This window comes from Trachemys scripta, chromosome 1 (genome assembly GCF_013100865.1).
Source record: "Trachemys scripta elegans isolate TJP31775 chromosome 1, CAS_Tse_1.0, whole genome shotgun sequence".
NCBI lineage: Eukaryota > Metazoa > Chordata > Testudines > Emydidae > Trachemys > Trachemys scripta.
The window spans coordinates 103,503,679-103,647,857 of record NC_048298.1 but is presented as its reverse complement, the minus strand read 5'-3'; the positions used below and the strand labels follow the sequence as shown (position 1 = coordinate 103,647,857).

General features: G+C 43.5%; 3 protein-coding genes across 3 annotated transcripts; 1 reads left to right on the top strand and 2 right to left on the bottom strand.

The window, feature by feature from the left end:
* Positions 1–42,010: 42,010 nt before the first annotated feature.
* Positions 42,011–59,069, top strand: STMP1 (short transmembrane mitochondrial protein 1). The gene is made up of 3 exons (XM_034779895.1): positions 42,011–42,132; positions 49,886–49,939; positions 53,813–59,069. Exons 1-3 carry the CDS (start codon positions 42,118–42,120, stop codon positions 53,891–53,893), a joined length of 150 nt encoding a protein of 49 aa, XP_034635786.1. The 5' UTR covers positions 42,011–42,117; the 3' UTR covers positions 53,894–59,069.
* A 4,169-nt stretch (positions 59,070–63,238) lies between these two features.
* On the bottom strand, positions 63,239–99,012 carry SLC13A4 (solute carrier family 13 member 4). The gene is made up of 16 exons (XM_034779883.1): positions 98,121–99,012; positions 90,505–90,633; positions 85,178–85,314; positions 84,424–84,605; positions 82,078–82,132; positions 81,188–81,227; positions 80,411–80,488; positions 78,760–78,950; positions 77,284–77,403; positions 72,823–72,924; positions 71,661–71,762; positions 70,079–70,176; positions 68,823–68,953; positions 67,337–67,498; positions 65,891–66,028; positions 63,239–64,840 (listed from the first exon to the last, which is right to left on the bottom strand). The coding sequence occupies exons 1-16, from the start codon at positions 98,217–98,219 to the stop codon at positions 64,703–64,705; spliced, it is 1,902 nt and encodes a 633-aa protein (XP_034635774.1). The 5' UTR covers positions 98,220–99,012; the 3' UTR covers positions 63,239–64,702.
* A 3,842-nt stretch (positions 99,013–102,854) lies between these two features.
* FAM180A (family with sequence similarity 180 member A) lies at positions 102,855–135,910 on the bottom strand. The gene is made up of 3 exons (XM_034779870.1): positions 135,674–135,910; positions 105,342–105,445; positions 102,855–104,321 (listed from the first exon to the last, which is right to left on the bottom strand). The coding sequence occupies exons 1-3, from the start codon at positions 135,747–135,749 to the stop codon at positions 103,977–103,979; spliced, it is 525 nt and encodes a 174-aa protein (XP_034635761.1). The 5' UTR covers positions 135,750–135,910; the 3' UTR covers positions 102,855–103,976.
* Between the last annotated feature and the right edge of the window lie 8,269 nt (positions 135,911–144,179).

The window sequence follows — 144,179 nt, the reverse complement described above, 5'->3', positions numbered from 1 at the left end:
CATGGACTGATCGGGAAGTCTTGGATCTCATCGCTGTGTGGGGCGATGAGTCCGTGCTTTCCGAGCTGCGCTCCAAGAAACGGAATGCAAAGATCTATGAGAAGATCTCTAAAGACATGTCAGAGAGAGGATACAGCCGGGATGCAATGCAGTGCCGCGTGAAAATCAAGGAGCTGAGACAAGGCTACCAGAAGACCAAAGAGGCAAACGGACGCTCCGGATCCCATCCCCAAACATCCCGTTTCTACGAGGCACTGCATTCCATCCTCGGTGCGGCCGCCACCACTACTCCACCACTGACCGTGGACTCTGAGGATGGGATAGTGTCCACGGCCGGTTCCTCGGACATGTTAGGGGACGGGGAAGATGAGGAAGGAGATGAGGAGGACGAGGCAGTCGGCAGCGCTCATAACGCTGATTTCCCCGACAGCCAGGATCTCTTCATCACCCTTACAGAGATCCCCTACCAAGCGTCCCCAGCCGTTACCCCGGACACAGAATCTGGGGAAGGATCATCCAGTAAGTGTTGTAAACATCTAAACATTTATTTTTAACAGAACAGGAATATTAATAATTAAAAGAATGGGTTGTTCATGATTACTTTGCCCTAGGCGCTTAACGGTTCAGTCATGGGCAGTGCAAGTTTTGAAAAAAAATCTAGCAATGTCCGGTTTTGCGTGATTGTCCTGCCCAAGCCGCTCTACTGTTTAGTCCCTGCTACTGCAGCTACAGTAAAATGCGGTCTATTTGTCCGGGGATAGAGCAGAAATCCTCCTGGGACATCTCGATGAAGCTCTCCTGGAGGTAATTGGAAAGCCGTTGCATGAGGTTCCTGGGGAGAGCGGCCTTATTGGGTCCTCCGTAGTACGACACGTTGCCGCGCCACGAGACAATCAAGTACTCGGGAATCATTGCTCTGCACAGCAGGGCGGCATACGGCCCTGGTCTTTGGAGGCTTTCCCGGAGCATTCTCTCTTTCTCGCTGTCAGAGATCCTCATCAGGGTGATGTCACTCATGGTGACCTGCTTTGAATTAGGTAGGGGAATGTTAGTGTTGGGACTGCTTGCCCGTTCCTTTACAGAACTGTAACCGCTGGTTTGCAGCCACGCGGTGGAGGCGGGAGAGGGGCAGCCGAAAGGGATCATTCCCGGGGACAGCCGCGAGGGGGTGGGACAGGGGCAGAGTTCCTGCTTGCCGGATTGCTGGCAGCAGGGACTGACATTGCTTTCAATGTGAAATGAGGCCAGTGGTAATATAAAAGTTTTAAACTGCCACAAGTCTACGGCTTACCATGTCTGCCTGCAACAGAAATTCCGTTGTGCTGCCCCGCTTCTCAAATGTGCTGTGCAAGATCCCAGGCACTAATGAGAAGGCCGAGAATTCGACCTTGTGCTGAGTGCGCATGTGATAGGTGCTGTGCATGGTCTTATTCACAGAGAAAGACTATGTTCTTTGTTCACAACTACATTTATCTTTCTGAGGAATTCACTCCCTTTTTCCCATTCCCACAGCCCCATCTGCGACTGTCTCACAACCTAGCCTGGAATCACACTCCCAGAGGCTAGCGCAGATTAGGCGTAGGAAGAAGAGGACACAGGAGGACATGTTCTCGGAGCTTATGGCCTGTTCCCGAGCCCAGGCAGCACAGCAGACCCAGTGGCGGGAGAACTTGTCCCAAATGCACCAAGCAAACATGGATCGGGAGGAGAGGTGGCGGCAGGAAGACCAGCAGGCGACTCAAACGCTGCTTGGACTACTGAGGGAGCAAACAGACACGCTCCGGCGCCTTGTGGATGTTCTGCAGGAACGGAGGCAGGAGGACAGAGCCCCGCTGCAGTCTCTCTCTAACCGCCCTCCCCTGCCACCAAGTCCCATACCCACCTCACCCAAAGTCCAAAGAAGGAGAGGCGGCAGAGTCCATGCTAACTCTCACTCCACCCCTGCAGAGAGCTCTAGTAGCAGAAGGCTCTCATTCCCCAAAATTTGACAAGTTCTTTCCTTCCCGCCTGACACAAGCCCCCGTCCAAGTTTCACCTCCCAGTTCCATGTGTAGTTGATAATAAAAAATACGTTTCTGTTAACTACTGTTTCCATCATGTTCTTTTGGAGGAGGAGGGGAAAGGGGGTTGTTAATTGGACAGGACAGTCACCTTTGGCAGGGTACATAGGCAGGGGCAGGTACAGCAGTAGGGCACATACACAGTGCAGTGATGCAGTGACTAGTTACCCTGGTTAGTCTGGGAGGTGGTTTTCATGTTATGTGGTGGGGGGTGGGTTGCTCTGTGACTTTGTGGCGGGGGAGGGCAGTTACAGATCTTTAGCGGCGGTTCTTATGCAGGATCCACGCAGCAGGGGATCTGTAACCGTCCTCCCCCTGCCACAAAGTCACATAGCCCCCCCATACACACAGTCCCGATCAGGAGGGGTGACAGGCTCCGTTGAAACAACCATCCCACCACAGCGGAGCCTGTCAATCCTTGAGTTTAGAAGCTTCATTTGCGTCACTACACTACACCCGCTCCGCACCACAGTCTGCGTCCCAGTTTTAAAAAATTCCCACAAAAACAGTAGTAAAGAAAACAGTGTGCATTAACAAAGTAGAACTATTTTTATTTCAAAACGTGTGTTGGAAGGGAGGTGAAGGGGGTATGTAACTGGATAGGATAGTCAACATTAACTGGGTAAAGAAACGGGGGCAGGTTCAGCTTCTCAGTACACAAACTTTAAAGTCACAGGTTACCCTGCTCACTCAGGAACTTAGCTTTCAAAGCCTCCCAGATGCACAGCGCGTCCCGCTGGTCTCTTCTAATCGCCGGGCTGTCTGGCTGTGTGTAATCAGAAGCCAGGCTATTTTCCTCAACCTCCCACCCCTCCATAAAGGTCTCCCCCTTGCTCTCACAGAGATTGTGGAGCACACAGCAAGCTGCTATAACAATGGGGATATTGGTTTCGCTGAGATCACAGCGAGTCAGTAAGCTTCTCCATCTCCCCTTGAGATGGCCAAAAGCACACTCCACCACCATTCTGCACTTGCTCAGCCGGTAGTTGAAGAGTTCTTTTTCAGTGTCCAGGGCGCCAGTATAGGGCTTCATGAGCCAGGGCATTAGCGGGTAGGCTGGGTCCCCGAGGATGACTATAGGCATCTCCACATCCCCAACAGTTATTTTGTGGTCCGGGAAGTAAATACCTTCCTGCAGCCATCTAAACAGACCAGAGTTCCTGAAAACATGAGCGTCATGAACCTTGCCCGGCCATCCCACGTAGATGTTGGTAAAACGTCCCCTGTGGTCCACCAGTGCTTGCAGCACCATGGAAAAGTAGCCCTTTCTGTTAATGTACTGGCTGGCCTGGTGGTCCGGTGCCAGGATAGGGATGTGAGTTCCATCTATGGCCCCACCGCAGTTTGGGAATCCCATCGCTGCGAAGCCATCTATGATCGCCTCCACGTTCCCCAGGGTCACTACCTTTGGCAGCAGTACATCAACGATTGCCTTGGCTACTTGCATCACAACAACCCCCACGGTAGATTTGCCCACCCCAAACTGGTTCGCGACTGACCGGTAGCTGTCTGGCGTTGCAAGCTTCCAGAGGGCTATGGCCACTCGCTTCTGGACAGTCAGGGCAGCTCGCAACTGGGTGTCATTGCGCTTCAGGGCAGGGGACAGCAACTCACAAAGTTCCAGGAAAGTTCCCTTCCGCATGCGAAAGTTTCGCAGCCACTGGGATTCATCCCAGACCTGCAGCACTATGCGGTCCCACCACTCAGTGCTTGTTTCCCGTGCCCAGAATCGCCGTTCCACGGCATCAACATGACCCATTGCCACCGTGATGTCCTCGGCGCTGGGTCCCGTGCTTTCTGAGAGGTCTGTGCTACTCTCAGACTTCAGGCCCTCACCGCGGTGCCGTAGCCTCCTCGCCTGACTTATCTGCATCTGCCTCAGGGAAAGGTGTATGATAAGCTGCAAGGCGTTGAGAACGGCCACAACTGCAGCGATGGTCGCAGCATGCTCCATGCTCGCAGTGCTGTGGCGTCCACGCTGTCAATGACTGGAAAAGTGCGCGAACTGATTTCCCGCCGGCGCTTTCAGGGAGGGAGGGCGGGAGTGATGGACGGATGACGACAGTTACCCAAAAGCACCCTGGACACATTTTTTTACCCAGAAGGCTTTTGCGGCTACACCCAGAATTCCAATGGGCAGCGGGGACTGTGGGAACTGTGGGATAGCTGACCACAGTTCACCGCTTCGAATGTCGACGCTTTCACCGTTAGTGTGGACTCACAAAGTCGAATTACTGTCCTTAGTGTGGACACACACGTTCGACTTTGCAATATCGATTCCAAAAATTCGATGTAAGTAAAATCGAACTACTCTCGTAGTGTAGACATGGCCTATGTATTCACCGGGGTGTATACATGGTCAGGACATCAACTTCTCCCAAGCTTGTTAGGAAAATTAGCCATTAATATTGACAACAATACACAGAGCCCAGCCCAAGCATCTGGACTATAATTCTCCTGAAACAGAACTAAACTGTGAACTGAAATGTCCTTCCACACTCTTTTCATATAACATAAGTCAGTTAATTTTGGATGTGTATGAAAGGATCATCACACTGATCTTCTCTAAAACTCCTCAGACTGTAAATATTATAAATAAACCATGAAGTTTTTTACACATTGAATGAGCATGAAAACCATTTTGCATGCTTTTCCTCAAATTACTAAGGCTGGCTCTGACAGTGATTGGATAAAAATAATCTATTGAAGTTCTCTAACTTCAGGTCTTCAGAAATTTACACAAAACATCAGGATAGTTTTGGCTTGTTTGATTCTCTGACAAAGAAGTTTTAACTTTTGATTCCTTCCAGGCAGTGGGCTTCATATGCCAATATGACCACTGGCTTCAAGCTTTTATTCCTCACAATCAACCTCCAATTAAGAGGTCTATAAGAGGGAAAAAGCTGTAAACAGTTCAATTCACAGATCCTGTAAAGGTACCCTATGTGATATTTTAAACCTAGCAGTAGAAAAAATAGTTTACCCTTAATAAAAGAAAGACTGCTGGTACTATAACACATGAATTATTGAGAGAATATGTTCTAACCACGATAAATCAAAGCACTTTCGGAAATAATCTATTTATTCTACTACTATCGTGAAATCAGTTTAGATCAAATGAGGTGACTTCAGGCTTTAATCTTAGATTTTCTTATATTAGATATTTTTGCTAAAACATGGATATTGATAAAAATCTTACTTTATAGGGTTTCAAAAAGACATTATACAAACTACATGTACGACTAATTTCACGCACCACAGCTAAACTACTTATGGGGTGGAAATATACCACAACAGTTTAACACTACCGAGAACATCAGTTTCACACAGAGGCAACTTAATCACCTCTCATGGAGTTACTTCTGTCTTGCAGCATTGTAAACGAGAGGACAATCAGGCCCAAAGTATTTAGACCTCTTTGGTCTAAAAATTGTGCAAGTCACTTATAGCCAGATTCGGCCACATAGACTCACACTATGGCCTTGGCTACACTTGGGGATTCACAGCGCTGCCACTGCTGTGAAGCATGAGTGTAGTTGCGCTGCCAGTGCTGCGAGTACTCCACCTCTCCGAGGGGAATAGCTTGCAGCGCTGCGAGCGAGCGTGCAGTGCTGCAGGCGCTGATTACACTGGCGTTTTACAGCGCTGCACTCGCTGCGCTCGTGGGGTGCGTTTTCACACCCCTGAGCACAGCAAGTTGCAGCGCTGTACAGCGCCAGTGTGGCCAAGGCCTAAGTAATTCCACTGATTTTAATGGGACTACTCATGAAACCACCTCAACGTAGCTCTGAGCGGGGCACTGGTTACACTGGCGCTTTACAGTGCTCCAACTTGCTGCACTCAGGGGGGTGTTTTTTCACACCCCTGAGCGAGAAAGTTGCAGCGCTGTTAATTGCCAGTGTAGATAAACCCTTTGTTCCTTCAGGTGTTCCTAGCAGTCTTCCTTCTTGGACGGATAGGCAATGGAGAAGAGTCCTGATTGACTCACTTCCCAGCCTTAAATAGAATTTACATAAGGTGGGAATCCTTTGTTTCCAGTGGAAAAATACCAGCAGTGTCTAAGGTAGTACTCCGTATCAGGTGACATCATCACATGACCTTGCAGTGTCAAAGCAGAAACCCAGGAAGCTTCTCAGGAAGGCAGGAGATTAGTATCGTCCAAGTCTTGTTCTTCCTAATGGCCCACTCAGGCTGATGGCCTACTGTCTGGTGGGCGTTTCCCCAAGTACACACACAGTTGTAATTGTTACATAGTCAATATTCCTAACTTCAAATACAGACATGATACATGCATACAAATTGGATAAACACATTCAGTAGATCATAACATTTTCAATGATTCCTCACATGACCCATCTTGCATAAAAAATCATAGTATTGCCATATTCGTATCATAACAATATTTATATTAAGAATATGGGGTGTAACGTCACAACAAGGTGCTGCCCAACATAGCTAAGGGTGAAGGATATTTTTCATAGTCAGATATTTTGCATAGTCCCTGTAATGGGGTCAGGACTCACCACCACAGCACCTCCTGCTGGTTGCTCTGGGAATTAGCTCAGTCCAGCTCCGGAGCAGCCTCTGCGGGTGGCGTCTTGCCCGTTGTCTGCTCTACTCCACTGTTTCGAACCTGCGTTGCTCCCCCACTCGGCGGTGTCCTCTTCAGGACACTGCCCTCCTGCAGTGCCCACTACTTCTTTCTTACCCCCCTTCTGGGGATTACAGCAGTCCTTTGGCTTGCACCTGCCACAGGGGCCAAACACAACCCAAAGTCTAGTCCCTGACCTCAGGGCAAGTTGCAGTCTGTATTGGCCACATTCCTCCATGGCCAGATGCAGTGCAAGAGGGAAGGGGAAGGGGGGACCCAGGCCCAACCACTACTCTGTGTCCCGATCCAGGGACCCTCTAGCAGCAGCCTTTCTCTGTCCTCCTCTCCCCTTGTCCGACTATCTTGCCTGGGCCACTTCCCCTTTGGCCCCTTGCACCTTCTCAGCTCTTCTAGTCAGGGGCCGCAGCCTGGCAGGTCACAGGCAGGAGCCCTCTCTCTGCTCCCCTGAGCCTGCCCAGAACTGCTCTGTCCAAGGTGTCATCTCTTTACCTCAAGAGTCAGTCCTTCGCCCTTGCTAGTCAGGGAGAGACTGCCCTGCTGGGCTGCCCCAGCAGCTGCCTCCTAACAAGCCTCACCCTAATTCGCTGCAGCTTTCCACAGCCTTCCAGGCTGCTTCTGCCCCACCCCCTACTGGAGTGGGCCACCTGCACCACTACAGTCCCTCATTGGAAATGGCAAATCAGGGAATTTTGTTCATTGTAACAAAGATGGAGGGTGAGTTGGCCAGAATTTATGGGATTGCTCAATTCTTCATCATTACTTTTTTAAATATAGAGTTGTTTGCTTTTTTGCTTTGCATCTTACTATCAGTAGTTTGACATCAGTATATAAACACAGCTTCTCTATGCCCGGTACGATACACATGTCCAATATGGCAATATCGATGGGTGGAAAGCAGTTGCAGTTGCCAGCTTAGGAACAAAGCTGTGTCTGACTGAAATGTCAAATACTATATTAAAGGTTGCAGATTATGATAATGAAGTGCTGCAGCCTGTCACTGTTACCAACTGTTCTGAACTGACATGTCAGAATGGATGGCAATGCAATGCACATAATTCTTGTTTAATGTTCTTCCCCATCCCCACCGCTCAGACTGAAGTATTTAAAAAATATCTGGCCCATTTTCTTATATAACATGGACTCAGGAAAGGGGGGTAATATCATATGAGCAAGTCACTTGCTTAATTAATTTGGAAGAGTTTTTCTCCCAATCCAATGTCTCCTACCTTCCTACAGTGCATGAACTATTCGGGAGGTGGGGAAAGGGGAAATTTAACAGGAATTTTCGGAGCTCTACTGTTCAGTCCTTATTCGCAGGAAACTCCCACTGGCTTATGTGCTGTGATCTAGAGTAGATAGAAATAGGAGAGTGAGGCCTCCCAGCAACAGCCAAGAGGGACTGAGGAGCTGTGAGGACACACTGTTCTTCCAAGTCATCGAGAGGAGAGGGAACATCAGCGGAAGAAGGGGGAGCTGTACCCTGTCCCACCCCAACATGCTGCTCCTATTTATTATTTGTATGGTGATAGCAGCTACAGGTCCCAGTCATGGACCAGGACGCCATTGTGCTAAGTGTTGTACAAACAAAAAGCTGGTCCCAGGGTTTCTGAACCCAAAGCTCTTGGTAACTGTTACTGTTGGTGAGGCGGTGGCAGGAAATAAATCAACCAAGACATGGCTGTCTGACTGATAGGTGGCTGGCACAAGCAGCACCATACAAGAGTGCTTTCACTTAAAGATTTACTTTATTTTGTCTCCAGCACTTACACGTGTCCACAACAGGTTAGTAAAACATCCCAAACAATCCCAGATTCATATTTACTCAGAGTCTTGAGGAGGTCTCAAGTGGATAACTGCAAACACCCAGTGGCTGGCCTTCCATCTGCAAGGGAACTTGAGAGGAGTCCAAGCGTTCAAGTGTCCAATGAGCTCAGATTTCTTCCTCTTTTTATACCCAATTTGTTAGTATTACATAGCTTGTTCATCAAAAAAAAAAAAAAAAACCCTGCTGAGCAGAAGCTAAGTGTGGAGATTTCCAGCCTATAGTTTTCCATTAGTTAGACCGGGAAACTTTCCATCAATTAACCAGCTGTATAGCGATAGTTAACTATTGCCAGACTTTCCATCTTGCAAAACCACATGCTTCAGAAAAACAACTCAAGTTGGGAGGGCAGAGGCTCATGTTTACTCCTTGTGGTCACTGAACCCTCCCCTCCTGGTCTGTTAGTCATGCTAAGATTTCAGAAAGGCCTTCTTTTAGCTGCTTTCAGCAATAAGTATAACAATTGGTATCCCAGCTACTGGCAGTGGTTTAAGCATGTTACTGGGCTCTGGGCTATCAAAAATCTGGTCCTACAATCCTAGCACCAGACATCTTACCATTTGAATACTCTTGATAACATGAGAATTTTGTTTGAGTAAAGAGACCAGAACAACGCCCTTACAATGAGGCTATAGATGTACCACGACTTGCCTGGATACCCTACATATGCTTTCCCTATTCCCCATTCTGAGACAGCTTTTAATCAGACTATGCCTGCAAGGGACTTTGCATTTGTGTTGCACCAGGAAGTACGCTTTCTTTGAGTATGATCCTGCCCCAATGAAGTCAATAGGATCTCTGTGATTGGGTGAAAGAACAGACACTTTTCTCCATCTCTCTAGTCCAGAGATTTTCAAACTGTAGGACACACCTCCCTAGGGGGGCACAAAGGAACATTCGAGGGGGTTAGCAGCGATGACGCACAGCGGGGCTCGAGGAAGAAGCACCACCCCCATATCCTGATTCACCTCTTTTTGTCTGGGTCAGGGGGTGCAATCAAAAATTGAAACTCAAAGGGGGGGTTCAGCTCTTGTCTCTCTTGTGGGTCCCAAGCAAGCTAGTTGGCAGTGGTTGCTGCTACATGCAATTTAGAATCAAGCCTGCTAATTATGTCATCACGCAACTGCATTTGTGATTAGACTTTTGCATCATGTAGCAGATTTAAGGTATATTTTTCTTGCAAGATGTAAAATATTATGACCCCAATTCTTCAACTGAATCTAGACTTTTGACCAACCACAGCCTACTGAGGTCAATGGGTGACCACCCAGGCACAGGGTCCCTGTGCATTTCTGATTGTGGGACCAAAGTCTTTACTTGAAATAGCTTGTGAGTGGGGTGGGCTTTCCCACCTTGCAGTTATCACCTGTGGTGGCAGCCCCACCTAACGCTTATGGGGTAGTGGAACCTGAGCCCTCCCACTCCACCGGGTTCTGACCCATGAGCACTCTTGAGCACTATAAGGCAGGAGTCCGCTACCAGAGATCTGGCTAATGCTCTCCTCTATCTGGCTAATGCTCTACCTCTCTGCCCTCACACCACTTGAGGGGGCATGTCATGGCTATCAGTTGTCCCTGGCGACCTGATTCATGGGTCTCAGTAGCATAGGGAGTCTTGGCTCGCTGCAGAAGACCTTCCCCTAGAAATGCCTTCCTGGCCTAGTCCCTCTGCAGCAGCAAGTGCAGGTCTGCCTCTCTCTGCCCACCAAACTGTTGTGCTAAAGAGACACCCTTTAAAGTCTCTCCTTCAAATGAGCATGCCCAGCAGGCCTATAGGGGCAGGGTTTCCTGGGCCCAGAGTATCAGAGGGGTAGCCGTGTTAGTCTGAATCTGTAAAAAGCAACAGAGGGTCCTATGGCACCTTTAAGACTAACAGAAGTATTGGGAGCATGCTGAATAATGAATGAATATGAATGTTATGAATAAGCTCTCATGTTCCTGCCAAGCCTTTAAAAGGTGTATATGATAAATCTAAGTCTTTTTCCTCTTCTCAGGTTGTCAAATCTCATAAGCCACTGCTGCCACTCAGTGTAACACCTTGAAGGGCCCTTGCCATCAAGTCATTAATTTTGATTCTGAGTTGGGAAGTAGCAACAGTATTCTGTCACTGGGCTGGAATTCACGTGGGCAGGTGCTCTTGTCATAGGGTTGCTTTTCACACCCTTGGGACCTTAAGAAATTTTCCTTTGCAAAGGTCCCTAAGGTTTTCAGCTTCTCTCACAGCTGTAGAACGTACTGTACTTCCCCGGTGCCTCTGGGCTCTTGTTCCTCCCAGGTTACCAGAGAAAGGTCTAAAATCCTCCAAGGTTGCCTCCTGTTCACCAATTTGAAGGGCAAGAATGCCATCAAGGCCTGGGGGACCTCATGCCCTGCCAATAGAAGGCGTGGTAACAAGCAATCGTAGGCAGGGATCTTCAGCCATACACTTTCACAGCATTGCCTTTGCGGTCCCACTGAAGTATTTGACTAGCCCATCTGTTTGGGAGTGATAGAAAGAAGTTCTGAGAGATTGGATTTTCAGCAGCTCCCACAAGTTCTTCTGTCATGACATGACATTCATCCCCTTGGTCTGTTATTTCCTTGCGATGTTGGGGATCCCCAAAGATGTTCATGAGTTCTGCTGCTATGGTCATAATGTTGGTTGTGTGAAGCAAAATAGCCTTGGGGTACTGCATTGCATCATTTACGATCTCCAGTATGCGCTGGTATCCATTCATGTTTCTCTCTGGCAGCCTGATCAAGTCCATACCGTTTTGCTCAAAAGGAGTGTCTACTACCATTGGTATCAGGTGGGCCCTTGGAGTGTTTTTGGGTCCTGTCAGCTGGGACTCCTGGCAGGGCATGCAGCAGTCTCTTACCTCTTTATGGATGCTTGGCCAATAGAACTGGCTGATAATTCTTTCCATTGTTTTCTCCCCACAAGCCAGAGTAACTCCCTCCAAAAGAGCTGGGGTACTAGGAGTTGGGCCCAGACTTCATTAGTCTGGGGGTCACCCTGTATTGCCCAGTAGAGGAGTTTGCCTCTCAACTCAAAGCATAGTCATTGTACTGCATTCTGTGGGTCAGTTACCTCTCCTTTGACAGCTGTTAGCTGTTCATATGCCCGGCTCAAGGTAGTATCTCTTTTCTGTTCCCTGATGAAGTTCTTGTTCTAGGTCAGCCATTCCATAACCATGGAGCTTTGAGTTTGCTGGTCCTGCTGTTGTGAGCTCCTATGTTTGTTGTGAGGTCACTTCCGCCAGATCTTCTCATACTCCTGCATCAGCCCGCTCCTTCCACAGTCTCGGGGTCATGGTATCGCCAAGACTTCACCAAAGTACTTCCAGTCTTATGTCAGGACCTCCCAGTAGGCAAGAGAGGCCACCACCTCTGTACTGTCTCACTATGGTTCCCCACTGGCACTTGTATCTCCTTTGTAGGCTACAGATGCATATCCCTATGTATACTCTGTAGGAAGATCATGTTGGACACATTCCTGGGCCTCAACCAGCTTTTTCCCCACAAGAGGGTCTGGCTGCGCCTGGAATCTATTAGGGCTATCAACTCAGCTGCATAGATCCTCACTGGGACTATTATCTTGGCCAGCCCCCGTTTGCAGGCTCTAGAGGCCGCCATCCAGGTCTGCCTGTAGCTACAGTCCTTAAAGAGGCGGTAATATTGAAAGTGGCCATGTTTCCCATCCTCAATGCAGCTGCCCACTGCTGGGGTAACCTCCACCCTCCATTAGGGTTGCCCCAGTCAGAGGATTCTTAGCTTCCATGCTCCCTGGCTCCCTAGTTCTTGGTGTCCTGGGCCACTCTCATTCAACCTTATAGTCTCTGCCTCTAAAGGGACTTGGATCCCGCCTCAGCTTCCGTCTCCTGTGCCCCATTCTCTCTGCTATGCTCAGGACTGCACATTTGGCAACAGCCTAATTTCAGGGCTTCCACCTTTGGAGGTCTGGAAGATTGGCCTTTCAGCATCTAGGTAATTTTTCCATGAGCCCCACAACCTCTGACAGTGTGCTGGGTCAATGTGTCTTCACCCACTCCCATCCCCTAACCAGAAGAGTCTGGATAAATTGCTCAAGGACAATTTCCTCTACAACCGGCAATAATCCTTCAGGTGCTGGGCCATTACTGAAGGACAGGCCCCCAGCAGGTATTTTTCTCTCCAGAAGTGTTGGTGGTATCTCCCCAGAGACATATTAAAGCAGTCCAAGATGGCCACTGTGCCTGCCGTACTGTGGGCAGCAAACCAGACTTTTAATGGCCCAGTCAGCAGTGCTGACCGGAGCCACCAGGGTCCCTTTTCGACTGGACATTCTGGTAAAAAACTGGACACCTGACAACCCTACCATATTCTCCACCAGTTGTGAGCAGGTTGAGCCTCCTTACCTACTGTTACAGTCTGTGGCGGCAGCCCCACCTAGCAGTTACAGGGTAGGGGGCCCTCCTACTCCATTGGGTTCTGACCCAGGGGCCCTTGTGAGCACCAGAATGCAGCAGTCTACTATTGGAGATCCTGTTAATGCTCTCCTCTTGGCCTCTTCCTACCACTCTGCTCCCCCTTCCCTTTGGGGCATTTCATGGCTGGCAGTTGTCCCTGGCAACCTGGTCCATGGGTCTATCAGGGTAGGGAGTCTCAGCTCCATGCAGCAGACCTCCCCCTGGGAATGCCTTCTTGGTAGCAGGAAGTGCAAGTCTGCGTCTACTCACTACCCTGCTGTGCTGAAGACATTCCATTTTAAGTCCCTCTTCCAATGGGAGCATGCCCAGCAGGCCTGTGGAGGCAGGGCTTCCCAGGCCCAGAGTTGTTCCTGCACCCTTAACTCCCCAGTGTATGGTTTATCCATCCCACCACACAGCTATATGCATTTCAATTGGAACTGTGTGTGAACCTTCCTTTCCTTTTTTCCTCTTTCATTAACTATATTATTACAATCTACTCTGTAAATGAAATCAATATGCTTTTGGTTTGAAGATGCTACTACGTCATGAGCAAACCATTACATTGGCTTTGGGGCTTTTATGTAATTAGATGTTTATCAAAAATTGTTTTTTTTTTTAAAGTTGACAAGACATTGAGACTTGAATGTTTCATATTATTGTGAAAATGAACCAATTTTCTGAAAAACCTTCATAATTTAGAGTGAAAGTAGGCTCATTTTTCCTTAAAAATGGACCCACTTTGTGCAAAATACCTCAACCCCCATATCATTATCTAAATTCAGAACTGCAACGTTTGAGTGTGCTTTTAGATTAAAATCAATTTGTAGTAAAAAATGCAAACATTTCACATTGAAAATGTACCTTGTTATGAAAATGACTGAGAACAAAGTTAGGAAAACATTTCCATGGAAGCTTGTGAAAATAGCTGCATCACATTTGTAAGACACGAGTCTCGGGCAGTGGTATTTCCAGCAGTAACATTTTGCAAAGAGGAAGAGGGCCTGAATGTGATAGAAGGAGGCCTGGGAGAAGTGAGGTGTGTTAGGGTAGTCCACAGTTACTCCCTGAAAGGAGGGAGTTGAGAGGCTGGCAAATGCAAACAGGGTGGAAGCTAGGGAGATAGGAAAAGGCTCAGGGAGATAGCAAGGGAGGACAGTGCAGGCCTTGGCTGCTGACTAGAGGGCCCCTGAGCTGGAACCCAAAGTAGAGGGCAGGTCTGGGTTCCCCTACCAGCCACTAGGGATGTGGCACAAACCAGGCAGAGGACAGCAGACTTCCTGAGATGATTTGTCCTGGAAAGACTTCATTATACCACCCAAGAAGGGTAACACATATGGTGACCTGGCTGGAGGGCTGAGTCATAAAGAGGAGGCTGCAGTTCCTGTAGTGAGAAAGGTCTGCAGGGTGAGAGGACGATGGGAGAGAGACCACCAGAGGAGGGCACAATGCTTGGCCAGAGCTAATCCCCAGAGCAAACAGGAGGAGGCGCCATCAGTGGTGAGTGCACCCCATGACACCATTTTTTGATTAGGAATTGAAAAGGGCTTTAAGTGTCTGGGTGGACCTTCTTTTAGCAATTTGGTGAGTGGAAAGATTAATTTGTTTTTAGTTCAGGGCGAGTCCGTCGTTCCCCTGGCAGAGGGGCAGGCATACCAGCACCTCGGCATGCCGACAGGCTTCCGCGTCCGGCAGACCCCCGAGGACACCATCAGGGAGATCCTGCAGGACGCCGCCAAGATCGACACATCCCTGCTGGCGCCGTGGCAGAAGATCAATGTCCTCAACACCTTCCTGATCCCCTGCATCGCCTTCATCCTGAGAGGATCCGCCGTGGCAAAGGTGCCCCTCAACAAGGCGGACAACGCCATCCGGCAGTTGGTCAAAAACTGGCTGTCTCTGCCCCGGAGAGTCAGCAACGAACTTGTATACATCAAGCACAGGCACGGTGGTGCTGGCATCCCCCGTATGGGAGACCTCTGTGACATCGCGGTCCTCACGCACGCCTTCCGCCTCCTGACGTGCCCGGACGCCAAGGTGAGGAACGTTGCAAAGACCGCCCTACACGCCGCCACCGAGAAACGAATTGGCAGACCTCCCTCTGACCGAGATGTGGCCACCTTCCTGAGCGGCTCCCTGGACGGTGACTTCGCCTGGGACAGGGGCGATCTCGCCTCGTTGTGGACCTGCGCCCGCAATGCCACGCACCGGCTGGGAAAGCGGCTGGGCTGCTGCTGGGAATGGAACGAGGAACGGCAGGAGCTGGGAGTCCTGATACCGCGGATCGGAACGGAAGACAACATCATCATCAGCCCCGGAGCCAGAGGCGTGCTGGAGAGATCCCTGAAGGCCGCCGTCCACGCGCTCTACGTGGACACCCTGAAGAAAAAGCCGGACCAGGGTAAAGTCTTCAAAGTAACCAGCAAGTGGGACTCCAGTAACCACTTCCTCCCCACAGGCAGCTTCACCCGGTTCGCCGACTGGCGGTTCATTCACCGCGCCCGGCTGAATTGCGTCCCGCTCAACGGTGCCATCCGCCACGGGAACTGGGACAAACGCTGCAGGAAGTGCGGGTACGTCAACGAGACCCTGCCCCACATCCTATGCTGCTGCAAGCCCCATGCCAGAGCCTGGCAGCTACGCCACAACGTCGTCCAGGACCGTCTAGTGAAGGCCATCAACCCGCGTCTGGGAGAGATCACTGTCAACCGCGCCGTCCCCAGCACCGACAGCCCGCTGTGCCCAGACATCATCGTCACGGACGAGGTTGGAAAAAAGATCATCCTGGTTGACGTAACGATTCCATTCGAGAACAGGACCCCGGCTTTCCACGAAGCCCGAGCCCGCAAGCTCGAAAAATACGCCCCCCTGGCTGACACCCTGCGGACTAAGGGCTACGAGGTGCACGTCGATGCTCTGCTCGTTGGGGCCCTGGGTGCCTGGGACCCGTGGAACGAACGCGTGCTGAGGACCTGTGGGGTGGCCGTCAGTACGCATGGCTCATGAGACGCCTAATGGTCTCGGACACTATCCATTGGTCCCGGGACATCTACATCGAGCACATCACCGGCCACCGCCAATACCGAGAGTGAGCCGGGAAGACCTCGTGCACCCACACACACTCCCTGCTGGACTTTATCCCCTGAGCCCTGAACCCACCAAACCTAACTGAATCCCACCACGTGAGGGTCACCCCATCCCCATTACCCAGCCCACTTACTTATACCCATGACTGTCTCTACTTCCTGTATGGGTGATAGACCCTCACCGCTCATCGACTGATTCCTGATCCCGCCCACCGGTTACCCAACCCTCATTGGGGACATTGCAGTCTATATGTACTATGTGTGCTGCCCAACCCCAAAACACCAACATACCCCTACACTCTGTATGTTACCCCCAATGACCATTAACTGACGCTTCAAATTTTCTGTATCATTTATTTTTTTTATGTATTTTCTGCCTCATGGTTAGAAATATGAGGGGGAATATGTTGCTGTCTGGTTTTTGTAATGATATTCTGTAATGTATGCTTTTATCAATGACAAGGCCCCTAGAGCCCAAGATATCTCTTCTTTGACGTGTATTTATCTAACACTAGCTAAGAAAAACCAACCAAACAAACAAACCTTTCTTCCTCCATTAATCCATCCCCACCTTCAACAAATACACTTGATTAACATAATGGGAGCAGGAATTTGTTTTTCAGAGATGAGACCCTAGCTGTGCACCACTGGAAGTTAGTGTATAGGTCCAACACCACCAGACAAGCCAACTGGGATGTTCCTTTTAACAATCTATGTCCTACAATCTATAATCAATCATCTAAGAAGAATATATAACTTCCATATGAAGAATCCCTGGAGGCAGCTGGTCCACAGCCCTCTCTGGACACGTAGTGAACAAAACAAGAGTCATACAAGGCTTGTCTGCACTAGGACTTTTTTTGGCTGAAATGGTCCAGTGTGGTGCTACCACTGGTCAGCTGTGCTGGTGGGATCCCTATTGTAGAGAAGGCTCTGTTGACTTGTGCTGTTTGTGCCACCATGTCACTTAAACCTTCTTAATAGACAAACCCTTAGCAGTATGACTTCCAGCAGCATGTCTGAATTCCAAAGAATAGCCAGCAGCCCTAGCAGATGACTGAGTGGCATGCTTGAAAAAATGTGCTAGTGAGGTACACTGCTGTGTCCTATTACAATTTTGACCATGAGCCACCACTAGGAAAGCTACAATCCCACCTATCCAAATCTTTAAACAAAATGAATGTGGCTGTATTCAGAAGATGGTACATTTATATATTCTGTTTCTCTCAGCCTGAGATGTTCTTAGTTTCAGACAATTGCTGCAATACTTGAAATAGAAATAAGCCCAGGTTCATGCAGATGACACATTTCTCCATTTCTGTTCATGGTTAGAACTTAAATAGCTTATTTCCTAGCTCTGAATCAACTTCAAGATATCTGAGAAGAAAGCGGGGGCTGCAACTTTTTTTCATTTACTTGCATAGTGTCATTTTACATGTAACAGATTGTTATATCAGCTTATTTCACATGTAAGGACAATGCTATAAGGATATAGGGCCCAGTCCTACAAACATTTACTCCCATGCTGGGCTGAGGACTAGCACAGAGGCTTATCCCAGATCCCCGAATGGATTTAGGTGCCTCAAGTTCAGATTTAGGCACCACTGCAATTCACAAAACCTCCACTCAGCTGCCTCCTCACCCTGTAGGCATCTAAACTCACTTGGCACTTAAATGTTTGCTGTAAAAGTTCCTAGGTGCATAAATGTCTGCCTCTAGGCATGAGTACCGATGCATCAGGCAGGTGCCCAAACTCCTGTCTCCCACCTAAGGCCCAGCACAATCCTCAAGCCAGATGAAGAGAGGTGAGGAAATGCCTGTCCCATCTGGATGGCCCAATCCAGTAGACATGCTCAGACACACATGTAGCATGTCAGTAGACATGCTAACTCCACACAAAATGGCTAGGGAGTTATGGGACTTGGGCATCTAAGAAGCCTACGTCCCCTTGTGGGTCTGGGCTTTACACACCACTTAAATCCTTAGGAATGGATTTGTTAATCTGCATGTGTGAGAGACAGAAACCCTGTTTCCTTAACTAGTTACTGGACTGATATGTAGTCCTTGTAGTGACCCTCTGAAGGGGGAGGATTTTACCATACTGCTTATTATAGCTTTATTATCTATTTTATTCTTATCTTTGAAGCATCCATCACATGAACACACATCAACATGCAGCAAATAGATACAATTAATAAATCACATGGAACTCGGATCAAAGCCCTAGGGTCCAATCCTGGCCCCATTGAAGTCAATAGCAAAACTGCTCCACCACCTAAGTGAAAGGAGATCTCCCTCAGTTGGTAGTAGTAACAGCAGCAGCAGCAGGTGCCCAGAGCCTCTTTGGACTGGCCATTAGAGGGCAATATCACCCCCACCTCCAGATACATTACTTCACCCATACACCACTAAAATGAGTGAAATGTAGCACCTGTGCAGTAGCCACAGAAACACTATGGCTTAGGAGTGGAAATGAAAAACATATTTTCCTTCTGACACCACGGGAACAATGTAGATGGGCAAATTGCAATGATCTGAGTTGGAATATAAGGCAACACCCTTATAAAAGAGTGCTGATGTTAATGTCAGCAAATGGTCCTGGATTCTTTCCAAAGCACAGCAACTCCAGCAGCACAGTTCCCCTCACACCATGTGGACTCATTAAATCAGTGTTGACTCAAAGGGAAGAATGCCACCCATGACATCACAAGCATCACTGCCAGCAGCCTGTTGATTTTACTTGGCTGAAGATCCTGTTTGCCACTAATTATGGTGTTAAAATGAGGTTCCATATTGCTTTGACTGCCTGCTATTTCCAGTAGGCAATAGGATCCAATTTGTCCATTGAGCACTTTCTTTCAGTGCATCTGGTCATTAATTATTTCATTTGGTAAAGTGCCTTGGAACTAAGTATTGGTCCTCCCCCAGGTAGAAACAAATATCTGTGCATATACACACTGGACACGATTTTAAATGCCGATATGGAGTCATTGTACTGCCATTTACAATGAAACCATGAAGAGCTGTCGCACGCAAACAAAAAGGGATTTCAGGTGGAAATACTGCTATTAAATTACATATCAACTCTGCCATTTGAAACAGAGAAAAGTGTCCAAGAATTATAACTGAATGGCACAAGCAAATCTGGTTTGCTCTGATTCAAGTTAATATGTGAGTATAACACACAACTCTGGATAGTATTGGGATTTGATTGTTTCATACCCACATTCACTGCTGTGCTTGGAATCGATGCAGTGGTCTTAAGAAAAAATTGTCAGTGCTTTGCATTTAATACTTAACCCATTATTTCAATACGATGGCTAATGTCACTATAATTTCCAGGTTTTGCAGTAATGGAAATGTACCTTTTGAAAAAAATAGACTGCATTGCCCTTTTGGGGCAATTTTCGGCAAGCTAACTGCAACATATCTAAATGGATTCACTCAAAAGATAAGCTATGACATTTGCTAAAGTAGCCAGAATATCCTCAGGCTTGTGTTGTCCTTTGCTATATTACAGTATTTTGTAAAGACATGGCTAGCTATAATCAAATATTATTATAAAAGTTATACAGCAAGAATATTCATTTATCAAGGGAGGCTGTATCAGATCCTAGAAGAATCCTGACAGAAAACCAGTTACAGCCACTTAGGAACACAAACAAATTAACAATCCAGAAGACAAGCTCAGATCAATGAATGTCAGATTAGTAGGGTGTCCTGAAAACAGAGATAGGAAATGCATCTCTGCATCTTCTAATGGATCACAAGAGTGAGTGATTAGGGAGCAGATCACTCTGAACTCCCTTTGTTATGTGGTGTTATACCTTGCTTTCCTGAGAAGGTCAGCCAGGCAACATCACTAGAGCTGAGTCAGTATTCCCAATTTATTTATTTAGCTATATAAACTAATTTGCATGACTATTTAAGAGGTATGCGTGCGCGTGCGCACACACATGCACAGATGTGCATGCACATATCTCTTAAATAGTCATTCAAATTGGTTTCCTCAGAATTCATATTTAAGGCAGTGGTGCTTAGTGGATAGAGTGCTGGACTATGACTGAGTTTTATTTCCAGATCAGCTACTGGCCTGCCAGATGACCTTAGGTTAGTCACATCCCCCTCTGTGCCTCAGTTTTCCTATCTGTAAAATGGTGATAATGATATTGACCTCCTTTGTAAAGTAGTTTGAGATCTGTGGATGAAAAACACTGCGTACAAAGTAGATATTATTATTCTTATTTTATTTATTACTAGCAGAAAATGGCCTACAACTATACATCATTAGAGTTGCAAGTATGTGTACAATCTTTGTTTCAAAATAAGTTTCTATATATGGCATTTTTATACACTTATTAGCATACTGCTTTTAATAGCTCTTATTTTCTGATTAGGTGCTACCACAAAACAGATAGAGAACCCAATCCGGGTTCCATTAGCTAGACTCTGTAGACACACAGTGAAAAATCTCTGCCCTCAAAGAACTTACCCTCTATGTTTGAATATTTAAATACATACATGTCAGCTGTGTTTGCACCCTTTGGCATTTGCTTGCTATGTGACATTTACCGTGTTGCTAGCGTTCATGATTTTATCATTATTCCTCTGTGGGCTCCAAGAAGAGGGGAGGGAGATCAAGGGAAAATATTTCCTTTTCCCTTAAGAGGCCTTTTCACTGCCTCCTCTTTTCATCCTATCTCTAAGTGCCTGGATTACCATTTTCCTGCCCATCTTAGTGAGGGGTACCCACACCCCATCACAAGCTCTTAACATTGTATAGCTGTTGAGGGATGTGTGTGTCAGAATTAAAAAAACAACAACAAAGAACAGTAAAAGCTCCCACCTTGGCAAAGCCAACAAATGCAGAGTTTGTAGGCACAAAGCCATTTTGAAGCTCTACCCAATGTCAATGTCAGTGTGCTAACAGCAGCACAAACTTTCCCTGCTGCAAGGTGGAAATGGCAACAGAACAAGAACACACACACACACATAATGGATCTTCTTTTCAATAATCAAAGTTTCCAGGAAATGAAGAGCCTGATTCTCCAGTATCTTGCACCTTGTGTCACTTACAGCTGTGAAAGGTGGGATTTTATACCCACTTAGCCCAGATATAAATGACGGTGAAGTAGAAGGCAGTAGAGAATTAGGCTTAGACTCCTTTGTTATACTAAACCACAGAAACAACATTTTTATAATACATAAATCCACTCCTGTTTTTAAAGAAACTATTCAAATGTGAGTTTTTTTCTTAAACTCGTAGGGCTAGCTCATACAAGGTACTGAGCACTTTGACTCATATAGAGCAATGCACTTAAATTCTTGTGTTTAAACCCCTGATTACGTGCTATACTAGACTGAGGCCAGACTGATCAGCACCTTGCAGGATCACCCTGACTATTTTGATTTTTCCGATAGGAATTTCAAGAACTAGTGGATAACAGGCTGCCTGAAGGAATCAAAGGGACTCCATAGCAAAAAGAAAATCTTTACTACCATCCATAGGTGGAATGCAGTGCGAAGCACATCTGACTTGGTCTTTGTATCTTTTTCACCTTCCTGCCTTGACAATACTTGTTCAAATATCAGCTAAGACTTAGAGGGGATCATGATACTTACAAGTTTGGCAGTGGAAACAGGTTTTGGCATATTTGGTTGTTCTGTACAGTCTGCAAGACCTCTGTGCTTCACAGCAAAGTCACAAAAGATTTCTGTGCCCATTTTTCAGGCTTTTGTACTGGGCTTTAATCTCTGCCATGGAGAGATCAAGGTGAAAAGAAAGTACATTGGAGCAGAAAAGGCAGAGCAGGGTGGTTGGCGTTTTTGTCTAGAGGAGAGGAGTGTTTGGTAGAGGGGGAAGGAGAAAGAATTGAAGACAAAAAATTAAACCCAAAACTTAGACAAGTGAAATATTTGAAGGTCTGGTCTATGTATATTTTAATTCTTTGGGATGGGGATGGGCTCTCCCTATATGTTTAGAAAGCACCTAGCACATTGTGGGTGCTTCCATAACGTAGATAACAAAATAGTTATAGTAAAAAGAGAATAATTAAGGTTGCAATGTCACACTCTCACAATCTAATACCAGAATTAAGGATGCCCTTTAACAGCCTTAGTTCTACCCCTTGTTTGTTTGCATTATCTTACAGTCTTTAAGTCTTCCATGTTTACATAATATTCTTTTTCCCCACAGGACCCCTGTCTTTTAAAAAATTCTCATGGCTATCTCTGAACACTAATCTTAATTGTTCTCTTTAGGAATCCAGTCCATCAGCTCAGTAAATCATTCAAAATAAGCTTGTTTTGTGTTATGCTTCACATCGCCAGTCTGAACTGGCCTGTAACACACTAGCTCTTCTGTGTCTAGATTTTTTTATTTAAGTGCCCAGACTTAAGGCTCCTAACTGATTTAAGAGCCTAAATCTCACTTTCAAAGGGAGTTAGGCACTTCAGGGGCTTGAATCTCATTAGCTGTCAATGAGATTTAGGCTCTCTAGTGCCTAAATCAGTTATGCATTGCAATGCTGAGTTCAGCAACACCTAAGTACCTTTAAAAATCCGGGCCATAGGAACAGGGAAAATTAACCCCCTAGAATTCCAAAACAGAATTTCAAAAATTCATTGGTATGATTTTAACTACACAGTATACATACTTCATATAATTCATACTGCCTCAGCTCTGCTGTATTCCCTTATCTTATGTATCTGACACCCACTCTTTTAGACCCTGATTCTGCAAAGCACTTAAGCATGTAAGGGGACAATAGCTTTCCTCAGTACCTCCTCCCACTGGTCCATTTAAAATATGATCTGCAGTATGCTGTGGAAATCCCTGGAAGTATAGAAGAACTACATGTAACGATGTAGTATAATAGCTTATATCTGTCTTTTAGTTAGATCTATATGTCCATCCCTGTTCAACCAAGTATTTAAGCACATGCTTAAGTCCCATTGGCTTCAGCTTGCACATGCTCCAGATTTAATGTTTTGCTGAGCAGGAATGTACTTAATCTTTCTTTTAAAAGACTTGAATAATAATACATTGTCACCTGTGGGTTTCTGTATTTCCAGGGATTTCTGATATATGCTATAGGTTACATTGGGAAAAGTAAATGGACTAGATTCATCAACCTTTACTCACGATGAGTAAGCGAATTGGATGACACAAGGTGCAAGTTGCTACTCAACACCCTGAGTGAGAGAGGCAGAATCTGGCCCTTAGTTGCTTTCTCTTGGCTATGCTAGCTATGCTCCTCGGTGCTTTTGGTAAAATATTTATTCTTCCCTTGAACATCCACAGAAACTCATCTTCAGATGTAACTCGACTTTTTCTGAGTCTGTTTGTATCTTATGTGCAGGTACCTTAAAAAGGATAGTGTAAAGTATCTGGTCCCTAAGGCATTACTAGTGAACTGAGCAAAGACCTAAGACAGTGTTACAAATTAGACTAAATTTTTCCCCTGCAGTTTTTCAGGCTCAAAGGAATGTTTCCATTTTCTAAAAGAACAAAATATCAGAATTGTTGAGGGTTAAATTTACATTGTACTTTGTGTTCAATTAGATCCACAGCAGGGAACGAATGGTTACTAAGACAACAGGAACGTGCTTTCTATACCTGCTATTCAAAAGTCCTCATTAACTATAATATTGTTGATTAATATTCACTCTAAAATGGATTTTGAAGGCACCTGTTTTCCTTGGCCTAAAAGATAAAACATGGTTTCATTTAGAGAATGCTACAGTCACTTGCTGCCTGTCAAGCTGCTCCTTATCAATCAGAAACTCCATCTCTCATCTCCACAGAATGACTTTTGCTTTAATGTAATAACTTTGAAAAAATGTAAGCAACATTCTGGATGGAAATCTGCACTGAAAACAGCAGAACTAGTAGTGATAGTGCCAAACTCTCTACTGGTTTAACTTCATTGACATAAATTACCTTGTGTGACCTCGTGACCCCTTGGTGCCCATTGGCAGAGGTCACAGGGGGCGCATTGGATTTTACAGGGATCCCGTGGGTCAGATATATCTATAACAGTTTACTGAAGGGTGGCATGTGAGGTCTCTATTGAGAGCCAGTAGCCTACTGGTCATGATAATCACTGCAAAATGTATGTACCGATAATATTTAAGGAATATCTATACTGAAAATGGTGTTCTTAAAGTCTTGAAGTTAAGGCAGGTCACCAGGAGGTGACATGCCTCAGAAATGTTCCTTGCAGGCAGGAAATAATGGACACCTTTCTCCCTGCTTGGTCATTTGTGTACAGAATGCCTCGCTATGTAGGCCTATTTGCGTACTGAGCCGGGGTGGAATGGAAGACTGCAAAATCTAGAAAAGGGGAAATTTACAGGTTGAAAGAGACAGCAAGGGGGTTTCCAGTTTACAAATAAAGACAAAGGATTGGTCCAGTATATCTTGGAGTGCAAGGAAACATGGAATATCCTTCACATAGGAGGCAACTGTTAGAATGCTTGACTCATAAAAGTAGGGTCACTGCCAACCAGAGTGTAAAGCACGGCAAGGATTTCGGGCAAGCATTAGTCTATGAGACTTGAGTATATTGTTAATTAAGTCTAGGCTCTAGAGTGGGTGTAATGATTTTATATATAATCATTTGTTTCCAGTACTTCTACTTGCATCTCCATGCTTTGTTAAATAAACTTAAATCTGTTTAGTGAAATCATGTATAAGTGCTGTGTGTTAAGTGGAACAGCAGTCTGAGGTGGAATGGGTAAGCTGCCATGTGCTGTTTCTTTGGAAACAGTGAATCTGTGAATACCGGAAGCGTACAGTGGACCAGGGGCTGGACACTCCAAGGAGATGCGTGGAGGGCTCAAGGGTTGTGTCTATTGCTAACCTGCAGAGTGACAGCAAGGCGTGTGTAGGCTGAGAGGGGAGTGCTTGTATTGCCTCTGACTGGTGGAATTGGCAAGCTGATGCACAGACAAATTTCCCTCACAGTAAGAACAAGTGGTATCAACCCTGCATATCCCAGGAAGCATCACACGTGAGATGGCTGCTCAGACATCCCCAGAATACCAGACATTCTGGTACTTTCAGGAATGGTGTGACCCTGCACACTCCAGCATGACCCACATGCACCATGTGAGGTTGTTGCACAAAAAGCTCCATTTTGACCTCATATGTACAACGTCATGTCGGCGGAGGTGGAGCTGTGCCCTCTTCAAAATAGCATCTCCTGTCCATGATACCAGGCAAAACCACATCTGCTTTTGTCTCAGTAATGGACAGGGGACAAACCTTAGGGAAAACAGGACTGTCAGTCTTAAAACTGGATGAATGGCCTGCCTAGGTACACCTGTCACCAACAGAAAATTTGGCCCATGTTACCTAGCTTATTTACAATGAACCAGTACCTAGGAACATAGAAATGGCCATATTGGAGCCAGCCACTGGTCCACCTAGTCCAGTATCCAGTCTCCAATGGTAGCCAGCACCAGATGCTTCAGAAGAAGGTGCAAGAAATGCACAGTAGGCAGATGTGAGGTAATTTGTCTCACGCATTAGGTTTCAGCCTAATCTCTAACATTTTGGCTCAGAGGTTGCAACTCTCTGGTTCCATGCTGCCAAAGGTTTTCTCTGTTGCCATGAGGGTGGGGCTTTAATACATGGAATGATTTGCAGGAAAGGAATCTTGCTGAGATAGTATGGTGAAGAGAATGGGATGAACTGATCATTATAAAAACATACAGCTATTTTATTTACACCTGGGATCATGAAAAAAAGAGCCTATGGGAATTAAGCACCCAAATTCAAATGAAATTCAGTGAAGTGGGGTGTCTAATCCCCTTAGTCTCTCTCCCTCTATTTTTTTTTAAGTTCCTAGCCCAAATCCTTGAGAATTAAAGAGACTCTAGCCCTTGGGGAGGAAGAGCAAACAGGTGGAGTCCTCACAGAAGAAAGAGGCTAAGAGGGGGATGCAGTCCTTGCTTTAAGAGGAGAAAGAGAGTGGGCAGGGGTCTGGGCTGGAACACACAAACTCACCTTAGGGATTCTGGGCTATCATTATCCACGTTATAGCTAGTAATTCTAAGTTTAAGTAGGCTGGGTTACCTGATTACTTGGAGGAAACTTAGAAGGCACCAGCAGGTTTATGCTTGTCAGTGGTGAGTATTGGGACTCTGACCATACTCCTCTCTATATTATAGTTTTCAAAGAGAGTTACCCCTGATAAGCATGATCAAGTAAGTTGGGGTTCTCAACGTTGTGCGACAGGTACAGGTTTCTGTCTTTCCACGAAGGAACCCAAGACCAAGGAGACTTATAAGCAATATTGAGAATTTTCCTACATTATGGTGCATTAAGAATCTTAGGGCCACAATCCTACAAAGACCTATGCACAGCTTATCACAGTGAGTAGCCCTATTGAAGTCAACAGGATAACTCACACTGCAATATAATTATGTCTTTGCAGGATCAGGGCTTAAGGAGTGAACTGAGTCAATCTGTTGATTTAAAGCTAGAGAACACTTTCTACAAACCCTTTCTATGCTACTCTTAATGCAGCAGGACCAGGTGCTAAAAATATTAATCCTGAAGTTGCACTCCTTATTTAATTAAAGCTATCTTGCTAAATGGGAAAAATAAAATGATTATTAGATAATTGAAACCAGAATGCACAACTTTCTTAAAAAGAGGAGAGTTAATTAAAGGCTGGACACAATCTAATAGCATTTGAAAAGTTTATTTTTGTAATATGTGATCAAAATAATGTTTTTATTCCACTAAGTTCAATGAAGTTAAGGAAGTCTGAACAGTGTCTCCTTGACTGGTAAGAAATAAAATGAAAATCTGAATGAGTTTTGGAGAAAAAAAGTCTGGAAATTAAAATATGCTTAATAAACCCGGTCTTATTCTTAAAGTTTAGGTTAAAAGAAGTTGATGTACTTTTACTATTTTGAAAAGAGTTCTTTAACTTCTTGCTAAGGAAAACAGCACCATCTAGTGATCATCACCCAAAAATCCCAATGTTTTTTATTCATTTAAATTTATAAACATATCCATTAAGAAGGAGCACCTGGATCAAGGGCTAGTTGCTCCTGACAGATCTTGAATAGTGTTATAAAACAGACCAAAATTTCCATGAGATCTAACAGCATCCCAGGGGTAGTAAAAAAAACCCCAAACATATTTAAGATCTTTAGGCTGTCTCCCAACTGAGCCTTCCTCTTCCCTTACAGCTAGAGAAATCAAAGTGCCACCCTCCTGCATCAACGGGTAAGGGAAATTGATGGGTCCGCTGGTGAAAGGTGGACAGTCCCAGTACCAAGGGTGGGAGGCATTTGCCAAGGGAGAATAGGTAACTCCTCCCCCTGGGAGTCTCTAGCACCCATTGGCCAGCTGTGGGGGAGGAGTGCTGGCCAGCATACCCTAGCTACCAGGATTTATCCCAGAGCCGGGGCCCCATGGACTCTCTTTCAGCTCCATTCCAGCATCCCACACAAACTAGGAATGGTAACCCGGCCTGACAGATGTTGCAGGTCTAGCCAATTGCCCGTTTAATGGTCAGGAAGGAAAATTTTTCTCCCTGGGCCAACTGGCAGAGGACTAGATGGTTTTTGCTTTCCTCTCAGCACCCTCAAGCCATAGTGGGTTAAATAGGAATGCACATGGTACCTGAGCTACTGGGGTGGTTTTGTTTATTTGGTGCAACTTGCAGACAATATCCAGTGTTGTTAAGAGAATAAAATGAACGGTTCCCAGAGAGAAAAGACCTGGGATTTTTGTGATGGGCCTTGGGCTTATGTGATAGAGACCGTGTGGCCTTCAGAAGTTGAGATCAGATCTTATGGCCCTCAGAGGTAGAGGTCCCTGCCCTGCTGCACCCTCTGTCCCCCTCATGGGCGGGGTGAGCTGCTAGAACTTAGAGCTGAGTTCTGGGGTGGTAGGCTGAGGACAGCCACTCCAAGTTATGGGTTATATGGCAAGGTGACCTGAAACGCCTGCACTGGAACCAATTAAATGCCTGGTATAGGAGAGTATGGGTGATGGATGGGTAGTGCCTCTTCCCTGTGTTAAAGTTTAATAAAAGTTACAGCCTGACACTTAATTCCATGCATCTGTCCTCATTTTGCTGCTGTGTCCGCGTCAGTGAGCCTTGCAACATGCCCTGAAGGACAGTACATTATAACTCTAGTGTACTAAGGAGAATATACAAGTTCAACTCCAAATAAAGTCTCATTCTTTAAGCATTTTTTCCCTGATAGAAAGTCAACCTTTAAGAAGAGATCTCAATAAAAAATATCCAGGTGTGATAGTGATGTCACATTAACCTGATGCCATAAACATTCTTCAACACCTGCAAGATGTAGTAGCAGCATTTAAATCACAAGTCATTATTCAGGTGTTCTGCTAGCTGTTTTCTAATTATATTCTCTTAATTACTGCCCTGTGAGCCTTCTTTTTATAGCCACTCTGAATTCATTGACTTTTCCTTCCTGAATGTTACTCGGGCGATACACTTTTTTTTCTTTCCCCTCTTTCTCTCTGATGAAAAACAATTTTGTTCTGGTTAATTTGAATAAGTTAGCCAGTGAATTTAGCTACACATCAAGCTTCTTGTTTCTCTGGTTGGTTTGCTTTTCATTTCATAGCTCTTAGCATTTTGGAACAGATTGATTCTGCTCTGAAAAGTGTCTCGGTAAAAATTGCAAGGTGGGGTTCTGTATTGTGTGGCCAATTCTTCCCTACCTTACACCTTGTGCAGTCATTTGCTCCTGAATGCAACAGAAGTGTATGAGTCTATCAAATCAGAATGGGAACATTTTATACCCATGATGCAATTATTTTGGCCAAATTTAAGTTACTATAGCCAAGATTTTAAAAGGGACTAGTGTCTCAATTTTTGGTTGTCAACAGGAAGGACGAGCAGCATTACCCTACATCTCAGAAGGCTTCTGGTGGAGAAACAGCAGAACTACAGGAATTATCAACGTCCCAGCACAACAGATCACCAATTCCAGTTGGTGTCTCTACCATAATAGAGGTAATAAATAAACTATTAATTGATGTCTGTTGGCCACTGCTGTCCATCAAATGAGCTCTGAGATCATCTCCCACACCATAAGAGATACTAAGCCAGTTTTGTTAAGATGTAGCCTCTACTATATAAGCTTGCAAACTAAAGGTGTTATTGTAGCAGTCGCAAAAAAACACCAACGTTTTTACTTCAGCATAACATGTTAAACCTGCCTAGCTAGTGAACTCTCAGACCCAAGAATTGACATCAACCCAGAAAATTAGAGATGTTAAGCCATGGACCTCTCAAATGTCTGAGCCTTCACAAGCTTGACAACTCTACAGCTTTTCAGACTTTATCATAAGGCTGGGGGAATGCGGAAAAAACCAACCCATGGGGCTTCCCTTCCCTTTTCAACTGCCTCCTGATGCAGGTCAATTAATTACAACTGATGCATGTGCTGAGAGAGAACCTGGTCCCTTAGCATGTGTAGCACTGGGAGGTTGAGGTCTCCTTCTCCCCCTGTACTTCTTGAAAAGGCAGGTCTTGAAGGTTTCTGCTGTCCTCTAGCCTGGTGTACTCAAAATGGGCCAAGGAACAGCTGCTTCCTTTCACCTGTGCAGCATTTCCTGAACTGGAAGTGAATATTCCTGCAGCACTTTCCTTCCCCTCCCACCACCTGATCTGTAGGCTTGGGAAGAGATATCTCCTTCTCCTTACCACAGGCTGATATATGTGCCGATTCAGCCAGGGCCTCACTGCTGGGCTTTGTGTGAATGGGTGGCCTACTGTTGTTCACAGAGCTTCCAGTTTTGCTGAGTCCACCTGCCGGGTGTGTATGTTTGAAGATCTGCTTACCCCATAGCCCAGCAGCCAAAACTGGGTGGCCTACTGTTGTGATTTTTATCACAAGTCTCAAAATATTTACTGTGTTTCTTAAAGTTCCAGGTCTTGGAAATATGTGAATACATGAGAATCCCAGCTTCCATTTTTAATGCTATCCCTTATAATTGTAGAACAAATCTTGACAATGTGACCCAAGTGCACCCTAAAGACTCAAGGCAAATAAAAAGTATCCTGAAAAACCCCCATCTCATGATTTTGGGAGGCCTGATTCATGATTTTTGAATGCTTGGAGTTGACAAAACTAAAAGCTGCTGATTTCTTCAGCAAAGGAGTGGGATAGTGAGGAGCAGGTCCCCAGATAGGATTGTCAGGTGCCAGGTTTTCGACTACAAAGTCTGGTGGAAAACCAGGGGCCTGACAGTGTCCAGTCAGTACTTCTGACCGGACACTAAAAGTCAGGTTACCAGAGTAACCAGAATCCATCTCCCTGCTGAGAGGGCAGGAAGAGCAGCAGCTGTGGCCTGGAGGAGCTGCTCAGCTGTTGATTGAGAGAACTGGCTCCCTGACATGCAGCTCCAGCCTTCAGCGGAGAGGTAGGTAGTACCAGCACTGCTACCACCTGGGGGGCATCCTGTCTACCCCCCCCCACCTCAGCCTGTGCCCCAATTTGCCCCTGCTTCAGCCGCTCTCTCCCGAGACCAACACCCCCCACCTCCCTGCTGTGCCCTGATTTGCCCCTGGCCTCTTGCTCCAGGGACCAACTCCCCCATTCTCTAGTGTGCCCAGATTGCCCCCAGCCCCTTGCTCTGGGGACCCACCCCCCACTCCACCCCATCATACCCTGATTGCCCCCAGCCCCTCGCTCCTTTTCTGAGCCAGAGCCCAACCACTGTGCCTGGATTGAGCAGGCAGGCAGGCTCCATGTCAGCTGCTCCCAGCCTGACTCTGCAGGCAGCACGTGAGTCCCCGGAGATGGGAGAGTGAGTGTTGGGAGTGGGAAGGAGAGCGAGCAATGAAGGGAGGAGCAAGTAGGGGGTGGGGCCTCAGGGGAAGAGGTGGGGCAAGGGGCTGGGCAGGGGTGTCTGGCTTTCAGCAATTAGAAAGATGGCAACCCTAGCCCCAGAAAACAGCAGGATAAGCAATCTGGCAGAATCAGCTCAAAATTAGAGGGTCCCAGGGTTAACTGGTGGGTGTGGGGATAGGGGCTAAAGTCAACTGTGCCTGGGGGAAAACTGGATCAATAGCTCATAGATTGGTGACAGGGTCTAGAATCACCAGGAATTTATTGTTGGGTAGTGTTACAGTGGGGCCAGACTCAAGAGTGAGGTATGGGGGCTCTATATGGGTGGGACAGGATTAATTGGCAATGGGACGCAAAAATCAATTGTATAGCTAGCTGGGAAATTGTTTCCCCCCTTTGAAAAATTTAGATAAATTATTCTCCCCCTCCCCCACTTTTGTCTAAAACGCTCATTGAGGTGTTCCAGGCTTTTGGTGAAAACCTCAATATCTTTGACAAAAAATGACCTACTGCATGAAAATTTCTATTTGGTTGAAAAAAGCCTTTTTCCACCACTTTTTGATCCTTTGGACTGTGTTTTGTGACAGGGCAGAATAAAATTGGTTGTGTTTTGTGGGACTAATAATAACTACACCTGCAGCTCCTAGCTGCCAGCATTCACTCGGGGGGAGGCCGGGAGGGAGAGGAAGTGAACTTAGGTGGTTCAACACAGGCCACCCAGAACCTGAGGCACTCAATTAGAGGCCACTTTTCAAAACTTGGCTTTAAGTGACTTTCTCAACATCACACAGTGATGCCTTGGCTACACTTGCAGCTGTACAGCGCTGTGAGGTAAACCTGTCTTCGTACAGCTGAGTAGGGAAAAGCGCTGCAGTCTGTCCACACTGATAGCTACCAGCGCAGTGGTGTGGCCACACTTGCAAGATTTGCAGCTGTGTTGGGAGCGGTGCATTATGGGCAGCTATCCTAGCATTCATGTGGCTGCAACATGCTTTTCAAAACGGGGGTAGGGTGGGGTGGATTGTGACAGGGAGTGTGGAGGGAGAGAGAGTGCTTTTTGGAGCATGTCAGCTCTCTATTTTGCAAGTTCTGAACTCCCGGCCCCCTGCTCATTCATTCACTCACTCAAAGCAAGCTGCAAACTGTTTGCTTTTCTCTGTGGTAGGAGCTTTGAAACTGGCACTTCCGCATTCCTGCAGCCGGTCACAACAATGGAGATGATTGGCCACTTGACAAGGTGATTAGTTAGGATTACCATATTTGGAGTGTCCAAAAAGAGGACACTCCACGGGGCTCCGGCCCCGCCCCCAGCCCCGCCCCCGCCCCAACTCCGCCCCCTCCCCTGCTTCCCACGAACATTTGATTCGCGGGAAGCCTGAAGCAGGTAAGGGTGGGGGGTGGGGGAAGGAGGCGCGGCCCAGACTGGCCCCCCCAGCATCTCCAGCCTGGGTCGGCTCAGGCCCTGGGGTGCTGGCCCCGGCTCCCCCGGCCACCGGCCCCCGGCCCCCCCTGGCTCGGCACCGTCGGCCCGGCCCTGGCCCTCCCGGCCCGGCACTGCCGGCCCCCGGCTCGGCCCCACCGGCCCAGCCCCAGCCCCCGGCCCCCGGCTCGGCACCACCGGCCCCGGCCCCGGCCCCGGCCCCCAGCCCGGCACCGCCGGCCCTGCATGTCCCGATTTTCCCGGACATGTCTGGCTTTTTGGGATTTCCCCCCGGACGGGGATTTGAAGCCCAAAAAGCCAGACATGTCCGTGAAAATCCGGACGTATGGTAACCCTAGATTAGTACAGCACAGCAAGCGTTTACACTCACACCCGTGAGTCCTAGCCACTCCGCTGCAGCTGTTATTCCTCTCGGAGATGTGGAGTACCTGCAGCAGTGTACTCAGGGAGACACAGCGCTGTAAGTGCCCTACCAGTGTGGATGGGGAGTGAGTTACAGCGCTGGGGGAGGCTTTACAGCGCTGTAACTTACAAGTGTAGCCAAGGCCTGAGTTAATGTCAATCAGCAATAGAATTTTTGGCTCCTAGCCCTCTGCTCAATCCCGTTGGCACTCCTGCCTGGTGTGTTTGCAAGTTTTCCCTAAAGTCCTTCTTTATTTAGGTTTGTTGGTCATCCTCTACTGGCAATAATGTGAGGTATGCTCAGGCACAGGGAGGGGACCCCACAGTGAGCAGGGTGCCTTAAAAATAGGTCAACCATGTCATGATGAATATTGTATAATTATATTTCCCCAAGAAAGTAAGAGAGAACACTGAACATGAAGAGGAAAATCTAAAAATTGCACATGAGAAATTTAAACTGCTTCAGGTGGTCTTCTAGCACCATCTGGTGTTTATTCCATAGAATTTCTAATGCAATACGTTATTTTGAGCTGCATTTTCCAGCTTTACAATGGAAACAAGGAATGGTTATTAAAAGGACATCCAGATTTAAGTACTTCTACCATATTTTTGTAGTTGCAGCTATACAGCTCAACTGAAGGTATAGCAAAAGTTCTGTTTTACCTGTATTTATACGCTATGACTTTATTCAGATTAACCCCTGACGTGCTTGCAACAAAGATATTGCTGAGCATCACAGCCAATCATTTTTAATAAAAGTTTCAGTTCAGATAAAAATGAGGGTTTTTTTTTTCTTCCAGTGATTAAAACAGGTAATCCACCCTTTACAACGAAAGGGTGGAAGGAGGAGCTGTGAGACCACAAATCATGGAGAATCTAGAAATACAAGTTCATACTGGGTCCAGACTTTCCGGGGAACATAGCAGCAGAACTTAGGGGCAAAAGCCACCTTGTATGTAAATTGTTTATTGTTAGTCTACCTGGGACAACATATAACAGACCAAAATACCTGGCATGGTTCATTGTATATTGCCACGCTAATTAAAACAAAACCCAAATGAATTATTGCTTTTGTTTAATAAGCAGAGGTTCACAAACTTGTTCCACAATGTAGACGACATCTTCATAGATTTTTTTTTTTTTAAGGCCAGAAGGGACCTCCAGTGTAACACAGGTCATAGAATTTCACCTAGCAGTGTAACAGATTTCTGTTACCAATCTATCCCTCCTGTCAGGTGATCAGGCTGACACCGCAGGATCGTTGGGGGACGATGACTAAACACACCAAGTGTCTAAATTTTAAAGCTTTATTGATAAAATAATAAAATATAGCAGAGATTTTTGGGACCGTTCCCACTTCGCTCAGGGGAAGAAAGAAAGCATTAGAGCCCCAAACCCTAGTCCACTTTCATACTCACACCATGCACGACCCAGAATAGCCAAGTCTATGTGTAACATCAGAAGAAGGCGGGGGGGGAGTGCTGTCCTGGGCCTAGGTCGTCCAAGAATCCGCTGTGTTCTCCAAATTGCTCCAGCTCTTAGGAGGGTTTTAAGTTTGGGGCTCCTTTGGGGGTGTTCCATTCTGTGACCTCTGTTCCTGGTGCTCTTTGTGCCAGTCCAAACCGGCTTTTGGTGGTCTCTTCAACTTTCCCAAAACACCCCGGCTCCAGGGACGCCCAGCTCAGCACCCCTCTCTTGTCATCTCACCTGTGTTTTCATACTTTGCTGGTTATCTTCTTTAGTTGGGCTTGCCGATTTGCAGGTCTGGGCAGTAGGATTCTTCTTTCTCTCAGCTGCTCAGAAAGTGTTCAAGCCCCCGTCTTTCTTGGGTCGCAGCCAAGCCTTGCCTGTTAACTGTGTCCTTGGGCTGGCTGGGGCCAGTTCTTATCTTCGGATTCAGCTAGCTGGAATGTTGAATTGATTCATTCTCTGCTCTCTTCTTTCTCCCTCCCCTCTCGGCCTCTCGTACCTGCTAAGAAACTTCCACTCACACACCTCCCCAAAATGCTTTGCGATGCTTGCAACAGGGTTAGCCACATATAATGCTGATCTACCTTCCCTGGGGACTCCCTGAGGGAGGGGGCCCTTGGGGTGTGACAGCAGTTCCTGCATTAAGCCCAATCATGTGGTTGAACTGGAGCATACCTTTGAGGGGGGGAAAATAATGCAATAATGATTTAAAAACTTAGTGATGGAGACTCTTAATAGAAAGATTCTCAGACCATCTTCTCTCTCTTTGTGGTCACATAATATCTCAGTGGCAACTGCAGCAATTGCTTACATGTACAAGTAATATTAGGCAAGTATTGAATTTCTGGCTTCCTCTAATGTGATTTAACAGCTGGAGGCAAGGAGGAGAAGTCAGCATCATGTGACCAACAAGCTTCCTGCAAGACCCCCCTCCCCCTTCATTCACAACATTTCGAAAACTGAGTAAAGTAGCTAGAGCTCGGTAAATATTTTGCAGTTAAAGTATTTAAAAAATAATCAACCACTTCTTCTGGTCACAATTTATCCACAAGTAATTTAGAGCCAGCTTTTGCCAACCCTACTCACACTAGGTAGTCCTTTACTTCTCAGGTATTCCCAAAATCAATGGTACTATTCACACAGTAAAGTACTACTCACGGTGAGCAAGAGCATCAGAATCTGACCGCTGTGATTTGCGTCCATATTTGTTATTCAAAATTAGTCAGTTTCTGCAGCCATTTATTGGTTTGTAGATTAGAGTAATTTAGTGTATTTGATATTCAATATTTAACTTAGATGGAGTTTTGACTGAATACATATAGTAGGTTACATATTTGTTTGTTCCCTAACTCTTAGAATGGAGGTTTACGTTGCAGGTATTCCCCTTTATGGACTCAGAATTCACTTTCAACAAATGTTGCTGTTTCAGTGAACATTCCTGACACTAAACTTGTTCACTGGAATACTGTGTAAGGGGAAAGACAAAAGGAGAGTGAGTAAAGGTAATGCAAACTCAGTTTTTAATTTAAGAGCCCCCCCCTTTCCCTAGTGTGGTCAGCTGAAAGCAGGGACTCTTACACATTTTAAGGAGTGGTCACTCCTGTGCAAAGCTCATTGAACTTCTTCTCAGATAGCTGCTACTCAACCCTAGCACTGCACCCTGTCTCTGTGGTAACAGCTGCAATAAGGGAACCAGCTGCCTTACAGGAAGGTAGAGAAAGTAGTATGTCTGGCAGTGAGAGGAATTACTACTTATGTCACACCCCTCCCACATAACCAGAGAAGGGAAACTGGGCAGTAGGTGTAAATCAGGCCATGTAGCCTACCCAGCTTAAGGGGGGCCTGAGGTGTTGCCACCTGGCATAATGGTCTCCTTCCTCCCCTGAATGTGGCCTAGAATAGCGGTTGTTGAGTTGGAGGTGAGGTGGAAGCTTCACCTTCTGATTCCTAGGCAGCTGTAGTGTTAGAATAAGTGAGCAGAGACTACTTTACAGCCAATGCCCCATGCAGCCTCCATGTAACCTGCCCTGTGGAATTCTCCAGCTTTAAGCAGTCATGTTGTGGGAAGGTCTTAAAGAGCCTGGATCGCTGCAATTTTGTACTGAACATAAAGCTTTGTGGCAGGATTTATAGCTGCCAAAGAGAGCGCACACTCAGGGCTGGCGCTTCCACTAGGCGACCCTAGGTGTCGCCTAGGGCGGCAGGATGTGGGGGGCGGCATATCGCCGCCCTCTGCGGAATTTCAGCGGAGAAGGGCTTCTTCTGCTCTGGGTCGTCAGCAGAAATTCGGCGGTGGGTCCTTCACTCACTCTGGGACCCGCCACCGAAGTGCCCCGAAGACCTGGAGCAGCAGGACCCCCGCTGCCGAGAAAGCAGATTCAGAGGAGAGCTGCCGCCGATTACTGTGGAGGAGCGCTGCCGCCTAGGGCGGCAAAAACCCTGGCGCCACGCCTGCGCACACTGTGGCCTCCAATAATATATTGCCACCCATTACGCCTCTAATTTTTCCCACACATGTGCAGAATGAATTTTGTTATGTGTGATACATCACCTCCATATTGGTAACAAAATTCATGTGGCGGGGATGAGGCAGAGGGGTTTGATGTGTGGGAGGGGGCTCAGGGCTGGGGCAGCGGATTGGGATGCAGGAGGGTGAGGAGTCCGGCTGGGGGGCGGGTTCTGGGGTGGTGCCAAGGATGAGGGGCTCAGGCCTGGGGCAGAAGGTTGGGGTGCAGGGGGTGAGGACTCCGGCTGGGGGTAGGGGCTCTGGGGTGGGGCCAGGGATGAGGGGTTTGGGGTACGGGCTGCCCTGGGGCTATGGCAGGGAGAGAGGACTCCCCACAGTAGCACCTGGGCTGGGGGGGAGAGGCGCCTCTCTCCCCCAGCTGCAGCAGGTATGGGGTTGGGCTGGTGCCAGCGGGGAGAGGCACCTCTCCCTGCTGGGGCTAGGGGAGAGGCATCTCTCCCCGCTGCAGCCCCGAGGGCCTGCGCAGTGCTTAATAGGCTGCTGCGTGGCTGCACAGCTTAAAGGAAACTGAGCAATAGCTAAAAGGATTCAGTGTTGGTAAATGGAGTGAATGTATATAAGGGGGAAAAGTGATTTTTGGTTTACCATTAAATGTCACAACAACTTGAGGAAATGCAGTGCATGTCGGAAAACAGTGCGCAGCATTGGAGAGCAAAGAATTTCTGACATTACATTCATCATCCTATCCTAAGCTTTAGAACAAGGATTTGAATGGACAGGAAACACATGGAAATCCCATCATCCAGTGGTAATAATGTAGTGGCATTTTTGTTTAATGAAAGTTCCCAGGAATTTCCATTGTTTTTTCAAGCTGGAATTTATTTCTATGCTATATAGGTTCTTATACCAAAGTATCTGAGCACCTAATCTATGTTCTCAGAACTGAGTTTCTTCCCTCAGTGCCCTGATTCCATACCTAAAAGGATTGACCATTGAGAATATCTGTCTATTTCCAGGTAGCTGTCCCTGAGACCCGTGGCTTTTCCAGGATTTTTGACACCCCCTGGGAATGCTGTGCCAGAAAGTAGGCAGAACGTGTTTGTTATTGAGAAGTGGGAAGAGTGAGGGATGACACTCTCCTGCACTCCTAACAGGACCGAGTGCTTGCCAGGTCCTGATCCCAACCACAGAGAGAGGATGGGCCAGTGATCAGAGTGCTAGCATGGGACTTAGGAAAGCCCGGTTTAGTTCCCTGCTCTGCCACACACTGAAAAATGGGGATAATGATTCCTTATCTCACAGGATAGATGTTGGTAGAGGGAGGCAGAGGTCAATGACACCATGCAGTGTTCGGAGGCAGCGGTCTCTGGAAATTGGAGCTATGAAGTTGGAATAGATTGTCTTATGGAAGTGCGTCAGCAGCTCTATAACAAGGTTGCATTTAGTTTTCCACTTAAAGTAGGGTGTAAATGGGAGGTTTTCTGAGGCATGGCAGTTAGGCACCTAACTCCCATGGACTTTTAATGGCAGCTTTGCATCTAGTTTCCAGTTGTGCCTTTGAAAATGTCCCCCTAAATCCCTTAACTAAGCATGATCATTCACAGAAATTAATCTTAAATACGGACTACTGCAAAGAGGACAACCTTTAATTTCCTAGTAAAGGTAGTAAAAAAAAAAAAAAAAAAACCTAAAGTTTCTTAGAAGATTTTCCCATTTGGGATCAAAATACACAATTTTGATGACAGTTTATACTGAAATTAAAAACTTAAACTTCACCCGGCTCTCTTTTTAGCTAGTTTTCACACTTTTCTGAGCCTTCTTTTCTGAATTCTGTAAAATTTAAGGCTGGACTATTTAAAGCAGAGTAAGGTGGCCAAGTCCCACTGAACATCAGTGATATTTGGGTGCATAACTTTCAGATTCTTGAAAACTCCAACCTGAAGTTTTTCCTTTTTTGAAATTTTAATAAAAGTTCTCAGTTTTATGGGTCCTTATGGCAAAAATCCCCAAAGCCACACATTTAAACTTCACACAGGTCTTTATTTTACACTAATGCCCCCCCTTTTTTTAAAATAAAAAGAATTAACTAGCTTCCTTGCCATTTTGAAACTGTTTTATTTTTCATGGTGGGAATCTACAGATGGAGCAGGCTGGGGAAGTAATCCTTCCTGATCCTTGTGATGCCAAATCATAAGATTTTATTGTTTCTGTTGTAGAGTATAATTACACAAGTTATTCACCCCTTTTAAAAATCCACCTAGAGTACTTGACATTAGACTTCCTGTGAATGCCACAGACTAACGTGCTGCGTGAAATAACATTTCTTTTTTGTTTTAAAGTGTCTGCCACTGAATTTCATCAAATGACCCCACTTTGTGTGACCATGAGACGGAGGCCAAAACTGGAATAGTATATGCAGGAGAGACTGGTGTGGAGTAGATTGCAGGAACTTTGGGAGGGCTGGGAAGTGGAATAGTATAGAGTGCTGTGGAGCTAGAATAAGAGACATATGACCAGGTTTTCCCCTTCACAGCTTACTGTGTGCAACTCACCGATTCACATGGTCTCCAGTGGATAGCTGCTATTTTTCACAGAGTCTAACACAAAAGTGCTTTAGTCCTCCATCCAAGACACAGGTCTGCCCCATTTCTTCCAGGGTGGTAGAGTCTCAAAAATCAGGAAAAACCAGCTAGCAAGCTGCCACACTCACTCAGCTATAACCAGGCTTCTCTAGCATCAGGAAAAGCAAAGCTCTAGTCATCTCTAAACTAAGCTAGGTCTCCTCCTTTTAACTACTTCCACACCTGACATCTGGGGCCAATTGGATCCACAGGCTCTCATTAACCTTCTCCACGGTCCATTCTTAGCAGAGGTGTGTGGAGCAAGCTTATGCAATATTTGCCACATTATGGGTGGCGTTAGCCAGAGCTAGTAATCTCTTATGTTACTGCTAAGTTCCTCCACCAAAGAAAATACAGTAACAACATTTAATGGAACTGTGACACCATCAGACAAAAGCCAGGAAATTCAATGCTGAAGGTGGCAGCACTGTTGGCTTATGTCTCTTTCGCAAACCATCACATCACAGAAAAATATGTTTATTTGCACTTAATTCATTTGACAGATGTGACAACTTCACAAATGTGCCATTAGGTATCCGAGAGTGCTTTCCAGCTGCCTGATTTTTACTCCTGGGGGAATTCTGCACCTATGTGCACGTGCAGAATTCATGTCCCCTGCAGATTTTTTTTTCTCCACAGAAAATACATTCTGTTGGAGAGGTGCTGCAGTTACACCTTTTTCCCACCAGGGGCTACTGTGGCACCAGAACAGAGAGTAGCCAGCTCACTGGCAGAAGCAGCCAGCAGTGTTCCACAGATAGGCATGCCTGCAGGGCCAGGTTAGGAGGCACGGGATATGGGTGGGAGGGAACAGACGGACCAGGGTACATAGGGCTACTGGGAGGTCACATAGACTGGGGTTCAGAAGGGCTAGTGCGGGGGACAGACTTGGGCAGGAGCTGAATGGGAATGGGGGTGCAGGGCCACATGGGGTTAGGGGGAAGATGTGCCTGACTGAATGGGAAAGGCTAGGGGTCAGCCAGGGTCTGCATGGGGGAGGCTCCCCAACTCCCTAACAATCCCCTGCCCCCCAAAATCTCTGTTCCATACTTCTCCTACCCACACCCAACAAGCTTCCAGGATCACTCCCAGGCTGCTTCCAGCAATTACTTCCCTCTCCTGCAGCTCCTCTGTTACCCTTGATTCCCCCAAGCCTTTGCACTGCTTCTGAGGGGTGCGGGAAATATGCTTCTGTATTATAGTTTAAATTAATTATTACTCAAAGTTCTGTATTAATATGCCTAGTAAGAAATGTTTGTCAAAACAACATTTCCTGAATCTTTTTTGTCTGTATTGTTATAGGCATACTTGATGACAGGCATTTTAAAATAAATTACCAAAATAATTGAAACTGGCATGATTTTCTTGTCCTGTGGCACCTTTAAGAATAACAGATGTATTGGAGCATAAGCTTTCGTGGTGAATATCCACTTCGTCAGACGCATGTAATGGAAATTTCCAGAGGCAGGTATAAATATGCAGGCAAGAATCAGTCTGGAACTAACACAGCTACCCTTCTGATACATGATTTTCTTGGGTTATTTTGACAAATAAAATATGCAGAATTTTGCAAAATTTTAAAATATTGTGCGCAGAATTCCCCCAGGAATAGATTTTGCATTCAGACTCCTATTTTTGATAGTTTGCTTCTGCTCTGTTATTTATTTATTTAATTCTCTTTTTCCATATGACTTCTTCCCTTTCATCTCAGCTAGTAAGCTTGTCTCCCTTTGGGTCTGTGCAAAATTAAGGGAACCAACAATAAAAGGACTGCTAGGAAGAGGAAACAGCCAGAATGGTAAAACATCTGGAATTACTTCATTCCATTAGTTCATTCACCCTCCCTACCAGAGGGCTTTGAATATTAATAATACGTAGCATTTATATTGCACATTACATAGTCATAGCACTCGACAGTAGAACCTCAACCACACAGCTGATTTGGAACCTATGCAATCAGGCAGCAGCAGAGACCACACCAAAAAAACAAACAAACAAAAAAAAACCCTACACCAAATACAGTGCAGTATTACGTACTTGACTAAAAAAGTCAAGTTTAAAAAATTGACAAGGTAAGGAAACTACTTCTGTGCTTGTTTCATTTAAATTAAGATAGTTAAAAGCAGCATTTTTCTTCTGCATAGTAAAGTTTCAAAGCCATTTTAAGTCAGAGTTCAGTTGTAAACTTTTTAAAGAACAACCATAACATTGCGTTAGGAATATTTCAGAGTTACAGACAACCTCCATTCTCAAGGTACAGACATTACCTATAAGTCTTTGACTGTAATTTACCTTGCCCTAGCATAGAGACATGCATTCCTCACATCCATAACCTTCAGATATAAATTGATTGGTGTGTGGTGCTATGTTTTACACACACACACACACACACACACACACACACACTTCAAAGCATAATCTCTATTTTAGATTTTGCAGAACTCTGAACTTTCAGCCTTATTCAGTGCAGGGTTGGGGATGTTTATGACACTATGGGTCTCGTCAGTAGGAATATCAGACTGTGTGCTTGGGAGTGGAGGTGTTTGCTCGGTGGAGAAACACCATATCTACCACAAGGGGCTTCTGCACTGTGTATTTTCGGAAAGCAATCCTCACTACTCCACCATAGGGCAGTCCCACTCTGAGCCCAGGGTCACCTCTCCAGAGGCGGGGCTAAAGGGAGGGGAAAGAGGGCCGGGCGTGCAAGACCAGAAAGGATAGGATTGCTCAGGCATCCATCAAATCCCTAAACTAGTGAGGCAGCAGCAGGGAGGATGGGACCCGGAAGAGAAGTTGCCGCTGGGGTGAGTTACTTCCCCGTCCGCCCCTGGGAGGAGAGAGGCAGCCCGGTTACACCATGTTTCAGTTTCTGGTAAGTGTCTGCAAAGCCCCTCCACGTGGAGCCTGTCCCGGCTCTGCGTTGGGAGGGAGGAAGGGATTGCTGCTGGGGGACCCGCTCCCCTTCTCTCCCCCCCGCCCCCACGCAGGAGAAAGGCGTCTCTGACCCTGGAGAGAGAAGCTGCCGCTACATCCCCCCATCCCCCTTCCCAGCTCTGTTCATCCAGCGATGGATACATTGGGCCCTGGAGCTAGTTACATGCTTTCAGCACCTCTGTGTGTGTGTGAGAGAGAGAGAGACTGGAAAGCCCCCTCCCGACTTGCTACTGTGGTTTTCTGAAGGGATCCCAGATCTGGGGCACTGATGAACCTGGGATCTTGTTTTGCAACTGCTGCCCATTTAAGGGCTGGTCTGGACGAGGATAAAAGGCGCTTAAGGGTGAACTAACACGTTTTAAGCAACTTGAGTGCCGGTTGTATTTTGTTAACGTGCTAGCTGGGCAAGATGAAGCCGAGGCTACACCAGGGCCTGCTAACGTGGTAAAATACAGCTAGCCCTGACATGCTCTAGGGTGGTGGTTGTATTTTCTAAAGTTGTTCATTAAAACGTTAACTGTGTGGTGGGTTTTTTTTTTTTTTTTTTTAAACACCTTTACCATAGTCTAGATATGCCCTTCATGATGCACCAGCTTTCAAGCCATGGAGATTGAATTGCTCAAGAACTTGAGCCTTAGGGTTATGATTTTGGATATGTCCACACTGGATAGTTAATTCAAGTTATCTGCACTCAAATTATACATCCTGAGCGAGAGTAGCCAAATGGCAGTATAACCCTTAAGTTGCTGTGTCCATACCAGTGCTGCACTCATTTGTCTGTGGTGCTAAGCTATCTGGTTGTACATCCCAGGGTACTTAACTCTGCATTAAGCTGAGTTGAGCCTGTCTAGTTTCTTGCCAATTCATCCATCTGACTCTCAGCAGCTTGTCAGGTGGACTGCCTTAGAGCTGGATATGCCAGTACTTTCAGGGACCCTAGCTCCATTCCTTGACATCCCTTAAATATTATTCACTGTACCAAGAGGGGTTTTTCCTCATTAAAAGTTATGCACACATGCAAAAAGAAGAATTATTTTAGGGCCAGATTGTGATGCCCTTTCACCCCAAGTAGTTCCTTTGAAATCAGTAGATCTAAGACCTTTATTCACACTGAATAGTATATCACAATCTAGCAGTTAATTATATGGCTAACACTTTATAACACACACAAGTGACTTAGCCTGAAAGTCCCATTTGCAAAAGTGACTTGCTGCATGTCTAACTGCAGTACAGAGGCACAGCTACAGTGCTGTAATGCCATAATGTGGATGCTTCGTATTTGTCCATTGATATAGTGTTAATCTGCCTCTCCCATAGCTAGGTCTATGGAAGAATTTTTCTATCAACGTATCTGCGTATACAGTGAGGGGTTAGGTCAATCTACCTACATTACACAGGGTGTGGAATTTTTCACAGCCCTGCAAGTAGGTCAGTGGCTCTCAAACTTTTGTACTGGTGACCCCTTTCACATAGCAAGTCTCTGCGTGCGACCCCCCCCTTATAAATTAAAAACACTTTTTATATATTTAACACCATTATAAATGCTGGAGGCAAAGCGGGGTTTGCGGTGAAGGTTGACAGCTTGCGACCCCCCCATGTAATAACCTCGTGGCCCCCTGAGGGGTCCTGACCCCCAGTTTGAGAACCCCTTAACTAGGTCAGTCTACTTTGGAACCTAAGGGCTAGTCTACCCTGAAAGTTACATTGGCATAACTACATTTCTCAAAGGTGTGAAAAATCCACACCCCTGAGATATGTAGGTAAGCCGACTTAACCCTGGTGTAGACAGCACTAGGGCTACAAAAGAATTCTTCCATTGACCTAGCTACCACCTCCCGGGGAGGTGGATTACCTACAGTGATGGAAGAACCCCTCCAATTGCTGTAGTAAGTGTCCACACTGAAGTGCTACATCAACGCTGCTACAGGAGTGCAACTGCCCTGCTATAGCATTTTAAGTGTAGACATAGCCTAAGTCTTATTGAAAATCTATCAAACTAAGTCTACACTAGGAAATTAGGTTGGTATAACTGTCACTTGGGTATGAATCGATGGCTCCTTCCCTTATGGGTGGGAGGCCTATAGCAATGGGTGGGCCCATCCCTGCCCATCCCCAGTGTCTCAGTAGGCCAGGGGTATGAAAAATCCATACACCTGACCAGTTAAACTGATGTAACCCCCGGTATAGATAGCACTAGGTGGATGGGAGAATTCTCCCATCTACCTCTTGGGGAGGTGGGGGACCTGCACCAACAGGAGAACCCCTCCCATTAGCATAGAGGCTTATGTGTAGACATACTTTTCGGCACTTTTTAAAAAAAATTTACTCTTGTCTAGTTTTCCCTCTTGCAAGATCAGGCTGTGCTCGTTGTGTATCACAGAGTAATGAGGGACTTTAAGTTCACACACTAGACAGAATATAAAAACTTTTCCCATCCATTTATTAGTGGAATAACATAAATGCTATCATGAATGAAATGAACCAGCTAAGTGAGTTTTAAACAGACCCCTGGATTTCCCCCCTCTCCCTCCAGTATTGCGTTCATAGAGTAAAACATAAAAACAAAAAGGGCCCTACGTTTTAAGAGTGACTCACTGTGTGACCTTGGACAAGTTACATCTTCTGTGTAACACAACTGTGGAGTTTGCAGTCGAGGGTTATGATTAGACAAAGCAGAAGCTGCATTTAAGTCTCTTGTGAAAGAGTAAACTCAATTAAAGTAATGGAAAAAGGTTTCAATTCTTCTCCTACAGTTGTAGCTATAATATGACAGTGATGGTTTATCAGTTGATGTCCCATCTAAAATATTTGCATTCCAAAGAAATATATACATTTTTAGGCCATGCCTGTTAAGACCCTGCAAATGTACTCTGAATATGTAGCATACCATGTGTGTAAATAACTGGGGGAATTAGCCACCCCCATGTTTCTTCCCTCCCAAAAAGCAGGAAAGAATGAGTTTGGAACAGAAGCTCATTTATCTCACTTTATTAAAAGTGGACAAATTTAGACAAGGTACAAAATGACTCAAAGTAATATTCAACAGCTATTATTTAACTCTAGCCCCCTCAAATAAAAAAAAAGTTGTCTACACCCCCATCATACATTGAATATACTGTTGCCTTACTAATTTTGGTTACATTCTCTTTTGGTTCACTATCTATATAGCTACAATATACAGCTTCCTTTATTCTTAGCCACTTTTTTTCTTCAAATCACTCCAGATGTATTCTGTTGGATGCCAGTCAGGTGACTGTACAGGTGAAAGCGCCCAATGCTTTAACGCTTTCTCTAAGACAGTGTTTCCCAAACTTGGGACGCCGCTTGTGCAGGGAAAGCTTCTGGCGGGCTGGCCCGGTTTGTGTTCCTGTCGTGTCTGCAGGTCTGGCCGATCACGACTCCCACTGTCTGTGGTTCACTGCTCCAGGCCAATGGGAGCTGCGGGAAGTGGCGGCCAGTACATCCCTTGGCCCGTGCTACTTCCCGCAGCTCCCATTGGCCTGGAGCAGTGAACCGCAGCCAGTGGGAGCCGCGATCGGCCGGACCTGCGGACGTGGCAGGTAAACAAACTGGCCCGGCCCGCCAGGGGCTTTCCCTACACAAGTGGCGTCCCAAGTTTGGGAAACACTGCTCTAAGAAAATGTATGCATGGCTGATGTGTACTTTAATTCAGCGGTTTTCAACCTTTTTTTTCATTGTGGACTCTTAAAAATGTTTGAATGGAGGTGCAGATCCCTTTGGAAATCTTAAACATACCTGTGGTCTCCCATTGAAAACTACTGCTTTAATTCATTGTCCTTTTTGAAAAACTGGTACTTTTGCTCCCTATAGGAAGACTCAGTTCTAATATCTTTTCATATATTGCACTCGCTTTTATGCTAATAACGAAACACAGGTTACCAATACTTTCATAAGACACAGCTCATGCAAGTGAAATAATATTCTTTTTGGACTGCTGCTGCTTTTATATAGTGCCAGTGCATCTTAAAAAGAGTTGCACATGGGGCTGACACCTCCAGTGCATTCATTGGCTCACCGCTACAGTAAAACAAATCCAACCCTTGTATCAGAGTGATATATGTTAAATCGTGTGATAAAATACAAATTTTGTTCCAAAAAAATTCAGCTGTCTCAAAGCTGTTTTAAGCATATTTTAATCATATTGCCCCTCCGGTCTGGTATGGGTATTGTTGTTGTGTTCTGTCTTTTGTTTCCCCCCCACACCCACACTCTCCATTCAAGTTTTCATCTTGGTAAGTCTCCCACTTTGATTTGACAATGCACTGCCTGTTCTGTTGCATTGGCTGCAGTTCATTTAAAGCTTCTGGCTTATTTTTCCCTGAGCCCAGCCCTGCTCTGACCTTCTGCAAATATGATAAGCTGTTCCTGAGGTCAGAGTTAAACTCTTTGCCCACAGTCAAATGATACTTTTCCCCCTCATTCCCAGTCCTAAGGTATTGTTAATTAATGCAGCTGTTTGCCTCATTGACTAGCTGAACATTCTTTAAACTTTGTCTTTTTTCTTTTTCCACATGTGTCTGAAAACTCTGGCAGATGCTAAAGCCAGATGCCCAACTATGAGATTTATTTACCATTCTAATTAAATCCTTAATTGATGCTAATGCCTTTAATACCTGGCACTTATTAAAAGTAAATAACACAGAGAAAACAACAGGGTGCATGTCAGTAACAAAGCACAGCAGCATTTCACATTTCTCATTATAGGTGCTGCTGACCTAATTTGGAGATATTGTGGATTTTTAGCTACCGGTATGTTCAGCCTTGGTGCCAATAAGTCCCAGTAATACATTGCATATTTATTAGAAAATCAGGACTTTGGGGTCTCTTTAATTTTTTTTTTTTTAAGTTAGCTGGCTATTTCAAATTCCAGTCTCTGTTGATAATGCCAGCAGAGAGCCTCTTCTAAATCACTTTAGCTCTTGGGTGTTTATTAAAAAATAAGCCTCCATATCCTACCCCTAGTCCAACACAAGATTTATAAAAAACTGTAAATGCATATGCATTTCTTCAGAATGGACTCATTTGTATCTGTTTGTTCCAGTGAAAACAGTGGGTAATAGGACTAATACTCTCAGCAGATTTTGGAGTCATAATGTTTCTGAACTCAACTGCTACTTGAAGTCCTTGTGTTGCAAATGTCTGATTAAAAATCAGTTTTAATTAAGACTTTCTGATTAGTGCCTGAAAGCTGGTGAAGGGAAAAGAGGAAGGGCATATTAATTCTGGGTTCCCTCCTCTCCTTTCCTGTGCATGGAAAGGGTGTCTGTCTCTCCTTCACCCTAGCTGGAGCTGCAGCAGGGAGATAAAGGGATAATCTTACAAACTTTATATCTTTTGCCTTTCAGAGTTAAGTAATTGCTTGTTTTACATTTAACGTGTATCTTAGCGTGTTGGGTGACTGTTGGAAGCCCCTCATTAGTCCTTACTGTCCTTAATTGGCATGTACCCTTTAATTGGCAGCATTTTTAGTTGTCAAAAGTGATGAAGATTAGACAGTGAGACTCCCCCTCTTCATGAAGTGGCATCTCTTAAACCCTGTCTAACTGATGAAATAGCACATCAGTCTCGACTGGTCTTGCATGGAGTGTGTGGAGCTCTGACTTCAACTAATGGGATACAAGTTGTTTATGTTCTTGGGTTTGACATAGGTGTTAAGATATTTGCAATACAAAATAAGACATTGCATGGTATAGTATTGGTCCCAGCTTTGGACATATTTTAGGCTAAGAGCAGGAGAATGAAGGTGTTTTTGTCCTTTCTAGGAGAAAAAAAATCGAGACCTTTCTTAGTAAAACTATTTTATAAGGGATAGACTGAAAGGTTCGTGCCAGTGACTAGTAATATAAGCCAATCTTTGCAAAGAGTCCTGAAATTCTCAGCTGAGAGTCTGCTTGCCTTTTGGGTGAATTCATGGACACTGCCAAGATATAGGAAAGGCCCTTCTGCTGGATTGACTTTCAGCATTAAAAAGACTCTTAAATCCTGCTTATCTCAGTGCAGCATGCATTAATAATATCCCATGCAAAAAACGTCATTAATTTACAGTTAAGTTTGCGATAATAAAATACAGCTTTTATACCAAACACACAAAAAGAACACTACATTTTTATACAAAAGCCAAGAAGCCCTAAGCTCTAAAAATGGAGTAAACAAATAATTTAAATAAATGTTCCATTTCTCTTACAGTTCCATCATTTCGTTAATGATGGCATCAGCATGTGAAAATGTGCAACCAGTTCTATTAATGGCCATAGCTTTCTGACAAGAACATGTTTTGGGGTTTTTTTTTACCAGTGACTGGTGCTGTGTTTCTGCTATTGGAAGAGTGAGTTATATTCTGTTCTACTTTGTGCAGTGAATACAATTTCTAGCTAGGTTTTGAGTTCAAAATCGTTACTGTTGATGATGATTAAAAAAAAAATAGCACACAGATTTTCAGAGATGAGGCCAAATTTGCAGTATTGATAGTCAGAAAAATCTTATTAGCATTTGTACATCAAGCAAGCTTCATCTGAAATTTAATGATAAGGGCCAGAGTTTTACTTGGAGTTGCTGGATGCTAAGCACTTTGGAAAATCTGGATGTATATTTCTGAGGAAACAAAGGGTATTTTTTTTTTTTCTCTCCGGTGTGATTGAGACCTGAGTTTCTCCTCAGCCTGCGAGTGAAAGGAGCTATGCACTCCATTTCCCTCTTACTCTTCCTTTAAAACTCATGGACTGAAGTGACCATTTCTTTAGCACCCAGCAACTCTCATCCCAAGCCTGGGACCTAAACTTACATTCTGTACAAAGTAGCATAACTAGGCCAGCCCAGGAATCCACTGATGCACTGTTTCCTTACAATCTCCATAGCCCATATATTTTATACCCACTTAATTTGCCTGTGTCCTGTGATTTCCCCACCCCACCCCCATTTCCCTCCCCCTGCACCTTTTAGTCTTAGTATTTGTATTGTGGTAGCTCCTGTGAGCCTCAGTCATAGAGCAGGACCCTCCTTATGCTAAGAGATGTACAAGTATTGAACAAAGACTTTTCCTGTGCCATTATATTTAATGGACTTACCCATTACCATATAAATCATAGTATGCAAGGAACTTTACAGAACAAAAGACCAATCTCTGCACCAAATATTTCTTGGAATTGTAAGCGAACAGCGATCAAGAGAAGTCTCATTCTGGTGGTGGTGTTTTTATGGGAGTCGGGGTATAAATAGGTACATTGTTGAAGGAAGAGAAAGCTTCGGGGAGAGTAGTAAAAAACAACTGAGTAGAGCTGGTTTAAATTTTTTGCATGAAAAAACTTTACTGAAATATTATTTTAAATTTTCTGCGGGGGGGGGGGGGGGGGTGTTGCAAATTTTTCTGGGTTTTTAACCAATGTTTTTACCAAAATCTCTTTTTGAAATAATTAGATTTTTTTCCACCACCCAAATCACCTGCATTCTCTTAATGAAAACAAGATTTCAGAAAATGATTTGGGGAAAAAAACTCCATTTTGAAGCCTGTGAAATGGAAACCATTTAAAAAACATTCATGATTTCCCTGCCACCACCATTTTTTTTTCAACCTCCTCTACTGCCAAGTGTTCATACATTCTGTGCAAGTGAGGGGGAAATGTTAAACTCCTTTTCGTTTATTATCTGTCTTTTTTCTTTCTTTTTCTCTTAAGCTTGGTTTTGCTCTCGGCAATGTGGTTGGGATGTATCTGGCTCAGAATTATGATGTAAGTATTATTATTTATTAAAGTAGTAGTAGTAGTTTGCAGGAGTGGCCCTACCTGTTTTACTGGCCAGGATGGAAAATACTTTGACTGCCCCTTCCCCAAGCAGCTGAGCTCAAACAAATAAACAAACAAAAAAAGCTGGCCAATCAGAGGAAAGGAAGAAAAAAAAAAAGCTGGCCAATAAGCAGAGCAAAAATGACCAGCCAATCAGAATAAAGCAAAAAACAAAAAACACATCCACGTGGCACAATGGTATGTCACCCCATGGAAGTGGGCAACCAGCTTACCCACACCTAGAACTGGCCCTAATTTATTTGTATTACAGTAATGCTTGGAGGTCCCAGCTGAGATCAGGGCCCCATTATGCAAGTGTTGCACAAACACATATTAAGATACAGTCTCTGTCCCAAAGAGGAGCTTATAGTCTAAACAGACAAAGCAGGGGAAAACGGGGGCCCAGAAAAGTGAAAAGACCTGCCCAAGATCACACAGCTGGTCAGTGGTAGAGCAAGGATTAGAATCAGCTCTCCTAATTCCTAGTTTAGTGCCCTGTCCTGTAGGGTACACTAGCTGCCACCCAGTTCTATTTGTTTACGTATGAAAGTTTTGTAGCGATTTGTATTTCTCTCTCCTATGGATGATGAAAGTGGCATTGTCAGGAGTGTTTGGGAGGGCTCAACCTATTGAGTTCTGCTTGGAATTTTATGTAGACCTGAACTCTTCCTTATCTCCTTGGATTGAGGTTTTCTGAATATGAATTAAGGGGAGATTTTGTCTTCCAAGAATTTGGAGCAGAAGCCTTGGGGCTGAGCCTCCAAACTTCGGTAGTATCAGTGCAGGTTTGAGGATTTAGTAGATTTAAAATTAAAAACCTACTATCCAATTAGAAATCATATATTTAAAACATTCCTTACCTGTGCTACTAATGCTACCTCAAAATTAAAAGAATTGAAGAGTGAGCTCCACAAAGATATTTAGGTTCCTAATCCCCAGACTTAGGCACCTAAGTCCCAGTATTGGCTCCATTACGATGCACAAAACTCCCTCTGAACTCTGTAGACACCTAAACTCTCATTGTGCCTAAGGAATGTTTTATTGCAAAATCTTAGGAGCTTGCATTTCTGCCTCTGAACATGTTCGCTGGCGAGTCCTAGGTGTACAGGCACCTATCTCTTGCCTAAGCCCCAGAGTGATTCACAAATCAGAGGACATCTAACTCACCTGAGGGGCCAGATCTGGTAGCAGTGCTCAGAGGCTGCCTACCAGATTGGGTCCAATTCAAAATTCAGTTGAAGGAGGAGTGATTAGAGCTCTCAGTTGGGATGTGGGAGACCCAGGTTTGTTTTCCCCATCTGCCAAAGGGGGGAAAGGATTTTAACAGAGGTCTCTGACCTCTCAGGAGAGTGCCCTAATCACTGGTTTTATGGGATCTTCTGATGTGGGGCTACCTCCATCTCTCCTGTTCCACTCTGGCTAATTACATAAGCAATCATTTTTTATTATTATTCTTTATCCACCACAAACACTTCCTCTGACCATTTTAGGTGCCTGTCTTACTCCACACAACTCATTCCCTCAAGAAACAGGTTAGGCATCTAAGACAACTGACTTCAGGCAGTGGGTTTCCATTCCTGGATTGCTAAGTAGAAATTGCCTCCCTGCAGCCTGGTCTTAGGTGCTTATCTCTGAGAAGGGTCGGGATTAGCACATGCCCCCACTCCTTGTGAGCATCTCCCATTGGCTGGCTTAGGTGACTCCCTACCTGGTGTGCTGTTTCTATTGTTTGTTTTTAAATCAGGTATATCTACATATGTTAGGGAAATTTATCTCATAGAACTGGAAGGGACCTCAAAAGGTCATTGAGTCCAGCTCCCTCCTTCACTAGCAGGACCAAGTACTGATTTTTGCCCCATATCCCTAAATGGCCCCCTCAAGGATCGAGCTCACAACCCTGGGTTTAGCAGGCCAATGCTTGAACCACTGAGCTCTCTCTCCCCCCATTAATTTTCTTAAGCTAGGTTTTGTTAAAGCTTGTTTTTACAAAACCTATACCATAGTTTAGACCTAAATTCACCTGAGTGTATGTTGCATATATAATTAATGAAAGCATGAAGTATACTCATTTTTGTACAGTACAACTGAAGTGTCACCACAAGAGGGCTACTTCTGCTTTTAATTCAGAGGAAGTTCTCCCCTGGTGATGTAAAACTAATTTGCCAGCATGAACCAAGTATTTGATTGTTACAGTATCTAAGATGATTTTCCACATGGTTAATCATAAAAGCCCCAATTATACAAACAGAGTGATTAAATTAAAAGTTAGTGTTTTTTCTCTGCAAGAGTGTGTTTGGCATGTGTATAAAACTTCTTTAGACAGGGAGCTCTTTTAGGAATAGGCCCAAGAGTAAATTAAACAAGGATTTTTTTTTTTAAGTACTATCATCCCTGCAGATGCTGCTAGGGAATGTAAGGTTAATTCAGTGTGTAACTTTTCATAACGAAATTCAAAAGCTTCAACATTCTGCTCTTTCACATGTTGTCCCCAATCCTACAAATGCTTATGCATGTGAGTAGCCCTATTGACATCAGTGAGACTACATACTTGCTTAAACTGAAGTATATGTATAGGGTGACAAGACAGCAAGTGTGAAAAATTGGGACGGGGGCGTGGGGTAATAGGTGCCTATATCAGGCAAAGCCTCAAATACCGGGATTGTCCCTATAAAATCAGGACATCTGGTCACCCTAAATATGTATAAATATATGTAGTTTTGGGGTCTTAGTTTCAGTTTCACAAAATTGGTCCAATTTCCTCCCACCCTGCCGCCCCCTGCAAAGATACTTCTGACATTTCCCATATGGCTAACCTGACCACTCAAGTCATGAGTCGAGCCCCCAAAAATCATGACTAAAAATACACCTTTTGGGTTATGTTTTATTTGCCTTTGGTGTTTGATGGTTTACGTCCCAGTTGGGTCTCCTCATCAAGCAGTTCTCCACAACCACGAGAGCTAGAATCTTCGTACAAACGCTGAGATTCTCATTTAATCCGTTAACTTGAGGCACTGTGGCTTTGAGGGAAAAATAAAACAAATTTTGCATGATTGCCACTAAAATAAAGAATTTGCAGCATGGCATTTGCCATTATCAGTCAAAAATTTTGACTGGTTCATTTTCAGTCTAAAATGCTTCTATTTTTAAGGGGAGTCTGCTGGAGTTTCGCAATTCAACTTGATCTTTAGAACAAAATCTTCATTTTTTTCTTTAAAATGTGATATTTCAAAAGGTTGCAGATTTCAGTGCAAAAATTGACAGACCTGTCTAGGGCTAAAAAAATAGAGCAGAATAAATACTTTTGACATCTTGCAAAAAAATATTTTCCTCCTTTTGCACAGCTCTCCTTCTAGGTTTTAATTAAGACTAAAAGGAGCCAATGTGTTTATTTACTCTGACTTCCTACATTACTCAGACCACAGAAATTCTCATTACACTTTGTTGGTATTTTCAGAAGAATGTGTTAATAATATTGAGTTGGTGTTTTCTGCGGCCTACTTTGTGGCAATTCATTTTCTTCCAGCGAAGTAGGCAGGCTGGTCCTCTAAATGTCCTATTTACTCCTTTATATGTCCATCCTCCTTTCCCATTCCCAGGAACAACAAAGATTACCCCAAATTAGCTCTAACTCTCCTTCCATACAAAAAGATCTGGATGAGACTCCATCTGGGGCACATCTGTCCAGGGTAGTCCTGTGGAGTGGGTCGTAGGAGCAAGCTCTTTGTTGTTAGCGTTAAATTTTATATAAAGTTTTTCTCGCATTCCCTAATTAGTCAACTAAACAGCTGATGATGTCTAACTTTTTTTTTTTTATTAAAGATTCCTGACCTTGCAAAGAAACTGGAAGATATTAAAAGAGATGTGGAAGCTAAGAAGAAACCTCCCAGTGACAAATCCTAAGTCACTGATGTTGACCAGATCATCTCCACACAAATTTCAAGGATGTAATTCCCATTCAAGCTACCAATTCCAAGTAGAAGTGGGGCTTTTGGGGATTTCCTCCATTTCCAGTCTCCCAGAACCTGGCTGTCCTTGAGCTGAAGTGCAATCATGAATGTGCGGTGAGACCTAACATCAGGAGTTTCAGGAAACCTGATTCTGAGCTGATGTGATTGGAAAAGAAAGTTTGGATTTTCTTGCTGTTACATAATATTTTATAATCAATTTTTATATGGCTCAGCTGGAGATCACTGCAAATCCTACAATTATCCCTACCTGATGCTTTCTAATATTAATTCTTAAGACGCCTCAAAAGAAATTAAAACATATGTATCCGGAAGTCACTTCTGAAGACTTTTTATTCTGAGTTATATTACGTCATTGTCCTTTCTTTAATCCTCCTGTATGAGACTGAATCATGGATAATTTCAGTCCCTGTGCTGGAGATGGAATGAGAGCTTTCTGAGTGTCCCTTGAATTTACATGATTAGTTGTCTGTTTCCACTGTTGTATATTATCTTGTTTTTGGCAGTGTTTTTCTTTGCACAAAGTGAGTGAAAACATGATTGACTCAAAAGACTACCAGCTTCAACCTACATTTTACCTTCACTGGTTTTTCTTTCTCTGCTCTGTTCCATTGCTTCACCCCATTTCATTTTCACTCCTTTCTCCTCCCCTTGGTCATTTTGGGAGACATACCTTAGGCTGGGGATGATGAATCAGCAATTGACTCAAATTCACTTAGCCATCTTCTAAAGATGGTTAAACGTACAGCCCTTTTGCATCCTCTCCTTACTGCCCTGAACAGGGCTCTTCCCCAGATGAAGTATTAGCACATTGAATGCACTATTTGACACACCCGACCAGTCCCTCAACCCCCTGCATTGCCTTCAGACCTTTTCTTTTGCAATTGGACAGTAATTTTAGTATGTATACAGGTTCATCTTACCACCTCACTGAGCATGCTCTGGCACTACTTAGCCTAGCGTGTTCCCCTTTACCTCCCTCAACCACAATATATTAAATGGAAATGCAAACCCTTTAGTATGAGGCATTGAGCCATGATGTTACAAGTACTACACCCTTTGGCCTGAACTGTAAATGAGACACATCCTGTCAGGCAAAAAGAGATGTAAGTTTATTAGTTAACTAATTAGTTTACTGTTCTCCATTAAAAAAGCACCCATCCTTTGCATTTCCCTTTGCATGCATGGTTTTTAGAAGTACATGTATAAATAAACAGACCCATCAGGTACCCCTGGTCAGTAACCCTGCAGCAACAACTATAACAAGAATTAATTAACTTCACAACACCTGTGTAAGATGAGGGGGTGGAATTATCCCCATTTTACAGGTGGCAAACTGAGGCAGAGAGAGAGAGTAAAGCTAAAATTGTCAGAGGTTCCCCTAAGTTTGGGCAGCCAACTTGACACACACGGCTGGATTTTTCAGAGTATTTAGCATTTTATAGCACTGTATATGTTCAAAACACAACTCCATTTGACTCTAGTTGCAGTTGGAGTGCTCAATACTTCTGCAAACTGGGCCCCAGTGTTTCAGGTTGGGCACCCAGTATATGTGGAACATACAATCAGTGACCTATAATTAAAAGTTTGATTCAAGTAACTTGCTCAGCATCACACAGGAACCCCAGGGCATAGGCAAGGATAGCATCCAGTTTTCTAGGGCAGCATTCACCTAAAACCATCCTTTATTTTCCTGCAATTCCCTGTCTCAGTCACTATGCATCTTCCAACTATTGCAACAAATGAGAGAGGGTTTCTGTGAATAGCCACCTTCACTACAGAGCCCTTGTTCCTTAGCACCTCTATACCCTCCAGTCCCCTCCCACTGCTATCCACCTCAACAGCTCCTGTACCCCTCAACCTTTCCCCACCATCCTTCAGGTTCTGCAACTGCCTTTTCTCCACCTGGCCCACTTTCCTCCCCCCCGCATTCAAATCAGGGTGCTTTTCTCCTGTTCCACGGTGCCAGCAGGAGGAGCACAGAGAACAGGAGGAACAATTGCAGGGAAATTCCTGCTCAGCCTTGAATCCTGGGGCTGGAGCATGCTCAGAGCAGTCAGAAACTTACGAGCATTTAACTGCCAAACTTATTCATCTGAGACCGTACAGAGGCTTATAACTTAATCAAATTTGTGCACATTTTTACAGGAATGGCAAAAGGCACATCCCTGAACCAAAGGCCACCTCCCTGACCAATTTCAAATCCAGGCTCCAAAAAACAGGGGTTCTACAGTTTCTCAACCAAATAGTTGTGCGTATTTTTTATTTTTTTTAAACGTGGGCAAAATTTATTTCCTTCTAATCTCATTCTTGGAAATGGCCAGGCCATTTTAGCTGAAATTTTCCAGAAAAGTTGACTCTGAGTCAAACACCTGGCATGGAAAATTTCAGATTGAAGAATTAAAGTTTGGCAAAGTTATAAATGACTGAAAACAGAATCTTATCGTGCAACCCTAGTAACAGATGGCACCATTCCCATCTATAAGAATAAACAAAGTTTATATTAGACATTCCTACCAGCCATTTAAAATGATAACACTGTTTGCTGGTGATTACCAGTAAGCATCATGGTAGTAGTGGGTCTTGAGAAGGAGAAATCGCATCAATGTTGATGGGAATTCCCTAGGAAAACACAGCTATGCCAAACCACTATTGAGCACAGACCATTCTTTGAGAGAGACTCACACTGGGTAATCCAAAATCTATTCAAGTCAATCTTGCACTCTGTATTCATGCACTTTTCTCCTGAGTAATGAGTATAGAACTGGACCCATGCTGTCTAACTTTTTTAAAAGCCCCTTTTGCAAATGTGATGAATTTGGTAATAAACAATCTGAGGGAAGTTATTTTTCTTCCTTTCTCCAGAACTTTAGAGCCAAAATTTTGACATACTGTACTTAAAACCACTCAGATTTCTTTAGGTACCACCTATAATTATTTGAACACTTATTGTGAATTTAGTTTTTTTCCCAAGGAGTATATTATGCTCTTCCTGCACATCACACAGCGATGAGGAGGGAATGGGTATTTAAGGTTTCTCTATAATTTTTGACCATAGAAGCTGCTTTAGCATGAATGGTGCAATTTATATCTCAAATGTTCATCTGACAATTCACAGCAGATGTCAGGAAATTTTCGATCCACCTCTAAAGTTTTTCAAATAGAGAGAACCAGGCACATCTGTGGTGCTATAGAAACAATACAAAAGTATTAATAATAAGGGTTTACGTTTTTAAGTGTTCTACAAAGTTTGCAACACCTTGCATGTTAGCCCCAAATTATTTTTCTTCCACCTGGAAAACTGGAGAGCTCAATTACATTTTAGAAGGCAATAATGCTTGAAAATTTCACAAACCCTCTACAATAAATTGCATTAAACAGAATAGTTAGCCATGGGCTACACTAGATTATACTGAGGTACAACCCACAGTTACACATCCAACTGGCAGAAATTCTATTTGACATAAAGAGTGTATGATGCATAGTACCTGCAACTACAGTAGGGTTCAGAATTGTTTTGGCCGCAGAGGTGTTATAGCCGGTCAGACACAGTTTAGACTAATTGAGAGCATCTTTGAGGCATCATCTGGCAGCAGGTTTCCCATTTCACTCAGGAACCAGGGCAATGAGCACATGAATGATACTGCAGTAAATAGCTGAATCACCAACCAGACTCTAAAACTACCCTTCCCTTGCAAAAGCACCTAGGATGAACTGGGGTGTAACTACTAGCTCCATGTTTTAGGGCTGAATCCTTCATGGGGGCACAGCAATGGGAGAGAACAGAGCACAGTCTGTTTCAAAGTCTGGGGAAGGAAGATATGGAATGCTACCACAGAAAGGCTGCATTACAGATGTTTAAATAACAAAAATAGAGCCCTTACCTACAACATCACAGAATGCTTCAAACCAAAAAGCTATCAATGTACCTCAAGGTTAGCATTTCCTCTGACCAACTTCTCACCCAACCACATGCTGCTAGAGTAACCGGGCTGGTTGTCTGTTGGCTGTTATAGCTATCCCAGAATACCTTGCTATGGAAAACTGCTGAGGCAGCCTGCTGCACCCAATACACAGGTGCTCCTGTGTTACTTCATGCGCCTCATTCAGATCAGGCAGCGCCAAACAGACTCCTGCAGAATCCTCATTTATACAAATGAAGGCAAGAACTCAATATTCTGGTTGTTTTGATATTCTTCTGCTTAGAGTCTCTCATTCCCTCTCCCCTTTCACTTCTCTTCGCTAACCCTTTTCTGCCCTGCCCCCAACAGACCCTAATGATGGAGGTCTTCATTCTAGTTAAAGAAGGCTGAACATGGTTTTCTGGGGGCCATCTTAGCACAACTTTGAGGACTGATGAATTTTGATGGGAGGCAATCCCTGCTGGCCTAGTAGCAAAGGACCTTTTCTCTGTGTATTAAATGACATCATGTCAAATCCTGGCCCAAAGGAAGTCAATGGTAACACTCTAATTGCTTTCTATGGGGCCTTAGACTTCCCTCTCCTGGCGCATTGTCAGTCACGCCTCCCAACAGGTTCATGTTGACCTCTCCACATCTGCTTTTTTTAGGGGGCACTGTGATATATTCTGTGCTGGCTTGGGGGCATAGGTCGTACCAGCTTTGGATCACTATAGCCAAGATTCATAAAGATACTTAGGCCCCTACCTCCCTTTGTGCTACTGGGCCTATACTGTTCAACCGGCCATGGAGCACACACAGGACAAAGACACAAATCAGTGCCATATGTTCAAGTGATGTGGGATTAATTTCATTAACATAAATTACATTTTGTAGAAATATGTTTAGGCCTTGCCATTTCTGCATAGAGTAAATATTACTGCTGTGTGATGGCGTTATTTTTGTTTCTTAGAAACCGGTGCCTCATGCAATGAGGTAGGCAGTTAAACAGTGGAGAGACAAATTCCCCTATACGGCTCTTTTTACGTCTTTCTCTGGGGGACTGAAAAAAATAGCTATTTTGTCAGTGGTGTCTGCTAACCTTTATGGATTCCCAAGAGGTGGGTTCTATTTATTGAATACGTAGCAATATAAGATAACAGATGTTATTCATTACTTCTCTTGAAATATGCATTAAAATTTAAATGATCACGAACTGTCTTGTTTGCTTCTTTGAAGATTAGAGAAAGTTGCAGAATTTATCCTCAGAACAGATGTTCCATGAAAACAGAGCTGTGGTTTGTCCCCGCCACCCGCTCATGCCCCGTTGCAGAGTATTTGGGGCCAGAAAAAGAAGTGACGGTATATCACTGGTTGAAGCCCCCCCCCCCCCCCCCCCCCCCCACATTCATATTCCATCTTGTTACAGCCTTATCTTTACTTTTACTGTATTTTAAGATTTCAGGTGTCAGAAATAACAGTCTTGAAGTCTGAGGTCAACTTCCGCTATTAATGCACAGAGCTGCATGTCCAATCATATCCTCACAAGCATGTTTCAAAGCACCTGTGCAGACTACCCCTAGAGCTGAGGGGAGTTTTCCAACCATTGGTCTTTCTACTAACATTACCCCTAAAGCTACCAACTAACACTGAACACGCTGATGGTTATCTGTAGGTAATGTTCAGCAGTCTGCTAGGAATAGGATTGAGGCCCAGATCTTCAGAGGTATTTAGGCTCCAAACTTCAACTGATTTCAGTTAGAAGCTAGGAATCTACATACCTTTGAGGATCTAGGGTCTGAGTGTCAAATTCTGCCAGGCTTACTCCCACTGAGTCATGCCTTACTCTGAAAAACACAACGTTAAGATCTATGGAGCTTCTTGCGGAGTAAGGTCCAGTGTGCAGCAGGATGGAAAAACTGACCCTTTGAAATCCACTCTTAAATTTGATGATTTATAGTTTCCAAGCCAGAGAGAAACAAACAGCTGTTGCACAAGTGTTAGCACAATTACAATTGCACAAAGGGATTTCTGCACTGAGAAAGAAAATATCACTCTATCTATCCATTATAGAATGAAAATTTGCTCTCAGTGTAAATCCAGAGTAACTCAGTTGAGCTCAGTGGCATTATTCAGGATTTACATCAATGTAATAAATTATATATTTGTCCTTAAAGGAGATTCTACTTAACCTTTTACTTGCATATAGGATTATAAAGTGGTTTCATAGACAGTATAGTATAACTATCGGTTAATATGGCAAAGTGATTTTTGGATAGAAAGCCTGGCATTTTCTTGTTACATGTCAGACTGATATAGAACTTTTAGTAGGGTTGACTATATTTATGGGTGAAATGTTCAAAGCATATGGAAATGACTTTATTTCCTTTCTGAAGAAAAGGCTTAATTTTTGCTTATTGGAAAAGAGAAATCTGAAGTTAAATGACAGTATGTTATAAAGATAAATAACTGTTTTTAAAGGTTTTTTTCCCCGCTTTGTTCATTTGTCAGTTTTAGTCTCACTTTTAGGGTCTGTCTACACTGCAATTAGACACTTGCGCTGGTCCATGCCAGCTGACTCGGGCTTGTGGGGCTCAGGCTAAGAGGCTGTTTAATTGCGGTGTAGACGTTCAAGCTCAGGCTGGAGCCTGAGCTCTGGGACTCTCTCATCTCACAGGGTCCTAAAACTTGCTCATCAGATTACATCAAATACTTTCCAAACATATGTTATCCTGCTGGAGGGTATGGGTGGCTGCTAACAAAGGTGTCTGGTCTATAGGCAATCACAGATCTCATTGAAGCTGATGGGCATGCTAGCAACATTTCATTCAGGCTAAATGTGGGGGCAATTAAATGCCACTTGGTTTAGTGATAGCTGAAATAATAGAAGCCAATGGCCAAGGCATGGCCCAGCATGGCAAGGCCTAAATAGAAGTCAAACCATGCAGCCCAAGGAGTTTCCTTGGAGACTGATTGCAAATGATGGGATTGATATGGTTACAGCTGACTGTCTGAATGTGAAGGAAAGGAACAAGAAAGTGAACAGACAGTGAGAGAAACAGTGTGAGCATAGCCCTGGGAGGAAGCCGAGAGAGAGAGCTACTTTTGGGCATAGTACTGTCTGGAAGGCAGATTTGGACTTCTGAGCAAGGAAACTGTCTTCTGTTGTGTGTTTCCACTGCGTTCGGGGAAACAAGACTTTGCACTGCCTTTGTAATTAAACAATATTTCACCAAAGACTAGACATAATCATCAACCACTCCTCCTAACAGTAACAACCGGCTAGGAGGCAATAATATCCTGAGGACCTGGCCCCCGTTAAAATGTCTGAGCTCCCATCCACCTACATTTAAATGAATGCAGGTCGGCCATTGTGCTACTGTAGCCCCCTGCATGGATCAGCAGCTGGATTTGAACTCAAGATCTCGAGCACAAACCTTCACCTCTTGAGCTAAAGGACTAAGACCATCATTGGGGAAAGAAGTTGGCAGCTACCCTCTATGTAACAGCTAAAGAGAGAGGATGTATAGCACATACTAAACAGTGGGTTACACTATACTATTGCTATATAGGACTCACTATATTTTTCAGGAACAAATTTCCACCAAGTACATTCAATATAAATTGTTTTGCCAAGTGGTGTTGCCTCTTTCTTTTGTTATGATTATAAAGGAGTGTTTTTGTTAAATAGGAAGGCAAATGGAGAGATTTCCCCCTCCTTCAACACCCCTCTTTGCAAATACATATTCCCCTTCTTATTAGGGCCCTACCAAATTCACAGTCATGAAAAATGCACCAGGGACCCTGCAATCTGGTCTTTTGTGTACTTTTACCCTATACTATACAGATTTCACAGGGGAGACCAGAGTTTCTCAAACTGGGGGTCCTGACCCAAAAGGAGTTTGTGGGGGGTTGCAAGGTTATTGTAGGGGGCTATGGTATTACCATCCTTCTGCGCTGCCTTCAGAGCTGGGTGGCCAGAAAGTCGCATCTGCTGGCCAGGCACCCAGCTCTGATGGGAGCACCACCAGCAGCAGTGCCAAAGTGAGTGTGGCAATGGGTGGCCGGAGAGTGGTGGCTGCTGCTGGCTGAGGGCCCAGCTCTAAAGGCAGCAGCACAGAAGTAAGGGTGGCAATACCATACCAGGCCATCCTTACTTCTGTGCTGCTGCTGGCAGTGACGCTGCCTTCAGAGCTGGGCTCCTGGCTAGCAGCTGCTGCTCTCTGGCCAGCCAGCTCTGAAGGTAGCACAGAAGTAAGGGTGGCAATACCGTGATCCCTCCTACAATAACCTTGTGATTCCCCCCTTACCTCCTGTTGGGCCAGGACCCCTACCATTACAACACTGTGAAATTTCAGATTTAAATATCTGAAATCATAAAATGTATGATTGTTAAAATCCTATGACCGTGAAATTGACCAAAACAGACCATGAATTTGGTAGAGCCTTATTTATTATATCGATTATATTACAGGAAACCGCTTGTTAAAATGTAAGCACTACACCAATGTTAACATCTACTTGGAAATGTGCCACCGTGAGCAGCACTTGGGTCACTGAGAGAAAAGTAGCCATGAGTCTCATTTATAGTCTTAGAGAGCATTAGAACATGACACAGTGAATAATTTATTTTATTGACATCTTATTGATGCACTGTAGACAATTCACACTAACTGTGAGAGATGCTCGTTTCAAAGTGGGTAGCCTATTGAATGAACTCTATAAAAACTGATTAAAGTACATAGATAGTGATTATGTGAGAGCCAATTTTCCTAATACACAAATCAAAGATTGACAGTAAATCAGTAATTAAAAATACATTGCAAGAGGGAAGCCTACTGGGGATCATTGGGATCCAGTCAGTAATGCAGATCATCCGCCTTTAGAAAGGTGAGAGAGACTGGCCCCTTGGAGTATAATTACACTGCAATGTAAGCCCAGGGATATAGAACTCTAGTTATCTTGCGCGTCTACACTCATTTGTAACCCCAGTGACTAGTAATATAAGCCAATCTTATAGACTCAGACTCATTTCCAGAGGGTCTGGCTAGAGAATCTTGCCCGCATGCTCGGGGTTCAGCAGATCGCCATATTTGGGGTCGGGAAGGAATTTTCCTCCAGGGTAGATTGGCAGAGGCTGGAAGATTGGAGGTTTTTCGCCTTCCTCCGCAGCATGGGGCAGGGGTCGCTTGCTGGAGGATTCTTAGCGATTTGAAGTATTTGGGGACTTCAACAGCTGAGTCAAGGGAGAGAATTCTTCCAGGAGTGGGTGGGTCAGCTTTTGTGGCCCGCATCATGCGGGAGGTCAGACTAGATGATCATAATGGTCCCTTCTGACCTTAGAGTCTATGAGTCTATGAATTATTGAACCCTGGGTCTCAACCTGGGGCTCCAGAGTCTACACTGCATTATGTGGCCCTGAGTCCAACCACCCATATCCCAGACTTCCTAGCACTCTCTCAAAATGTGACTGCTCTAGGGTTGGAAAACGTGACCCTCCACCAAACTTGCCTGTCCAGAGGACAAAGAAAGTCAACCCATAAGATTGTGGAATACCTTTGGCTGACTCCCAGTGCACAAGTCCCATGGGGCTGTGACTACTCTGCAAAGAAGTAGGGCTTGAATCCTGGGTCCTGGCTTGACTCAGACTTGGAACCTACACCCCTGTGGGGTCCTAGGACCCTGGGTCAGTGCAATTTGTGTGTAGACGGAAGGAGGGGTTAGGCTTTAGCCTGAGTCCAAACCCTGGGCTTATATTACAGTGCAGACATATTCTTGGTATGCCTCTTAGTTGCTGTATCTCGAAGCTAGCTTAGTTTGGAGCTCCTGGTTTCTGGGCTGCTAGAAAGCAGGTGAGTGGAGTCTTGGAGTGAATGTGGTGATGTTGAGATTATGCCAGTGCTACACCTCTTCAGTCCTCTCCCTTCTTACTCATGGAGCAGCATTGATTGTGATCTTGGATGAGACGGTCCCTTCTCCATTTAGAGAACATGTGGCCCGGCCACATAAGGGTTTACTGGGAACTGCTTTCACTTTAGAGCTGCTAGAGAAAGCTCTCACCACAGCAGTGAAATAAAAAGGAATGCAAAGCCTGACAAATACTTTCCAACTGAGATCTAGAGGAGGTTCTGAAGTTCCCTTTTCCAAAAGAGAGACCACAAGTACTGCAGTACATGAATTTTCATGCTAGAACTGTGGAGAAACCCTCAGTCCCCTCCCCTATAGCCATGCCCAGGCCCCTTGTCCCTATCTGTGTAGTTGTTTCTTCCTCCCATTCCTGTGGGTGCTACACATTTGCTATTCAGATTTCTCTCTACCTTCTGTCTCTGACTAATTGGTCCTTCTGAAGCAGCAATGACTCACCTCAGAAAAAAATTTGCATTGAAAAGAATTAGGCTTATAAAACCTACAAGTTAGGAATAACGTCGCCTGTGGAAATCTGAATAGTATCCATTATATTCTTGAGTTCTCTCCTTGGAATCATGTATCCTGTATTTCAATGGGGACAGTTCTATGTAATTATTCTATAGCAAGAGGAAAACTAGAAGCAGGCTTCTCTTTTGGAATTATGGTATCTCAGGGTAAGCAGCAATAAATCATAGCAAATCTGACTTTTTATTCTCATGTTGATTTTGAACATTGACAAAGGCAATGTAAATGTTCACTTTAGGAAATAAAGGGCAAGGTGTCTTTCATGGGAGACCTTTCTCTGGACTTGCTTCATGGTTTTGTGGAGGCTACTGAATCTATATACACTCAAGTTTCTTCCTTCCTTTTATTTGTGCAATTTAAACTAAATATTTTGCCCCAATCAGCTTTGGTTCTGCAAGTTTTGTCATTGATGGTTATGACTGACCAGTTACATTGCTGACCATTGCCCAATCTGGAAACGTATCCAGTTGGAAGAGGCTAATTCCCCAAGTGTTGATCGCCACCATGACAACCACTAGACCAATCAGATTTACACCCAAGCCAGCTTTCACCTATGGAAAAAACAAACAAACCAGAGTACAGTCAATGTCAAACAGATTAGAAAGCATTAATTAATAAACACAGAAGGTGGTAGGATGCATGGTGGAGAACAGGCAATTCCCTAACTCTCCCTGTTGCATAAAGAACAAAGTAAATTTGCTGACTACTCTGGCAGAAAAAGCCTAATGAATAGTTGTGTGTGAGAGTGTGCATATTAGTGCGGAAAATACAGGAGACGTCGTCAAAGGTGCATGATAAATGCAATTCATCACATGGCTACAATTTGTCACATGGACATCTCCTCCATATATTTATACTACATATGCCAGGTGATAGCTATAGACTAATTGTAGGTATATGATAAATCTCATTTGTCATACCCCTCTAACTTCTGCACTTGCACTCTGCTCATGAAGGTTATGTCTACACTAGATCTGAATGGTGTAAATTCCAGCTCAAGAATACATATTAGCATGCTGAAGATAGAGTGTGGCCATGACAGCACAAGTGGCAGAAGGGACTAACTGCCTCGAATACCTACCTAAGGTTTCAGACAGGTACAAACTCGAGGCAGCTAGCCCCTCCCTCCGCTTGTGCCATTGAAGTTATATCCTATATTTAGTGTATTAGCTCAATCAGAGCTAGTTCAGGTACGACTCCTTGACCTGGAATGTACATAGAATCATAAGACTGGAAGGGAACTCGAGAGGTCATGTAGTCCAGTCCCCTGCACTCCATCTCCAATTGTAGACATATCTTAATCTCCCTTCTCCAGGACTGCTATTGTAGTTGTATTACAGGATAATTGGGGGGATCTTGTACTGTCATTCTTCGATACATTTCACAAGCATTATATTCATTTTAAAAAACAGAGAGCACACACACGCACACCTCCTGCCACTGATGTTCTTAAAACGAGAGTTACTGTGAAATTGTTGCAGTGCTGACCAACGGGACTTTAAATTAACTTGGATCCTGTGATTATTTTCAGATCCCATATATATGATGATGAGTTCAGTTTGCATTAAGCTTGGAACAATGTGACTATTCTCAAGACTTACCATGTCTTTGATCTGGCAGTGCCCGTAATTGAAGACAATGGCATTTGGGGGGTTGCCCACTGGCAGCATCACCGCAAAGGAAATACACATTGTTACAGGAATCAGAGTGTATAAAGGGTTGATATGCAAGGTTTCCGACTGTAAAGAGAGAGGTTGGGTGAGAAAGAGAAGTTCCACGTTGTTAGCTATAATTACAGATAAAAGACGCCTATCTGCTTCCCCCCACCCCAAGATCTAGAATTATTAGCATACCCTCCATTCCCTAAATTCTAAGGTCTAACTTACTTCCCCCCTCCATTACCCTTGGGTACTGCAGGAGGGCTGTACTCCATGTTGCTCCTTCCAGAGGAGGCCACTATAGCCTGACAGGATGACCTCCCTTCCCCCAGCAGTCAAGCATGTTGCTTCCATAAAACCCTTCGCAATCTTGGGCTGGGGAACAAGGTACTGGGCTTTTGGTCTGAATTCACATAATTAGGGTGACCAGATAGCTAGTGTAAAAATCAGGACAGGGGGTGGGGAGTAATAGGCGCCTCTGTAAGACGAAGCCCTGAATATCAGGACTGTCCCTATAAAATTGGGATGTCTGCTCAACGTACACATTACCCCCATGGCGTTTCACTGTGTAGATCACGAGGACAAATCCTTAAAATGGTTTTTATGGAGAAAGTCATGAAAATATCTAGCATTCACTTTTCAGACACATTTCACAGATTATATCCCTTGTGAAAAGAGCTTCTCATTACATAAAAGGCAAAAACCAAGGAAGGTTTCTATAATTGCTGTGAAAATAATAGTTTTTATATATATACTAATATAGGATATAATTAGTATCTGCTCTCCCCCTCCCCTGCCAGTGACACAAGCCTCCATACCCACAATGTCTTCCTCTCTTACAAATGTCTTTGTTCATTTTTCCAAGCTGTTCTTATGCTTGGCCTGCCAACCTGTTCACCAAGCTGCCTCCCACCCCTCAGTTAAATTCCCTATGAAATAATTCTGATGTTTCTGCTACAAAAACCAAAGAGGTAGACTGTTAACTAATGGATTATAAATACAAAATAGAATAAAAAAGCCTCAAGACGTGTTCATGGTTTGCTGAGTAATCATGTGACCTTGTTATTGTCAATCTTGTCTTTCCCTTTCTCATCTCCCTTCCCCCTTTTCTGTTACAATTAAACTGTATGCCCCTTAGGGCAGGGACTATGTTTTTACTTGTTTTGAGAAGTGCTGAGCATATTTTTGGGTGTTCAGAAATTTATTGCACTCAGGCCTATTGACTGACCATGCTTATTAATTTTTCTATAAAAGAAAGAGCAAAGCAATGGCACTCAAAATGAAGCAGAGTTCTACCCTGGCTCACAGAACTAATCGCCTAAAATCTCAAGATATTCCATGAAGTTAACAGGGAAAAAAACAGCATAAAATCCCATTGTTTTTACTCACCATACTGCATAAAATAGGCAGAAAGATTGTTATGGTTGCTGGGTTACTAACGAACTCTGTTACCATGGACACCAAGATGCAAGCCAGCAGAGTGACAGCCCAGTAGGGAAGGCTGCTCAAGGACAACATCTGGCGTCCAATCCATGTCGAAAGGCCAGAGGTCTAGCAGAAACGTACAATAATGAGAGAATGGCAGGATACAAGTTATGTTTCCAAACCAAATCCTTGTATCTGAGAGAGTTTGCAATAGAGTATCCCACTGGCAAAGAACTTTATTTAGCTCAGTAAATTGGGCAGCCCCCGATTTAGTAGCTTATGTTCAATAAATTAGTGCTTTCAGTCCAGTTCTTAGTAGAGTAGAACCTCAGAGTTACGAACACCTTGGGAATGGAGGCTGTTGGTAACTCTGAAATATTCATAACTCTGAACAAACGGTCATGGTTGCTCTTCCAAAATTTTACAACTGAACATTGATGTAATATAGCTTTGAAACTTTACTATGGAGAAGAAAAATGCTGCTTTTAGCCATCTTAATTTAAGTGAAACTAGCACAGAAACAGTTTCCTTACCTTGTCAAATCTTTTCGTAAACTTTCCCTTCATTTTTTAGTAGTTTACATTTAACACAGTACTCTACTGTTCTCCCCCCCTTTTTTTTTATTTTTTTTTTTTTTGTGTGTGTCTGTGTCTCTGCTGCTACCTGATTGTGTACTTCCAGTTTCAAATGAGGTGTGTGGTTGACTGGTCAGTTCGTAACTCTGGTGTTCATAACCCTAAGGTTCTACTGTAGCTAGGGGTCCATAACATAAAACTACCTCATTTGGCACTAAATGGCACTACTAGTTGTTTAGCAGAGAGACCAATATTGAATGGGCAGAAAGACTGTACTTCCCCCTCACTTGTAAAGATTGTCCTTCCAGGTCAGAACTGAGGCTCACTGAATGGGTGGGGGAAGACTGTCTAAATATAGGTCTTTACAGCACTTCGTACAATGGGACTCCAACCCAGATTGGGGCCTGTGGGTGCTACTACGAAAGTAATGGTAATGCCATTTCATGTGCCGTAGTTCTGCAAATCAAGGCCCTCACTTCCTAGGGTTGCTAATCTAATTTGATTCACTCATACTCATTTCATTTTAATCCCTGTCATCACCAAAACCATTCCATACTCATATTTGAGTATGAAGGCTGAAGCAGTGTTTTCCATGGTAACACTGTAACAAAGTAGCTGACTTGTTTTTGTGACTTTTGTTTGCTACTTTCCAGTCATCATGAAAGAGATTGCACACCAAGCTCCTGAATTATGCTAGATGACCAACTTTCAGAAGAGCATATCGAAGGTTTAGGTGACATACCCTTTTGAAAGTGTTGTAGTAATTTTGTTACCAGAATTGTCAGAACACTACAGGTTAAAATAAAGGTGCAGGCTTGTAAGTATTTTAGATATTCAAGTTCTCAGAGAGAAGAATGGAAAATCTAACTCAATACCTTGCATCCAGCTGCTAGAGCATAACCTCCTCCAACCAGCACTACAATCTCCCAGGGCATGGTCTTCTGGAAGTCCTTCCATGTAATTATTGGCTCCATTGAGTTAATATCTGTAGAATTTTCACTATCTCCTATGTCAAAGCAAAATAAAGGTACATGGCTAATGCTAAACTGGCCATTTCCCTAAGATATTGAGCATTCTGCACTGACCTCTGACTTTGTGACTTCTAGCTTGGATCACTGTAATGCATGCTCTGTAGGACTACCTTTGAAGACCATCTGTAGGATAAAGCTAGTGCAGAATGCAGCTGCCAACCTCCTTGGTTTCAGCCTCAGGAAGCATAGTACCTAAATTTTCTGAAGGCTGAACTGGCTTCCTATTGGCTTCTGGGGTTGACATTGATGGTTATATAGCCCTATGGCTTAGGTAATGGCTATTTGAGAAGTGTGTGCATGTGTGTATTTCAGATGTGTCTGTGTAGTCCTAGACTTGAATGTCTGAGGTTTGGTGGTTGTGCATTCTCAGAAGATGGTCTTCACTTGTAGAATTAATTTTTCCTGGCCCAACAGAGCCCAAGTATGTTTAATATCAGGACAATATACAAAGTCCATCTATTTGCTCAGTCTTTTCCTGAGGGTAGTATTAGCTTTTAGAGGTCTGAGTCTTTTGTTGAATTGGATTTACTATTAATTCATTTTTTTTCTAAATGCTGTATATACTTGTAGGGCGATCTGCCATGTAAAAATATACACATACATACAATTTCTAATAAATATATGGAAGCAAATGTCAAGGGACCATATCTTCATATGTTTGTACAATGCTTAGCACAAAGGGGGCCTCATCCTGACTGAGGCCTCTGGGTGTTACTAAAATGTAAATGTTAAATAATAATAATCGCTATCAAGAAGACTATGTTAACAGTAATATTAACATAAAATGGATCAGTCTCTATCTATGTTATCAGATAGCAGTGGTAGTACATTGGAGACTTTTTTTTTTTGGTGCCGAGCAGTTCCCCAATTCTTCTAAACCTGAAATATGGCAAGGATTGAGTTTTTTACAAGTTCTAATTTCCATGCACTATTGCAACACTCAACTGCAATATTAAAGACTGTCGTTCTCAACCTTTGCCACACCATGATCCTATGTTATAAGTTTTGGGACCTTAATGTAGCCATAAAATAAGAGGATGGGGATCACAACCTCCCGTCAAAAAGTGTGTCAAGTCTCATTCTAGATGACTTTGTCTTACCTTTATCCCTCTTTCCAAAGCATGGTTTCTTTGCTGGAATCAGGAACATGAGAAAACCAAGGAAGACAGAGACAGTAGCATCAGTCCGGTAGCCTTTTCTAGGAAAGAAACATTGTGATTATAGCAATGCTATACTAAAAGTGGGCTGTAGTGAAGTGTGTGTGCAACACCCCGTGTTCTCAACAGCATGCTGAGCATGCTACTCAAGCTTTTTCTTTTCTTTACTTTTCTTTTTGTTATTGGGTTTGGTGTCCCTTTCCTCCACACAACATGCCATACATTTATTCTATATATTATAGAGGGAAATACTTTAAGCATAAAATCATTTCAGCTCCTTCCAGCACCAACACAAATACAAGAATGTGATGTACTTGTATTGCTCTATAACAGTGCCATCCAAACTTTGCTTAACTGGCAACCACTTTAACATTTTGTCAGTAACATAAAGGCTACACTGGGTGGGAACCTCAGCTGATGTAAATCAATGTAGCTCACTGAAGTGAATACTCTAGGACGATTTAGATGCAAGTCTGTGGGAAGTTGTTAGAGATTTAGTCACAAGCCCATGTGCTTGCACTTCTCATGTGTGGAAACATATCAGTGGACATGCATAGAGCCCTGCAAATCCATTGATATCCGCTTTATATCCACAGATATTCGGATCCACTGATGCAGATATCCGTGGATCATTTTTGCAGATTGGATGCAGATACAAACTTTGTATCCACGCAGGGCTCTACACATGCAATTTTGCAATGCTGAAAACTTAGTAGATGGCCTTTAGAAAATTTACCTCAAAATGTGAAGGGAATAAATTGGTGTTTTTCCTTGATTTGAGCCTCTGTGTGCCAGCTAGATGTAGTCATTATTCAAGAATTATTAATATTCTAATGACTAATAATGGTCCCTTCAGGTCTTAAAGTCTCTGAATCTACTCAATAGATCTGTTCAGGATTTAAATGCTGAACCCTCTGTAGTATTCCTGGTAAAACTGAGGGTGACAGAAAGAGCTATGTTTACTAGAACCAAGTGTCAGTAAACAAATTTTGGGAGCACAGCCAACTGTTTCTCTGCATGGATGATCTAGAGAATGATGCTGACTTTAAAAACAGTCTGCAGGTTATCTAATGCTCCCTGTGCTAATATCCAAAACCAAGCCCCAAACACCAGAACTCTGAACTATAACAACAATCAAACCTAGCAGCAAACATGCTTTTTGGGATTTCTTTGTAGTAAAATTGTTTTTTTAAAAGAGTTGTTTGCTTCGGACTTCAGAATTTGGGCTCTTCCATTTTTTCTACTAGGAACAAGTTTCTCATGTTGTTTCTCATAGTCTAATGGAGTCACCCTGCTACCTGGAGAAACAGGGACACTGTTTTGGTTGTGTGAACAGGTATAGTTAAAATAGTGAGCATCCTCAGTTTAGCATTAAGATTCTATATGGTCCAGCCTTGATCAAAATGGCTACTGGCATCCTGAGAGTCTATGGCCAAAAACCAATCAACCAAATTGTTTTAGAAACCCAGGAAAATCAGAACTTCATTCCTCTGCAGATGATTAGGAGGCAACCATACTCACTTACTTCTCAAATAAAGATGACCAGCCTGGAACAAAGCCAGGCTCCCGTGTAAACCAAAGCAAGGTCATCAAGATGAAGAAAAACCCAGTCACCATCTCAGGATAGCTTGGGAGGAGAGGTGAGGAGAAAAAGCAAGAATACAACCTGAGATTAATGCCAAAATCCAGGAGTAAATTCCACAGAGAGAAAAGAATTAGAGATTGGTTTCAACAAACAATGAAAAAATCTACAGGGAGAATAAAATAGGAGATCAGTTTGAACTAGGGTTTTACATTTGAGTCCTAGCTGTTACCTAAATAAAGTCAGAAAAAAATAAAGCTGAGTATCTCATTATCTGTATTTATACTTTCATTTGTCATGAGATATTTATGAGCCCAAACAAATACAAAATCTTGTATTTTTATGGTATTTCTAATGATCCAGGAACTGAAATATGGCAACAAAATAAATTTTCCCTTATTTCTGCATTGTAAATGGTTTTCTATGTGATTTTTAAAAGCATATGAAAATATAATTACAGATACTAAAATAAACAAACATCACTACTTTAAACACAAACAAATACTAGACTAGAGATGGGCTGAGGAGTTGCTATTCTGATCTAGATTTTATTCAGGGTTCAGATTCACGGTTTAGAGGCTGAATAAGGGCTAAGATTTAGATTTAAATTTGATCATGCTAAAATCTTGCAAGTTGATCTCATGAACTTTCACTGAACACTGAGAAATCTTTGAAGAAGAGCTGATCTCATGAGATAGCTCCCATCCTGAAAGGTGGGCATCTTGCAAAATTTAGCTTTTCTTTGCCACATCTGATATGCAGTTGGAAAATAGGCCCCTTTCTGCTTTGGAACCTTAACTGTAGGGGCAAATCAAGATCTATGGGTTTGAGTCTGAAGCCAATGCCCTCTTCCCACCTCCCCTAAAAAAAAATCATAGGTGTTTTTATTCAAGTCTCTGGTTTTGATGTATCTTTAGAGTGGACCACTCACTTACCCTGAAAGGAAAGAGAAATAAGTTCCAAAATGTAGGACTGATTCAATAGGGAGAAAGAATTGAGAGATCAAGTCCAACATATATAAGACAAATTCAACTTGGAGGACAAAACAAAAGATGGGTTTCAACACATGAAAGGCAAATTCCACAAGAATATATGATCTTTTTACCTAGTATTCCCCAGTTTCTCATATTCCTCTTGAATTCTCCTCTCTGACATCTCTTCTCGTTTGGTCTTCTTCTTCTTACTCACAGAACATGTTTCTTTAAAACTGAGAAGGATAATTTAGCACAGGAATATGAGAGAAGGGAGTCACATTTCAGAATGAAGATACCATAGTATGCAAATTATGCAGCAGATGAGATAGCTGAGGACCTAATCCCTGTGGCTGGCTGAGCTATGCTTGGTGCAGGACATGAGCGCTAAAGTGGGGAAGGTTGCTGTATACCATTTTTGCACTCATCCAATTCCCAGGGGTGCTGAGATCCAGTTCAACCCCCAGCATGAGCAGTCTTCGGGCTGTTCTAAATAATCCCAGCTGGTAATAACACACAAGGGGTCAATATGCCAGATCATAATCACTGGAGCACATTAGTGTTCCAGCCATGCTACCTCCTCTCCACCATGCCCCATCACATTCCCCTCACTAGGCAATTTTTACCAGACCTGCAACATCCAGGTGGTCCCTATGCCAGGCAATCCTTAGAAACATAAGAATGGCCATACTCAGTCAGATCAATGGTCCATTGAGCACAGTATCCTGTGTTCTTACAGTGCCTGTTTAGGGCAGGTTACAACCACTTTATACCACATCATGGGTAGGTTGTGGGCCCAAAACATATAGAAATTTTGTTCTAAAATGGGACTAGTTTTTCTATATAGTGGATCTATGTGTTGTCCCCTTCCAGGAATAGCGTTCTGAATAGTGCACACAAAAGGGATTCTGTCTACCTAATCCCATTTGACTTGGTGAAGAAAGTATGATTCTTGAAAGCTCAGGGTGCAACCTTTTCTGCTTTAAGTAGTCTGGTAAAGGTGTGATGCTGCATGGAATCTGGGGGACACTTGAGGATATTATGAATATCAATATTGTAAAATTGTAATGAGTTAGGCCAGATATGCCATGTAAGGTATCTGCAAAAATGTTATAATTTGCCAGATATGATAATCTTGTTTATATGTTTGTGTCACCTTTGTATTATGGATTATAGGTATGTATGTCTGTATTTCAAAACTTGTGTTATGCTTCTGGGTGACACCCCCAGACAGCACTGTCTAGCCTGCTTGATGGCCCATTAAGGACCATCAGCTATAGAGTTGACCCATTGAGAGAAGGCAGATACACCTTGTGACTCAGCAAGGCATGCAGGGACATGCCTATGGAGAGAACTCTAAGGCTTTCAAGCCATGTGCTGGGCAGCTTGTGTTTGAAACAAAGGAAGCACAGGCCATATGGCAAAAGACTATAAAAGGCAGCTGCATCTTCTCCATTTTGTCTTCAATCCTGCTTCTTACCTCTGGAGGAACTTTGCTACAAACTGAAGCTCTGAACAAAGGACTGAATGACCCATTGTACGCTGGGAATCCCCACAACTACAGTGTTTGCTGTCCATGAGATTGACATAACTGCCTTCGATATTTCTAGCACTGTTTAAACCAGGATTACTCTTGCAAGGTTCCACTCTTTCTGTAACTGAAGGGTAAAGTCAAAGCCGATGATCCTACTGTTCTGCCAGTGAACAATTTCTATATTTCTATCAAGGAGATACAAATACAAGCACATTTTATGGCTGAGTGCATTTAAACTGCCTACAAATTTATATGCAAATTAGGTGCAGCCCTCAGGCTCATGGAAAATTGCATTTGCGTGTCACAAAGTCTGGACTCATTTATTTAAACTGAGATGCTTGTAAGCTTTTTTTACCCTCTTCTCAAGTACTGTAGCAACATTTTGCTTTTCTGTTCCAATGGGAGATTGACACCTAACCTGCTTAGATGCTTTTGTAAATTGCATTGGTGTCTACCTGCAATTCTAGGCACCAAAATACCTTTGTAAAACTGATGCTTAGATATTTGCAGCAATACTTACTTTGTGCAGCACTAGCTGAAGTGAAAAGCTGTGTCTCTGTGAACTACCCTTTCCCCTGTCCCAAGGAGGGGTCACAATATTTTCCCCCCTGATTTTCAGGTAGGAAGAACTTTGTAGGCCTGTTTCCCTCCCTCTTTGACCTACAAAAAGGCTAGACTCTGCATTCTGATCCAAGAACTTGAGTTTCTAGGCTAGAAAGAAAATCTGTAAAGCTGTTCCAGTCATTGCACTAGCTAGGGACAAGAGATTGACAGTGGATGCCCTATTAAAAAGGATACGTGGCGTGAACATTACCAGGAATTCCATAGATGTCCATCAGCAAGCACTAGACTAAACATTGCTTCAACATGTTACCAATATCACTTGCCAAGTCTTAGAAGGATTTGCAGGCAGAGCATTATAACCAGACTCCTAACTTAACATATTCTCTAATGAACCACAGAGAATAGGAGTTGGAGATTAAAGAGGCTTGGAACCAACCAACACTTCACAAAAGGTCAATAATGCTTCAGTTCATTGGTGTTCTTTAGAATAACATTAATCAGGGTGAATTCTTGGATGGAATGTGGAATTTCAATGCTGTTTATTAAAAAAATAAAGGAACTGAGAGTCATGTTAGGGCCTGTTTCCTCTCAGGATTAAAAAAGAAATAATTTATTATAGCCTTTTACATTGAAACTAGAAGACTCAAGGGATTGATTGAGAAAAGGACACAGAGCTATTTACCTCTTCAAATGCACTCAAGATCAGTAGCAACCAGAAGTCATTATCATTTAACAGCTATTCATTTTCCTATGTGAAATAGGTTAATGATGTCAGCCAAACTCCCTCTTGCCCTCACAATTGGCTTTATTTTTCCCTCGGAGAGGCCACGGTCTAAAGCCAAACAGTGACTTGTGAGCCTCATGCAGCTTTATCACAGTTAAAGAGTGGCTTGTGGAACCCCCACACCTCCCCCCCATTCTCCGCCTACCAGACTGTTTGGGGGAACTCAGAGCTTCTTCCCTGTGGCAGGGTGGTGGGATTAAGAGCTTCTGCCCAGCAGGGAGGGTGGTCTCGAGGCTTCAGCTCAATGGGAGGTGCCTGCTGGAGCTCGGGGCTTCAGCTGGAGTGGGGCTGAGGCCCCGAGCCCTGGTAGGTGTGCCCCGGCGGGCTGAAGTTCCAAGACCCTGCTGGCCCTGCTGGGCAGAAGCCCTTAGCCCCACCACCCCGCCACAGGGAAGAAGCTCCGAGTTCCCCCAAACAGTCTGGTAGGTGGAGACTACGACCCCACTACAGGGCTGAAACCCCGAGCTGCAGCAGGCATGTTCCCTTCAGGAACTTCTGAAGATTGTTGTATGCGGCTCGGAGGGTCAGTAAGTTTGGCCATCCCTAGTCTAAAGTAATCATAGAGACTGAATTCCCTCTCCTGCCTTCAGCCTGGGAGTGAGGGAAAGCTTTAACTCTCACTGCTCACCTATTCTGTTGATAAATATAGGATTTTTGTCTCTAGCACCATGATTATGGCCCTTTATACCAGTATAAGTACAGATATATTGAGCCTTATTCCCCTGTCATTGACATTGGTTTGACACCAAAGTAAGTCCACTGACCAGGTCATTAATGATCTGGAGGATGGTGTGGACTGCACCCTCTGCAAGCTTGCAGATTACGCTAAACTGGGAGGAGTGGTAGATATGCTGGAGGGTAGGGATAGGATACAGATGGACCTAGACAAATTAGAGGATTGGACCAAAAGAAATCTGATGAGGTTCAACAAGGACAAGTGCAGAGTCCTGCACTTAGGACGGAAGAATCCCATGCACTGCTACAGACTAGGGACCGAATGGCTAGGCAGCAGTTCTGCAGAAAAGGACCTAGAGATTACAGTGGATGAGAAGCTGGATATGAGTCAACAGTGTCTGCCCTTGTTGCCAAGAAGGTTAACGGCATTTGGGGCTGTATAAGTAGGGGCATTGCCAGCAGATTGAGGGACGTGATCATGTTTTTACTAACTGGCTTTTTCTTTTTCTTTTGTTTTTTTCAGTTGCACCTTCTGATCAGAAGGTTGCTTAATGGCCCTCATCAAGGCAGTGCAGTGTTAAAACTGTTCCCGTCAAAAATAAACATGGTGTATAGCAGATTTTCATCAGCCTTATTCAGCCACTGGACTCAAGCATCAATAAAGTCCATTGTTGCACATCCAGTGCTACTAGGAAAGGACACTTTCTCTAGGAAGTGGACTGGACCCACTTCCCTGGTAAGGGGAAGCAACAGTGACTCAGCATTTGCCCCTTGTGATTGTTAGGGCCTTTGTGAACTCTAAAATGGTGGTTCCCAGCAGAGCCGGTGCTAGGCATAACCAGACTAAGCAATTACTTAGGGCCCTGAGCAGCTCAAGGGGGGCCCCCTATTAATTATTAGTATGTGTTGTGTGGGGAGCCCCAAAATATTCCTGCTTAGGACCCCCAGTGGGCCAGCATCAGCACTGGGAGGAAGCTGTGGCACTCCCTGCTGTTTTAGCCCTGGGATTCCCACACAGTTCTAGCAGCCTGCACTCACTTGCATCCCAAGAACAGCCAGTGCATCCAGAACCAAGTCAAGACCAGCATGATGAGGCATATGGGGAAGCTGAACAAGAACCAAGTTCCAAAATTCACCACCTCAGCATGTGGATAGTGGCTGTAAAGAAAAAGACCGTATAAGAGATAAGAAGGCCACAGGATGCATGGTCAGACTCCCACAACATGCATCTATGCATACATATATGGCCATGTGGCATGGCATAAGGGTTGTGTTAGCATGAGTTTGTGATAACTGTATTACACATGCATAGCAAAGCCACTCCCAAATGATTGCCAAATTAGCCTTTATATCAACACCACACCAAATACCAGCATGTGTTCCGTTTACCCCAGACATTTTAGAAATGTTTTAATGGTACATATTTTTATTGCTACTACAGGAGGGATTAATTTGGCCCAGTGTAATATAGATTCAAAACATGTCACGAATATATGTAGTAACCTCAGTCGAGAAGCTCACAGATCAATACATCCTGATGCCCATCTCAACAGAAATTAACATCTGCATAAAATATCTCTTTGCTCCAAGGAGTTTGTGATGGAAACAAATTGATTCATATTTGGGGCAGTCTGGATGACATGTAAAAACAACCATATAAATGGAAATAACAGGTTAGTTTGAGGATGGAATTTAAATTTACCAGTGAATGGACGTTATAATGCAATACAACTGTTTTTGCATCGTGCCTTTCATCCTAGTTGTATCACAAACTGCTTCAATACAGTGAATTGTTCTTTAAAAAAAATGATAGCATAGGTACTGATAATTTCAGAGGTACAGGCAAGCACAAGGGATGAAATCCTGGCCCTACTGAAACTCTATTGACTTCAATAGCACCAGGACTTCACTCATGATCTCTGTGTACTTGTGGTCTTGGGCCACAAAATATAAAATAATTAATGCAGCAGACTGGACTCTGGCAAAGCTGTTTAGCAGTGCATCTCATGACAACCCAAAAGCGCTGGAAGTGTCATAATAGCAAGGCACACTAATACGTCTTCTTTGAGGGTGCTTGAAAACCCAAATCTTCCATTAAGAGTTCACCACCAGAATCAGTTTTACAAGAACCATGTATGTCATTTCAAAAGTTAGTCTGGGAAATTATCTCTGACCCTCAAAGTAGTTTTGCATTTTTTTCTAATAAAAGAAGCAAACAAACATTCCGTCTGTGTACATGCATGTGTCCACTATAATAGAGGGCCAGATCTTTTCAAAAGAGGTCAACTCCCATTTGGGCATGGGCACATAAGAAACAAAGATCCTGCTTTCAGTCAAATACCCTTAGTAATAAAGCCCTAGGAGACAAAGTATATACAAAGAGAAAGTATACAAGATAGAAGCAAAATGATCTATAAAGAGAATATCTTCCCTTTGATAGAGTCATCATGGTGACAGTAGTTACTCCAGCACAAGTCCCTCATGTAATGACAGAGACTGTGCAATATCACTTACTTGTTGAAGTACTCTAAGAAGATGAGGCTAGTGGAGGTCCCTATGATGGTGGTCAATCCCCCAATGGTTGCAGCATATGAGATGCTCAAGGACAGGCACTTGCAGATCATGTGATCATGTCTGGACTGGTACTGGTATTTAGTGCTCAGGTCCAGATCTCTGGGGTTAGGAGGCAGGACAAGTATCTGAGTCTGTAAGAAGAAAGACATGCCATAAGGAGTATTAGACACTACCAACAGCCTGGCTGGGCCAGAGGGAAACTTTGAGTGCCAAGATGTCTACAGGTTACAAAGAAATAACCTGCCCGTGAAAGAGCAGGCAGCTTATTCTCCATGGGAATTAACTGGGATCAGAACTAGTGACCTGTCCAGTGACCCCAAACTGCTTGATTTGCAACCAAAATGCAGGATAAACAGTAATCAGACTTCTGATCAGAGTCTGGCCCTATTCCAGTCCTCAATGGGATCTCAACTGGATACCAGGAAACCTTTATGAGCTGGGAGGAGGAGATTCTATTATTTCAGTTTTAAGAACATATAATCCTTGAGGCATGTTAGAAGCTTCCAGGCAATGTTTGGCAGACTATCCACCCTCACACTGACTCATGAGTCATAACCTCTAATTAGCAATCTAATATTAGGAGGGGGAACGTGCAAGATAGTTAGCTGTGATAGCCTAATAGCTAAGCATTAGGTATGTCCCAGAGAGAAGTGGTAAATGAAAACATGGCTGCAAAAGGCAGCGTGACAAAAAGAAGGTTCCATAGTGGTGGCTGTCAGTGCATGGTTCTGGGAAATTAAAGTGTTATATTGAAAATAATAAGGTGCCACTCCTAGAGACCTATCACTTGTAGCGCAGGGAAGGGAGAAAGAAAAGGCTCTACGTAGGCTCAGGAAAAAGGCCTCAGCAGCAGAGAGGCTGGATTCATTTGCCATAATATAATTCTATTGCTTTGTAATGGGCTTATTTTCTATGAGGATTATGGTGCTGCTATGAGTTTATCAATCCTCCTGCACTCTGTCTCATGAAAATCCTGGTTCAAATCTGTATTAGGTCAAAACTGAAATGAGTTTAGTGGTTATAAAATAACCATTGAATGTCGGTATGAGATGGGAGAATGCTCAATGGCATTGGTAGTGCAGTAGCTTTTCTGAGGATCTGGGTATAAACCCGAGTCTCACTTCTGCTGGGCATCTGTTTGTGCATAAAAACAGTGCATACATGTAATTGAAGTCCTGCCTCAGGCATGCCCAGGATTGGAAGAAGGAAATGCAGATCAGGATTGAGGTATATTGGCAGAAGTGTCTCTGTGAGTGTGTGCTGCATGTGTGGTGGGTTGTCAGAGGACAAAGTGGAACAGCAAAACAGAAATGGAAACTGTTTAGCCATAGCATGGAATATATGATACTGAATGCATTTGGGAACAGCCTGTGAGGAGCACCTCATCAAAGAAACCAAAAAGATGTAACAGGGCTGTGAAGGGGGGGACTAAAAAAGTGGAAACCATCTGAGGAACCAGCACAGGCCTAATCGTCAAATGTTCTGAGACTGCAGAGGCAAAGATTTCATGGAAAGCTACTTACAAGGTAAGAACCTGAACCCAGGAAGAATGTGTGATACTTGTCTCCCCCAGAAGATTACCACCTCTTACCTGAGGTAGATTCTGCCCCTTGTTTGGGGGATTCACAGTTCCAATTGGGTTGGCTATCATGTGCACACCATTCATATTCTATAAGAAGGTAAATGTCCTTTGATTAGACAATACTCTCTACCTAATTCCAGAAGGCACTTAGAATTAAATTCAAGGGTGCTTTGTGAATATTTCAGGCAGAGAATCTTCCAATAAATCAACTACAATTTGTCTGAAACCTTATTCTATGTAATAAGGCAGATTAAATAAAAGTAGGTCTTTTTATCTTTAAAAAAATCTTAAAAATTAAATGGTCAGTTTAGCTCATCTCCTGTCACCATGGCAGCTTTGTGATGGTAGAATCCAACATAAACCTTGCAAGAAGCACCCGAGTCTTGATTTTATAAGGTGTAGAACGGTTAGCCACTAGAGTGCTCTAGTTGACTGAACATCCCTGACTGCAGCAGTGCCCAAATCTTGCGGAACAAAAGGCCACATTTGCTACTTGCTAGGAGCCCATGGACTACATATACTCACTAATCAATTGAGCTAATCACAGCCTCTCATGTAAGATGGAGATACGGACCACAGAAACTACAGAACCAGTGTTCCATCTTAATCTCAGGAGCTAGGCTGATAGGATCCAGCTAAAGCATGGCATGCTGTAATACATGGACTCTACCAGAACTACCTCCCATTAAAGATAGAGGAGTGTGCTTTTGATCATTCCTGCTGTACTGCTTTATAATGCAGAGCTGAGTGCTGGTCACATGGTGTAGGTACTACCTATCACAATACCTTAGTATGTACCAGGGAGCTGAAGTCAGTGGTCGTAGCACTAAAAACAAAGAAAAGAAAATATATATTTTAAATGCATGTTTCCCAGCTATCCCAAAAGGCACATGTTCAGGGTGGGTAGTGGAGCACCTGAACAAGAACTAAAATCTGCTGAAGTTGTGAAAAGTTCCATTTATTATGACATCTCAATGACATCTCAGCTAGATACATGGGAAGAATCACTTTGTTCCAAGGGTCTATCTCTAGCTCTATGATGATGGGGTTCCACCTCCATGAAACCAACAGTGTTTATGGCCAAACCTTTAATATCACTATCACAGTGGAGGGAATCACTGGAAAACCCAACACTATTAATCTATTCTATTCTGTGTAGATCCTTATACCTCCCTCATTGCCATAACATCTGAGCACCTTCCAGTAGTAACGTGACTAACATTAAAGCAACATGACTAACATCTATCTTGTGTGGCTTGTGGATCACAGCATAGTGAGATCCAGATCATTACATTAACCCCACTTAAGGTGACCAGATAGCAATTTTGGTTGGACCTATTCCTGACATAATATGTAATTAAAGATTAATCTTTAATTCCTGGAGACTCCAGGACAATCCTGGAGGGCAACCCTAACAAGTGTTAAAAATCAGGCCTGGGCGTGGTGTTAATAGGCACCTATATAAGAGAAAGCCCCAAATATGGGGACTGTCCCTATAAAATAGGGACATCTGTTACCCTAACCCCACTCCTTGCATAATCTTTTCCCTTCAAGCACATCTAAAATGTTCATTTGCAAGCTTCTGTTTGCCCTTCCTTTTGCCATTCTTATGTTCATCTCATTGCAACCTGTGTAGGTTCATATCTCCAGTAGTGATGCACAGGATTCGTTCTTACTCCTCATTGATGAAAATGACCTCCATTGAGGCTTGGCCATGTTTTTCGCTGAGACCTAAAGTAATGGGTAGAGGGATGGAGGGGAAAGAGAGAGAGAGAGAGAGAGAGAGAGACTGTCAGAGATGGGAGATGAGCTGATTTCCTTGGCTTCAATTCAGAATTGTGTCCATGAATATGCAGGAGCTAATGTAAAATGAATCCAGAAAGAATCTTCGATAAACACTTCCTTCTTTTCGGGGACCTAATGCAGTATCTTATTACTCCATATTTTCTTGTTTATTTAACTTTTGCCAATAAAGACCTAACAGTAACACACTCTATGTGACTATAGCTGTATAGCCTCAGTCTTAGATCTGAGAGACTAAGCAAGGTTGAATCTGGTCAGTACTAAGATGGAAGACCTCCATTTTTTTTTAAAGGAGGGATTTTCCCTCCCAATACAGCCCCTGCAGTGGCAAATGGGGCAAAAAAGCCCCTTAGCTGACAGGTGGAGAATTCTTCTAGCGCAAGTACTGAACTGGACAGCTATAGGATGCCCTGTGCAGGCCTTCTCACAGCCCCCAGCATAAGGGTCATGCCAGGGTTGGGTTGGGGCCATAACATAGCATGATGGAGGTTCTGTGTAGCTGCCCATAGGCCACAAGGACTGGGTTGCTGTACCTTAGATCAGCTCCCTCAGCTGTCAACTTTTATGGCAGTGGTGGTGGTGTGGGGGAAGAAGGGTTGTTTCAGACCCTGACCAGCTTAAATACACCTTTGCTTCCATGCCTCTGGGCTGTGCCTCTGTGTCCTGGAAGCTTTTCAATGATGAATGAAGACATTCCATTATTAATTCCCAGACAAAACATTACATCAAAATGGAGGTAAGGTTGAGAGTATGTTTCAGCAACAAAGGGTAAAAAACACTGCAGTGATGTTGTAAATTAGCTCAGGAACAGATGTTATTCAGAGTTAGAGTTACACTTAAAGAAATCCAAACATGTTAAGGTTTGGAAATACAGTTAAGAGACCCAAAGAACCTTAACTATGCCCTGTTGTGACAGAGAGCTCTCTCTCACACTTGTTTCATCCATGGGAATACTAGACAAGGCATAATCAGCTATTTTCCTTCTGATGCAGATGGTCCAGAACTTTCATTGTTCTCAGTGGTACTGAGTGCCTCTGCCTCTGTGAAGCATACATGGCCACTGTCTTCTCTGAGAGAAGTTGTGGCTCATTGACAGCAATGAGAGATGATGGCCATTTTGGAAACGGGGGATTTCTTTGTAACACAAAAACTTTCAGTTATGAAAACTAATGGCACAAAATGACCATTAAGCCTAAATATTCAAAAGTATCCATTGTATCCATTGCACCAGATCTACTCAATAGGTAGACTAGGAGGGTGGCGAAACTAAGTTGTGTATATTATATATATATATATATATACACACATATATATATATATATGTGTGTGTGTGTGTGTGTTCGTTCATGCAGGGAATGTAGAGGAGTGCAGGCAACTGATGTATGTGTAGGGAGGTGGAAAAGGCAGTAAGAATTTGGAGGATAAGAGGGAGGGGGGAAACTGAAGGTGTTTTGTACAGCTCCAATTAAACAAAGCAGCTGTAAACCCAGGTTAACTGGCCAGTATGCTCTGGCTGTTTTGTGCTGTTTTCAAGTTGGGTAAAGCAGCCAGAGTGTAGCAGAAAATATCACCCTCCTCCCCAAAAGTTAGAACTAAATAAACTAGTTAAGGTGGATACTTCACATATTTAAATCAATAGAGATATCACATGGGAACATTCTCTATGAACATTTTCATTTAAAAGAAACAACAACAAAAACAACCAAGGAAATTCCTAGACAAAAACTATGTTGAGAGTACATATCAGTAATTTAGGGTAAACTGCACTATACGGATGTTATAAATGTCTGAAAACTAAGCATTATCAACCCTGGAAATTCACCATTTAAACGTAAAATAATTCCAAACATGTGAGTTAGGGCACCAAAACAACCTTACCTCTGTCCTGTCACAGACTCGTCAAACTTTCCATATAGTTAGAACTCACTGAAATCTTGTGAATAAGCTACAACTTAAATCTGTCCTGTAGCGATGCCCTCACCTCAGCTTCCTTTAGCCTACTCAGGATCCTAACTCCACTTCTCCTGCCAAGCACCCCTAAGGCTATAAAATAAGCATCGCATATAAAATAAATGAAAATAGATAACACGGGCCAAATCCTCAGCTGGTGTAAATCACATAGCTCCACTGACTTCCATGGATCTATGCCCATTTACAGGAGCTGGATTCAGCCTTAAATATCTAAAAGTAAAAGGAAAATTACTCATATCATCCTCTACCTTTTGGCTCCCTCTCTTCAGAAATGGTGTTGCCTGCAGTACCGATGACCTCATGCTCCTCCTCAGCATTCACTAATTCTTGTAGCACTGCCTCCACAATTGGCATCACCATCGCTGTGGTGGAGGTATTGGAAAGCCACATGGATAAAATGGTTGTGCAGCACATAAAGCAGAGAAGTAACCTAGAACGCAGGAGAGAACAGCCCTCTTGGGACACTTTTACAACTTTTCATGTGATCCCCTTTTCTAATATTTTATTTATTATTTATTCTTTTTGCTTACAAATATATTAGATTGCATCAAGTTGAAATTCACCCCAGTGCAATACAACGCATCATTTAAGTCTCACCTATGTCCTGACTATGAATTCATTATAACATGAAAACAGGAAATTCTGCATTTCATCATGAGTATTTTGTACACATCAAACAACAGGCAAGGAGAGAACAAACAGAGGAGGCAAGAACCAAAGAAGTGTGAGAGCACAATGAACAGAGCGTACTGGTGAAGGCATAAAAGGCAAAAAGAAGAGGCAGAGAGAGAGAGGACAGGAAAATTCATAAATTTTCAGCCCATGAAAAGATCATCATAGATTGACTTAGGGCACTTGATTGGAAAAGTACAGTACATTATGGGTAATGACATCATTTGCTTTTGAAAAGCATACAGGATTAGATTTAATTAATATTTGGTCATTTATTTTTAAACTTGATGCCTGTATCCTTTAATGCTCTAAGGCAGAGGATTCACTCACATGCCTGGCTTCGCACCAGCCATCATGACCATACGCAAGGCAATCCGCTTATGTAGGTTCCACTTTTCAACAGAAGCTGCCACACAAATCACCCCCATGAGGAGCAAAGTTGTGTTCTTGAAATACTCTGCAGCCACCTGCAGGAAAGGCAAGCGGGAGATAAGCAATCACAGAGTGAAAGTTACTTGCAGAGAGCATGCTGGGAAGGTGAAGACGCTTATATTACTTGTTTCCAAGCAGGGAACATGCTGGCAAGGTGGAAGAACTGGAGAACCTATGAGTCAAAATACCATATCTTAATTTTCTTTCTTCTGGTGTTTATAAATTAAAATATGTCTCATGCCACCTGTCACTAGGTTTCTCAATTTTGGAGAGACTGAGAGAAGTTGAGAGAAGTCGTGATTCTCTCTTACTTCTGTGAACAGGGTTTGCTTTGTAATGTGTTAAATGTTCTGATTAGACCCAAACTAAAACATCTCCTACTGATTCCCACTATAGGTATAAACGTGGCAGTTTCTGAAGTGCTCACTCAACCTGGGGATTTTACTGTCTACCCACTTAATTCTGTTTAATCATAAGGAAAGCCAGGGCTAAAATGCAACCACAGAAAAGCCCCCAGAGACATGTTGACTCTACCCAACCAGGTAAAGATTGAAATGTTGGTGTGTAATGGCCACTGATCATGCACGTGTGTGTTTGTGTGTGTGAGAGAGAGAAAGAGAGCGCACAAAAATCAGCAGCTATTTTACTAAAAAAAATTACACTGAAAATGCCATTGCTTTTTGAAGAATTTTCCGGAAATTTTGGGACAAATTTCCATCACCAAAGTGTAAAACAGAACAGGATTTAATCATGATTTCATAGCAAATCTCCATGCAAATTTAACTATGGAGTCACTACCAATGCCTGTATAATAAACATCAACCCGCTGCTCTGACACAGACTCTCTCAGTGACCCTGGGTAAGATATTTAGAGCCAAATTGTGGCCTCATTTCTCCCTGAAAAGTCACAAAGGAAGCCTGTGGCAGGAAACTGAACCTAGGTCTCCAGAGTGCTAAACTAGTACCCTAACCACTGGACCATCCTGCCTCTCCATAGTTAAAAAAAAAAGGAAGTAAGGATGCCTAGGCGCTATTCCTGACAGCCACAGATTTGCTGGGTTAAGTCCCTAAAGTCTAAATTTTCAAAATTAGTTACCTGAAGTTAAGCATCTAAATTCATATTTCAGCATGTAAATAGGTGGGTCTGGTTTTCAGATGTGCTGTGCAACTGCAGCTCCTGCTGCCATAAGCGCCGACTTCCCTTCTGCCCCGTGGGTGCTTGACCCCCGACCACCACCCCTGGCCCCGCCCCTGTACCAATTCCTTCCCCTTCCCCCAAGTCCCCACCCCTGCCCCACCTCTTTACTGCCTCCTCTGCCGAGTGCGCCGCGTCTCCACTCTTCCCCCTCTCTCCCGGAAAGTCCTAAGCGCCTCCAAACAGCTGTTAGGCAGCAGGTGGGAAGCGCTGGGAGAGGGAGGAGCGGGGATCCGGCATGCTCAGGAGAGGAGGAGATGAGGAGGGGGTGGGGGGAACTTGGCTGCCGGTGGGTGCGGAGCACCCGCAAATTTTCCCAGTGGTGCTCCAGCCCCGCAGAACTCATGGAGTTGGCAACTGTGCCTGCTGCTAGTTCAAGAAAGTCAAAGGACTCTTCCACACTTGAACAAAGGGCGTATTTTTAAAATGTGATCACTAATACAGACAGAGCAATTTGTAGTTTTAACATGTTAGCTAGTTGAGGTGAAGGATTCACAGGAAAGGGTTTACAAGGACCAGCTAACAGTTAATACTACAACTTTCCCTGTCTACACTGGGATTTTAAATGCTTTAGCAATCACCTATCAGCTACCACACTTTAAAATCACTCTTATTTTCCTTGTGGAGATGATCCCAAAGAAGTAATATTTAAAAAAGTAGGTACACATTTAACCCGACACCCAACTATGTATTTAACTAAATGTAGGGTTAGGGTTTGAAACCACTGGGTTAAATGCTGACCCCATTGAAATCAATGGGAGCCTGGCCATTGACTTCAATGGGGTCAAGATTTCTATCATATGTTATTAAAAATTATTTATTTTTATTTAAGAAATTCCCATGGTGACTAAAAAGGATTTGGCCATCATGGTTAAGTGTTTGCCAGAAACTGTTAAATATCACCTCTTTGGCTTTCTTTCACTACTTTCTGCCTCATTAACTTTTTTTTCCCCCTAGCACCCTGTCCAGCATTTTTTTAATAAAAAAGTTCTTAGACTGAATGAAAGGAATCTATCGAACTAGCAGCACAAAGACTCAATTGTTTCCCTTTATCCCTTTTACAGTATTTTTGAGAAACAGATGAATATAACACACACACGCACATGGCCCTGTGAGCAATATTTGTTGTAAACTGTGTGGCAAGAACCTCTGTTCTGTGTCACTCCAGTGCAGCAGACTGGAAATTTTGCAACAGTTTCAGCTTATGTTTTTGTTTATTTTTAATTTAAGTTTTCATTTTATTTTTGATAAATGAATAAAGCAGTCTGTCGAGTATTCCTGTGGTTATTTAAATTAAATATTAAATTCAATTGGGAGCATGCTGCCCATACATTTTCAATCTGCAGCATGCTGCAGAATTTTGTACTGAAAACATGTAGCTGTTTAGAAGTTAGGGGAAAATGAAGGGCCTTGCAATTGAATAGGGCACAGCTGGAGTTTTGGCACTTGGGAACAAGTAAGAGGCAGGTTGAGCTTGTGTAACAAGTGCAAAATATAACCTTGTAATCTAATTATGTAATTTTCCATGTCAACACAGTTAGCCATTTCACTGCTGATCACCAGGGCACGCTGCTGATCGCCAGGGCACTTCACACCTTGCAGAGCAGTTTCAGGCTGTCTGTACACTTCACTGTACCAGTTTACATTCAGGCCTTGTATTACATTTAGATTAAATCTACGCTCCGAGTGAGGAGTATGACTTCCTGGCTTCTATACACATTGTTCATGTAGATAAGCCGTGTGCTTCCTGCTCTAATAAGCTGACTATGACCTTCATACCGAGAACAATAACAAAAGAAAAACTCTATAAAGAATGTAGATAGCATGAATGAAAGTCCCTAGTCCCATAATTCAAGATAACTAATGAAAATTAAAGGAAGAAAATTCAAAATTGATCCAAGGGAATACTTTTTTTCTCGCAACACACACAGCTTGTGGAACTCATTGGCACAAGATATCAATCACTGAGGTCGAGCTTAGCTGGATTTGTGAAACAGATCAGACATTTATATAGATAAGAATAGTTAGTTATAATATCAGAGGGGTAGCCGTGTTAGTCTGGATCTGTAAAAAGCGACAAAGAGTCCTGTGGCACCTTATAGAGTAACAGAAGTCTATAGACCTGGTAGTCTATAAGGTGCCACAGGACTCTTTGTCGCTAGTTATAATAATAAATATTAATATCAGTCATGCATATCCTCCTGCTTCAGAGATCAGACAGCCTCTAAGTATTGGGGTTCAGGAGGAAATTTTCCTTGGGAAAGAGTTATTCCATAGTTACCTTTTGCAAGGTTTCTGCCACCTTCCTCTGAAGCAGCTGATACTGAGAATTGTTGGTGATAGAACACTGGACTAGATGGACAAATCATCTGATTCAGTGTGGCCATTCCTATATTTCTATGTGATGGAATGCACCTCTGTATTCACATCCTATACACCAGGGATGGACAAACTTATTGACTCTCCGAGCTGCATAGAACAATCTTCAGAAGTTCAAGAGCTGGGGTATGCCTGCTGGGGCTCAATTCTTTAACCCTGTGGTGGGGTGGCGGGCTGCGAGGCTAAGGGCTTCTAGCCTCCCACATCCTCCCACGGGGCAGAAGCCCCAAGTTCCCTCAGACAGTCTGGTTGTCAGAGAATGGGGGGAGGGACTCCGTGAGTCACACTTTAACTGTAAAAGAGTCGCATGTGGCTTATAAGCTGCAGATTGGCCACCCCTGCTATACACTATTGTAATAATATTTGTGTAAAATATGCCTTGTCAGGTATCATTTGAAAACTAATAACTTGCTGGTCAATAATTTCATGATCAAATTTATGTAACAACATTATATTCACAGTTATGAACATAAGCTGAAATCATGACTGAAGTATGTTTATCGGACAAGTCTGGGAAGTGGGTAAACCTCTTTCTCAAAGACAAAGGAAAAACTGAACCCACAGCCAGGTGTCATCAAAGCTGATGGGCCATAACCTATCAAGTGGCCATTCTTTGGCAAGGAAAAGGGGCAGGAACAAATAGGTCTGCATCTTAGCAAACAGCAGCAAAATAATCCCCCTCCCTACCAGACTCCGTGTCTCCTTGCTCTCAGCTGGAAAGAACTTTATCTAGGGGTCCCTCTCAGGAAGATGCATTTCAAAGGGTGATTGAACTATAAAAGTGAGGGGGGGAAAGCACGCCAAGTTCTCTCTCCCTATTCATCTCTCTTTGCCACCTAACACAACAAATGGACTTATGGAATTTGGGAACAGATCCTGGCCTAAGAGTTTAGTCAGCAAAGCACTGAAAACATGTAAGAACTTCACCTTGAACCAAGTCTATTTTCTTAAGTTTAGAAAGCATTTTATCTTTATTTTTCTTGTAATCGTTTCTAACTTTAGTGCCTTATTACTTCTTGTACTCACTTAAAATCTATTTTTATAGTTAAATAAACTCATTTTATTCTTTAATTAAAACTAATCCAGTGTTGTGAATTATTTGGGTAACTTCATTTAAGGTAACAAACTGTTGTGTGTGGATCTCCTTTGCAGGGCATCAGACCTAATATATCTGGACTGTCCAGGAGAGGGCTGGACAGTGCAGAACACATGTTTTGGGGGGAAATTCAGGACTGGGAGTATATTGGGGTCACCCTGCAAATAGTAACCCAGGCTCGTGGAAGCCAGGGTGTGGCTGGTCTCCGCTGACAAGCTGCCAGGGTCAGAGCTGATGGACCAGGTCTATGGCTATACAAAGACACTGCGTGTGTGACCTGAATGCTGGCAAGCTAATTGTGAGTGATCCAAGTTGGAAGCTACAGCAGCACTGTGAGACACCCAAGATTGCAGGGCAGGGGTGACATAGCTCCACATCGGTCTAGATTGCACCCCAGAATGTCATACTATGTTCCTTCTATAAGCTAATGGTTGGCCTACTTTTTACATGTTTAGGACACTTAGCACCCTGTTATCCCTGTTGCCCTCCTGAATTGTTTGTTGCAAACGATTAACAGAGTAAGAAGAAGTGATTCAAAAGTACACTTTGAGCTACCTCACTGGACTTCATGACTCCGAAGAGAGGATAGAGGAAAGCAGGAACTAGGGCTGCAGCTCCGAGCGGTACCGCTTCTGAGACCCAGTACACAGCTGTCACTATCAGCACATAGGCACATGAGGCTTCCTGTAGGGAGAAATCACTGAGGTTAGACATCGCTGAAATCACCTCTGCTGCATCAGCCTTTGCAAATGTGTCCACAGAGAGGGCCCAGTCACAGGTGATTAGATTACACCATGGTCCATGGGGACCATATTATGGGGACTTCCCAAAGAGCCAGTTAGCTGGGACTAAATTGTGGGCTACCACTAGAGGATTGAAGAAATTCTAAAAGAGAAGGATGCTACTAAGAGTTTAAGGACTATACGGGTGACAAGTTAGAAATGGATTAGGAAAACAATTGGGGTAAAAAGAAGAGCATAAAGAGTGACAATTAAAGAGGTTACACAGTTTCTTAAGTTACTTCAATTTTAAATATACAATTCTGAAGCCAAATCAAGAATTTATTTTTATTGAATGGTCACTTCAAATTGCTACCAATTAAACCACAATCCTCTGAGTCTCAAGACTTCCCATTTCCCAAATGCATGCTTCATAATCCACAAATATTAAAGTTAGTCTTTGATCTCATCCACTCTAACCCAATCTAGTCTAGACACTCCAATTGCTTTTTCTTGCCTGTAGTGACATTGTAACTGTGATAAATTTTTGTACAAGAATGAGAGAAAATGTCTTTCCTAATTCAACCAGATTCCAGACTATAGAATAGTGAAACCTTCTGATGGAAAGTTTAGCCTCCGAACCAGTGTTGTATTAAGGTTAAGAACCAAACAAAATATACATGTGTGTTATGCAATTGTAATAGTTCCTGTGTGGTCCAGAATTTCCAATGAAATTATATAGCTGGAGCACAGCAATCTGAATCTGTATTTGTCTAACGGCAGCTTGGGTACTCCTAGTTTATATTATTTAATTAAACTGTTGTTTTTACTATTTATATTTCAGTTACTTTAATGTTCTTTGTTATTTGAATTGTGAATGTTTAATGTCATTTTCAGAAATAAGGATTAAAGTCAGGTCAATGACAACTAATTTAAACCTAGGCCGCTGAAAAGAGCTGGCTGAAGTTTTTAAACAAATAGAAGCTATGACAGATACTAATTTGTGTAAACATTTTCTTTGGGTTGAGTTCTGGATGGTATTATATGCTGAACTACAGAAAAGAAACAGTTGAGTGTGGATCCTAGAGCCCAGGGAGTACTGTCAACAGATATTCACAAACATTGATTTGAATAAAAACGAATTAATTTAAAGGGTATTCAAGTCCCCTGTGATTTGCTCTCTGTTTCTTTTTCTGCAGTAATTTTTGTACACAATACTTCACTGGTGGAAAAGGTAAGTGTTAGAAATACCCGTCAATTGGCACAAGAAGACTTCACGTGGCTTCCTGAAAACTCTTTGTTGTTTTGGGAATCATCTAGTCCAGGAGTAGGAACAAATCACACAGCTCAAGCAGGAAATTATGAGTAGTGAACACTCAAAGCAACAGTCTGTGATTATTTAATAAGAAATCCATAGGGTGACATATTTTCATACAAACCATCCAATGGATAATTTTCAATAATGAATAATGGTAAGATTCTTAGCTGGTGTAAATGTTCATAGCTCCTTTAACTTCCACAGAGCTGTCAATTTATACCAGCTAAGGTGAAAATTGACATCTGCTTGAAGATAATTCATGAACAGAAAAAGAGGCTAAATTTGTTTAGTTGTTAGCAGTAAATATTCCCAGAACTCTAAGCATAACTCACTGAGACTCAGACGATAGAGACTCAGTGATAGAGAGTGAAGAGACATACGTCTGTTTGAAAAATAAGCTGGAAGACTACAGTAAATTATCCAGGTTGCCTAGAAAAGGTACTTGCATGGTGTTACACCAGCTATCTCCGTTGCTAGAAATGTACACTTATCAAATTGTTGCCAATTCTGTCTATACCAGAACTTTGGATAGCAATGACTTCTGTAAGATTAAGGAATGGTGTGGTTTTTCCTTTTCCTTTATATCTCTACACATCACAAATTTCTGTTTTAATTTTTGAGCGTGAGTTTGTAGCTCATGAGAGTGATCGTTTTGGCTAGAGCTAGCCATCATAAAGGTCCCCAAACACTGATTTGACCACCCCCTCTTGCCACATACTCACTGATCTCAAAATCTGACACACAGACACACACACGCATACACACACACGTTGGAATTTCAGAAAAACAGAGAGTGATCTCAGAAGCACTCTCTCTCTCTCTGCCTCCCCACACATGGATCTCAAACTCTTGGAACAAGGCCACAAAGTAAGTTATAGAAAGGGGCACCCTTAACTCTATGTGTCCTGGTGGTTGTAGATTTGCACTGAAGCAAGCATTTGCTACTTTTGTTTCTTCAAATTCTGAAGGGCAGGATAGCAGCAGGAAACCTAGGATTAACTTTAGAAAAAATAATGAAGATGCCGAGGCGGGAGTGGGGATATCTGGGAGTGAAGGAAGGGTAACATACAGTTTATGACATTCGTAACAGATTCTTTAAAATAATATAGTGAAATGTCTAGAGATTGGAGCTAGCCTGAAATTTTCTTTTTTAGACTGTGCCAAAGTCAGACAAAATTCCATTGAATTTAATGAAGTATGCACCTGGGATATGGCTCACTGCAATTATTAGCTATTTAGACAGATGGAAGGTATCCTTATTCACATGGCAATCATCTTGCTTGTTTCTCTTTTCAAAACTAAAACATGAATAATGAGGTCCAAATCTACAAACCACATGGAAACATACATTTGAATTATTTGATGTACAAGTTTATGAATTTGAAGTGCTCACACAATAAAAATAAATTCTGGATTGGCTTCAAAATCTTATATTTAAAAAGCCGTGCAACCTCTTAATCCTACACAAAATGAAGAGTAAACTGATAGAACACAGGTTGTGTGGTGCAGAGAATTAATCCACTTTCTGTAATCTATGGAGACAAGCTAAATGTAGTCTAGGCCAGAGTCACATGGTTAATCAAGTTAATGACATTAACCTAGGAGTCAATGGCCTGTCAACCACATCACCAAATACTTTTAGACTTCATAGTCAATTTTCAAGAGAGACGGAGGAGTAGGGTCACATTCACAGTCTGCGTGTGGCTTGGCGCCATCCCTGCGGCATGCCCCCTCCTGGCACAACATGGTGCTGCAGGCATGCCACCTAGGGTTGCCACCATAGGTGCTGGAACTAGTGGTTCTGGGGGTGCTGCTACACCTCCCAGCTTGAAGTGGTTTCCATCATATATAGGGTTTATAGTTTGGTTCAATGGCTCTCAGCATCCCCGCTATACAAATTGTTCCAGCACCCCGGTTGCCCCCTGTGCAGGTTTTCCCAGGATCATCCTTTTCTTGAGTTAGCTGTCCTGGGAAAGCTGTATGGTGCCCAGTACACACTGCCAGCTGTCCAGTTTCATGGGCTCAGGCTCATCCTAGATGTCCCATTGTTGTTTTTACCTCAGAAGTAGCAACCCTAATGTCACCCTCAGCCCCCCCTTGCTTCTCCCAACTAACTTGTTCACATCCTGAAGTCATATTCCCCTGTCCAGTTTATTGAGTCTTTATAAATATAGAGTTTCCTTTGGTCTCTCAGGTTCAAATCCTTCTCTCTGGTTAAAGGATTCCACAGCCCTCCTTTGTGGGGCTGTGCAGTGCTTCTCCCTTGGTAAGGGACTTCATAGCCCTCCTGCAATGGTTCAAGTCATCTTCACCAGCCCACCAGCAGGCAGGTTCTAGCATTGCTGCTCATCACCTCAATTCTCCTGGCTCTTCAGAGGCTTCTGTTTTTATCACTACCCCACAAGGCATGATTTTAGCCACACAACCTGCCTGTCATTGGACTGATTTTCTCCACCTAGGGAAGTGAGCTAAGTGTGTCATAGTTGAGTATAGACCCAGCATCCCTTAAAAGACCAGTCACCCTTTGACACAGTCTCACTGAAAAGCTCACAAAAGCCCACATGAAAAGACTTTCAGTGACTTCAATGTGCTTTGGATCAGGCCTATAGATTTAGTGGGGGCAGAATTGCAGCCTTGGAAAAACTGTCATAAATCAAGTCAAGTCATAAATCAAGTGTCCAGCTGTTCTGCATGTTGATATTGATTCCCATCTGTGACATGGCAGTGACAGGAGTCCAAATGTTGGGCAAAGATACAAAAGGATGATGGCAAGAAAAAAGTAGTACAAGATACTTACATTAAACACTAAGAACATTTTTATAGGTTTATTTATTTTTCTCTCTGTTGCTTATCATTCTATTTAGAAGCCTGAAAAAAAATTCTGCTGGCAACTTTCTCCCTTCCCATTTAACATATATTGTCTCTTTCCATATGTTTGTCATAGGACATGAAATTAACACAACTCTATTTGTTTTCTCCCTAGTTAGTGCACCCCCATCATTGACAACAAGAGCAATATAGACTTATATATGATACAGTGTATGAACCTGCACTCAGAGCCCCCGGGAGCCATTTAACATATTTCTGGAATGTTTATTAGTTAACTTCTGCTGCAGAACAAAAGCACTGAGTTTGTGTAGGTCCTACATGAGAAACAGTGACCATTTAAAAATAAATCTTGGTGGAACTAAGAGTGTTTTACTTTGCTTACAGTAAATATGTAAAATCTTTGCCAAAAATAATTTTAATCAGATAATATGTTGATCCTAAACTACTTCCCCTTTCAAAAGTACGTGATATACTTTTTAAACACATAAATGAAGAAGAGCTCTGTGTGGCTTGAAAGGTTGCCTCTCTCACCAACCAAAGTTGGTCCAATAAAAGATATTACCTCACCCACCTTGTCTCTCTACTTTCCTGGGATTGAGACAGCTACAACTACATTGCATATTTCTCTAACCCTTTTTTTGTGAGGTAAATAATGTACAATAGTAAAAATGGGGCAATGCACAGTTTATGTGGGCTGGAGGAAAAGTTGAATCTGTTACGAGAGAGAGAGAGAGGGAGGATGGGCACTGTTGCTTTTTTCTTCCTAAGAACAAGTGTGTCCTCAATTTCCAAACAAAAACAAAATAAAGTCCATTTTGAAAAGGCAGAAAACTGAGCAGTAAATGCTTGGGGAGAAAAGTGTTCACAATAACTGCTGTATGATAATCTCTTCTAAAGACTTAATCAGCTTCTGTAGCAGCTTGGGCTATTTATTCTGCAAGTGCTTTAAGAGGGCTTGTTTCTATGAGAAACCATGCTAATCTCTTCTATTTAACTTTTATTTATTTATTTATTTATTCATTGGTAACCAGAGTGACTAAGTACTGAAGTGGGGTTGTGTCTAGTGAAGTGTTGACTGTTCCACCCCATCCCTTCTCACACAGCCCAAAGGGGGTGCAAAATCCATAGCGACAGAGGGGCCTGGAACAGGGAGCAGGGAAGCAGAATGCAGTGGAGTGGGATCTATATAGAAAGGCTTTGGTGAAATGACTCTGCTTCCACCAACGCCATCTCAATTAGCCCCTGTGGCAGAAGAAAGGCGGGACTGTAGGCAGCCATGTTACAATCCCTGACTAAAGATAATGATTAAATTTTTCATCGTTGTAGAATCTTCCATTTTAGGATTTCAAAGCATGAGTGAAGTCACCTCCCTCCAGCCATATGAGGCAGGAAGGCATTTACTAGTTATATAGATGGGGAAAATGAGGCAAGATTTTTAAAAGTGACAGGTAAATTGGGAGCACGGGTTTTTTGAGTGCCCAACTTGAAAGAGCTTGAAAAGGCCTGATTGTCAGAAGGTGGGGGCTCAGCACTTACTGAAAGCCAGGTCCCTTTCAAGTTGGGTACCCAAACTCAAGAGAGTCTTGAAAAATCTTGGACTTACCCAAAATCATACAGTGATTCAGTGGCAGGAATGAAAACCAAATCTCAATCCTCATTCCTGTGCTTTTCCCATCACCCTATATGTTTCCTCTCTTTAATTCAAATAAGACTAATATAAACCAAAGTACACAATCTTTGGCCATGTTCTTTGAATCCTAGTCTGTCCCCCTGGCACACTGTGTTGTCTGTTTACTGCACCCAGCACCTCCTGCTCTTCTTGGAGAGGAAGGGCTACGTACGAGTGAATGGATTCAGTGGGGCAGTGGGTCTGGCAGCATGAGGTGAGGGGGTGTAATTCATATAACCAAATGTTATTCCCAGTGTTGGACTGATACTGTCAATGGAGCTGGCAGCTGGTAGGAACATAAATCCTGTGTTAACTTTAATTTCCATGAGAAAGACAGAAAAATAGTATAATTGATTAATGGAACAGGACAAAATCAGTTAAGGGCTAATTTAATCTTCGAGCTTTGAGGAGGATTTACAATCAGTGGAGACCAAGAAATAAAAACTACATTAAAATACTTGAGTAGTATCCTGTCAGCTAAGTTTATTAGTATTCTGCCATGAAGTCTGGAGCAATACAAGTTACAGCAAAGTCCAACGCAAAGCTCTCTGGTGTTGGAACAGTCCTATTTTGCGAATCTTGATCTTCATCCCTATCAAACCCTATGGCTATATTCCAAAAAGGGATGGATAATTTTATGGCCATTAATAATATTTCCATTTATGCCTATGGTAATATATATCCTCACAGAAGCAGGAGAGTTCGAGTTGGTCATTAGCAGGAATCAGGAAGGAATTTTGCTCCCAAGGTAAGGTACCGCCCCACTGACCAGATGTATATTTATTTATAGGCATCTCTATGGGGATCATCACCATAGATTTTTGAATACCTCACAAACATTAACAAATTAAGCCTCAACAGCCTTATGAGGTAGAGAAGCGTTATTATCCTCCATTTTACAAATGGGGAAATGCAGGCACAGAGAGATAAAATGACTACGTCAAGGACAGGAAGTCCATGGCAGTGTCAGGAATAAAAACCAGATTCCTCAGCCCCCAACCACAATTCCTCCATTTTGTGCTGTTGTCCCTTTCTCTGAGACTTCAACACTTAGCTTGCCAGAAGTGTAATACTGGACTAGAGAAAACAAAGTCTGATATGCACTAGCAAATGCTGTGGATATTCCCACATTTCTATCACTGAATCCTGGCTCCATTCTTTACAGCTGTCTTATAAAAACTCAGTCTAATTTGAAAGTCCCCGGACAACCTGTTGTCATTACGAGCCTCATGACGCCTGGTATAATTTTTAAAAGAATGCTTGTTAAAGATAATGCCATGTATCTGCCATACATAGTCTGTATTTTTGTCACACTTAAAAAAAAACGTATTTGATGCATTTGCCTGAAAACAGGAGCTTTTTCAGCTTCAGTGCTGATTCCCCACCTCTGCTTGTGACATCATATTTGGTTGCTATGACAACTACTACTCTTGCTTCTAAATAAATCGTATTTCTAAGTTCTACAAAGGGGCATCATTGCCCTGTAAGAATAATTACTCTGTAAGTCCCTCCCCGCCCCCCCCCCCCCATTTTCTGCAACACACCTGTCCAGGATGGTTACCCTGCAACTCACTATCACTCTCTTTGCCCGTCTGCTCCACAAGCTTTAATAAAAAGGAAACAATAATGTACTTACACTACTGGGGTATAAAAGTGGCAGAGGAAGCAGCAGAAGTGGAATGAGCACAACCAGCAGCAGGTTTCTGGCCCTGAGGAGCTCCTTCACCAGTGCCATAATGCTTCACTTCCTGGCTGCTCTCCTCCTTGGATTTGTCCTTGTTTTCCTCAGATGCTTCTACTTCAGCTCCAGGTCCTTCTTCAGCTTTGCCGTGATGTCTCCGAACGGGTTCTGACTGCACTGTGTCAACTCCTTTCCCCACCTTTCCGCCCCTGAAATTTCTTTGTTAATAGATTTATTCTTTTTCTGTTATATTTTAAAGAAACACTATCAAATTTGCTAACCTTTTTATCAGATTTATGTAGGGCTTACTAGTATATCCTTATGATTGTCACACCAGAATCTACAGAGGTTTGCAAGTTGGAGCATAGTGGTCTTTTTGGTATTGGTGTTTTTATTCAGAATCAGGGAAGTTGCTGCATTGCCTTCTCATCCCTGTTTTATAAAGCTTCTGTTCCTTCCATCATCTGGTTTTCAGTGATGTAAGTCTTGCTTTTGGTAAACGAAATCTAATACCTGCATAACCACCCACAGTATGCTCTAAAGTCTCTCTTCACTAATACTATAGCCTGAGTTTTCCAATACTGGATTTCTTTTCTTCCTGGGAAATTGTTAGTAGCAACAGTTTACAGTTTAAAGCACTGAAGGAAAGATGTAGTATTCTTTTTTAAAGTCTTCCTGCTTTTGATGATGTGCTTTGTTCAGATTTTTTCCTTATAATTTTCTTTTCGACTTTGAGTTTACCTTTCCCCTATTTTTTCTTCACCCTGGAATTCGCAGGGTGGCAGTTCTTGCAAAGATTATCCTCAGTCTCAAGATAAAAAAATGTGTTAAAAAGTCTCGTCCAACTATAATTCACCAGTAAGGAGGATGGAAAATGGTAGAACCTCCGCCCACCATCCAAAAGCCAATCAGGACGCTTGAGAAGACAAACAACCTCCTCTCACAAAGAAAGGCCGTTTTTAGTTGCTGAACAGTGTGATTATTTCAAGGCCTCGGAGCTGCTGATAAATAAACAAACATACTTTCTCTTTCATGATCACTGTTGCTTCATTCATGGGGGTTATTAATTTAGAAGGGATGTGCTGCAATCTGTGCCTATGTACACACTAACATCAGCCAGACTCCATGGAAATCAGACGTAAATTCAGAACCTAATGCTCCCCAACCACAGGGTTCTAATGGCTTTGCTCATCCATAGGCTGCAGGCATCCATGAGAGTATACATCTCAAGCATCCAGAATTTCCTGGGGAACCACACAGTAGATACAGTTTTTTGGGGGTCATGTTCCAAAACAGGTTCAAATTGTGCAACATCTGCTCCATCCACCCCGGACACCAATCAGTCCTACTGGCAGCCTGGGAAAAAACTTTGCTGTACAGGCTGAACCCAGACAGCTTTATGTGCACCTCGACTGATGGCTGCAGCAGGGCTGGCTGGATGTGGGCTCCTGCTGGCAGGTCAAAGGGCTGGCTCAGCCCAACCAATAGCAAAGACAAATTATTTCTCCTCCCGTGCTCTCCCATTACCACCCATAGGCTTGGAATTACTCAGTTCCCCACAGCTGCAGCCCCCTACCACTGATGTCTGAATAAGGGAATTGGAGCTGAAGGACACAGATGGGAAAAGTGGCAGCAATGAAGAGAGATGGGCTTCTGAAGGGAGGCAAAGAAAGCATATTTGAGCATAAGAGAAAAAATGAAGTCTCTCCCTTTGCCCCTCTTTGAGGTCATTATTATCCCTATTGCCCCCACATTGGAGAACTGGGAATCTGAGAGCTATGCACAGTCTGGTCAAGAATTAAAAACATAGAGTCATGTTCTCCACTGCCTTGCACCTGTGTTATCAACCACATCTGTGCAAAGTAGATGTAAAAAGCCACCATTCTGACATGGCAGAAGGTAAGTGACTACACAAAATGCAGGGAAGTGTAGAATATAGCCTACAGGAGCAGCCTTCGGGGGGGAGAAGGGAGGGGAAATAAATCCAGAATTATAAGTGATGCTGCGGTGAAATATTCACTTCTTGCTGCTGTGGCCCATATGCTAAGGAGGACACATCTGAAGTTGCCATAAGTGTCTTTAACTCCACTGGATCATGAAGCTACCACAAGGGAGCAGTGTTTCAATCCATGACAGTTTGTTTGTGTATGACTGAGGGTATGGCATAGAACTCTCTTAAGGACAATGGGTCTTTGTCACACTAGAGAAGCAATGAGTTTGTGTGTAAGTCACAGTCCGTGGGTATGAGACCAAGGTAGGGAGAGCCAAAAAATTCCAGGCTTTAACCAAGTTATGCTAGAAATAGCTCGGGAATAAAGATGACAATAGTGCTTACTTCTCTCCCCGGAAGATGTAAGCCCCGTGTCTGAGAGAGTCTAGGAGAGATACTGTGCCGGGACGGTTCTCCTGAGCAGCAAATGTCTTGCAGTGAACAATGGGGTCTTTTACTCCAACAGGCCACAAACATCAATTTTTGGTGAAACATTGTGGGCTGCTGAAAACTTGTGTGGCCAATCACTTGGCTATTCTTACTATAAGGGGAAAGAGATCCAGCCACTAGAATTATCCCAATGTCCTGGCAGTGTGGTTATCAAAGATGGTGGAAACATTTTCCATCAGAATTTTCCGTCAGAAAATGCAGTTTGATTGAAATCAAAACTTTTGGTCAAAACGTTCAACAACATTTTTGATGGAAGAACATGGAGAGGATTCATTTCATTTTGGTAATGTTTTAATATTTTACATCTGTAATTTATATTTAATATTTTATATTACAATGTTGCAACATGAAAATGAAATTTGTTTACCTTTTTGAAACAATTAAAAATGAAAATGAGTTTCTAAGTGTTGGAGTTTCCTGTTGAACAGAAATCCCATTTCCTGCCCATCTCTAATGGTTATGCTTTGTGGGGATGGAGCTCTACAGATTGAAAGATATCCAGGGACTGAGAGCATGCTGCAGGATAGTTAAATAGTAAATCAGCTCTTGAAATAAGGGCATGTTACACCTGCAAGTTACCACATATCCTCAGTGGAGTTACTTCCTTTAACAAATACACCAAACAGTCAAGTAGTTCTCGATTATAGTTTTATTATTTCATTAATGATTCTGTATTAAATAAACTTGGGCAATGTGAGTGACACAATAGTATTTCTCTTTTGTTACATTATTCACAGAAATTGGGCCAGAAGGGAGGGGGTAACAAAATTGAGAAGACTTAATTTAACAGTGAAGAAATAAAGATAATTTGTAAAGTACAGTAATCCACGGGGAATGGTAGGATGTTCTGAGCAATGTTTGTACTGATCATTTTCGGAGGAGCTTATGATGCTCACTGGCAGATAAACCTTGTATGTAGTATAGTACCACCTACTGTGAGAGAGACCTCTCTGTGTAGTCAATTCTACTTCAAACTTACTGTCTCAGGCCTGGTTGTTGTCACAGTAGGGAAGAAAATAGGACCACTGGCCTGTGGAGGGAGCTCCTGAATGCTCTAGTTCCAGTCTCTCCCAGCAGATGTCACTCTAGGGAATGGAATAGGAGTACAGAGTAAAAGCAGGGTGAACGCTCATGGTAATTACCCTCTGTGAGCAAATTAATTATATGACAGGGTAATTTTAAAAAGGAAAAAAAACAGATGGTTCGCGTTTGCTTTTAAGAAATAAGGCATATATGGGCGCTCCCCTCTATTCCCATTCCATGCTGCTCTGGAACAACAGAGTAATCCGCAAGATTGTGAAATATCTGAGGGTGGTTTCCCAGAACAGTGCAGAAGAGACAGTACATGTGGGACATCTGCTGGCCTGCTTGTGGTGGTGGGAGTTTGGGAAAGGGCATTCTGGAAGACTGCCGTCCTTTTCAGGGAAGCGTTAATTAATAAAGATTGTATCATATGGCAGTTTGGCTAGCAATGAGTTGTGTTGCTCCGGGCGCAGGAATGGAAGGTATGTATTGCTTTTCATTTGGAACGTTTCTGTTAGTTGTGTTAAGTGTAGGCCAGTTTTAAAGGATGCACAACGTGGTGTTTTTGTGTATGAATTCTCTTTCACACACGGACACAATTAGCTACACCTGTTGTTAAAGATGCCTCAGACTATAGATTATAAAACCCTATTTTCAGTTGTTTATAACTTTGGAAAACTCTAAAGAGCACCAGCAGGCAATGGTCAAACACCAGCTGAGGACTGGGCTCTGATAACTCCCCCTGCTTGCCCTTGACTGTCCCTAACACCCTGTCTACAGTGCAAGCTGCAGAGAGGGAAGTGTAGGAGGTGGCTTTGCTGGCTCCACATTTACTGGGAAATCACCCACCTAGTGGAATATCCCCACAATAAGGGACTTGCAGGCGATTTCTGCTCTTTTTGTACGGCCTGAGTGATGCAAAAGGAGCAGCGTGGGGCTCAGAGTCTGGCCCTTAAAATCCAAACTATTTCCCTTGCCGGTTTTGGTTTGGCCCTGTCTCTATTTATACACTTTAGACAATGAAGTAAAGTGGATGATTAGAGAGAGAAAGACTGAGTGTAGTGTGTGAGAGTCAGTGAGAGAGAGCACAGGTTCAAATATTAAAGGGGAAACAGCTTTTCAGAAGTGCTCAGATACTATAGTGAGACATGCTAAAAATATCGGACATAGGTAGATAAACAGCATTAGTATAACTTGTTTTAAATCTTAGGACATTGTCACTAGAACAGGTTGAACTGTTCATTGCAAATAATTTATCTGATGAATACCTTTCCTCTGTCCATGAATTATCCATAAAAGTCTGGATTTTTTAACACCCTTCACAAAGTTCAGGGACGTTCTGAACCAGGAGCCTGGTTCAGAGACTTTGAGTTATAGGGACGAGCTGAAAAATGTATAATTGTTAAATTCATTTAGGCTCTGATCCTGCAGTTGACTCCACATGGACAGATAGTTGCAGGCTCAGAGCCATGTGCAAATAATGAAAGGACCTTTATAGACTGGCTGCGAGAGCTCTTCTGGGGAGAATGCACACACAAATAGCTATGTGTCCTTCCACAAACAAACATTCTTGTAAATAAAAACTGGCTCAACACAACGTATGTGAACAAGAGATCAAAATAGGTTGTCAATACTTGGGAAGCGAGTCAGCCAGTTTGATTTAGAAGAATATTGATGATTTTACTCTTGCCATAGCCTCCAAGCTCTAATTGCCATGACTCTTCTTCATTTTATAGTGGGCCTGTATCTCTCTCGCTCTCTTTACATCCCATTAGGTGGCAGAAAAACTACTATCTTTTTTTCTAGCCAGGAAGGTAGCATTCCCCAGCACATTCTCCTTCTGAGTTTACTTTGCAAACTAGTTACCAAAGCATACTTCCCTTCACCCCCAAGACAGATCAAGTCCAAATCATCCCAGACATAAAGCCATCAACTTTGTTGATATTACAACAGGGATGGACTTGTTTAATGCAACTTCAAAATATTTACTACTTTCCAAAACAGGAAACTGGTTTCTAAAACTTCCTCCCAAACTTGCCAGATGAACGTGCCCTTCCTTCATCCTTTGGGAATAACTTTAAATATGTATATATAATATAAATATTCCCTTCTACCTCAGTAATAAAACATTCTTATTTGCCCACATGAGAATGGATGCCAGGGACTGAAGCAGACAAGATGTTTTTCCTGTTTAACGTGTTTCTATGACAGGATCCCACTAGGGGGAGCTAGAGAATAAAGAATCCTTATCTACGTGTAGACTTAAATTGTTTACAGAATAAAGTGGTGGACGTGCTATGTGTCCCCTTCTCAGCAGAGCTTGTTGCATTCTTGGTGTATAAACTCCTTCAATGCAATGGCTTTTTGCTGTATGAGAACATCAAATCCTGTTTCAGAGCCTTGTAGAGACTGATGAAGGATTTGGCCCAAGAGTCTTTCTGGTGCATCCGAGATCGAGCTGCCCTGTAGGCTGTGTAGACCATGGTCAACACTGTCCTTTCAAAATCTTCTTTCTTTAGGACCCTCGGGTAGTCAGACAGCCTGGCACTCAGCCGACGAATCTCTGTGATGCTCTTGGGGATAATGTCATTGCAGACAGTGTCAAATTCTTTGGCCTTCCTCAGCGAAGCCAGCTCCTCATCTTTTATGGAGATCCTCAGATTTCTGTCAATTTCAATCTCAGCTAAAAGAAACTGGTACAAAATCAGAACACAGAAAGCTATTTATCCTCTGAGAGTCTATATATAGAGTAAACATTAATTTAGAGCTTGTTCTTATTTCTTTTCTTTGGTAAAATGCAAGCAAAGAACTAAGCCAGGGTAGAGTAAAAAGACACTGTTCAAGTTGCCCTCTAAAAATTCCACCACTGCATCTTAATTCCTGCCCTTCCAGTTCTGGGCCCACTACACTGCGTTACCAACACATATTAATACTGGCCTATGATACCTTTCCTTTTATAGTTCAGGATCTTTTTTAATCATGCTAAACTGTGGCAGATCATGCAGTGACTTTGTAATCTATATTAGGGTCAAAGCACCAGAATCATTTTCAAATGTGTACTGAACAGAGGATTTGAGTCTGCTCTGTACAGATGAAATAGTCATGCTGTCCTGGAAGGTTTGTTTTTCCTTTTGATTCCTTGGCACTGCCAGGCATGGTGCGGTGCTGTTAAGCATTGATTCGTTTGGCACTGATGCTTTGGATCAAGGAATCAAAATGGCACTATGTAGTTACCGGTTAGGGGGCAGAGGATGGGGTATGTTCAGTGGGGGCACTGGTTCTGGATCTTGCCTTCCCTGTTGGTCTGACAGAAATCACATCTATTGAACTCCAGGTGCCAATGTCAGGTTTACCCATGGGCTGAGGGGACGTAATTTCTTGGAAAGTTTTGTTTGTTTTAAATCAGGAGTTCACTTTGAATTGAGGGTTTCTCAAATTTAGGTATATTTTAATTTGTTGAATGTACATGTCCCTAGAATCTGAAATAGAGATATTTTATACTTTTAAAAGTATATACGTCTCCAATCCCTCTCTGTTTGGTACCAACAGTGGGCTACTAACCGTAAGGGACCGCACAGTGGTCAGCAATTCAGGTTTGAGGCTGGGGCAGAGCTCAGAGATAGGGTGAAATGGGGAGGCTGTGATGAATGGGAAACAATGACACTATTCTGGTATAGAGACTGAAGGGTGCCCATTGCCCCGACATACTGAACCTCAAAAAGCATGTTCACATCATCCAGCGAGTTCTGCAGCACCGGGCTCACAGGGGCAGATGACGACCATCTCTTAAACCGCTGAGCATCTGGGAAAAGCATGGCTGGAAAAAAAATCAACAGGAAGGGAGATTTAAATAAGTGGCACGCACTAAGGGAGCCAAGGACATTTCAGTATCAGCTTTAACCAATGTACAGTCTGTTGCTGAAAATATATTGTAGGGAACAATCTTGCACTGGGCAAGGAAATTGACTACTTGGGTTGTAAGCTTTTATTTAGAGTATAAGCTCGTTGGGGTAGAGGCCATCTTGTTGTTCTGTGTCTGTACTGTGCCTACCACAATGAGGTCCAGAGTCCATGACTGGAGCTCCTAAGCACTACCACAATACAAATGAAAATAATATGACCTAGACGTTTTCTCTCTGATTCAGGGCCAGAAAGGAGCCTCAGTTTGGGAATCTAATACTGTCACAGGGAAAGGACATGTCACCCTGTTAGGAGCCACATATAGTCAGGAAGTCACTCAACCCTTGTTGTATTGCTCAGACTCTACCTACGATAACTGTAAGGGTGGGTCACACAGTTTCCTTGCAGGCTACAGCTGAGTCTGTTGGGGTGCTGATAAACAGTGTGGTCATCACTCACTCCTCTGCAGACCAGAGAGCCATGTCTTTGATATATCCAGGCTTGAAAGGACTGGATTGCTATTCCTAGAATATCAGGGTTGGAAAGGACCTCAGGAGGTCATCTAGTCCCCAGCCCCCTGCTCAAAGCAGGACCAACCCCAACTAAATCACCAAATGGCCCCCTCAAAGATTGAACTCACATCCCTGGGTTTAGCAGGCCAATGCTCAAACCACTGAGCTATCCCTCCCCTCATATTGGTAAGTGTTGATTTCACTGTACACACACAACTGACAAAAAATATTTCCATCAACAGCAATCAAAATGTACAGACAGACAAAGTTAGAAAAATGCTGCTTTGAGAACTTATTCCAGTTTGATTTCAGGATATTTACATTGTATATTTTGACAGATGATCTTAACAATTTGTGTTTTAAAAGTTACAAAGCTTTAACTTTTTTAATCTCCATTTCTGTCACGTATTATTTTCTGATTCCCCCTGTTGTCTGACCCCTACGCTCCCTGGTGGTAAAGTCCCACAAATATAAAGATGTAAAATCAAGAAAAAAAATTAAAAATGCTTAAAACCTATAATTTCCCACAATTGTGAACATTAAATCAATATATTACTTGTAAAATAAATGTTTAAAAATAAACATTGATATTATCTGTCAACATTATAAAAAAAGTAAAAATTGTATTCTTTCAAGCCTAGATATATCTAATATGAACTTATCCATGGATAAGTCTGCTTAGTAATTAAAACTTTAATCACTGGGCCATTAAAATGTTAATGTCCAAGCAGCTGGCAGAGATCCAGTCAAAATAATGAAGATTCATTTATAACTTTTTAAGCATCCTTTCCAAGGAAACTGACCCATGCATAGAAACATCTATACAGGTGTGAAATTTTGTATTCTTAAGCTTTCCCTATGTTGTGGAACAGGTGAGTGGAGAATCTTAAGACATTGCTGCAATACTTAAAAACACAGCTATTTTTATTTGAATGAATGAATGGATGCTTTATCTTTTAGTTTCCAAGTTTCCAGGGGAAAACAAAATCTTCTCCTAGTCTGTTATAACCATATATATTTTCAAATGAATCACTATCTGCAATTCAAAGTTAGAGGGGGATAGAAAATAGATTGAAATTCTGGACAGATCAATATCTATAGCAGTGGTCTCCAAAGTGGGGTGCGCAAGAGGATCCCCTTTGGGGTGCACGACAGTAGGAGCGTCGCAGGAGCAGTGCCGCTTTATTTTTTTTATCCCTCCCTGGGCAGTTCGGCCGGGAGTCCGAGCGGCTTTTTTTTTTTTTTGCTTCGACAGTTCAGCCGGGAGCAGAGGGTGCATGCTCAAAAATTTTTTACTGATGGGGTGTGCGATCAAAAAAGTTTGGAGACCACTGATCTAGAGAATCATTTCCATGTCTCTGTAATAGTGCTTTATATCTATCTCCCAGGCACTATACAAATTATGAATCTATAGACATCACTTATCCCCCAAAGAAATGCAACAGCTATTTAACATTGACACTGTACAACAGCTTTTGATAAAGGAAGTGAAGGATGATATTGGCAGCTGAAAGTGCACAGGGAGAATTTAGGTGGGCAGATTATTACATTGGAATTTAGCTAAGAATGAACAATACCTTTATTTTAAAACTCATCCAGAAGACATCACTTCCATGAGCAAGGCCCTCTCGATGTTAGGAAATTGCACAGTGCTGACCTAAGGTATGTCTACACTTTGAACTGGGGGTGTAATTCTCAGCTTGGGGAGACATACCCACCCTAGCTCTGATCCAGCGAGCACACTAAAAATAAAGTGTAGCTGCAAGGGTGGAGGCAGGGACTGCCCTGAGGCTAGCCCCTCCCACCTGTGTCATGGTGGCTACATTCTATCTTTAATCATGCTAGCTTGATCAGAGCTAGCATGGGTATATCTCCTCAAGCTGGAATTTTCACCCCCAGTTTGAAGTGTAGACACACCCTTAGAAAAGTGCCTCTTACTGAATTACTAGCTGCACTTCCTGATGTTTTCCTATCCAATAACTGACCAGGATGACATTGCTTAGTAGGCTGTGAGATTTGACAGGGCCAAGGCCTGAACATGATACATACAAGCCCCTTGTTTGCAAATGTATTTCGAGAATACAAACCCCTCTATATAGGCCAGGTTTGCATTAACCCTCTGAACTGTTCACCTGGCCCCAAATACAGATATTCAACATTTGCTACAGTTCTTAGAAACTTTTTTCTATCTTCATAAACTTTGTGTTCCTTTTTTGCATTTTTATTTTTTCTTGCTCAGCATTTTAATTCAATCCCTAACCACCCTCATCTTCCAACACACACACACACACACACACACACACACACTTTAAATTTTCTTAACCCCAGTGATTTACATTTCCTCCAGGGTTTGTGTGTATATTTGCAGAAAGCGATTTCTGATTTTATTTACTTGGTGTTTATGAGCTTGTAAATTTAGCACAAAAATCAAGATGGGGAAAGATTTGCAGCCAGCCAGTCACAAGGAAGTCTGAATTTAATTATTATAAACTCATCTAAAAACTTTTCTGCTGGCTTGACTTCCTCCTACACTTACAGCTTTGGCATGAATTACCAGTGCAATATCAAAGAATAGCACAGGACAATTTGTCTGACTTATCTTTTTTCCAGTTTTTGCCCCAAAGGAGTTTCCTGTAGTATTAGTAGGTATTTATATCATAGTAATCTGTATAATTTTATGATAATGCAGCTGATTCACATCATCCACAAAAATTGTGATGGTCTGAAGGAAGGGGATTTCTGATCAATGCTGTCATAGAATGCCTGATCCAAGAATCCTTTAGTCAATGGAGACATTCTTATTGACTCCTCCCTCCCCCCAATTTATATTATAGTGCCTAGAGACTACAGCCAAAATCTGGGCCCCATTGTGCTGGGCCCTATGCAAAACATAATAAGAGATAGTCCCTATCCTGAAAAACCTACAATTTAAATAGACAAGACAGACAAAGGGGCAGGGGGTATGACAGACCAACATAAGAGATTCCCAGATCACTTTTCCAACAGTGTATCTTGGCCAACATTCCCCTTCTCACCAAATGCAGGCTCTCATATCCTAGGGTATTGGTGTGGGTGTGTGCGTGCATGGTCTTAGATATTAGAGATGGAAGTGCTTTATTTGGTCACCCAGTCCATCCCGCACAAGACTGTTTCATACAGAACATTTGCTAGTGCTTTATCTCATCTACTTCTAAAAAGACACAAGAGATGGAATTGCCACTACTTCCCTCTGAGAGGTATCCCACAAACTTTGATGAAGGCTGCTTCTGCATTAGCCTACTTGTTAACCGCACTGCCAACTTGTAACTCATGGTGGGTCACTGTTGTTTAGATATTTAAATATACCACTGAGAGTTAAGCTTGCAATAGTTTCTCTTTTAGTCATAGACTTTTATATTCAAAAAGTTTTCTTAAAGACTGTTTTCTTATTTCTAAAGTGGCCACGCTGGAGTGTCCTGTATTTAATTAGTATTGTGATAAGTATTTTTCTCCCTTTTCCAAAATTCCATTTTGGTTCACTTAAGAACTGGCCGGAACTGACAGATACTTTGTTTCTCTTTCAAGTCCAGACTGCTGCTTGCCTTGTTTGCATCCCAGAAGTGACTTGAACACAAAATAAGTATTGAGCAAATCACACAAATACAAAAATCATTCTTTTACTACCATTGTGAATCTTATACATTTATTTCCCTTTCCTTCAGACAAGAAATCGTACAAAACCATATGACTGACAGCGGTGAGCACTATGCCAATGTATGTTTATTGCAGGGAGAACATAATACTGTTTCCAGTCTTCCGGGCTGCAAAATAAGAATCTAATCCAAATGGGATCAAGACTCAGTGGTAGTTTTTCCCATTCACTTCAATGGGCTTTGGATTATAAAACCCCATGGACATTGACCCAATGGGAGTCATTCTTTTGACCTCAATGGGTTCTGGATCAGACCCTATCTCTCTGATATGGTGAAACAAGAAGGAAATATTTTATAGATAGCTGTAATAGACAGACATTATCCAAGAGCAGACTGGTTTCTGAAGTTTCCTCTCATACCAACTAATATAGAGAAATGTTATGTTATTTTTAATCTCAGCTTGATAATGTGCTTGAAACCAATGCATTTTATAAAGTCTCTTTTGGCAGTGCTGCCGTGTCCTTCCCCAAGACACACACTGAAACGCAGGAAGATCGTTTACACTCTGAATAGTCTCAGTTGTTCACTTCACTAAAAATTAAATAATAAGAAAAAAAACATGAAGTGCCAAAATCAGCCCTTATTTCTGATAGCCTCTGCTGGAGTAGAAAAGTCTCTAGGGTGGAAATTTATGGCCATGCGAGGTTACCACAAGCTCACTCTCTCAGAGGGGCTACAGTGAGCCAGTGGGCACTTTGGCAACTGCCACAGTAGGGAGTACCCAACAGAAACAGAACTGTTTTCCCAGTCATAAACCCAAAGGAGGCCAGAAAGAGAAACACCACATGCTCTCCTTGGAGGTGATTCTCCATTAGAGCACAGTGTTTTTTGCTGTTACAGGAGGAGGAGGTGTGCAACATCATAAATCAACTTGAATAGAACTGGCCCAAAGTTCTGACAACCTTCCATGCCTCTCTGTTCTCCCGCTCTAACTCAGTGAAGCGGTAACGGTTCTGCCTAAATCCTTGTTGGATTATCCAAGGAGATAAAATTCCAGGCAGCACATTAGCATTAGAGTTTGGTTAGATAAAGCAGCTTTCCTACTGCCATTGTCCTAAAGCTGTAACTCTCTACATGTTTCTCAAGGAGGTTTCCTTAGTGCTAACAGTGGAAGATAAATCAGGACTACTTCTAAAGTCACTGATGAACAGGGGTGGCTGATGCAAAATATATGTCTGCTTAGCCTCAAGATACCCCACATTCCATGCACACACCTGAGCTAGAGTATTATCTCGGATTGTCCATCCATGTCCCCATGTGATCCCAATGGCAACAACGGACTACCCTAGTTTCCCTCCTGTAGTCCCCACTAGAAATGTTGTACTTTGGCTCTACCTCTTGGCCTCCTTGCACCTGTAGCATGGATTGCCAGAACCTCACAAACAGATGTGCCCAGCAGTGGCCAAAAGAGAGTACACAGAGGTGGGCAGAGCTGGTCAGGGTTTGGGTGGAAGCTGGATGGAGTCCCTCAGGCATTAGTTTGCAGTCCTTCAAAATCTAGGGCCAGCCCTGGTAGTGGGAAAGGGCATGCCTGGTCACAGGTGCCTGATGGGTTCTTCCATGTTTTATTATTTGCTTGAAGTTGTGGCTTTTTGCTGTTTCTGGCTGTCACACAGTATACAGGGCCATAAATAGAGGCCCATATCCTGGACCTTGTTCTGTCTGCTTACTGCTCTTGTAGTACAAGACATGTGGAAAGCTGTCTGAACTGGCTATTTGGGAATTTCCCTGGGATCATGGAATCTCCAGGTGGCACAGAGTGTAGCTGTCTCTGCACCAACCCTCCACCAACCCCAGGGCAGGGTGTGTGCCAGGGCATAGGCTTAGCACTGCTGCTGCAGCTCTGGGTCACCAACAGCCAGAATGGCTCCTTGGGAGCTGTTGCTCCTGGGTGCATATTCTAGCAGCCTGGAGGGCTGCTGTAACTTGCAATGAGGACTGTCAGTCCTAGGATCTGGGGAAAAGGGGCTCAAAAGTAGCTTAGAGACACCTTTGCCCTCCTCCCCTTGGGTTCTGTGCTGACTGCAGCTCAGCCAATCCTGAGGACTGAGCTGAGAGAGGTTATTTTATTTCCTAGAACAGAGTTTCATTGTAAATCAGCATCTTTTTAAATTTCAGGTAATCCCAAGCACTTGACAAAGCAAATGAATTGGATACTGGCAGTGCAGTGACTATGCAGGCAAATGCATTAGCCATCATGCACCCAGTAATAGCTCACAAAGAGCCTGAGATAATAGAACCTATTTGCTTGAGACGATGGCAGGGCAGTTCACTGAAGATATTCTCTAGCTTCTTCAGAAGGGCCATTGGGCAGACACCGGAAAAGTTCACAAGAGAATTTGCTTTAGCCACTCCTCTGAGGTATGTCTAGTAGTTCATCTCACAATTCCCACCTCACTAGTACACTATAGTATTGACATTAGAGATGAGCAGAAATTTTGCTGTGAGACTCAAATCCAGGACATGCTGCTTAATGTTTTTATCTCACTGTCATCTTTGAATAGGCCTGCCTTTGGGGTTTTTGAGACAGACCCATAATATTTGATGTTTGGAAGTATTATTTTTTTGTTAGAGGAATAGTCATTGTAGTCCTTTTGTTGAGTTATTCCATGAATAGAATAACACCTGATCAGTTAGACCTGGCTCTAGGATTATTGCCACCTCAAGTTAACTGTGAAATATCTGCACCTCACAGCCCTGCAATTGCTCAATCCAGAGTCACTAGATGTTTTGCATCCCTGGGCAACTTCCTAGTGTACATCTGTGGCTGAGCTTGCCCCACACCTGGTTGCAGAAGGGCTGCCTCTTGCTGAGTAGAGTGGTGTTGGCCCATGAGGGATGTTCAGCAGGCAGTGAAGGAAGTAATGAAATCCACCAAGCTGATGGTGACTGGATCTGTATTAATAAGAGATGAGCAGACTTGTTTGCAATATTCCCATCCTTCCTTACTTGTTGGCCAGCACTTCCATTAACCCCAGAAGGATGCATGTTCTACAGTCCCACAGGGTGTTTGGAAAGTGAATGCAGAACACATGCAATTGGCTGTCAGGCCAGGACCTGAACTTTGCCTGACCGGCATTGCAATGGAGTGTGGTCAGGCATAGCTTCTTTTTAGTTCTTGCCATTTTGCCTTCTCTATCAAAAATCCCAGGTTAAACATGATTTAATACTAACCCATCATCGAGAGAAATGGGGAGAGAAACTGCTGGAAGAGGGATAGAAATAAGGCAAAGAAAGAAAAGATCATTTGGATTGAACCATAAAGACAAGAAAACGCAGCATATTACTAAAGACCAGTTGCTACAGCTCTTACACGGAACTGCACTAACTCACACAAGTAACTCCATCAATGACAAGTGCTACACAAAAACCTGTAGAAACTAGACTTCATGCAGTAAAGCCCCCATTTTGGGGGTATGAAGTCTCCATCCCCTATGAAGGAAAACAATAACTGCAAAAACAAACATAAAAAACCTAAATCAGTAATTTAAAAAAACCAAAAGCAAATAGAATCTGTTGATCTAGCTTTTTATATCAATGCTCACCACCTTAGACTCAGCTCCCAAGAGTTAAAAACACAATTATCTTTTTTCTGCTCCGTTGGCTAGAGGCAGGCATAGAAGTTTGTTATTCTTTTTTATTAATTATTATTATTATTATTTTAAATAAGATCCAAAAATGAAGCTGCCATATTGAAAGTCTGATTTTGTAGGTTAGGACACAGGAAATGCATCTGCCATGGGAATGCATGAGAAAAGCAGGCAACTTTCTATGCTGTTTTAAGATCAAGTCTATTTTTAAAGTTGTTTAAAATGAACTATATCATTCTTTAGTTATCTAAGTAATTACTATTGTTTCAGATTATCTTTAATTTGTGTATCATGCATCAAAGAAGAGCCCATTTGCGAAAAGCTGTCTCCTAGCCCAGGTGTTCCTTCCCGTTGGATCATCTTAGGCCTCATAGGTCACTAAGCATGTTCTGCAATGGAACCCCTGAGATGTGTTATCGACTGCAAAGAAGATGATCAGAAGGTATGCAGTGTAGAGCAACTTCAGTATAGAACTGGTTGGAGAGTCAAATTCTTTCCTGTGTGCTAGTGATAATATGGTAGGGCCTATCACTTGGGGAGATTTAAAGGCCTTTTCCATCTGTAGTTTAAATAGAAAGGTATTTCTGGAGATTTTGTTTATATATATAAATAAAGTATTCACCTCTATCTGTTCCAGGTGAAATGTTTTGAGCAGGAAAGAGCACACTGGTGTGAGGCAGCTAGAATGCACCTGGAGAAATGTTCACTCACCTGGAAACTATATCAGTCACTCTTTTTCACCTGAGAGAGTCCCAGACACCTCCCAACGTGGAAGAATATCCTGTGTCATTCATTCCTCCCCTAGTTATAAAGAGAGGGGTACCCTACTGAAATCTGTTGTGCCCATACATGAGACAGGGCTGTCAAAAGAAGGCTTGTACGGTAGTGAAGTCATGTTGCCTTAGTAAAATTGAAGATCAGGAAGTCAGTAGAAAGAAACTAAAAGTGAAGGAAAGGAGTGCAGGTTTGAGTGTGGAATATGTTATTGTAGTATTACTAAGAAGTTGGGACCTTACTTTGCTAGGCACTGTGCAAATACATAGTAAGAGACAGCAACAGAGGGTCCTGTGGCACCTTTAAGACTAACAGAAGTATTGGAGCATAAGCTTTCATGGGTGAATGCCCACTTCATCAGATGCCTGATGAAGTGGGCATTCACTCACAAAAGCTTATGCTCCAATACTTCTGTTAGTCTTAAAGGTGCCACAGGACCCTCTGTTGCTTTTTATAGATTCAGACTAACATGGCTACCCCTTTGATAGTAAGAGACAGTCTCTGCCACAAAAAATGTACAGTCTAAATAGGGAAAAAGGACATATTATCCCCATTTCACAGATAGGGAACTAGTCTGAGAACTAGCAGAGAGATCTAGTCACATAATGAATCTCTAACAGAAAGTTGTGGGTGCAATTCCCACTCTATGTCCAAGTTCTATGCCTTAACTTTAAGACCATCTTTCCTCTCCATCCTTATTGGGTAGTCCTGGCCATTAGCAGCCATGAAGCCATCCAGTAAAAGAACTTGAAATCTCTCTGCACAGATGAATACATACGGAACTGTACAGTGATGTAATCTATGTTCATTTCTTGCAGCAAGGAGCAGAGAGGGAGGGAGGGAGGGAGATAGTGCAGCTGGATGTTGGTGCTCCTGGGGATGTTACATGCGGGACTTAGTAGAAAGCTCAGCACAAACAAAACGAGGAGGAGGAACGTTCAAACAAACAAGAGAACGGGAACAATAGAAATCAAGAAAACCATACCAACAAAACCACTGACCCCTACCAGCTCTGAAAAGCAGCATCATTCTGTCCATTTGCTCACTGGAAGGGGCAGGTCCTTAGAAAAAGTTTTTCAAGCCTACACCCTTTTACCTTAGCAATTGCAAGCGGCAGAGCTCTGGGCCAGAGAACAGTTAGTTCAAGCCCTATGCCAACAACTATTGGGTTCATATCAACTGCAGCACTTGAGGGCTGTGGTGGACTGTTCATAGGTGACATATAAGATTGTAAGGAAGGATCTAACTTACACGCTTAGTTATATACAGTCATTCACACAGACTTCCTCACTCCGCCGGTGGGTAAGGGAGACAGTAGCTGTGCAACAGTCTCTGATTCACTGACACAGTTGGTGCATTGGCAGAGTTGCTCTGGATGAAGGACTTCCAGTGCAGGTATGGTAAAACTCAGACCTGTGATGCAATATTATGGTCATTCCAGGACACCTAATGGGTTTGAAGGGGAATGCCCAGCCTGGAAAAGTTATACCCTGGAATCCGCATGGTTCCATGCCCTTTGATGTAACCACTACCACACAGCAGGGCCGGCTCCAGGTACCAGTGAAGGAAGCAGGTGCCTGGGGCGGCCAATAGAAAGGGGCAGCAGTGCATCCGTTGTCAGGGCGGCATGTCCGGATCGGCGGCGGCGGCGGCACTTCAGAGGCAGCTCAATCGGCCCGATCTGGATCGGCGGCAATTCGGCGGCGGGTCCTTCACTCGCTGTCTTGCTCCTCGGCAGCACTTTGTTGGCAGCTTGATCGGGTGGTTCTTTTTTCTTTTTTTTTCACCGCTTGGGGAGGCAAAAAAGCTGGAGCCAGCACTGCACACAGACTCCCTTGTGCGTTGTGCCACCGAAAGCTATTCCTGCTCCTTCTGCTCCCTGTATTGCTGCGCAAAACGTTTCCATTCAAAGTTATTTGAATTTTCAATGAATTTACTTCTGCTTTGTTTCTTCCTTTTTGTTATTTCCCTTGAATATTCCAGCAAACACGTTGTGTTAGCGTGTGCACACACACACATGCACTCACACACACACACACACACACACACACACACACCCCAGCTCATTTCAATTGTAAATGCTCAAAAATTAATCAAAAGTCAATTCTGAATTGCATAACTAGGCAGGCAACAATTTGGATTTTGAGTCACAAACTGCAATGTTGCATTTGAATATTCCATTTTAAATTTGCACTATTGTTGGTTAGTTCCATCAGATATCCAATCAGGGGACAGAAACAATACCACAGGAATTAGGTAACTAACAAACACAACATTGACTTCAAAAGTTTCCAGTGAAATAAAGAACAATTTTTTTGAACAACAAGGATGATTTACCATTGGAACAAACTACCAAGCGAAGTAGCCAATTCTCCATCTCTTGATGGCTTCAGATCAAGACTGGATGCCTTTCAGGAAGATAAGCATTAGCCAAACAGAAGTACTGGGCTTAGTACAAGGGTAGCGGGGTGAAATTCTATGGCTGTGATATACAGGAGGTCAGACTAGATGATCTAATAGTCCCTTCCAGCCTTTAAATCTATGAATTTACCACAGACTATCTGCAGACTTAGAGCTAGATGCTATTACTCACACTGAGTAGTACCTTAATCTATGAGATGTCTCACTGAGATCACCAAGCTATTATTTAACGTAAGAAAGAATAGCAGAACCTGGCTCCAAGAATTATTTGCCAAAGAAATTAGCTTCTTAGAAATAATTTCATGTCATGAATAAATTAAGAAATGTAATAATTTACTCACAAACTATTTGTGAACAGAAATAGAGGCAAAATTCATTTAATAAATAGTTCGTTATGAAGTACTCAACCATTACTAGATCCACAGATTGGGTAAGCTGATCTCCAGTAATATCAGGTATCAATACACACAGGTCAAAGCTGGTGAGGGATTTTCTTTACATTGCTGATTTTTCCTCTGATTAGGAAGGACCAGAGTTGTTCCCCCCTCCCTCCCACAGCGCTCTACAAATTCAAATAAATTTGTAGAATGAGAAAACATTAATCCCTCTTTTCTCTCTCCTGCTTTAGGATTTTACTTGTGCTTCAGAAATAGGAAGAGCACAGCTGCCTTTCCAGATGTTAGCTGATCTCCATATGTCTGTGCATCTGCTGCTAGTTTTCTTAATGACATAAAGATGTGCTAGATGGGGAAAGTATAGAAACCAGCCTTGTCCACTGAGCAAGTTGCAGGGATCCTTTAACTGAGGAAATGAATTGTCCCTGGAAACAGAATCTTTCCAAAGCATCATGTATTTCCCAAGAGTGGGAGCAGAAGACTGATGCAGGTGTGTTTTATGAACTAGAATTGCACAGCTATTTTGCTGCTCAGAAAAATCTGAAGAGTAAGAACCACCTGAAAGTCCTTAACTCAGAGTCAGGGGTGTGAGGTGTGGCCCATTTGAAATAAAAATCAGAATCAGAGAGTTCATTCTATCAAATTTTCATCATAACTTTGCGAATGCCTGGCATGAAAGTGACGTTGATGGGATAACAGACAATGACTGCAAAGATATGTAAAATCTCAAACACACTTTGAAGTGTATGCATGTTATGGCACACCAGTGGAATTTCACCAGCATTTTGGGTCTTGCCAAAAATGTACTAAAAGCTTGAAAGTTGGATTTGAAATGTATTATTTATAATACAGAAGCCTCAGCCGAAATCAGGAACCCATGTGCCAGATGCTGGGCATGCAAATAGACAGTCCCTGCCCCAAACATCTTACAACCTAAACAGACATGACAAAGGGGAAGAAGTGATAAAATATGTAAGCAGAAGGGGAATTGAAACACAGTGAGATTAAGTCAATGGTTCCCAAACTTTTTCCTTAGGTGACCAACAACTGCATTTATCTTTTTTGCAATCCTCCCAACGTCCAAATTCATGGGGGTTGGCCCCAAATCATCAGCCAGCATCCTTCTCCACCTCTGCCTGCTCCTCATCCCACTGAGGGGGCACTGACCCCACCCTCAGCAGTGCCCTCCCACTGCAACCCTAGTACCCTGCCCGGTACAGAGGGGAGGTTGAAGAGTGAGCCTGCCCCCACTCACTTGCAGCAGTGGTTCCTGTCCCACAGGGCTGGGCCCAGCTCCCTGCTAGGGTCAGCTGGGCCAGCTTTGAATGAGTGACGTTGAGACCTGGCACATGGCACTGCAGTGCTAAGTGGTGGCTGGGCCCAACCTGAGAGGTGCTGCGAACCTGTGTGCCTGGTCACAATGTCTGGAGCTCGGAGTCAGCCCCACAGGACAGAACCTGCCATTGTGGGCTGAGTGCTGGGCAGGCTGGTTTTCCAGTCCCGCTGACCCCAGATTCTCCCCTCTGCACTGGGCATGCAATCCATCTAGAACCCTTCCCATGACACTCTGTTTGGGAAACACTGGACCAAGTAACATGCTTAAGGTCACATAGAAAGACTGTGGGAGAGCCAAGAACTGAATCCCTCTCTCCTGCGTCTCAGTGGAGTGCCTTAGCCACAAGGCTGTCCTTTCTCCACAATAAATTTCACACTGCTCTGAAGTTGGAATATTCAGATATTTCTGGTTTCATATCCCAATGAGTGAAAGCTGAAGTCTGAAGTAAGACTGGGCTTGCTATTAGGATTTCAAGTGCAAAAAGCCAAGCCAATTCAAACAAGGTGCATTGCTAAAGCCAGCTAGACATTCTGGGATAGATCCTCAGATGAACTAAACTGGCATTGCCTCATTAAAGTCAGCATTGGTGTAGTTTATGTAAAGACACTGCACTCCAAATCTCATCATGTTGTGCCATATCTGGAATAACGCAAGGTCACCCAAAGAGCCCTGGCATCCAAGGGGTCATCTCTGTAGCACAGAGAGGAGGAGTTGAGGTTTATGTTCGCTAAGTGTTGTGCTCAACAATATAAACAGAACTTCTCTCAATTATCCATCTATGGGCCTAATCCTAAAAGCTGCTGAGCACCTGCTGCTCCCATTGAAACAAATGAAAACTGTAGGGTCTCAACACCTCTAGTCCCTGACTTCACTCTGCAGGTGCCATCTCACATTCTCTCAGCCTGAGTGGATTTTGCCGCCTTTGTCGATGTGTATTCGATTCAGCGATAGGCATCTCCTTTCTCCAGTCACTCCTCCCTTGGAGTTTGTTGATCTGAACTTGTAAAATGGATTTTGGCTTCTAGAAAAATGACCCAAGTAAATATTTAGGCCAAAATGATAATGGCATGATGTCATAAAATTAGGAAGACCAAATTCAGGAGACTGCTCCTTCCATGTGAGGCAGACTCTGGGGCGTTACGGATTGAGTGCAGCCTGATATCCACCCACCCTCTAGGGGTTATTAGAGCTGGGGAATTTGTACAAAGGCTGAAGAAAGCCTTGAATAAAATAGCTTGGATTTAAAAGAACATATTGTTCCTCTTTAGGGGGAAAAGACTTTGATTAATGTTATTTATCCTTTCATTAATGATAACTGCCTAGATCCTTCCAGCTGAAATGTGCTTCCTTAGAGGATTGTTTTTCCACCATCTCAAATGCTCACTAGATTGTTTACAGAGGGCTGCTCACGAACACTGGATTATTACTTAGATTGTAAACCCTTTGGAGCAGGGACCATCATTTTGTTCTGTGTTTATACAGCATTTAGCACAAGGGGGTCTGGTCCATGATTGGGGCTTCCAGGCACTACCACAATGCAAATAAAGAAATAAAATAACAATGGATCCTGATTGGTTATTGTTGAGTTGCTCATGAGCACCAGACTATGCACACTGCTGTAATACTGCATGTCTATATAAGAAGAGTGAGCAGTGCATACCAGTTTGTCAATGAGAGGTTGCTCAGATAGTGATTTGTAGTTTTCTGGATGATTTTTTATTATTTGTATTTAGAAAAGGATCCTTGAAGTAATTGTTAACATCAACGCCACGCGCAAACACACACAAAATGCACTGTATTTTGCAAATAGATTAAAAAAAATGCAAACAGCTCTTTCCAACCAAGATGAGGTTAGAAGAGCTAACACACTTTTCTAATTAGAAAAGACCAAAATAATTAGAAAGACCAAAAAAGAATTTGAATTACAGCTAGCCAAAGACTCCAAAAGAAATAGCAAAAATAATTTTAAATACATCAGAAGCAGAAAGCCTGCTAACAACCAGTGGGGCCACTGGACGATCGAGATGCTAAAGGAACACTAAAAGACGATAAGGCCATTGCGGAGAAACTAAATGAATTCTTTGCATTGGTCTTCACTGTTGCGGATGTGAGGGAGATTCCCAAACCTGAGCCATTCTTTTTGGGTGACAGATCTGAGGAACTGCCCCAAATTGAGGTGTCATTAGAGGAAGTTTTGGAACAAATTGATAAACTCAACAGTAATAAGTCTCCAGGACCTGATGATATTCACCCAAGAGTTCTGAAGGAACTCAAATGTGAAATTGCAGGACTACTAACTGTCATCTGTAACCTATCATTTAAATCAGCTTCTGTACCAAATGAGTGGAGGATAGCTAATGTGATGCCAATTTTTAAAAAGGGCTCCAGAGGTGACCCTGGCAACTACAGGCCAGTAAGCCTCACTTCAGTACCGGGCAAATTGGTTGAAACTATCGTAAAGAACAAAATTGTCGCACATAGATTAACATAATTTGTTGGGAAATAGTCAAATCCTGCCTCACCAATCTACTAGAATTCTTTGAGGGGGTCAACAAGCATGTGGACAAAGGAGATCCAGTGGATATAGTGTATTTAGATTTTCAGAAAGTCTTTGACAAGTTCCCTCACCAAAGGCTCTTAAGCAAAATTAGCAGTCATGGGATAAGAGGGAAGGTTCTCTCATGGATCAATAACTGGTTAAAAGATAGGAAACAAAGCGTAGGAATAAATTATCAGTTTTCAGAATGGAGAGAGGTAAATAGTGGTGTCCCCCAAGGATCTGTACTCGGTCCAGTCCCATTTAATATATTCATAAATGATCTGGAAAAAGGGGTAAACAGTGAGGTGGCAAAATTTGCAGATGATACAAAACTACTCAATATAGTTAAGTCCCAGGCAGAGTGTGAAGAGCTACAAAAGGATCTCACAAAACTGGGTGACTGGACAACAAAATGGCAGATGAAATTTAATGTTGATAAGTGCATATTGGAAATGCACATTGTAAAACATAATCCTAACTATACATATACAATGATGGGGTCTAAATTAGCTGTTACCACTCAAGAAAGAGATCTTGGAGTCACTGTGAATAGTTCTCTGAAATCATCCACTCAATGTGCAGCAGCAGTCAAAAAAGCGAACAGAATGTTGGGAATCCATCAAGAAAGAGATAGATAATAAGACAGAAAATATCATATTACCTCTATATAAATCCATGGTACGCCCACACCTTGAATATTGCATGCAGATGTGTTCGCCCCATCTCAAAAAAGATATATTGGAATTGGAAAAGGTTCAGAAAAGGACAACAAAAATAATTAGGGATATAGAATGACTTCTGTATGAGGAGAGATTAATAAGACTGGGACTTTTCAGCTTGGAAAAGAGGCGACTAAGGGGGGATATGATAGAGGTCTATAAAATCATGAGTGGTATAGAGAAAGTAAATAAGGAAGTGTTATTTACTCCTTCTCGTAATACAAGAACAAGGGGCCACCAAATGAAATTAATAGGTAGCAGGTTTAAAACAAACACAAGAAAGTATTTTTTCACGCAATGCACTGTCAATCTCTGGAACTCCTTCCCAGAGGGTGTTGTGAAGGCCAATACTATAACGGGGTTTAAAAGGGAGCTAGATAGATTCATGGAAGATAGGTCCATTAATGGCTATTAGCCAGGATGGGCTGGAATGGTGTCCCTAGCCTCTGTTTGCCAGAAGCTGGGATTGGGTGACAGGGCATGGATCACTTGATGATAACCTGTCTGTTCATTCCCTTTGGGGCACCTGTCAGAGGACAGGATACTGGGCTTAATGGACCTTTGGTCTGACACAGTATGGCCGTTCTTATGTTCTAACTCACTGTTAGGGCTGCAAAAGTCCAATCAGCTGCATTGATTTGCAAAGACTTGAGTGGAGAGGCAGTTGCTTGTGTGGCAGACTCCATTTTTGCCAACACACTAATGACCTCTTAGCAACACCCACTTACAGTCTCGCCTTCGTGCATGGGAGATGCAACACCCTATGGCCTAACAAAGACAAGCAGCCTAGTCAACATGCCCTACTAACAACTGACACATTTTCCTTTCTAGACCCCTAATGCCACATGCCATGATCCTCTCCTCAATGGCCAACTACTCCCTCCAACTACATTACGTGGGCTACTGAAGACCGCCTCATTCCACACACATTATACTTTGCTCAGGGTTCTGCAAAACCCAGCCTGGCCCTGTGCAGCTGAGATGGTTTGGAGCGGAGACAGAATAATGCATGAGTGAGAGCGGACAGATAGATGAGAGAGAGTGGGGAGTAGTTTTTGTGTTAGTTAGATCATGCAGAAGTGAGCTTCAAACACTTCCAGGAAGTAGGTCTCTGTTGTTCACTGATCTTAGTGGGTTTGATGGAGGACAACTGACAGTTCTGCAGTTCACTCATCTAAACCAGGGGCATGGCCACTGAGACTCCCTTTGACAGTGTGCAGTGTGCCCTCTGTTCCACATTGTGCTAGCTCTGCTGATCTGTATAGAAGCAGGGCCATGACATTATTACCCATTTCCTGTCCTCTCTGGATTTCCATAGTCCTTTTGCTACCTGAGCACAAGCACCATTTGTACCCAACCTCTCCACGGGGGGACATGGGTAAAGAAAAATCTTGTGCCCTTTTCTCTCCCCTTTCATTTCTGTGCAGACAGAGCCTTAAACTTTCCAGTCCAAGGAGAGGGTATACTAACTCAGTCCCCTGTAACTCATGGTTCTGTTTGTTTATAAACTTGGTAGGGAGAAAAAAAAACCTTTGTGTTTTAATAATTACTGGATTTTCTGGCTCCCGGAACTTTCTGCAACTTGGCATGCAGGTCTGGAGAAGCAGAAGTTCCCGTAATTATGAGAAATGTACGGTTCCAGTTATGGCACGATGTCCTAAACATCGATATTGCAATTTTAAAAAGTAATGAGTAACTGGAAATGGTGTTTGTCCAGTGCCAAACCATGGACAATGGCAATAAATAGTACAGTTACATATATTAACATTAATTTTCTATTTTAGCTGGTTGTTAGACCAGGAGTCGGCAACCTTTCAGAAGTGGTGTGCCGAGTCTTCATTTATTCACTCTAATTTAAGGTTTCGAGTGCCAGTAATACATTTTAATGTTTTTAGAAGGTCTCTTTCTATAAGTCTATAATATATAACGAAGCTATTGTTATATGTAAAGTAAATAAGGTTTTTAAAATGTTTAAGAAGCTTCATTTAAAATTAAATTAAAATGCAGAGCCCGCCGGATCGGTGGCCAGGACCCAGGCAGTGTGAGTGAAAATCAGCTCACATGCCGCCTTTGGCACACTGCCATTGGTTGCTTACCCTGTTACAGACACAAACAATACCCACAGGAATACAAACTGCATTTCATGAAGAAAAATTCAAGAAAACAACTATTTTTCTTCTCTCCAGGGGTAGGAATAAACAATGTTGTGCAACATCTACCCGCATGGCCAACACAAGGGAATGAACGGGGGACTTCCAGACCTAAGAGCCTAAGACCTCTTAAGCTAAAGAAGCAGGCTCCCATGGGAAGGAACAGGGTGCAGCTGTAACAGACCAACATCCTCTGTAGATTAGGGTCAAAGGGGAACACCTAACACACTCACCAGTGGGTTACAATTGCCATAACTATAAAGTTGTGTATGCTTTAATCTTTCCCACCATCCATACTTAACACATTCTTTGTTTCTCCTTCCATCTTCTACTTTTCCCTCCCCTTTTATTTTCATGCATTAACCTCTGTCCTCTCATCTGCTCCGTTTTCTTTTTGCCTCCAGTCCCTCCTCTAGTTTTTCTGTGTGTCTAACTCCCCTTGCCCAGCTTGTCCATTTTATAGAGAGGTATGTGGTTTCCCACCACCCCCCCCCCTCTGGCTCACATAAGCACTGCCAGTTTGGAAAGACAATATCCGTTTCCAAAACAATGGAGAAACCAGGGCACTGGTCCATGGTATCCTAAAGCCCCAAAAATAGACCACACCACTCTAACCCATGTCTCACCCATGCAGGCAGATTTCCAGGTCAAAGTCAGTGCAGCTTTACAAGTTCATAGCTATGCAAATACTTTGTGTCATCATGTAATCCCAGCATTCTACTCCTCAAGTATTATGAGGGTGTGGGCAATATATGTGTCACCACAGTGCAGCTTTGGGTATCTGGCCTGGAAATGCATCTTCCTGCCACTTGAACTCCCCAGGGAATACAATCTGAGTCTCCAGCCTAGCAAGCATGCCCTGTCCCTTCAGGAACTTTCTTTTTCCTCACCCAGCATTTTTTGGGGGTAGGGAGGGATGGAGGGGAGGGGAACAGCCAACATGACTCCTCCAAGCGGAGATGCTTGTGCAATGTTGAGTCACTGTGGCTGGTGACCTAAATCACTGTGGCTGGTGAAGAATTTCAAAACAATGAAAGGAACGAGTGCTGATCTCAAGGGAATTGCTGAGCTGCCAACTGTAGCCAGCAAATTGGGCCGAGAAATGCCCCAGCATACGCTTTAATGAAAGAAAAAACCCTCTGTGGGAACGAAAGTGAGCAATTGTTCTTATTTTAGTCTACTTTTTTCTTTTTCACACATTCATCTTCCGGGTCCCAATTCCAATACTGAACTCCCACCATCACCACCACACTGATGATGAGACAATAGCAACCGGGCTATCATTACAGCACTAACTCTCATCGGAATCTCTGAGGGGATAAAAGCTGCTCTTTCCTAAAGGTTAAGCCACTTAATGGGTTAGTAAGCCCATGTTATGTAACAGACTGAGGCTGGTTCAAAGGACCATGTCTCAGATCCAGCAGATACACAACCGCCAGAAAGGCAGAATACCCATGGGGAGGATCTCTCCAAGGAACAGCTGTTATACCAATATATAAATACAAAGTATGATTAGTTATTATTACCTTAGAGTGGTGGGAAGGGGAAATGGATGGAGAAAGGTGGGCGGAAAGTGTGCCCAATGCTCCTGCCTTTCCTTTTGATGGGAGGAAGAAACCTGTATGGAAGTTTACCATTTTGGACTTTGGCCTGTGCCCCTCTCCACAAAGCAGGTCGGCAGGTAACACTGGTCTGTATACTCAGTGCTGAGTGGGAAAACATTCCTTCCTTTATTCTGTGATTCCATGGAACAATTCTTCCTTTCCCTACTACCTTCTGATACCCATATACCCTACACATGTGGCATTCAAAAGTGCTAAAGCCACTTCTGATCAAGACACCTTTAGCAAATTCCCAGCAATTCCTCATGCATGTGCTGGAAGTCTTTGATCATTCTCACCTACTATGGGACATGGAGTAACAGATAATGGGTTAAATCTTGGCTTCATTGAAATCACTGGCAAAAGTCCCATTCACTTCAGTGAGGCTGGGTTTGCACTCAGTAAATGGAACTTTAAACAAGAAATTAGACTGATCCACAAATTTCAGACCCAGACCAAAACACTCCTAAAGTTTGTGTGTGTAGCTCCAGGGTTTTAGTGCTGGCCTGTCTCTAGCAGTGGTGTCCCATCTATTTATGCCAGGCTGATGGTTATTATCTGATTCATCTGCAACAAGCTTGCACTGAATGCTCAACTCGCTTTCTTTTTTAAGCAGCCTTTACCACCTTTCTGGAACAAAGGCTTCTCTGACTTAAATCTGGCTGCCCATGGCCCTGCTGTTTCAGAGCCAGCAACATGCTGAGATGGGGTTTGGTATAGAGCTGCTATGCCAGTTCTACACCACTAGGAGATTTCCTGTGTAGGTAAAACTCTCCAAGGATTAAGTCCACTGGCTTTCCAATACTTTCTGCTGCTTGGTGATTCAAAGCAGCCTGAATGGGGATCAGGATCTGGCCCCTTTTTAACCTTGTCTGGGCTTGCTCTATCCTACCTCAGGATCTCTCTAGTCCCTTGCCTGCTCCCTCTGCAATAGTCTTCTTTCTTTACAAACTCACATTCTCACCACTGCTGGTGCAAGAGCCTTCTCCTCTGAACCATCTGCCATGTGGGACAGCCTCCTTGTAGATCTTTACCTCAGCAACCCTCACTCCGTTTTCGGAGCCCATCTGAAAATACATTCCCTACCTTCCCCACCCCATTATTTTTCTTTTCTATACTCACTCTCTCCCCTTTTGGTCATTTTTTATTTTAAAATTTATTCTTTATTTGTCTATCTGCAAGTCTATTATTTGAGTCTATTAAGTATTTGTAGAGGCACTGTTTGTATGACATCAAATTTTAAAAACTTGCTCTTATATAGCACTTTTCATCGGTACATTTCAAAGCACTTTTCAAAGGAGAAAAAGAATCAATATTCTCATTTTACAGATGGGAAAACTGAGCCACAGAGAGGTGAGGTGACTTGCCCAAAGTCACCCATCAGCCCAGTGGTAGAGCTGGGAGTAGAATCCAGGTCTCCTGAATCACAGTCCAATGTTGTAGCCACTAGCCCAGTGGTTCTCAAACCAGGGCTGCCGCTTGTTCAGGGAAAGCCCCTGGCGGGCTGGGCCCATTTGTTTACCTGCCGCGTCTGCAGGTTCGGCCGATCGCGGCTCCCACTGGCCGCTGTTCGCTGCTCCAGGCCAATGGTGGCTGCAGGAAGCGGCGTGGGCCGAGGGACTTACTGGCCGCCACTTCCAGCAGCTCCCATTGGCCTGGAGCAGTGAACTGCGGCCAGTGGGAGCCGTGATCGGCCGAACCTGCATATATGGCAGGTAAACAAATCAGCCCGAACCGCCAGGGGCTTTCCCTAAACAAGCGGCGTCCCAAGTTTGGGAAACACTGCTTTACTGTGTAAGAAGGAGCAAATTTTACATACGAGCATAGAAAATTGGCCAAGTTTCATAATATTTCAAATTCTTCATAGTTGTATATATCTTTTTTATGAATCAGATAATAAATACTCTATGGAAATCAGAGCAAGTGAAAAGGACACTGCATTTAAAAAGCTCTTGTTCCAAGATGAACTGGTGTAATTTGTTTTCCTTCTTGGGCCAGACCTTTACAATCATCATCGTGTTCTGTACAAGCCAAAACCATGACCCAGTACACGTGGGGCTACTGGGTGTTTGTGTCCATTTGTGTGGTAATTACATGCGGTATTCAAGCGATTCCCTTTGCTTGCGCCATCCAAGCCAGAAGTGATGAGTATTACTGTCAGCAGGGAATCCTAGAGGCTGCTGCAGAAAGGAGGTGGGCAAGGTTTAATTTGCAATATGGAGCAGGGCGGGAAAGAGGAGAGTAATATAAAAAGTTTTGGTGAGTCACCTTGTTCCCTTGCCAGGATGGAATACATAGACAGTGCATGTGGCAGGACCACCATGGACCTGGCATGGTCCTCTGGTCATGGATCAGATGAAGAATTAAACCCTACCTCGAGTGTGAAATGACTGGTTGGGCATGGACACACGTCCCTCTCCCACTTGGCTCCAGAAAGCAACCAGTTTTCTGCAGTTGTGGCAGCACTATAGGCAGCAGCATGTAAATAGAAATGGTAGTGACTTGAACAATGGTTCACTCAGGTTCAATACCTATATTGCCAGAACACTATCAGGAGTCGGCAACCTACGGAACGCGTGCCAAACATGGCATGCGAGCCGATTTTGAGTGGCACGCTGTCTGCCCGGTGAGAGGAAGAGGAGGAGGAGGAGGGGCAGAGGGGCCGGAAAGCGCCACACTGGGGGAAGAAGCGGGGGAGGAGGGAAGTTTGGCTGCCGCAGGACCAAGCTTCTGCCTCCTGCCCCATCAGGGGAGAGCGGTGGGGGGAGGTCCCAGCCCCCTGCCCCACTCAGCCCTCCCGCCCACTGCTCTCCCCTGTGGGGGCAGGAGGCAGAAGGTTGGTCCTGCGGCAGCCAAGCTTCCTCCCTCCCCCGTTTCTTCCCACAGCATGGTGCATTTCGGCCCCTTCTCCTTCTCTCCCTCCCCCTCCCTCTCCCTGCCGGCGATGGCCCTTGAAGGGGAAGGGGGAGCGAAGCGAAGCGGAGCAGAGCCGAGCGCAGCGTGCTTGCTGCTCCATAAAGCAGGCAGAGAGAGGTAGGGATGGGCCTTGGGGAAGGGGGTGGAACAGGGCATATCCCTCCCAGCCCCCTGCCATGAGCCGAGCATCCCAGCCTTCTGCCCTGCACCCCCACACCCACCAGCCTTCTGCCCTGACCCCTGAACTCCCTCACACCCCTCTGCCCTGACCCCTGAATCCCCCAACACGCCCGGCCTTCTGCCCTGAACCCCCCACATCCCCACTGCCCTTTGCCCTGCCCCCCCCCCCCCCCACACACACACACACAGCCTTTTGCCCTGCACTTTCTTCCCTGACCCCTGAACACCTCCGCCCCAGGTCTGGGGTCCCAGCTGCCGGCCCCTTACCAGACGGTGTCCTGGCCACAGGCCCCGCTCAGCCTGCTACAGGCCTAGGTGAACAGAACCCCAGGCTGGAAGCGGGCTGAGCAGGCTGGCGGCGTAAGATCAGAATTTTAATTTAATTTTAAATGAAGCTTCTTAAACATTTTGAAAACCTTGTTTACTTTACATACAACAATAGTTTAGTTATATAATATACACTTAGAGAGAGACACCTTCTAAAAAACGTTAACATGTATTACCGGCACGCGAAACCTTAAATTAAAGTGAATAAATGAAGACTCAGCACACCACTTCTGAAAGTGTTTCATCTAGTGCAGGGGTAGGCAACCTAAGAATTAGGACTGTTCTGGGGAAATCAAGGTAGACGGGCATCCTTTCTCCCCAGTGGCAAACACGGGAAATGTATCCAGGGAATAAATACATCCATAGCTTTATGAAATTATAGATGATCCACTTTTGCAGAGAATGGGAGGAGAGATTTATAGCAATGTGTATGGACCAAATGAGAAAACCTTGACCTTCTTCCAACCTTACATTTTCCATTCCTCCTTCCCCCAGCCTTCAATGGTGGGTGAAATTACAGACACAATTGCTTCCTCACTGTCCAAGGAAGCTCACCACTGAGGAATCATATTGCATCTTCACCACCCAGAGAACCACACTACAAACATACTTCATTGGCTGTGTGGTATTTGATTCTGATCAGGAAGCTCTGAAAGCTAATAATATATAACAAAGTGAATTGAAATGTGCAAACAAGCCTGGCTTTAGGGTTTCTACTATAAAACCAAGCAATTCCAAGAATACAGATAATGAGCTAAATTTTGCTCTCAGCTACATTGAAGTCAATGGAGTTAATTCAGATTTATACTGGTTTATGGGGAAAAAAACAGAATTTGGCCCATGGTTTCTGTAGTTACTGGAAGTTGGCCACTTTGCACATCTGTGCAGCTCTAGAGTTTTGGTTCAAGCTCTTCTGTAATAATCACCCCTCTTATTTGTACCTTATTACAGGGAGGCTGGGGAATCACTCATTATGGATCCAAAATTACATTTGCTGCAAAAGATCTGTTATTATCTTGCTGTTTCTCAGAGTAAATTAGTGAAAGCAGAATGCCAAGCAGTGGAATTAAGGCTATAGAAAACTTCAGATGTGTAAAAGAAATGTGCCTCATCTCCATTCAAGCTCCTCACTGAGCTGTTCTGAATGTTGCTCCTAGTCAATCTTTGTCCTGCATTGTAAGATGTCCCCATCTCATAGGGGGCTACAACAGTGATACCCTCAGCTCACCTAACAATATTGTTAATCTATCCAACCACACACTTAGCCCGGCTGAAGGGTCTGTCCTATCTCAGGGACTCTCTTTCTGCCTCACCATCCCCATGAACATGATACAGTTCTGCAGTGATCTGGAAGCCTACTTTCGTCATCTCCGACTCAAGGAATATTTTCAACACACCACTGAACAGTGCACTGACCCACAGAAACCCTCCTACCAACACTACAAGAAGAAGAACTCTGCGTGGACTCCTCCTGATGCTCAAAATGACAGACTGGACCTCTACATAGAGTGTTTCCGCAGATGTGCACAGGCTGAAATTGTGAACAAACAGCATCACTTGCCCCATAAGTTTAACCTCAGCCATACAGAACGCAATGCCATCCACAGCCTCAAAAACAACTCAGACATTATAATCAAAGGGGCTGACAAAGGAGGTGCTGTGGTCATAATGAACAGGTCAGATTATGAACAGGAGGCTGCCAGGCAATTCTCCAACACCACATTCTACAGGCCACTATCCTCTGATCCCACTGAGGAATACCAAAAGAAACTACACCATCTGCTAAGGAAACTCCCTGCTATAGCACGGGAACAAATCTACATGAACACACCCCCAGAGCCCCGATCAGGGGTATTCTATCTGCTACCCAAGATCCATAAACCTGGAAACACTGGACGCCCCATCATCTCAGGCATTGGCATTCTTACAGCAGGATTATCTGGCTATTTGTACTTTCTCCTCAGACCCTATGCTACCAGCACTCCCAGCTATCTTTGAGACACCACCGACTTCCTGAGGAAACTACAATCCATTGGTGATCTTCCTGAAAATACCATGCTGGCCACCATGGATGTAGAAGCACTTTACACCAATATTCCACATGAGGATGGACTACAAGCTGTCAGGAACAGTATCTCTGATGAGGCCACAGCACGCCTGATGGCTGAGCTTGGTGACTTTGTCCTCACCCACAACCACTTCAGATTTCGGGACAACTTATACCTTCAAGTCAGTGGCATTGCTATGGGTACCCGCATGGCCCCACAGTATGCCAACATTTTTATGGCTGACTTAGAACAACGCTTCCTCAGCTATCATCCCCTAGTGCCCCTCCTCTACTTGCGCTACATTGATGACATCTTCATCATATGCACCCATGGAAAGGAGGCCCTTGAAGAATTCCACCTGGATTTCAACAATTTCCACCCCACCATCAACCTCAGCCTGGACCAGTCCACACAAGAGATCCACTTCCTGGACACTACAGTGCAAATAAGTGACAGTCACATAAACACCACCCTATACCGGAAACCTACTGACCGCTATACTTACCTACATGCCTCCAGCTTCCATCCGGGACACATCACACGATCCATTGTCTACAACCGAATTTGCTCCGATCCCTCAGACAGAGACAAACACCTACAAGATCTTTATCAAGCATTCTTAAAACTACAATACCCACTTGGGGAAGTGAGGAAACAGATTGACAGAGAGAGACAGGTATCCAGAAATCACCTAATACAGGACAGGCCCAACAAGGAAAACAACAGAACACCACTGGCCATCACGTACAGCCCCCAGCTAAACCTCTCCAGTGCATTATCAACGATCTACAACCTATCCTGGAAAATGATTCCTCACTCTCACAAACCTTAGGAGGCAGGCCAGTCCTCGCTTACAGACAACCCCCCAACCTGAAGCAAATACTCACTAGCAACTACACACCACACCACAGAAACACCAACCCAGGAACCTATCCCTGTAGCTAACCTCGTTGCCTACTCTGTCCCCATATCTACTCTAGCGACACCATCAGAGGACCCAACCACATGAGCCACACCATCAGGGGCTCATTCACCTGCACGTCTACTAATGTGATATATGCCATCATGTGCCAGCAATGCCCCTCTGCTATGTACATTGGCCAAACCAGAGTCCCTACGTAAAAGAATAAATGGACACAAATCGGACATCAGGAATGGTAACATACAAAAGCCAGTAGATGAACACTTCAATCTCCCTGGACAGTCTATAACAGATTTAAAAGTAACTATTCTTGAACAAAAATAACTTCTGAAACAGACTTTAAAGAGAAACAGCAGAACTAAAATTCAATTGCAAATTTAACACCATTAATTTGGGTTTGAATAGAGACTGGGAGTGGCTGGCTCATTACAAAAGCAGCTTTGCCTCTCCTGGAATTGACACCTCCTCATCTACTATTGGGAGTGGACGACATCCACCCTGATAGAATTGGCCTGTCAACACTGGTTCTCCACTTGTGAGGTAACTCCCTGCTCTCCATGTGTCATTATATAATGCCTGCATCTGTAATTTTCACTCCATGCATCTGAAGAAGTGAAGTTTTTTACCCATGAAAGCTTATGCCCAAATAAATCTGTTAGTCTTTAAGGTGCCACCAGACTCCATGTTGTTTTTGTGGATACAGACTAACATGGCTACCTCCTGATACATCTCACATTTGGATATGGGCAGGTACATGAGACAGAGTGGGTGTGATATTCCATATGGCACTACAAACATTACTGTAGAATAGGGTTGAGCAAGAAGAAAGAAAGATGTATGTTTGCCTTTTTTTCTTTTTAATTTTGGCAAAGCCCAGGCTAAGAATAGTGCACACCAACCAGTGATCTAACTCATCACGAGGGGGAAGTAGAATAAAGCTCCCAACCACCATTCAGTCCAAGACCCTTTCCTCTGGTCTGGCTTTATTTTCAAACAAGCGCTCAAAAACAAGAGCAAATACATTCAAGCTACTGAGTACTAACCTCCCAAGGCTTACCCAGCTTCCACCACAGCTGGGAGGGGAGAGGAGATGCTATCTCCCTTTGGTAGCCATTCCTGTCTACTATGGAGAGACCCACCCTACAGCTTCTCTAAGTCTCTCCTGTTGCAGGGGCAGAAAGATTTAGATTTGGGTTCCTGCAGGTCATGTGCTCACTCCTAGCCATGTGCTTGTGACTACAGCACCCTGTTTTAAAGAGCTTAGAGGCTGTAACAGGTTCATTTGGATGTACACATGCACCTAAGGCCCAGCTCTGTTACAGTGTGATTCAGACCCTAGGTTCCATTTATACGAGCTCTCAAAGTTCAGAGATTTAACTAAATGTCTCTCATCATAGCCCATTGCTATCTTGGAGCAGAGACAGGCCAAATCCTTGACAGTGGGATTCTGATCCAGGTACCATTTTACCCAAACCTCCAATGCTCATCTTTACTGTGAAGGCCAACTATTAACTAATGAGAGACTTTTTGTTTTGTGAGGGAGTGTTTGCTTTAAACAATTTGTGCTACCGGTCAGTATGCAGATGATATGCAGCTCTAGGTTTTCATCAGATCCAGATGCTGTGCTGCCTTTGCATTCCCAGTGCCAAGTCTAGATCAGGACTTGGATGAGAGTTAGCTGGCTGAGGTTTTGCTCAGAAAAGACGGAGGGGATGCTTGTGGGTTGAGGGAAGGATTCTGAGTGTATGCTAATGATGTGTCCTGTCTTCATTATTGATACAAATATGTTTTCATATGGACTCCCAGATGCTCCTAGACTCACACAGAGATTGGTGGCCAAGGGGGCTTTTTCCTCCCCTGTCTACATCTGGTTGCAAATATTTCTCTCACTTCATGATCTTGCTACTGTCATTCATGCCTTTGTCCCTTTGAGACTGGATTGTGTAATGGGCTCCACCATGGGGCACCCTGGATGACTACTAGAAAGCTACAGGAGATGCTGGAAGGTGCCTGCTTCTTTGTGAAGAGGTATGAACCCCAAAGAACATATTCCATCATTCTGTTCACTTCCAGATGCCATACAGGTTGTTGGCTTTGCTGAATGGTTCGGGTCCTGGCCATCTGAGATAGCTCCTCCCCCACTCTCCATCCCACCCCCTCTTATTCACAGTCATGGCAGTTGAGCTTAAGAGCTGATGGTGCTCAAGCTATCAGTCTCCAGGTTTGACCATCTAGGACTGAGGACAGGTTATTTTCAATGGAAGGCCCCTGACTGAAACTGGCTTCCCCCACTGCTCTGACAGAGCCCAAGTCTGTTGACCTTTAGGGTAAGATGTAAAGCTCAACACTCTAGTCTCAGGTTTCCACTAAGAGAGGGGCTGCCATGTTGGTATTTCATGGGGGGCGGGGGCAGGAATTCCTGGGGCAGCTATGGTAGCAAGAGCGCATGGAAACAGCTCCAGCAGCTGCCATGAAGCTGAGAGGGCCAGGTGCCAGTGAAGAGTCAGGGGTTATCCCCATTGAAGCCCCTTGCCTCCAGCTGATACCCCTACACCAGCAGGTGGGAGTTGGATTTCCTACCTCTTTTCTGTAGGGCTCACCAGGCAGTGCCACCCTTATGCTCACCCCAAAAATGTGCCAGAAAATGGAATTAAAACTCTCAGCATTACCACTCTCTAAAAGCTACTAGAGGGAGAATGGGGCCCTCTTCTTTTTCCCCTCCACATTTTGTTCATGATCCTTGGACTTCAGTAATTACATGAATTCCATAAATTAAAGTAATTGAATCAATAAAAACAAAGGGCATTAAACGTATAGTAGTAATTTTTGTCCTCTCTACTTCAAAGACATTGGTCCTGACAAGATGCCCTGATCCACCCAGAGGTAGGATTTATTTCAAAGCAATACATAATTCTTATTTCCTTTTTATCCCCTTATCAGAGTGACACAGAGATGAGGTAATGCCTTATTCAGTGCTGTTCATTGGTAGATCTCTAAGCACTTTTTACAAAGGATGCCAGTATCACTATCCCCGTTTTACTGATGGGGAAACTAAGACAGAAAGCTGAAGAGACTTGCTCAATGCCCCGCAGCCAGTGACAGAGCTGGGAATAGAGCCCAGGTCTTCTGAGTCTTAGCCCAGTGTGCTAGCCACTAGGCAATACTGCCTCCTAGAGAAGCGTTAAAGTCTCATCCAACTTCACTCACTGATGCCCCTTCAAAAATCCAACTCTTGTTATAAAGCACAGACTCAGTTAGAAAGGAATCAAGCCCACAGAAGGAGGAGGGGGCGGGTGGGCTGAATAATAAATTTAACTTGTACTTCATTGGTGCCAAAGTTCCTTTGAAAAGTCTGTGGGTTTAGGTTCAGTCCCAAAGAATTCTGTTAGGAGGTGTTTCCTGTCCCCATTCCAGACAGTGCTACCAAAGCAGTCGCAGAACCACAGCCAAATTCCAGTGGAGAGAATAAAGAAAAAGAGAAAGTTAAAAAAAAAACATGAGTAAAGATACTGGATGGGGCCACATAAGGTAATTCCTGAATTGGCTGGACACACACTTACTTTGTAAGTCACTGAAAAAAAAGTATAAATATACATAGGTAATGCCATGTAGCTTCATACTGACAGCTTTCTGTATATGAAACCTGCTAGTCCCCCAGACTCAGAGTTCCTATTACTTAGGTGTCCTGTATCCTGCAGGTATTTTAATTTTTGCCCTATGTAGCTACTTCTTTTAAACCCCTAACACCTGCCCAGGAGGGAAGATAGAATTATGCCCCTTGTGACTGCCAAGGTTTTTCTTCTGGATTTCATGTCATGAAAAAGCTGCCTCTAATTTTATTTTAATAGGAGGGGGAAGAAGAAAGAAAGTGAGAAGATTTGTTTTTTAATTAACCTGCTGTGAATGGGAAAAAATTCAAGAGCTGAGAGTGACAAATGAAAAAAAAAATCATAATGTCAAAGCCATTCTGCAATTTCAGAGTTGTCTTATAAATAGTTTTTGTTTGTAATATTTAAATCTTACCTCTGTTCCACCTCGGGCTCACAGTGGCGTGAGCATTATAATAGAAAAGCAGCAGTAGCAAAGTCTTCCAGTGCATCCTTTACTTTAAAATCTCTCTCTATATCTGTATATTAGCTATTTGTTTCCTTGCTTCCTTTTCAGGAAGAGACGATTACCTCCCCACCCCAAAGGAAGAACCTGTCTGTTCTCTTGAGTGCTATTGAAGTCAATGTAGCAGCTCTTCCCTTAAACCAACTCTCCCAGGGATCAGCGAACTTGCTTTCATAGGCACACTTCGTTTTTATCCACATCTGGAATGACTCATGATGCATGTGAGTTTGCTGGCAGCTGTGAGAATAAATGTCATTACATTTTTGTATTCAAGTTCCATTTGTTAGAAGGGCCATTTTTTTTAAATGTCAAATAAACAGACAGGAGCAACTTTATGAAAGAACACTATTAAATGGTTGTTCTGTACGTTTTTTTCCTGCTATGCGCATGGGCATATGCTAACATGTAGCTCAGCTACAAGCCAGCTCTGTGGTGATGTCTGCTGCATTCCTTGGATGCATAATACAGAGAGAGTGAGGCATATTCACTGGACGAACTTTTTACCACTGTGATTCACGGCCATCGCTCATTTATAGAGAACACTAAAATAAAATACTTAGAGTGTGAGCAATTTGAGACCGAGACCATCTTTTTGTTCTGTGTTTGTACAGCACCTACTACATTGGGTGGAAAGTGTCTAAAGGAGTCACCATTCATGAAGTGAAAAGGTATTTGATAGTTACCTCCTTGATGATGCTGGTCCACATAACAAAATACACTCAAATCTGGCATCACTGAAAGATTCTACTTAGGAGAGACCCAGAATGGAAACAGCTGGGGGTATACAGGTAAAGAAAAATGAGGTATACTATCAGAGTTGTAGGGTGGTCCACCACCCTTCAGGTCAAAGACTGAGGTTCACTGAGAGCACACAGGGTTGAAATGTCAGGGGGTTGTTACATATCAGGACACAGGGAAGAAGTAGTGGGATGTGGATACTAAGAGATGATCAATGCGTGATGAAAATATTCATTTGCTTCTCAATTTTCTATTTAGTGCCTAGAAACCCATGATGGACACAGAGATAGACGGTGGCTCTAATTCATCTCTCACTTACATGTATGTAAGCCAGGAGCAACTTCAATTAAGTGAGTGGAGTCACACTGGGGTAAAATTGGCATACACAAGAAGAGAATCCAGCTCAGATTATATACGTTAGCAGAGTTACAGGGAAGGGCCAAGGAACAGCAGAGGATACTTCAAATCAGGAGTGATGTCCATGGGAGGACTGCACAGAGGAAACCTTCACAGCCCTGGTTTCTCATATACCATGCTCTAGCCAAGGCTACAATTCCTTCACTAGCCCAAGCACCAAATTCAAGCAAAACTGTTAGAACTGTTTGTAAAGGAAAAGGGGGGGCGAGGTGGGGGAAAACAACAATGGGGCAAATTCAGTCGTGTTGCTTACGGTGATGTAAATTCTATTCCAATAGACTTGAATTTTCCTAGATGCAGACTTTCCCAGATGTAGTTACACTCACCTAATGCTATGTGACTACAAGGGAGTAATTTCCATGCCAAGGAGATGGAAGATGTAAAGTAAAGCAGAGAATAACTGACTGTAACACATGTATTCTTACACTCTCTTGTTAGTTGCAGGTAGTTACAACTACCTCACCCCTGTGCTTCGCTCCTCGTCCACCCCTCCCGGGCTACCTTGGCAGTTATCCCCCCATTTGTGTGACGAATTAATAAAGAATGCATGAATTTGAAACAACAATGACTTTATTGCCTCTGCAAGCGGAGATCAAGGGGAGGGGTGGTTGGCTTACAGGGAAGTAGAGTGAACCAAGGGGGCGGGTTTTTATCAAGGAGAAACAAACAGAACTTTCACACCGTAGCCTGGCCAGTCATGAAACTGGTTTTCAAAGCTTCTCTGATGCACAGCACGCCCTGTTGTGCTCTTCTAACCGCCCTGATGTCTGGCTGCACGTGATCAGCGGCCAGGTGATTTGCCTCAACCTCCCACCCCACCATAAACATCTCCCCCTTACTCTCACAGAGATTGTGGAGCACACAGCAAGCAGTAATAACAATGGGAATACTGGTTTCGCTGAGGTCTAACAGAGTCAGTAAACTGCGCCAGCGAACTTTTAAACCTCCAAAGGCACATTCTACCACCATTATGCACTTGCTCAGCCTATAGTTGAACTACTCCTTACTACCGTCCAGGATTCATGAGCCCTGGGAGCAAGGGGTAGGTGCGACCGCACGGTACTGCCAACTGGGAGAGTAGCCTGAGGCAGAAGCCTCCAGCTAGCATGATATTCCAGGCAGGACTAAATCTCCATTAGATGAAACTTAAAGAAGAGAATGACCTAGAATCATTCCCATTTTTGTCCAGACGTCCCCGACCGATCTCACCGAGGCCGGCCAGGAGCACCCATGTCTTCCCAGGTGCCCCCGACCAACCTAACCAAGGTCGGCCAGGAGCACCCACGGGACGAAGACGACAGCTAGCAGTCGTATTGGACCATCTGCCGTCTGCAAGGCAAGGCAAGGCAAGGCAAGGGGATGTTGCTGTGTAGCACTGCAGTACCGTGTCTGCCAGCAGCACCCAGGAGACATACGGTGACCGTGAGCTGCAAAGCTCACTTTCCCAGTGCAGTGTTTCCTCAGCCTTGCAAGCCTCTCTGTGCACACTAGCACCTTTAGATCTGATTCTATATTAGAGCCATAAATGATGCACATTTGCCTGTCATCTCTGTATTGGGTGTTTTTTAATGAAGAAAATGCAGCTGTAGTTATAAAGTGCCAGCCTAAAAATAGCACATAAGGGAACCATTCTCCTTCAAATGTTACCAGTGTAAATTGCTCTGTACAAATGTGTAAATGGTCCCAACAATCAGTATGAGATTAGGTATCGCACATACTCTCTTTCTCTCTCACACACAACATCCTTGCTATTAAGAAACCTCAGGATAAACCAGTTTTCAAACAAGCACAGGAAACTTAGCCACACATCTTCTATTCATTTTAACAACTGTCCCGGGTACGTACTCCAATTCCAGCCTGATGCAAATCACAGCTTACCCTGCCTGTACTAAAGATTTGAACCAGTGCAACTACACCGCTGGCTGAAACTGGGGCAAGTCTCCAGCATTCACAAGAATTATACCCCCTACCTTGCCCTGAAATTTTCAAACAGGAAAATGTTATAACAGAGATGGAGTCACTTTGAGGATATTCCCTTATGGAGACAGAAGTCACACGGGAGGAGATCTGGTTTAAAAAAAAATTGACACATGAGAGAGCAACTTGTTCTACACAGTTTTTGTCTTGCTTTAGAAATAGATACGGGTAAAATGGTGCAAATCCCTAGTGTGGACAATTATACTGAAATATAAGTTTAGCATATTCCCCTAAATTTAGAGCCTTAAAGCAGTCAGGGACAAATAATTTATTCCTATGAGCTGGTCAGTTGTCGAGATTGAGAGCCTTTCAAATTTCCCAGCATCTGTGAAAGACTTCAGGCCCTGGGGGAGGGAGGGCAGGCAGAGAGGGGGAGGGTGTGCCAAGCTTCTAGCTCTGGCAGGTGTTATGAGTGTGCAGGAAATTTGACACGTCTGGGACTTGCAACAATATTACTGGAGCCCAAAAGAATCCATTTTCCATTTGGGACAAACGTTCCTATATACCAGCACCCGTGCTACCAATTACTGTCGATATACATTGGTGCTCCAACACAGTCTGTATTCTGTGGCTGGAAGCAATAGAGTGATAGGTGAACCGGGGACACCCAAGAAGCTGGCAGCTGCTTTTCCGTGTACTGTGGCAGCAGCAGAAGCTTCCTACAGTGATGGAGGAAATCTGGCATCTATCCCTACAGCTTGATGTTCCTCTGCTCTCCACGCCACTTGCTCCAACCCTCCCATCACAAACAATCTGATGGCAGAGGGGCAGCTCTTGAAGCTTGACTATTCCCACTGGGCAGGAGCTATAGGACACCTCCTTGCTGTCAGATGAACCCAAATTCAACAGGCACTACTGGGTAGGGATTTACATTCAAGATGCCACTGTCTACTCTTGCCCATATATGCTAAGGCCCATCGTGCGGGGTGCATTATAAACACATAATGGGATACAGTCTCTGTCCTGAAGAGCTTGCAGTCTAAAAAAGCCAAGATAGATAATGGATTGAAGGGCAAACAGAGGTGAAGTGACTTGCCCAAGGTCAGAGATCTCCAGAATCCCAATCCAGGGCCCTGTTCCTTAGACCAGGGTGCCTCTCACATGCTAGTATTCTGACATTGTCCATATATACTATGACACTAATAATCACAATACTTGGTACTTTTATATAAGCTCCTTTCACTTAAGTACCTCAAAGCACTTTATAAACATTAAACAAGTCCGTACACACTCTTGTGAGATAGGCTGTTATCATCATCTCCATTATACAGGTGGAAAAACTGAGGCACAGACAGGTTAAGTGACTTGCTCAAGGCCTCACAAGGTGAGTCAGTGCTAGAGCTGAGACTAGCACTCAAGAGTTGTGACTACCACTGCCACTGTCAACTGCTCTTCTGGTATACCCATGCATTCCAGTTCCATTACATATAACACCAATGCCAAACCCCAATAGTCAAATGTGACTGAACCAAGACACTGTGGACCTTTCTAGTCAGAAGCCCCAACAAAGTCATCTTTTTTCCCCCTTCAAATAACAATTGGCTGACTTTCAGGAAAAAAGGTTATTTTAGAAGCAGATTACTTTCAATTGAGCAATTACTGGCTTCTCATTATCTGTAATGGCTCTTGTTAGCCTCTCAAATATTTGTGTTTTGGTTTACAGCTGCTTGCAATAACTGGAGGCGAAAATCTCATAAGAACTTCTGGGAAGCCTGCTGACTATGGCCTGGAATTAACTTTATGTTTCAGTGTCGTTATCCATTGGACAAGGCGACATTAGGTCTGAGAAAATTAATAGCCTTCTGAAGGGAGGAACATGGCACTGTTCTAGTATACCCCAATTTGTGTAGAGCTATTAAGAGGAAGGTATTAATAGGTTGCCCCACCACCACCACCCATGTTCCCAGTTCACATAGGATGTGAGTCTCAGCTGCAGAGCCTGGCTTTTTAGCTCAGGCTGTAGAAACTCATGCTTTCAGCCCTAAAAGTCCCTGGTACAGTTCCTGGGATGTTAGCCAAAATGGCAGTTGCGACACTAGCACAAATAGGAAGCAAAGACGGGGAGGCTGAAGGTACAGTAGCAAAAGTTACTCACTATGGCAAATGACTGATGGTGAAGGGAGGAAAGGTGGCTGACTGGTCTCCCTCTCCACCGCTATGTAAAATATATACAGGTAACTCTTATTTGTAACCGCTGGGCCAGACCCTCAGGTAGAGCAAATAGTTGTATCTCCATTGACTTCAGCCTTCAATGCAGCATTACCCTTGTCTGTTAAGTTTAAAAGTCTCCAAAATCTTATTTGTTTTTCTGGATTCTTTACAGGGGGCTAGTGGGTTGCAAAGGCAAGAAGCCATCGTAAACACCAAGGCCACGACTTGCAGTTAAATGAGAGACAACACTATCAGCAGTGCTACTGCGGGATGAGAGCTGAACTGAAGCAGACAAGAGTAAAAAATCACTGCTAAAATCATAAAGGAAGGTCAGCTATTCAGAGAATTTCCTGCCTTTCAACCCATCAAATCAACCGCAGCCCTGCACATTCGCAGAAGAGGGATTAAGGATTAGTTCCTCGGAACAGCTCAGAAGTCTCTCTTCAGTAAATACCACCATACGTTTTAAATTCAAGCCCAAAGAAAACAGGACTTGATAACGGAAAAGCAGACTAAATGGTGCCATTTCTGGGGCAAAGAGAAATACTGAATGACAAACACTGACTCATTACCGGAAACAATGGGATGGAAGCTTTATTTATTTTCTTGCTCAGCAGCAAACACAGCACTAGATTCAAGACAGCCCATTGAACTAGTGGAAGGGGCACTTGGGAAATGGAGAAGGAAAGTGCTGGGGGTATAGCACGAGGCTGTCAGTTTAGTGGCAAGAGAGTGGCAGCATGGAGTGGCAGCCTGACTCTGCCACACACCTTCCTGTGGTATCTCGACTAACTCATTGATTCTGCCTCAGTTCCCCATCTGTAACATAAGGAGGAGAATACTCTTTGTTCCTCATCCTTTGTCTGCTTGTCTAAATGAGCTGCAAGCTCTTTCAGCCAGAGACTCTCTCTACTTGGTGTGTTAGCCAAGCCAAGCACAATGGAGCCTTGATCTTGATTGAGGTCCTTCGCTGCTACAGTAGTACAATTAACTGTAAGAACCCTATATCTTTGGGAACCTTCTAGGGCTCTAAACCCAGAGGCAAAAAGGAATTTTTTAAAAAGGTTAAATTCTAATCCAGGGCGGACTGATTGATATTTCATATGTAAATCTGCTCACTGGTGTAAGAATGGGGTGACCAGCTCTTCCAAACGAGAAACCAGGACATCTGTCTCAGGGACAGGTGTGCCGGGAAGGGTTTTGGGAAAGCAGGGAAGAGTGACCGCAGGTGGCTATTCCTTTCTTCCCCTCTCCCTCCTCAGCATTCCAGTTTTCCAGGGTTTCTGGTCACCCCATGAGAGAGGGTAATTTGATGATCACAATGATTACAGCCAAATCTCATGCTCCTACTGACAGCAAGAAACACAGGGAAAACACAGGCAGCCTGGAGGTGGAAAGGTGGTCATCAGCAATTAGATATCCCTGACTGCACAGACTAAACTATAAATCAGTGCCCTGTGCACATGAAGTAAAAAGTGACAGTTCAAGACAATCTACACTTCCCCCCACCTGAGGCATACAAAGATTATCTTTGATAAAAATGAAATGCATAGTAGCTCATAGCCTTGAGCTGCTTGGCTGACACCATGAGGGGCTAGTCATGTAGACATTGCGGGCTAGATTCATGGTTGTGGCTGAGAGCCATTCAGCATGGCTCACAATTGAAGTGAGGGAAAGCAAAGGTCACTTTAAGCCACTTCTGGGTTACTGGGTTTCTTGGTCTGGCACAATGCAGAGCAGCCTGAAGGCTTCTCTAAACTACACTCAAACAAAACAGCCTCCAAGAGACCACCTGGCAGCTGGAATGTTGCAACCTCTGCCTGCCATGGCTAAAGTTGTGAGAGGGTGCAGCGTAGAACCATTTTGGCTGCTTAATACAGCTCAAGGATTCTCCTCTCCTGAGGATAATATTATCATTTCAGATATCCCATAATGAGAGAATCTTTAGCTGGCTAGAGTCACACCCTTTATGGTGGCAGGTTAGCCCAAGGCATCAAAGCCTGGTGGAGAATCTGGCATAAAATGTTTATAGAAACCTTTTCAAATAATGAACACTTCATAAAAATCTAAATCTCTCAACAGCTAATGTGTACATAGAAAAGAGTGCTACATTTCTTTAAAAATTATTAGATATGAACAATTAGCCTAGTTCTAATCCAGAATATTCCAAGTTTACAGACATTCTAGCTGCATTCACTCACACCAAGGCCAAATTTGGTCCAATATAGTCACTAGCACAGCAGAAGTAGTTAGAGGTAGAGAGCTGGACATTTACTAGCTCAGTTCCTGAAGGATGAATATACTGCCTATTGCCATAATTCATGTCACCTCAGGGGAAATTCAATGCCATGTCATACTGTGCATTCACGACCCTTTGAAGAACTGGCCGGTTTTGTTGTGATTGCAACCAAAGTCCCCAGTTTAATGGGTCTCATTGGTCAGTGCTACAATGCACTGAGGGCAATACCCCCAAATCACCTTTCACATTGCTGAAAGGGTGTGGGCTGACTTCTTTTTGATGCAGATTCTCTCTCTGCCTCCCCAGCCACCCTCAGTTTGGCACAAGAGCTTGAAAGCAGATGTAATGGAAAAAACAGCAAATCCCACCTCCCTTTTTCCTGTGGAATTATTATTTATATATAGTATCCTGCTTATAGCAACACCCTTAGCAGCAATGAAAGGCGTTCTTATAGGTGGAAAGTACAGTAGTATGGAACATCTCATACTGCAGCAGCTACTCAACTCTCCTTACAGCTTGCATCCTCTTTCAGGGTTCTCTTCAAACTACCTCAGCAGCAATTTGCATTGTATACTGAATTTTCATGCACCAAGACACCAAAACAGTTTGATTAGCACCACGCTCGTGAAAAGACCTCTAGTACACTAAGGGCATTGGCCAATGCAAGATAATTGCCGCATCCCCTTGTATTTTCAAGCTGAACTAATCACAATTGTTGTGCAAATGGGGCACTGGCCCATTACCAGGGCCCTGAGCACTACTGTAATACAAATAAACAAATAATACGTAATGATAGGGGAGGCCTGGCTGACCCTGGTTTATAGCTAGTGAATTATAGGAAAGAGTCACTAACAGGAAGCAGGACGTATACTATAAAAGTATATTTAAAAAGAA

Bases quoted from the DNA above. Each gene is read 5' to 3' on its own strand.
- SLC13A4 (XM_034779883.1), bottom strand. From the start codon at position 98,219: ATGGCACTGGTGAAGGAGCTCCTCAGGGCCAGAAACCTGCTGCTGGTT. The intron at 85,315-90,504 runs GTAGCTCAAAGT...CCTTTCCTGCAG, and splicing joins GAGTCATGAAGTCCAGTGAG to GTGGCTGCAGAGTATTTCAA. The intron at 80,489-81,187 runs GTATTGTGATAG...ACCTTCTTATAG, and splicing joins GCTCCCTGGTACATACTAAG to AATATGAATGGTGTGCACAT.
- STMP1 (XM_034779895.1), top strand. The intron at 49,940-53,812 runs GTAAGTATTATT...TTTTTATTAAAG, and splicing joins ATCTGGCTCAGAATTATGAT to ATTCCTGACCTTGCAAAGAA.
- FAM180A (XM_034779870.1), bottom strand. From the start codon at position 135,749: ATGCACTGGAAGACTTTGCTACTGCTGCTTTTCTATTATAATGCTCAC. The intron at 105,446-135,673 runs GTAAGATTTAAA...TTTTTTTTCCAG, and splicing joins GAGCCCGAGGTGGAACAGAG to CCATGCTTTTCCCAGATGCT. The intron at 104,322-105,341 runs GTTCAGTATGTC...ATTTTGTACCAG, and splicing joins ATGTGAACATGCTTTTTGAG to TTTCTTTTAGCTGAGATTGA.